This window comes from Apteryx mantelli, chromosome 1 (assembly GCF_036417845.1).
Source record: "Apteryx mantelli isolate bAptMan1 chromosome 1, bAptMan1.hap1, whole genome shotgun sequence".
NCBI classification, from domain to species: domain Eukaryota; kingdom Metazoa; phylum Chordata; class Aves; order Apterygiformes; family Apterygidae; genus Apteryx; species Apteryx mantelli.
Window position 1 is genome coordinate 111,911,145 of NC_089978.1, and position 144,179 is coordinate 112,055,323.

Consider the following 144,179-nt stretch of genomic DNA (forward strand, 5'->3'; position numbering starts at 1 on the left):
AAATATATACGTGTGTGTGTGTCTGTGTGCGCACACACACACATGCAATGGAGTAGAAACATGAGAAAAGCTACAGACATCATTTGCACTGAATCGCAGACTCTGGGCAGCAGCTCTGCTGTCAGTGACATATAGGAGAGACAGACCAAGACTGAGTAGACAGCACACAATTGAGATTTGCTTTTTAACATATTTTGGGCTTTCTTGAGTGGGAAAGATGGAGCATTCAACCAGTTTCTTTGACAGCTTGTGATTCTATAATTAAGATTCAATACTCTGGCCAGAAACTTAAGTCTTCAAACACATGACTATATCTTTTTTCTTTTTTTCCCTTTCTGCTCAGTTTCCTTTCCATATACTGAGGAGAACACATCTTTCTCTTCACTGTCTTTTAAAATCATAACATGTTCAGGACAGACATTCACTCTTACCGTTTGTGATTTGAGTATGCTAACACAGTGGAACTTTCCTCTCAGTGGAGGTTTCAAGAATATACTCTAATGCAACTCAGTAACTGATGATGCAAACTCAGTAATATCTGTAAGTCTCATGCTGCACCCTTCCACAGGTGAGTGTTGGCTCCAATCGATCCAAGGCTGTATGTGCTCAATGGTGCATGCTTATAAATCATGACAAACAGTACATCCTTCTCTGAAAATGAAAGCACGTTTCCAAGAGGTGCATAACCAACTTGAGCAGGAATCTTTATTTTGCATACTTTTATAACCCTCATTACAACATATGACATGAATATTTTTCCACATGTATGTAACTCTGAACTACACAGGTTATAACTACATACTTCCACTGAATGTTTCTATTACAGCCTAAACTGTGCTGAATGAACCACAGACAGGAGACTTATAAGGCTTGATACATGAAGTGGGGTTGGTACTGCACTGTGTTAGTTTTAATATATTAGACAGTGAGTCAGTAAAGAAACCTCCAGGCATAGTCTAGAAAGACCTTAACAACAGCAAAAATAAAGACCATAATGACAAAAAACAATTCATTGCCCTTCAGTTCTGTAACAACGCGTACAGCTGGTGATAATGTAAGGTAAGGTAAAACATTGTCCATTTGCAGTTTACAAACAATTCTGCTTTTCTTTCACTTCACCCACCACCATAGATACTACGTTAGCAAAAATCCAGTATCTCAGTCTGGAATTCTATAGCTATAGGTTGCTCATTCCAGGTTAAAACCAGCAAATTAGCATAAAAAAAAATCTGACAAACAATCCTTTGGCATTTCACCAAGGAAAATACAAAAAAAAAAAAAAAAAGTCAGTTTTTCAGAACCATCTCAACAAGGCCCAAGAGGGGAGGTGCTTAAAATCACTTCAGGTTGAAAGCCTGGAACCAAATATGTTTTACATATTTCTAGCTACAGTCACTTCCTTAGAACAGGTCAAGAATTGAGAGAGCAAAGATCCACCTGATAAGAGAACTGAGTTTTACTATGCACGCGCTAACTCCTGTCCTTGAATTTTGGCAAACCTTCTCTAAACTAAAGAATTGCACCCCTCCAAAGAAAACCAAAACACACACACACACACACAACCTTACTGCTACTCTTCAGCAAAGCATTTGGAAGTGGAACTGCCAGAAGAGCTCAATACCAGAATTATGACATATTTCCTTTTGCTCAACATCGTGATTTACGATAGAGCATGCTGGGAACTGAAGATGACATCAGCACCCAAGCTTTCCATTTGCAAAGCGACAGAAGTCTATCCTCACAAGACTGACACCGTAGGACGTTGTCAGCAATCCGCAATGTAACACAGCTCCCAGTAACACAGAGTTCTTGTAGCAGGTAAGGGAACATGTTTAGCCAGAAAAGCAGGAAACAAATTAGAAAGCACAAAACCGCAGCTACTTTAATGAAATCCATTAAATAGCAGCTCTTTAGCTCTGACACCACAAATGGTCAAATGCTGCAGTCCAGGTTCTGGCTGAGTGCTGTATCTTACAAACAGTGGAAGAATATGTATTACTGCAGGAAAGAAAAATGCAGCAATCCAAATCTTGAGGTTTCTATGTTTGTTTGTCATTAAATCCTCTTGTTGATAAATGAAAAACTCAGCATCAGAGAGATTTTGTGCTTTAAATCTCCCTTCAAGTTAATAGGGCAAGTTTGAGTGAATAAACCTGCATCTTCTTTCTTGTCCATATGATTTCACACAGTGTGAGGTTGTGAAGGGGAAAAAGAAAATTTCAGAAGTCCAAAAGCACATAGGGTGAGAAGAAATGCTCACAGGAAAGCTCGTGCAGATATGTTGTTGCAGACACAAATTCCATCCATTTGTATGACCTTAATCACCAGCACATCTAAGCATCTCAAGTTATCTCCAGTGTTCTCACAATTGCCTTGTGAAGTGCTATTTTGTAGACATGAAACTGAGTGACACAGAGAAGCAAAATTTGAGCATAACTTAAATTCATCAAGAATGAAAAAGTTGCCAAAAGTCCTGGTCCAAAAATTGAAAGTGACTAGTCTTACCTTCCAGTACGAGCAGCAAATAATACTGCTTAATATATGCTGCTTTGTAACCTTCATCTCCACCACAAACAACTTTGGCCAGTCATTTAAATTTCTCCGTAAATTTGCATCTCATGGGATTTGGGGTAGAAGGAACTCCTTACTGCATGAGGGATGCACAAATATCATAATATGTGCCACAGAAAAGGCAACCCAAAGGAAAGACAGCAGAAGTCAAAAGGACAGAACCGTGCTGCCTTTAGGGAGAATCTTCTTTCTTCATTCATGCTCGCAGGAAAGCCCTAGCTAGTTTCGCTAGCAGTAAGCAATGCAGAAGGTAAAGCAGAGGCGTTTGTGGGCACGCACCCAGCCCCAGGAGACATGCTTGGGTGCCAGCAGCCAGAGCACCGTGGTGCTCTCCTGCACCTCTGCATACCCAGCAGAGCAGGTGCCCCCAGATCTATCCCTGTGCCCCCTGCCTCACTGAGCAACCCTTGCCTTGTTAGCCTGCAAGTGGAAAACTAGCCCAGTGCATGCTGACATACCATTCTGGAGAGCCTATTTAAAACGTTAATAACTTTTAAAATCCGATTACAGAGTCTAATTAGCTAAAATAATCTGTAAAGTGAAGTAATCCAAAAAAAAAAAAAAGTCTGCCTACTAAATCTCAAACTAGGTGAACATAATAAAGATTAATCTCTTCTTCATTTTTTCTTAGGCACCAGAAGGATGCTGGAGACTCTGCTGAGCACCTCTGTCTTCAGGTGGGTGTCATGATGAGGCCTTCCTCAGAGCAAGTTCAAACACAGCAAAAAAGCTCGAGTCGCAGACCCTGTGTGCTATTGAGATGCCAATACTTCAGTCCTGAGAGATGAGTAAGGGACACTGTCATACACACTAGAGAAGAGACTAAATTGTCCTTTTCTGAGCAGCTATATCGGCAAGGTGAGCAAGCTGGATTTAAATTATCTCATTTGCTAGGAACAGTGGCAGTTAAAATAGGGTGTTGAAATTTATAGATGGCAATATCATTTCCTCACTCAAGTATCTCTGTGGAATTTTTCCTTTATGACTTACGTCAGGTTAGATCAACTTATTTTCACTATTAGTTCTTCACACACATACATTTCCAAACAGGGCAAGAAGCCTGTTAGTCAGTTACTAACCCACTAACTGCTGCTGGTTCTAGGCATCCACTGAAATCCCATTCCAACATTTAGTAGACCATATTTTCTCTTCCCTACTAGACATCAAAAGCAATCATATAAAATAACTGAAATAACTAATCGCATAAAAGCGTAGAGGAAACTCCAACAAAAACTCCCCAAATTCCAGTGTACCAGCTTTCCTGAAACTGTCATTAGCTCTTAACCTCAAGGACAGATTAAACTCACAATACATCAGATCATTTTTAAACATCTTTTAATAAACTATCCTTCACCCTTACAAGAACCATTTTCTCAGGCACCCTAGGGATTCAAAAAGCTTCACCAATTTCCTAGGAATGCTTCCTAGGAACCTGCCCGTTCTGCTAAAGCTATATAATTGGTACAAATCAAAACATGAACTTCACAGGAAAAGAACCAGTCACTATAAATATGGTACCACTAGTCACTCATTTTAAAGTCAGAAAGCTGTTTAGTATGAATGGCTACAATAATTACAGCCATCAGAAAAACTACTTAAAGAAACTGTCTTCCATAACAAAATAACCTAATCACTTAAGGCGTTCTATGTTAAAATACCTTGTTGGACCTTGTGTCCAATCCAAACTAGTTTTGCACTAAAAAAAGGAAAAGAAGAAACTGTTCTGATTCACATTAAGGCATTAAAAGTGTAAAATTATTTTCCCTTACTACAGCCAGATGCAGGTATGAAATGTCATAACCAAAAATAAACTAATGCCCATGGGACCTCTAATATGCCTTTCTGCATAGGCATGGCAAGCATGGAGTTAACTACTGAAAAATCAAAATTATTTTAAAAGGTCACTAGCTTTTTAATGACTCAGCTTTGGCATTCATTCAAGAATTGGGCATTAGAAACATCTGTATGAAACTCATTCTACATATCCTGTTAATAGTTAAAATAGGTGAGCAGTGGCTACTGGTACACTTTTCTGACCTTCCAAGACTCAAAAAGAACCAAACAAAAAAATAGAACAGAAGGATAGCTATTTTACTTAGGACTTAACTGGTGGAAAAACACTGCTGCTTTGCTGGAAGAACGATTTTTATTCACCAGCAGATGTCACTCCTGTTCCACAAAAACACACCTGCAAGAGTTGCTTTATCTCATGGGAAGAGATGCTAAGCAAATGCCCACTTCCACACGAGAGATGACTCCACCTGGGCAAATGAATTTCACTGGAGTCATGCAATAGGAGCTATAGGAGCTCCTGGTTATGAGACTCATGTACAGCACGTGTGTTTTGACAGCACGAGCAAATTTGTCAAAATAGCCAAAAGACAGCATGTTGGTGTGCTGACAACTTGAGTTTGAAGCTCTTTGGACATTGGCTTCAAAGCGTAAGAAAAAAGACCTCCTGCCTCCCTGTGATTGAAAACCTTTTGCATAAGGGGCAGAAAGCACGTGACGTTCTTATCCTGAAGTCTTTTACGGGATTATGCTCCAAGTGCAAGCAGCACCCGGTGGCTGCTGCTCTACAATTTCTGATCACTAGAAGTCAGACTTTGATACTTTCTGTAAATCTACATAGACAGGAGAAGTTTGAAATAATTCACAGTCTTTTTACCCTGGAGGTTAAAAACCCCACAGCCTTCCCAGATAAGTAACTGTCTGGGAAACAAAATTCCACCGCCTAGGGAAGCATTCTCATTTTTAATTGAGAGGGACACTGATATATTTAAGGCCTTAACAAGCTCTACATTATTCCCTGAGACAATACATCATTTGGGATTCCGGTCACTTATAACACTAAGCTCTCTAGTAAAAATAACATTAAGAGTATGATGGGAGTAAAAACAAACCAAACCCAGTCCAGACAAAACCCATAGGCATTGTAAAATGTGGACTATAAAAGCATTTTAAATAATACATATGTTTTCTACACTTAAAAAGGAAAAGCTATACAAATTAATGTATTCATTTTAAATGACTTCCTATGTAGGTCAGCTGAAATACTCAGCAGGAAAGTGCTATAAAAAAAGTTACTTATAGAATGTCATTGAGAGCTCCAGTGAAAACTTCCAGAATTCTAGTTTCAGGAGGAAAACCACTTAAGATAAGAAATAGAAACCTTTCAAATATTACAATACAGTAGGTAAGAGCATGGTCAAAAATAAACCAATAAGAAATTTCAAATAGGTTAATTGCCCATCCTTCCCCTCCTTGTTAGGTTGTTGTCATGTAAGATTTTTCCAAAAACAAAGGTTTCCTTTTCATACATCTGTATTCATTTGCAGACTGTCTTATGACATTTTAACATGATTGTTTATCTTTCTTAGGCGTAGAAGACCTACTATTAATGCTGAGATTTGTAACTGTGGGACGTAACATGTACCTGACAGCATGCTGTGCTGGTGCAAAAGAGTCTACTGCAAAGTCTAATTGAACAAGTTTGTATAGGGAGCTTTGTCATTACCTAAGGGGAGGGACCACAGACCACCAGAAGAGCTAGCTCATTACAGTCTCCTAGCTCTTAACTCTGCCTGAAATGGTCATAAGGATAAAAGCTTATGTTTTATTCTGCAAAAGTTTTTGTTCAGCCATGAAACAAGATTCTTTTGTTAGTGGGAACCACTTCCCAGTGGAAGCATTACTAGTGAAGGGAAGAAAGGAGACAGGTCCTGTAAAGATTTCTTCTTGTCCATCTTTGCCAGTGAACTGATAAATAAAAAATAACTGACAAAGTTTTTAAAAAGCCACAAAATTTGATGCAAGGGTGTACATTGCCACAAGTCAGTCAGAATTGCTGTGTAACAGAGATTAGTCAAAGAGCTGGATTCACCTGAGCACAGGTTTAATATAGGATCCTCCACTTGGCTATTGAGGAAGAAAGAGTATCACTTCAATTATCTGACCAGGCTTGTGTCCTGGAGAAGAAAGATTCAGAAGAGACTTTGTTTTATAGTAAGTGAAAATGAGCTTCCAGGTGTGACCCGAACAGGACATCATCAAGGCAGGCACTCACCCAAGGAAGCAGACTGCTGCTAGACAGACTCATCGGTGCTGTTGGTTGCTCTGCCGACATGCGAGCCTGGGAATCGCGGGCTTGCTGATCATGCAGGGGACAGACAGGTCAAGGTGCACAGACAGTGACTCTTTCAAAAGGAGGGGTCTTCTCCCAACAGAAGCTATTGCTTCCCACTTCCAGAAACAGCATGCCTGGCTCTCCAGGACTCCTGTCCAAAACATGCTTTCTTCTTCTACAGCAGAAAGGAGTCCTGCTCTTCCTTCTCTTATGGCAAATCTTAGCTTTGTCTATATAACTCAGAAACCTTGAGATGATCAAATGGAAGATGCGGGAATGCAGCGGCTTTACTTTCTCCCACTCTCTGCAGAGATCCTGAAAGAATAGCTGTGTCCTTTCACACTTCATTGAGTGTTTTTGTAGATGATAAGACTTCTAATGTCTCTGATATCTGTTGGGATGAAACTCCACAGTACTTTCACTCTGAAATCAGGTTCTAGACTACAGTACTTCAGGGGTCTCAACATTTACTCTTGGTCTGGTACTTTTTTTTTTAGACATTCTTTGTAAAACAGCCCTTATAGCAACCCTTGTAAACACTATTTATAACATTTAGCACACTACATAAATCCAAATTATTCAGTCTTAATAGCAGAAACAAAACATAAGATAAATCAATTTAAAAATGGTCTGTATTACAGACCTCTCTTAACTAGAGTTTACCATTCTTTGTTAGGTACCTTAGGCAGATCTCTTGTAGCCCTCTTTCACAAAAGACTGCTTTCTACCTGAAAAAAGAGGAATATTATACCCTACCATGTGTCCATTACTTAGTTTCACAAGCCAGCTAACAAGACAGATATAACTGCCAAGTTTTATAACTTCACTTCTGGTAGACAATAGCCATCTGAACTCATCATGCTCTTCATTGCTTATAAGCGAGAACTGATGTCACGTAGTTATAAAACAAGCCTCTTGAAAGCAAACATGCATAAAACAAAATACTCATAAAACTGCTACAGAGCAGTTCAAAATCCATCATAAATATTTTTGAGTTGGTATTTTCAGGTATACCTCTATTCAAAAACCAAAGAGAAGAGAATAACACACTATCGTCTTCCTAAGGGATTATTGCCAGCGTTAACACTTGCTAGATTTCACCTAGCGGCTTTTATTTTCTTAGAAAAGGGACTCAACTTTCCAAATCTTGTGGGACACTGTGCTAACAGAGAAATTATTTAATTTTGTTACTAATTATAAATCATTATGGCTCTCCTTCTCTGCCAATTACAACTAGCATGTAATTAGCTCCATCACTTTCCCTTTCAGATAATTTCAGATTATTTCACAGAGCACAAAACACTTAAAAAAAAAAAATCTTTTAAGAAGCCCAGATATCATATTATGACACTGTGTCCAGTGTGAGAGAAATGAATGATTGCAAACCAAAGCAGTACTAATTTCCTTGTTCAGTGCAAAGCATTAGAGTAATAGGATTATACTGGACAAAAAAGGGGGAGAGGGAACCCAATTCTTTAAACAGAGCAGCACATACCATTGTATGCAATGTACATTCTACAGAATGAATTATGAGGAATTTGAGCATTAAGAAAACAAAAAACAGAGTGAGAGAAAACCCAGGCATGGTTAAATCATCAAATAACATTTAGAAAAGTTCTCAATTTTCCCCAAATATTGCAATGAAAGTATCACGTTATTGTTGCAGACAATTGCTGTAGAACTGATTATTGGGTAGTCATAATAAAATCAAGATACCAAGCAGAAATATAGCATCACACCACCTAAACCTCAGTGGTGGAAAAAAACCCAAAACACAACATCCTTCCATCAGCTCAGGATACTGCCTGTTCCCAGGAGACTTCTTTCCCCAGCACTGGTTGGGGTGCAAGACAGCACTGAGGGCCTTCTAACCTCTCTCCACTGGTCCTGCCCTCTGGAGCGGGGACATCCCCCTCTGGGCCTACAGCTCCCACACATAAGGGCTTGGCAAGAGGAGGACTGCTGCTGGCTCCCAGGGAAAAGGGAGCACAGGCTCTCTTAATTCTTCCCTCAGGCCAAACCAAGGGAGGGGTGCTGCAAGTAGCGCTGCTCAAGAGAGGGCAGAAGCACACTGAACACAGGGCAGACACACAGAAGAGAGAAGAACTGGGCCAGCCTTGGCCAGAAGTACCAAAGAATGCTGCCTAATCATTTGTATAGCAAGTAGCTGTGGAGTCACAGTAGTATCGCTTTTATTGACCACAACCATTGCATGGTCTTGGATCCGGGGTGGAGGGTATGATCAAAGCTGGCTATTTGGCAACTTGCTGTCAAATACAAGAATTTGAATGGAGATCTCAGGGTTGTAATCAGAGGTAAAACTAAAGGCAGTCCTGTCCAGCATACCTCAATCATCCATTCAACATCCCTCTACTATTAAGAATTAGTATTTGTCCTTAATGCCTCCAATTTTGGTAAGGCTATTCCAGAAAGAAAACAGAGCCAGAAGAGGAAAGTTTTAAGAGTGGTAACTTGATAGTAAACGTAGGTTTGATTTACACAGGGGTGCTCTGCATGTTAAACCATCTTTGGCAGCAGAAAGGGAATTCAAATGAGCTTTGCGTGGCCCCACAGCTCCCTCTGGAATCTGGTCTGCAGGGGAAAGAGCAGCAGGAGCTCCACCACGCTCATGGTGGACACGAGGTCCTCAAACTTACCAGTGCCATTTTAATTTCAAATTTTGAAATTGAAGGAGATGCTGAAGTGAGGAATTGTCTGTATCACCTGTTCAAGCACCTTTCAACAACCAAGTAACTAATCTTCCTAACTTTACTGTTCCAACTGTGGAACAACTGTGTGTGCCAAATGCAATGACATCTTGTAATCTCAAGCTAAAAGGTTTTGAAGACAACACATTTCCCTTTAAAAATTCAAAGGAAAATTTTACATATTCCAAAACATGGTGTACTTGTTAAAAACTGACTTGAGCATGGTAGGGAGGAGATAAGACACCTTTTGACCATCCAAACTCAGCTTGGACTTTCTAGAACAATATTCTTTCCCTCAGATAAAAGTTGGATTGTTTTTTGGGGGGTGGGGGGGGGTGGGGGAGGGAAGGCAGAGAAGAGGTTTGCTTTGTTTCTTAAACAACCTGCTTCATGAGATACAAAACTTAGAGAATCTTTCCAAACAAAAGAGCTTCACGAACAAATTACAAAAATAAATTACCTTGGCCTGTTAAAAGATTTTCGATAACATAGGCTCCACGGATCAAGGTTTCTGACAAAAAAACTAACCCTCCAACCTCTCCCTAAGAAAACAATCTTTTTCTAATTACATTACTTGATACTGAGTTTTTATTGCTTAAGAACTTACTGGGAAAAAAAAATTCCTAATTCGTATAAAAGGTTACTATGCTTATATAGTAAAATTCTAGTTGTCTCCATCTTACAATTACAAATTATCTCTACTGCAAAAAACTCAAGTTTTTTCAACCCCTTAGAGTTCACAGTTGAATTAGGACTTTAACTGCCACAGATTAAAGGACACAGACAAAACACAAGTTTTGTTCCTTGAAGGAAGTCTACAGGAACTCTTGTTCTCTCCTTGCTGACTGCACATCCATAAAATACAAATGCATTCAGAGAACTTTAAAATATATAATAAAGAAGATACAACTTCACATACAAAGTGATAGGAAATAGCTGCATACAGAACACAGATGTGGGCAGGGAATATACAGATAACAGATTAGACACCAGCACAGCAAGACACGGTAGCTTTTTGCCAAAGTTTATGTTTGACTGCAATTTTAATAACTCCAGATAAAATGTGAGGACCAGGTAAAATGAAGTGGGGAAGATTATTCAACATTAGGAGCAGCTTCTACAGCCTTTGTAAACCCAGAGAGACAGGGCTGAGATTCTGCAGTGCACAAAACACCCCTCACACTTCTAAAATGCTCATTCAGTTCAGAGAATGCTCAGTTACTTTAGACACCAACAAGTTCATCAAAAATTCTTTTTTAAAAAACATGCCAAGAAGCAGTACAGAGAAAATCTGCAGCTTGAACTAAGTAAGTGTCCACACCTTTCCTCATTCAGCCTGTCAGATGTTCAGCTACCAGATGCAAGGTGTGTGGACTGTGGTATTTCATCCCAAAATCCTGCACGCACATATACACAAGAGCAGATCCAGAAGAAGTACTGAGGTGCTTCTGGAGACGAGAATTGAAGCTCCTGCTACTAAGATGGAAGCGGAAGTATCCTGGTTTCTCTATCACTAGCTATACCTGGTAATGAAGGCATGGTGGTAAGACCAGCTGATGTTAAAGCAAAAACCAAACAAATGAGAAGGCCTGGAAAAATGGATACTCTAGTGGCTTAAACAGGGAGCAACAGGGCAGAAAAAAAAAAAAAGAGAATGAAAGAAACATGGAGACAAAACACCTTTATCTGAGATGTACTTCAAATAATACATGAAGGAACAGATGAATGGTGATCATATCCTTAATAATCATGACGAATCCAACCAGTGACCACCATCCTAAAATAAGCCTTTTCCCAGTCTTTAAGAAGGGGATTTGGGGTGCTCCTTACCACTGGAAAGCAAGTCAAGATGTTCTTTGGAAGTGCTGGCTCAAGAAGCTGTGTCTTAGAAGTGTGAATTTCTTCCTGCTACTTAATGTGAAAACTTGAAATTCATGGAGAAAAAAAAAGTTCCTAGCCAAGACCATGATTTTAGAGATGTGACAGTAAAGTTGAAGTACGCAAGTGTAGAGTAGCAATGGCAGAAGCTGCAAAAGTTTTGTGGCTTGGCTCTCTCAAGAATCAAAACTGAAATAGAAGAGCTGAACAAAGCAGAAATGATCTGCTGATGGAAACTCAATTAGGTGAATGCTGATAGCTTTGGTTTGCCTACAAAGAAAGAAGCTCCTAAGGAATTAGACTGTTTTCAGTTAAAAGCTTATCCATCAAGTCTGGGATTTCAAAAGATCTTCAAGGACACAATACATAAGTGAAAACTGAACACCAATCACATGGACAATAATTCTATTTCATTGGAAGGAATCACTCCCCTTTTGAATTCTATCTATTGCATTTTGCTAAAAGACCTCTTTGGATAAGAGCTTTTTTATATCTATATTAATCTCCACTCCAAGAGCAAGTAATGGACAGCTGCTACCACTTTCCTCTCAGTGCCATGACTGATGCCCATTTTTCTTGCATCCTTCTAGACAAAGACAGAATACGTTTAAAAAATATTAATGTTGGAAAACGCTGCTTAGATGGGGTGATTTATGATATGCTTTGAGTGGTGCACTTTTTCATCAACATTCTTAACTTGTGTTTACATAAAGCCTTCCACAGACATTTAGACTCACTAGATTTTAAGAAAAGGAAACTTAACACAAAATGAAGAATATAAACCACAACCACTGTGCTTCTTCATGGGCTTTTACATTTGTTGGATATTATCAGACTGTTTTGCATGAGTTTCTATTTATATCAGTTACTTTTCTGGAGCAGCAGTTTTCACATGCATGTTGCGGTAGTAAATTAAAAATAAACTGAAAGATATTTGGGTATAATACAGACATTAGCAGGCTTTTATTTTTTTCTAATGCTGGAACATGAGGCATATGCTTTTAATACTCTCATACTTCACGTTTTCTAGAGCAAATCTGGTCATTGTATCAGTCATTCACTGCTGTTAAAGTATAGATTTTCCATAAAGCAAAGGTAACTCAATAATGAACTTCTAGTCTACCCGTCTGATGTTTAGCAAGATTTCCAGAAGACCGTTCCTAAAAAGTATAATTCACTCCAATCCTTTTCATTTGTTCAAACTAATTCTGCTGCTGCTCATGGTCTTCTGCTAGACTGGAACTAACAGAATCGCTATGACAGCTTTAACTAGTGACAACAGTATTTCTGATACTGACCAAAACATCAGTGAAAGTGCAGCAATATGATCAGTCACCTGTAAATACGACACAGGAGCGGAGAAGAAAAAAAAAAAAAAGGCATGCATCTGAGAAAGACTGCAGTGCCTTCAGAGTCCTTCATTTTATGAAGCAAAATCTGAAAAAAAAAAAAAAAAAAAAAAAAAAAAAAAAAAAAAAAACCCTTGCATTTAATTCATGGTGCAGGTGACTTATTTAGTAAATGACTTTGGGTTAAATTCTCTTATTCCTTCTATGATCTATACACTGAAAGGGCCTGATAAAGTCTAATGCTTCCCACACTGAAGAGAAAATATCTACTTAAGTAATTCAGTCACAGATTATTAGTTAAGCCAAATGAACCTACACATACTTGAGTAGTTTATGTGCTGGGGTAGTGAATGCAAGCTATCTTATTGCAACACATAAAGCCAGCATTTTAAAAACAGTATGTTAATTATTTAGCTGTAGGTTTAAATTAATACAGGATATTTAAAAGATATTAAAATATCTTTTAAAAAAACCTACTCTACTGTACAGACCTCAATTCTACTCAAAATTCATGTCATTGCAAATGAATACAGATTTACCTTCAGTACTATGAATCTACCAATTATTTTCATATTTTAAGAAAGCAAAAAAACCCTGAAACTAAAAGAACAAATAATCTTGTCCTTTCTTGCTTCCTTATAATTTAAAGACCTTAGATATTCTTCCCAAGTACAATATTTTCTTCCTGTTTTTACCTCAAAAAGTGTGTCTTTTCTCTTGTTTTTCACAGAAGATTACACAGATTATATGGGAGGATCTGCAGGGCTAGCGGGGAGCTTTTCTTTAAAAAATTTCACAAACATTTGAATTCAAAACCTTCTAGCAATAAAGAAATATAAGTCCTCTTTCACTTTTAATTGCTTTTAGCGTTATTGAAGAGGCAAAGGACAAGTTTAATCTGTTCAAAACCTTGTTTAGAAGTAAACTACTAATTAAGCATATTATTCAGGTTCTAATGAAATGTGCAACAGATGCAAAACATGAACTCCTTTAAAATGCATCTTCACCCTTTTCACAATATACATCTCTTTCTCCCTGAGAAGGTGACATTTCAGACGTCAATAGCTTCAGACAGAAAAAAAACAACCCCAAAAAAATCCTGCTGAGTAGTACGGCAGCTGTGAGAGTTTGAATTTCTTTTTTTTTTAAATTGTTAATTAAATAAATGTATGGATTGACAAAATATGGCAGGCTGTAATACTGAAAACGGAAGAGGAAAATACCCTTTAACAAATTTTGAAGTGAAGCCCACACTATTTACCGTATATTACAATCCATGCTTCTCAAAAGTGAAAAACTTTAAAGACCGATACGTGCTAAGATTGAACTCAGCCTCTTCTTGCATGTAAGAGGCCTACATTTAAGTCCATTACATTTATTGTTGGTCTGACCTTAATCAGTCCTTCTCTCCTTCTGTGCTATTTCCTTAGTAGAAATTAGAAAACATCCCACTTGTAAGCCTGTAATAAAAAGTCGAATGCCGCTCCAATAAAAACATACAAACAAATATTTACATATTTTACTGTTCTAACACAAAACGTTCTCTATAAAGAGTAGGAATCAAAATGCTGGTAGGTAACAGGATTACCTAAAGACGCATAAAATTTTTTTTCCACAAAATAAGTTTTTTTCATTAAAACCAGACAGTATTTCAGTTCTACAAAACAAGCTCTATAGATCTTTTCTTTCACTTCTCTCAGAAATTCAATTAGGGCAGATATAAGATTTCTAAGATCTTTTGTTGCAACAACAGCAACCCATTTCAAGCAAGGAATTAGTGGAAGGTTTTATTTCTGGTCATTTACATGACTAAAATAACAGTTAAAAAACTGATGAACTCTTAAGTTTTACAAAGCCCACTTTTTCAAAGCTCTCATTTTCTCTACTCAAATAAATGTCTAGAATTCTTGCTGAAAGACTCTGTATAATATATTTCTACTGAAAATAGTTTTAATTGTTTTTTTAAAAAGTTTTTTCTAAGAATAGAAGGAAGGTGCCATTATTATTTAGCTTCAGAAGCCAGTCCCTACCATCAGAATAGACTTGTCATGGCCACACAAAAACAAGTGTTGAGGTGCAGTATCATACATACCAGTAAAGAATATACAAAACCCATAGTGTATAATACTGTGACAGTTTTTCAATATATTCACATACAGTAATCTCCAACTACCTGTAGCTAAACTGGCCATAAATCCTGAAGAACCTTGTCTATATATTGAGTAACCCATCAATATACTGTATCTCTTCTAAAAATACCTGTATTTTACACTAATATACAAGGTATCTGCTTGCAAACACAGAAGTAGCCATAAATAAAATTTTATTCTTTCATTTCATTTACAAGCTACCAAGTACCATGTATTTACACAGCACTGGACACTTAAAGTAGTTGCAGTCACAAAATGATCCAGACAGCTGTTGATAAAGTAAAGGATCTTAAGATAAAAGCAAAGTAATACTGTAACAGATAAGTGGCAAAAAAGCAGTTTTGCCATAATAATCAGACTTGCAATGTTGCATCAATTCTGGTTGAAACGACTGAGCCCCATGCAATTCTCAGCTTTAACTGTTTGCAGTCTGGCTAAAGTTTGTACAGTCATTTCTCTTTTGCAGTTATTAAAATAAAAAAGTTAAAAACTATAGCAGCAACAAGCAAACCCTGTGACAGGAAGGCAAGGTTTAAGAACTAAAAAAGTTTATACAATGTGTTTAGGAAGGTTGCAGAATTTATCTTCCATCGGCTGGAGTTCGACTGAGTGACAACATGATTCGGGCATATCTTTCACACAGTTCATGTGTAGAGTAGGAAGGTAACTTTGGCGGGTCATTGAAACCTTTAATCTCTGTAGAACAATCTAGCAGTTTTGGCAGGAAATCTGTCAGCTTTTCTTGCAAGTTAGCTGCAAATAAAAAAAGAAAGCCAAACATTAATATTTATGTCTGCATGTGGAATTCTCCTTTTTCTGCTCAACACTATTCCTTTTTTTTTTTTTGATGGGTGAGAAGAAAAGGAGTTTCACTTGGAATAATTACTTTCTTCAGTTCTCCAAGCATTAACTAGACATGCTGGTTCCTAGAAAGATGTAAATACAAATGCCCTCCAAATAGACTATCAGCATGAATATTCTCCCCTTCAAAAAAAAACCCCAAAAACAAAAAACAAACCAAAATATTTCCTTTAAGGCCTGATATCCCATTGCAGTGCACAGAAAACTGCTGTCCATTTAAGTGGGTCTGGGAGTATTCAAAAGTCTGGGTATCTCAAAACACATTACCAGTGAACAAAAGATACAGGCTGAATTCAAAACATCCAAAATATTAAGACATCAAAGGTGAATAAGAGCCTTTTACCTTAACGAATAAATAACTTACGTTCCATTTCTTGTCCAAGATAGGAACACCAACGGTTTCTCATATCTTCCACAGCAACAATATCTTTTTCTTCCATTTCATCCACCAGTAGTAATGGCAAGCATGGGACAATAAGCTCATTCATAATGATCAGGCCATTATTTACTTCCTGATCATCTCCTGATTCAAACAGTGCTGCAGCATGTTCATTTAGTTTCTTCACATACCACCACAAAAAAGGAAAGCCTTTAAGTATACAGCATTTCATGTTTTACCACGCATCAGCTTTTGTTTGGTTTAAAGCATAGTCTTCCTGCAAAACCGCCTGCTAATTTGTAACAGTCACATTTGAGTTTTAACATTTAGAGTAATGATCCATACACTGTACTAAACAATTTGATGCTGTTCAAGCCACTTGAACTGATACCTGACAACTCAACCTTTGTAGCTGTCCCTCTTGAAGACTGCACCCTACCACCTGCTCTTGCCTTTTCTTTCTATGGCTAGAAAAAAGTGACACATCAAAAAAAACCAAGCATTTCCCACTGATGCCTTTTCCAGTATTTGTCTCCCTGTCAAACCGTGGCAACATAGTGAGTTTGCTCACCAACATTGTCAACTGCTGTTCATATCTATGCCAGACATGATGGCAGTGAGCATGCTATTTACAGTAATAAAGAAAGTGATTATTTGAACAATGGGAATAAAATTTTTCTTCTTCTTACTTCGTACAGTTCTTCTTTTTGCTTGTTCTTATACAAGTCTGACACAGGATATTAATTTGTTAATGAAAGTTTTCTAAAAAAAAATAATGGCAACGCTTTGTCTACTAGTTCATTTCATTAAAGCTAATTCAACTAGCAAGTTCAACTTTTTGAAACACACTTCACTCTTCACTTACTAGCAAACATTCTCGTCTGTAGTGAGATATCAGCTCTTCATCATGCCCTCTGTATGGACCTTTGGACAAGAGTTCTTTGTTATTCTGGTAAGCATAGATAAGGTAGAGCAAGGCTTCCATATAGCTAAAGCAAAGTAAAGAAACAAAAACATTAGATGCAACATCGAGGTACCATTTATTTCCAGCTAACTACTATGCTCTTCAAAGCATTAACTTGGCTTGTTTGACTAAGTCCACCCCTCAATCTCTTCAGAGCATTGCTTTTTCTAATACCACACAATTTCTTATTTTATGCACATCAGTTTGGTTTTTTTAATTATTATTAAGTTAGATCACTTGCATAAGAAGTCTGATCCATAGCTCACTGAAACCAATGTATACCTTTCCATCCATTTCAAAAACAGCTTTGGATTAGCCTTGAATATACATGAAAACCTAATTTTTCCTGCATGCTTTTGTCACATTAGGCTTGATCTTCTGGTGTCCTATAACTTGGTAGCAATCTATATGTTTGCAAATAAGATTTAACACTGTCTTATTTCCAAAACACGAACTGTAAATTTTTATATCTAGCCTCATTAACCATAAATGCCTCAAGATCACTGAAGTCAAAAGTGATGGAAGAAGATGGAAGAGCATTTCAAAAGCACAAGTATCAACAGTCTACTGGCACTTCTGCCTTTAATCTAAATGCCAATAATAGATATATGCCTAAATGGTGAAGAATGAGTAACACAAGACCTAAGAACCTAACGGTTAATAATTAACAGAGATCTCACCAATTAATGATCTCTCCACATACTGCTGCATGCCATTTCCAGCAAACACCCTAAACTGTTAATTCTCTGACTTACAGAAACCCAGTTAAGACAGGCAGCCACTGAAAGCAATTCAGGCAACTCCCCTAAAAACAGGCAGTTAGAAATCTCATTTTTGTTGGACCTAGAACAAAATTCCATCCAAAAAGATAATTTTTCAGATGTTCTTCTAATGGGGAGTTACAGGATCAGTACATTACGCACTTACTCCTAGTGAGAACAGGAGGTGAAGGCTAGGATTTAAACTACCGAATCCAAAGCAAATTACTAAAAATGGCTAAAAATTATGTGCAAGTACAAATGGAGCATAAAGGATACACAAAAAACGTGCGTCAGAACTCTCCAAAGTAGGTGAATTCAAGACTGACAGCAATGCTTGCCAACAAGACAATATAAAAAGAAGAAAAAAGGTTGCTTGAAATAGCAACAGTTGCTTAAAGCTTTACCTTCAAATGTTCCTGTTTACAAGAACAAGATGAACCCCAACACCAGAATTTTAGAATGCACTGTGAAGGTATTTTTTCTGCTATGACATTTGCTCATACTCCCTTGTGATCCTAAATATTTACTGCTTGAGTAATGTATTGCATAAATACAGTCACTATTCGCCACCTTTTTGCCTTCAGAATCCAAAGCTATGTTTTCACCAAAGGAGGAAGCCTCATTCTCCTCTCCTCAAGTCCATTTCTCCTGTCCATGCAAAACCACCAGCTCGACTGACTATCCAGCAGAAAAAAACATAATGTGGGAAGAGGGAGAGGAAGAAAGGGTAAGATGAATACAAGAAACTGGAATTGCTGTATATGGAGCAAGAGAAGCAGGGGAGCAAGGGGAGCAGAACCCTTTCCATTCTTGGTTCAGTTGTTTGTGAAACTGCACATTGAAATTATGGTGTCAATAACATAGCTGAGCCGAATTAAAAACCTGCTATTGGTGGTGGCCTAATTCCCAGTCCCTCTTTTCCTGCTCCTTCCCCTCACTGTTATGATCTTCCCCTGAACCAACAATAGTGCTCATCTAACAGCAAGGTAAGTCATTTTAAATCACTTTTGTAAAGCAAATTTCAGAGACCTTGTATTACCTTTAGAGCCTGAGCAATACTACCACAGTGTACATTAGCAAACAGATTCCATCTTTTCACATCTGAAGTGTATATAAGCTCCAGCCTATAAAAGCCCTGAAGCCTAAGCGCTTACAATCACTGAAACCGCTCACAGAATTAGGTAGCCTGCTGAATCTAGGCTTTGGAAAAGAGGCAGAAAGCATAGGCTGGCTAAATTAAACTTTAGTACTGCTTTGAGAAAGGGATTTTAGTCAAGGCTGAAAAAATATATCGGCTTTCCAAAAAGGTTAAAAAGCTTCCACTGATGCCTACAGTTTGTACACTTCTAAGAGTAACTACCACAAGAAAGAGCTGTCTTGAGATGCAAGTAAAACTCTAGTCAAGGTTCTTTAGGTGACTCCTGTGCTCATCTTATCCACATCAAGTGCCAACTCCATAGTATGTCAGTGAAAACATGCCTGAAGAACCCTAATTCTTCACCTGCACTGGAAAGAGGTCCTTATTAACCACCATAAAGGATCAGGAGTGAACTTTGAAAATAGGCATGATTCCCAGCAAAAAGCACCTCCATGTGATATCTGTGGGATTCTCAGAGGTCCTAAGAAACTGTTGTTTCCTTTGCCTCCAAGTACAGTCTTGCATGCTCAGCACTTCAGCATCACGCCCTATAAAAGTGGGCTACCAGCACTGAAGGAGAAAGAAGTACTCCAAATTATTTTTTTAGTGTTGGTTTTGTGTTTGTTCAACAAACACAGTACAGTTGTTTAAGGAATTCAGGGACTACCTGGGTAAAGGCTGATTGCTGGCTCTATCCAGATATTAAGCAGAATGTTCCTTAGGCATCAGCATTATTAAAACTAAGAGAAGTTGGTCAACTGAGGCAGATGGAGTTCTGAAAAAGAAACCTGAAAACAGTCCTGCTAATGAAGGTTATGTTTCAGTTAAGAAAGTTTATGTTTTTATAAATATTTTTAAAGTTACATTTTTATAATGTCAGAGTTAAGGAGAGAATCGTGAAAGGGAATCGGAAGAGTTCATCAAGTTAGTCTCCTTGGGTAAGGATCAAAGGGCAGGCTAGCATGGGTGACACTGTTGTGGGTGTTTACTACAGGTCACCTGATCAGGATGAGGAAGTCGATGAGGCCTTCTACAGACAGCTGGAAGTAGCCTCATGATCCCAGGCCCTGGTTCTCATGGGGGACTTCAACCACCCCGATATCTGCTGGAAAGACAACACAGCTAGGCACAAACGGTCCTGGAGGTTCCTGCAGAGCATTGGTGACAACTTCTTGACACAGGTGGTGGAGGAGCCAACAAGGAGAGGTGTGCTGCTGGACCTCGTACTAACAAACAAAGAAGGACTGGTGGAAGATGTGAAGGTTGGGGGCTGCCTTGGCTGCAGTGACCATGAGATGGTGGAGTTCAGGATCCTGCGAGGAGGCAGCAGGGCACCAAGTAGGATCGCAACCCTGGACTTCAGGAGAGCAAACTTTGGCCTCTTCAGGGACCTACTTGGAGGAATCCCATGGGTGAGGGCCCTAGAGGGAAGGGGCGTTCAAGAGAGCTGGTTAATATTCAAACATCACTTCCTCCAGGCTCAAGAGCGGTGCATCCCTATGAGTAGGAAGTCAAGCAAAGGGGGCAGGAGACCTGCATGGATGAGCAAGGAGCTCCTGGCAAAACTCAACCAGAAGAAGGAAGTATACAGAAAGTGGAAAGGGGGACAGGCCACTTGGGAGGAATATAGGAACGTTGTCAGAGTATGCAGGGATGCGACGAGGAAGGCTAAGGCCCGTTTGGAATTAAATCTGGCGAGAGATGTCAAGGACAGCAAGAAGGGCTTCTTCAAATACATCAGCAGCAAGAGGAAGACTAGGGAAAATGTGGGCCCTTTGCTGAATGGGGTGGGTGCCCTGGTGATGAAGGATGCAGAGAAGGCAGAGTTACTGAATGCCTTCTTTGCTTCAGTCTTTACTGCTCAGGCCAGCCCTCAGGAGCCCCAGATCCTGGAGGCAAGAGAGAAAGTCTGGAGAGAGGAAGACTTTCCCTTGGTGGAGGAGGAGTGGGTTAGAGATCATTTAAGCAAACTTGACACCCACAAATCCATGGGCCCTGATGGGATGCACCCACGAGTGCTGAGGGAGCTGGCGGACATTATTGCTAAGCCACTCTCCATCATCTTTGAAAGGTCATGGAGAACAGGAGAGGTGCCTGAGGACTGGAAGAAAGCCAATGTCACCCCAGTCTTCAAAAAGGGCAAGAAGGAGGACCCAGGGAACTACAGGCCAGTCAGCCTCACCTCCATCCCTGGAAAGGTGATGGAGCAGCTCATCCTGGAAGCCATCTCCAAGCATGTGGAGGAAAAGAAGGTGATCAGGAGTAGTCAGCATGGCTTCACCAAGGGGAAATCATGCCTAACCAATCTGATAGCCTTCTATGATGGAATGACTGGCTGGGTAGATGAGGGGAGAGCAGTGGATGTTGTCTACCTAGACTTCAGCAAGGCTTTTGACACTGTCTCCCATAGCATCCTCATAGACAAGCTCAGGAAGTGTGGGTTAGATGAGTGGACAGGGAGGTGGATTGAGAACTGGCTGAATGGCAGAGCTCAGAGAGTTGTGATCAGTGGCACAGAGTCTAGTTGGAGGCCTGTAGCTAGCGGTGTCCCCCAGGGGTCAGTCCTGGGTCCAGTCTTGTTCAACTTCTTCATCAATGACCTGGATGAAGGCACAGAGTGCACCCTCAGCAAGTTTGCTGATGATACAAAACTGGGAGGAGTGGCTGATACGTCAGAGGGCTGTGCTGCCATTCAGAGAGGCTTGGACAGGCTGGAGAGGTGGGCAGAGAGGAACCTCATGAAGTTCAACAAAGGGAAGTGCAGGGTCCTGCACCTGGCGAGGAATAACCCCATGCACCAGTACAGGTTGGGGGTTGAGCTGCTGGAAAGCAGCTCTGCGGAGAAGGACCTGGGAGTGCTGGTGGACACCAAGTTAAGCATGAGGCAGCAATGTGCCCTTGTGGCCAAGAAGGCCAATGGTATCCTGGGGTGCATCAGGAAGAGTGTTGCCAGCAGGTCGAGGGAGGTGATTCTCCCCCTCTACTCAGCCCTGGTGAGGCCACATCTGGAGTACTGAGTCCAGTTCTGGGCTCCCCAGTACAAGAGGGATGTGGCACTACTGGAGCAAGTCCAGCGAAGGGCCACAAAGATGATTAGGGGACTGGAGCATCTCTCTTATGAGGAAAGGCTGAGAGAACTTGGCTTGTTTAGCTTGGAGAAGAGAAGGCTGAGAGGAGATCTTATCAATGTGTACAAGTATCTGAAGGGAGGGTGTCGAGAGGATGGGGCCAGACTCTTTTCAGTGGTGCCGAGCGACAGGACGCGAGGCAATGGGCACAAACTGAAACACAGACGCTTCCATCTGAACATGAGGAAAAACTTTTTCACTGTGAGGGTGACAGAGCACTGGAACAGGTTGCCCAGAGAGGTGGTGGAGTCTCCTTCTCTGGAGATATTCAAAACACGCCTGGATGCAATCCTGTGCAATGTGCTCTAGGTGACCCTGCTTGAGCAGGGGGGTTGGACTAGATGATCTCCAGAGGTCCCTTCCAACCTCAGCGATTCTGTGATTCTGTGATTCATTTTCAGAATGAGAATGGTAGCATGGTCCTTTACAGTGTGCAAGAAGTGAATTGCAATAAATATTTCAGTCATGAGGGAACCTGTAGCTGAAAGACAGGAGCATGACTGCAATGAATGCCTTTAAAGTAGGTCGACAGATACCCAGATCCCCACTCATCCTCCAAGCACACTTAACTCTAGTCTTAGTATCTTCTTACTAAACACCTCTTTAAGCATTTATGAAATTACATTTTTTGCCAAAGAGAATGAATGCTACACTTGTTTGAATGTTCAGCGAGTCTGACAACATTGCATATTTTTCTTTCTGACCAATATCAGAGTCTAAGCCTGCTCATTCCAAGCTTGTTTGCTAAATTATGAAGATGCTTGGTAATAACTGTCTCATTCTTATTTTGCAAATTAACCTAAATATTGGAAACCCATACCAAAAATACTGTTCAGCATAGAACAGAGAACTGTGTTCCCCTCCCTCCCCCAGCCCAATCAGAACAGATTATGGTAGGAGCGGATTAGTGAAAACACTGCATTTTATAGTCAAAGGTGCCATCCTGGAGTCTCAGTGCCAAACAGCTTGAAGATCTTCCTTTTCTGACTGCATACTTTGAATGCACATAAAGCCCGAGGGAAACAAGGAGGGTTCCTATAGACTGTACCTGTATGCCTGTGAAATTTTTGCCTCTTTAAAGGGTCAAAAAATATGAGAATGTTTATTTTTCAAATAAGGAAGGCAATCTTCTGACCAACATTTTCACATAAGCTGCTTAACACTGACAAAGTAGCATATGCAAATTTAATTATTAATGAATATAATATTTATTACATAGTAGCATTCAGAAGACAAACCAAGATTACGGGCTTATAGTGTTAGCTGCTATACAAAGACATAGCTTGTCACAAAGATAAAACAGCTTTTTTTTTTTTTTAATCAAATTTTGTTGTGTTTGAAGTCTTTTTTGTTTGGGGAGTGCACAAAACAAGAAAGAAAGATGAAGCGATTTCCTACAGATCATACAGACGAGAAACTATGTTTGATTACTAGTTTAATTCTCCTGCTTATCGTGTTATACATGATAATCAGTGATTGGTGTCAAAATTATTTGCACAATCAGAAATTTGTATCATGTGATAGCTCAATCTTCAAAGAGCAGATAACAGCCACTGAACACTTAGTAGCTAATCATTTTGTTCCTTTGACTGGACATGGGGGAGAAAGGTAGTTTTGAACAATTTTCTTTCAAAGACTCTCTTCTGCAGAATGTTTTGAGGCATTTATACTGTTATCATTATTCTTGCTGCATGTAGTAAATCAGAGTAAAAATTTTAGCTGTAGTGCATTCAATACATTCATGTCACCAATTTTATACATCCACAATTCCTGACCTGGTTAGAAAAGAGAAGAGAGTGGATTACCATTGCCTCATGTAGCTAAGAAGAGGAATCAGCTACAACTAGAACAGTCATGCATGACAGTTCTCAAATATATTCTCCTTTCCTGTCCTTTAAAAAACACCCTGCGTGGAAGTTTGGCCCCAACAAATGCAGAAGGCCAAACTCTGCTTCTACAGGAAGAGCCAGTAAAAAGATGGGCTAAGTAGCGGGGCTTGACTGTGATGGCTGATTAAAGTAGCTAAACGCATGTGCACGTGTGTGGTGCAGGAGAATAAAGATTCTTAAGTCCAAGGGATACCTACAGACAACACAGAGTAGGAGAGAAGGAAGAATAAGAGTGCATGTGGGGGATGATCTGGAAAGAGTCCATGGCTTGGTTAGGAAAGAAGTCAAGATTAAGAGTAGGAAGTTGGTGTAGATGCGAGACTGAAGAAATTAACGGACTAACTAAATATTTAAATGAAATGAAGAACACATTAAACAGTTCTTAATTTTATAAATAGCTTTACATATCACTACATACATTTTGCTTTCAAATTGCTCTACCAAATTTGAGTTCTATACTACCACTTACCTCTTTTTTTGGAAAAACTCCAATCCTACCATGAGAAACATGGTTGTTTCCCTGAAATTTCTATAGTCTTGATGCCATCTCTGCATATAAGAAAGGGTATATAGAATTTCATCCACAAACATGAAATACAAATATTTTACACACTTTACTTAGTGCTGAATACTCATAGTAAACGATAAGGACTCCTAGTAAGCTTACAGGTGGGAAAAGTCCATCTGAATTCCCCCACCCTCAATAAAAGGAAAATTATTAAATACCTAAAATATTACTAGATTTTTTTCTTCTTTTTAAACGAATGCATTATCATTTTAAAGAAATGCAAAGCATCTTTGGAGAACCACAGTCAGAATTATAAGAAATTCCCTTTTTCTTCACAGTAAGAGGGGGAGAAGCTAAAGATCTTTTTTTTTCTTCCCTACATTACATTCAAGTATTTACTCAGTAAGTGTGAAAGCCTTCTTATACACTAAGCTTAAATTTCAATATATGAATGAGATAGAAAAAGCCTGAGCACATTAAATGGGAAGTGACAAAAAACCACAATGTCTTATTAAGCACTTTGGACTAGAGATCAAAACAGTGTTTATACTAGAACAAAACATTAACCTTACTGCATCACCATTTATACAAAGTCACTACTGGTATGTTTTACAGGTAAGTGTTCTAAGTGAGAAAGGTGCTTTTATTCCAGTTGGTTAGTAGCCAACTTCCAATTGCTCCATTAAAGATAAAATAGGGGACAGCATACCATAATAGATAGCCATTTATGGATTCAACACAAAGAGCAGGACAAAAGTTCCATGAAACGCCAACTCACTATACAGGACAAATACTGATACAGTGTTTGGAGAAACCACTTGGCTATCTGTCTCAGGAGAAACAAAAAAAAGTGCCACATATCTGCAGGGAAACAGAATACTCCCCCGCTTCTTAAAGCTAAGTCCAGAACCGTTTATTCTACCTGTGCAATGCCATACAGAAAACGGTAAGATATTGAGCCTTGCACAGCCTAAAATGTGCAACAGAAAGCCCATCGCTATGAGAGCCTTTTGTCCTTTCCCCTCACAGGCCATGGGGAACACACTGCAATGTAGTAGCATCTATTGTAGATCCTAAATCTGGTAAAGAGAAATGCTGAGCATGTATTTTTCACTCAGTTTGGTGAGGGGAAGATTACTTCCCTAGTCCTTCTGAACAAGGAATTGTTTGTACCAATGAGCATAACGATAAGGTTTAAGTGGTGCACTGGAATCTGCCTAGGGTATAATTAACCCCAATTCAGAGGCCTTAAGGTACAGGATTATGAGTTGAAACTGATGTAAAACCAACTAAAAACTTATCTTTAAGTATGAGATGGAGTCTTTTGCCAAATAAAAGTCATGATAATTTAACGTCTGAGATGTGCTCATTTCTTTGAGCAAAAATTCAAAGTTTTTCTATATAGTATAGGAGGAAAAATTAAATGCATAAGGTGGTCTCAGCACATGAAAAAATCTGGTGCTTATAAGAGAATGGGAATGACTGCAAAGACAGCTGGAGAAAAACCACAAACACGACTTTGATGCCTATGACACAGTTCTCAAGATGTGTGAGGCTGGCCTGAGACCACTCTCACTTCTTTACTGTTTAATAATTTCTGAATAGAGAAAGCCAACCAGCTCTTATGTGCTAAATTATGAAAAACTGTTAGTGACGTCAAGACACATTAAGGAGTAAGGACAGGCTGAATAAACTTGACATTTATTTATGGCTCAAGTCAAATTTGACCTCGGAACTACAGATGTGGAAAAAAGGCCTATGGCTTTAGGTCAACTGGTCAGAGCAGCCTTCCTACAAATTCTTTCAATAACTAGTTTTAACTTCTCAAGGTAAGACAAGAAGAAATTTGTTAAGATAAATTCAGAACTAAAGCATATTTATAATTATTTTGTGTTACAGTTTTATTTACAGCATAAAAAATACTGACCTCATATTCCTCCATGTTTACTTCATCTGGCTTTATCATTTCAAGTTTAGCTTGAGCAACCTTCATTATGTTACGGCACCTTAAAAAAAGCAACAAGTCATGGGAGATTACTGTAAATTCGTAGAGAATATTATCTCTACAAAGAGAGTAGCCTTAAACAGTATAAGCCACTGAGTGCTACAGCCCTAAGCAAAACAGTATGAAAACACTGTGCAAGATGTGCTCTCTATTTTGTGCAGTATGATCAGCAGGAAAGAACACAGGTTTTCATCACGCCTACTTTAAAAATCTGCCATTTAAGCTTTACTTCTTGTTTTACTTTTTTGAACTGCCACATTGCTCACTCTTTCTCTTTAATTTAAAGTTCAGATGGTTTGAAACTCCCTGATATTTGCTGTCCAGAAGTATCATCAGGATACTCCGATGATCGAGGATTAGAACCAGAGGCTTTACAGATGTCACTATGCAGAAATTACACTAATGTTCTCTACCTTTCAGTTTGTTTTTTTAAATAGGTAAATATATGGAATTTCAGTTAGAACACAGAAGTTGTCTTTCATTCAAATAAGCTACTTATCTAGCTCAGTACCCCATTTCAAGAGATGCAAGGCTTTGTAGCCTACTGCTGGCTCACAGGCAGGTGACGAAATGCAAAGTACCTTGCCTTGCACAGTGTTTCAAAAGAAGGTACAAAAATCTGTATGCAATTACAAACACCACCACTGAGTACTTCTCCTTATTTCCTATTGATAGAAACCCAACTTCTTGTTTACTCCTTTTACAGAGATTTTTATAAAGATTATAATTTTTATAAAATTGTTCTTCCACAAGTCTAACACTTTGAAGATATTAACAAGAAGGTAAAAGTCAAACAAACATACAATTCTTACTCGCTATTACACACGCTATATAAATATAAAAGGGTGTCTCAAGCCTTCACAGAAGGTTCATGCGCACAGGAAATGAGACATGCTGATCTTATTACCTTTCATCAAAGCTAAGATTGTGATCTCCAAACTGTTCCAATAACGTTCTCTCAATTATCTTCTTTGGTGCCTGGTTTTGGATGAAGTAAACAATTGCATGACGCAAACGGTAATCACATTCAGGTGGTGGATCTTCCTGTGCTAATTTTAGTAGTCGTGTGTATTCCAATTTAATCGCCTAGATAATTTAAAATATATACTTTATTCTTCTTGGTTAACTTTTAACATGTAAATTTCACAAAACACCAACAGAGTAATTCATGTCACATGGCCTACAAAGTATTTTTTTAAACAGTCCTGTACTCCACCCCTCTCACAAGTTTAAACTACATTAGGAAAAAAAAAAGAGAAAAAACCCAAACACACATAGAGAGACATATGACAAATATGTTCCTGTCTCTCCCAACTAACCCTGCCAATACCGCAGACAGACCTTTGCTTCAAAAGCAATCCCAATCCTGTGCTAAATCTCCCTGGGAGAAAGTTTATCTGATCCCTAAAGGGGCCTACTGAATCATGTACTGTCCGAAAGCAATATAAGGTTTCAGACATTTTACTTAAAAGGATCTTCTAAAATATCCTAAGGTAAAAAGGTACCTCTAACACAAGGTAAAAACGTAAATACATGAATAAAACAAATTCTACAGAAAGTTTAATGAGCATGCATGATTTTGAAAACACTGTAAGTCAGAATGAAAAATGTCTTGCAACAAAAACCAAACTCTACGATTTCTAAAGAAAACATACTTCAATATTAATAGTATTAGCACCTTGCAGGGCAGGATGGACTCCTCGCTGAATATTTTAGACTGACTTTAGAGGTCACCAGAAGTGTTTACTTTTCTAACTTTACCAGCACATTAGGTTTTTAACGAACATCATCTGTTATGTTAATTAGATTTTACACACTGAAACTATGTAGCATGAACAACAGCAACAACAAGAAAAACAATTAGAAAAATGGTGACAAATCTTAATATGTTCCATAATTTATCTCTCAAAATACAGAAGTGATCAGACTCTTTGCTAATATTAAAAGTCAGTCGGAAACAAATGACTTAAGACAGTAGCTTCACACATTAATACTGAGAAAACTATTACCAAAGTTTCAATACAACACAGAGAGTAAGTAAAGCTCCAAAGCAGGCAGAAAAATAGCCTGTTCAATATTCCACACTCCTTCATGTTGAAATACCTGGAAGTGGCATACTGCTTGAGGTTTCCCTATGAGAATTTCAGGCTCCCATCCCTCTCCCAATATACACTTTGTTTCAAAACACTGAACACATGGGTAGGGTACTATTCATATAGACTTAAATGGAGAGAGCGTGGAGAACTTGGAAACTTAGAGAACGTTCTGGCTTAGTATTTGGAAGTGTTATTCAGACGTGTTATTATTAAACAGGAAGTTTGGGAGAACTGGTTATAAATATCAGAAGCCATGGATAAGTTTGTATTATCTTACATCTTTAGAAGCTCTACCATTATGAAGCCAACACAGATAACTACACAATTAAACCCCGTTTATCACAGCAGGCCAGAAACAAAAAGTAGTTGCTATTATTCATTTCAGAGAATATTATTCATTTCAGAGAATTACTTAGAAACAGGAAAAAAAAATCCAACATACATCCTATATTTTTATACACACTCATTTAAAATAAATTAAAATGGTACCCTATGAATTTAGAAATCCTATATGCAGTGAAAAATAGCACTGTTTCTTTAAACAGCAAACAAAAAAAGGGGCAATGGAAAAAAGTAACAGAAAAAAGTAAAGAATGTTACATAAAGATCTTATGACACACATTTTGCAAGGAACTGGCTACAAAGTTAAGAGAAGGATGACTATAAGAGGTCATTGATCAATAAACATCTTAATCAGTTTGTGTTAGGTATGCCTCAAGTTGGTGATCTGGGGAGGGGGGGAGGGGTGTCAAACCTTGGAAGAAACAATGACCCACATCACATGGGTTTTGCCTGGGGTATACAAAAGCAAAAATATCATAGAGAAAACACAACTATTTTAAAATACTCATTTTATAAAAAATACACATGGGAAAAAAGAGTCTAATGGTATTAAAAAATATCACAGAAGCTTTTCAGTAAGTTTATGAAGTAACATGAAATTTTATGTGATTCGTTTTAAAACATGAAATTCACTACTGAACAGAGCCACTTCATTTGCATACATTCATACTAATCTACTCCTTAAAATTGAAGCATGTTCCACCCGCCCTAAGTTATTACAAACATGATCCAACACAAAATCAGTAGAGAAACTTTTTATCCTCCACCAATTTAGGGGCGGAACATCTCAAAGAAAAATCCTTCCCCCACCATGCAGTGAAAATATTTAAGTGTTAAAAATTAAAACAATAAGAAAATGTGTAACGGTACAATGCTTTGATAATTCCAAAGCATTTGCCATAAGCTTATTTTGAACTGGATTTTTTGTTTGTTTTAAAATAATAAAAATACCCTTCATTTAAAGAAAAAGGTTCAGTGTAGTTAACCTTTCCGGTAAAGAGCTTAATTTGCTCAAAAAAGCATTTTTTTTTTTTTTATTGAAAAGCAATTGACAGGGAGAAGCTTTTCATTACGTGAGGAATTTGAAAACATTGACCACCCTAAGCAAAATCCATTTCACTGAACAAAGGCTATGGCAGGTATCTCTGTTCCCTGGAAGCAGGCACAGTTAACAGAAACAGCCCTGGAAACAAATGCTATGGTCATAACACTTCTCAAAGCATCTGTTTAAACAAACAAACAAACGAACGAACAAAACCTCAAGATTCCAATTTCCTGACCAAGTTGTTAAAGACACAACTGTATTTAACAGAATTTCTCTCAGTGTAAATACACCATAACAATTAAGGTGAAAACAGAATGCTACTCAAAGCCAAACAAGAAGCTTCTTCCTCTTCTTGCGAAAAATCACATTTGAGAAGATTCTACATCATGTCAAAGTAATCCCCTTGCTAGTATCCTGAAAATTCAAAAGGTTTTAGGAGCTAAAAAACACTTGTAATTTTGTGTATTTGAAAAAATTAACACATTTTTTAAAATCTGGTCTTATTCTGAAGAGTTACAACCACAAAGGCCCTAATCCTCGATATAAAACACACTGCATAAATAAAAAGTATCGACATCAAGGCAGTTAAACAAAAGAAAACAATTTATATTTACTACAAGTCTTTTAAGGAGGACAAAACAAGAACAAATACAACAGAACACTGATGTCCCTGGATGAAAACACTGATGTCTCAAACACAGTCTAGTGAAGGCATGCTTTTTGTTACAAAAAGGGAAAAATACATACTCTCACCAATCCCACATCTAAGTTTCAAGTTACTTGCCATTATTGTTAGAAACGTAAAATGCAAAAAGGTATTTAAGTTACTGATATCAAAACAATATATTGCTAAGTGAACAGGGGAATAGCTCTACATTTTTCTAGAGAGAAATATCTAAATGGAGGACTGACATCACAGAAGAGTACTTATAAATGCTGGAAAAATCTTAAAATGCATCAACGGATAGGGTGAGAAGGTAAATCTAACAAGAAAAGTCAGAGGAGAAAAAAGTTGAAAATGTTAGTTGTACCTTAAAGAACCCTGCTTCTGGCCCACACCTGTCATAAACATTCCTGGCTTTACCTATAGCCATGATAATACCTTGCATGTTCGGGGTCAGCATGACCTGCCATAAGGGATTTAAGGTAAAAGTTTTGAATGATTAATATTTTAATGATTAAATTCAATATGCTTTTAGTCTCATGCAAGATAAAAAGCAACTTAATGCATGCATACATTGAAATGGCACGTTTCAATACAAGATTTGATGTGTGTATTCTGCAAATCAATCACAGCACGTGTACATATCTTTTCTATAACAATATATGATTTAAAAGGAAGCTCACAAAAAGATTGAAGAATTGCATCAAATGCACTTTAAAAGTTACATGGTCAAAACTTCCCAGGAAAGGAACATGCATCGTTCAACATTAGTATTCATCAGAAGTTGCATACTGAACAAGTAATACTTGAAGAACCCATGGCCACCAAAGGATAAAATAAAAACTATTTCAAATAAAAAGATCATCCAATCGTACTTTGTATGTACTACACTAAAAAGCATAGTAAACCACACTAACTATATTTTACGTGTTTCAATATAAAAACAAGGGACCCACTGCTATAAAAACAATTGGTCCATGAAGCATTTGCAGTCTACTTCTTAAAATAAAAGCAAGAAATCTGACAAACACAAAGCCAAACATAACACAAAAAAAGACCTCACAGTTATACACATCAGCTATATACACAAAATTTAATACTTCTAGGTTACTCAAAAAGGCCTTTTCCCCTTATTATCTGTGAGCAAAGACAAATGCGCTCTCCCTCACCACCCAAGGTCTAGCTGGCACAGCAACAGAAACTAGCCTTTAGGAGCAGAAGATTAAAAGCCTTAGGATTAATTCTGGAAAAGTTTCCCTCACATAAGAGCAGCATTAAAAAAAATAAAAAAATAAAAGCAGCAAATAGATTACAAAAAAAACAGAAAAGAAAAAAATGGGGAAGAAAGTTAGCATCCTCTGGGAAGACAATGGCATGGGGACAACAACAACAACAAAGCAGGTCATTAGGGGAGGCTAAATGCTCGTGTCTTTAAAGGTGGAAATTACACATTTGTGAGAAGCCAAACTCAGTGTGACACTGTCAATTAGAGTATTTTGTTCCCCATCCCACACTGCCAGTTACAATTGCTCATAATTACAGCACAGAATGACCTGAAATACCCATTTGCGCAGGGAAGTGAAAGCTGCCCACAGCCTACCCAGAAAACACGCTCAGATACCTGCGAATAGGGGCTGCACTAACTCTATTCCCTGCCACAACAAACACGGAATAGGGAGTGTGTCAAAGCAAAACAGCGAGATGACCTGGCAGTGTTCCCTTCTGCTGCCAAAACAGGCCAGCAGAAAGTACTGCCTCTTAGGATGACATGTGCCTCTCATCTGTTCCAAGGGTAATACTAGTTATATGCACCACCTTAGTTCTGACCTAGGAAAAAGCAAATTTTTTTTTTAATGTTTAGGAAGTGGTATTATACCAAAAGGCTGTTATGAACTTTATGGCTGAAAGAAAAAGCCAGGAAAACGTTTTTGATTCAGCTCCACCAGCCCTATCAGTTTCAGGTTATCTCCATGGACAAATTAACTCCTGGAGTCTAAAAAGCTTAACCTTGGCAAATAGGGCATCGGACTTGAACATTAGCTTTACTGGACTGACAAGAAAACACAAACATTCGGAACACCACTCACTGGCCTGGCATTTTTTTTAAAAGAACACCGTAGGAATCCACAGCCTACCACCAGCATTGCAAAGGCTATCTGGCCTAACACAAACATTCAACTTCCACAGCTATAAAGACAAAGACACCTTCGGTGTAAACTATACCATGCAAAGCGTGCCCGATTAGAGTAGCTACTGCTTTATTTTCATATTTCATTACAACGTAAGAGATCGTTATAGTTACAAATCGCTAAGCATTTAGTTATGCAGAAATCTGTTAGGTATCACGATGTGCGAACATGCCAAAAATTCTCATCAGGCAGCGTAAGAAAGCACCAAGTAGGAGCGGTGCACACAATTGCAATCAAATGTACCTCATCGTCATAACCCCCCTCCTCTGACTCAATCACAAAAGTCCCTACATCAGGAATCGCCACCTCTACAACTCGCTGGTTAGGAGCTGGTTGAGCTGGGGTATTATCAGAGTTCTGCAGAAGAAAATCATTATCAGTATGTGGAGGGGGGTGGGGATCAGAAATAGAGAAAAATACAGAGAGACACAAACTGACAGCCTGATCAAGTAAAATGATGTGCACTGCTGAAGTTTTTTGGGGGAAAAAAAAAGGTAAATATCACATTCTCTCATTATTTATAATTTCTTAAATTTTTAGCAGTGGATTTCTAATTAAGCCATAATTGTGGAATTGTGTTGTTTTTCCTTTATTCACTAATCATATCTTCAGAGGGTGGTATTCCATTATTGCAACTTTGTAACATCCGTTACAAATTTAAAGCAGTTGTTAAAGGATGAGTCTCTGAACCACCATCTTTTTTCATATATTCCACCAGGGTATTAGTAAATACATCTGAAGTATCTGAGGAATTCATATTAAGGGATGGCGACAAGCCAAAGACTAACATTTGCTGATGCTCTGGAAGAAATATAAAAATGCCTCTAGCAGTTAAGATACTTGAAAGAAAATCTAAAGATGCACTACATCATACAACAGGTTTTTTTTTTTTTTTAGAAAAGTATACAGAAAAATGGAAAAGATTAATTAGTCGCTAAAAATTCTCATTATGTTAAAGTAAGCTTTTAAACAACAACAGAGATCATCTCAGCTACTACCATCTATCATTATTTGATAGCCAGTTTGCAGAAGTTGATTCTAATCTATGCAGTCACAGTGTGGAAAGAAAGCCACACTGCCATTCTGCAACTATTACAATAGTTTCATTTTTTAAGAAAGATTCCAGAAACACACATAAGGAATGGTATCTATTCACCCAGCATTGTATAAATACAAAGGAAGACTGTGCAGTCAGGAGGAGGAGGGGAAAAAAAAAATATGGACAGAAAATGGGCACAAATGTTCATGTGGTGAGCAGCCCATAATCCTGTTATATGTTCTGATGATGTTTTCCTTCTTTTAAAATGGACAAATAATAAGTTGACAAAAGGGATACATGCCTAGATGTCAGAATGTATATGGAAGTAGAATTACAATTAAAATGAGTAGGGAGGTAGAACTGTACTTCCTTCTTGGCGTAAATTACCTTTGTTTATATGGACAGTGGCTCTTAAACATCAATGAAGTACCTTTACACTAGTTTGGAATTGGCTTTAGATGCTAGCAGCTGAAAGACTTTTGTTTCTTAATAAAAGAGCTTGTTTTGTTCTGCCTCTTCTTTTTTTTGGGGGGGGGGGAGGAGAAGACATCTATCTTGTTGCAGAACAATGCAGTGAAAATATTGGAATAAGGAGACTTACTTCTGCCTCCTTGAGGCTGTCATGATGTTTTAACCTTCAACTGATTTTACATGTTACTTCTCAAAATATAACCTTCAGTTCAACAATCATAGTCTTGTAAAGCCCTAATGCTGACTACAGTGTGAAATGTCACTAGCCTAAAGTACACCACTTGACCCCCGGAATCAAGTTTGTAAGGTTCCCACTGGGATGGATGCCCACAGACCCTACAAAGAGGAGAGCATCAGGCAAGACATATAATCATGACATGGGTATCGTCAGAGTTTACCCTCTCAGCTGGAGAGAGCTCATTAAGCAAGATCCCCCTGTGATGCTCAGTGCACTCCAACTCAAAAAGCCAGATATTCAGTAGACTAAACATTAGTGGTAGAGCATCTTTTCATCCAGGGTTAGATTAGTTTTCCTGTTGGCTTTAACTTCAGTTTAGCAGAGACTCTGCTCTCCCAAAACCACAGTAGAGAGAGATGCAATAACCTTCAGGTTGCAATAAGAGTCAACAAGTTGTCGTGTAATTTTCAACGGGTTTAAACAGACTTTCCTGTTGACCACAAAGACACCTGGCACTAGACTAATTTCATTTAATGAAGATTCAGACCAGAACTTAGAAAGTACACTTGAAATTTTGCACTTATCCAAATTCTTCACATCACTCGTGGTCACTAGTGGTACCTGAGCAAGCTACACTGAAAAAATAAACTGACATATTTTGTGTGCTTCATTCTGAATGTTATGATTCCAAGATAGAGGCATATATTGCTTTAAATGCATTCATTTTTGTGGTAAATACATTGATCATTTACCTATACACCTATAGTGAAACAAAAAAAAAATTTGCTGAAAGCAAAAACTGTTCAGCAGAAACTTAAATATTAGCTTCATTAATAACTCTTGAAGCAGTTAATTTCCAAGTCTTCTTACTATTTGTGATATGAAGTGAAAAAACAGCATCACCCAACATTCTAGTTCTTATAATATACCAAATATGCATCTGATAAATCACAAAGCTTAATTTTCAGAAATTTGTGAATTTGCATTAAAAGCTGCAGAACACTGTTAAACAAAAAGTTCTATCATATTGCAAATTTTCTTGATGATTTTTCACCTTCAGAAATCCATTAGTTCTAAAGCTACCTTCCCTAGACATAATGTTCAAAAAACCTCTCATCTTCAAAAGCTATTTTAGCTCCTGTGGTCCTTTCAAGAAAACTTATAATCTCATATTCCTCAGATAAAAATCATGTTTCAAAGTAATATTTTTCAAGCTTTTTATCTGTAATATCAATATGCCCTGCTAAAATGTTAGATGATTCCATTTATTTTGGAAAAGATTGTTTGACGGTGGGCACTAACGCTTGATTGTTTTTTGAACAACATGCTGGACTCATGACAAGTACTGTAATCACATACAGGACATCTACCTTAATACTTTTATTATACTGTGCTCATTAATATATTACACTCTTTCTGGATGGATTTTTAGTGTTGGACAGATAATCTTCTGTTCAAAGTTTTTTTCTCCCCCCTTTTTGTCAGTTTTCATCCTTTCCACTTGCAAAATAAAAGGGAAAAGATACTTTAAGCTTCAAAATATCCTCACCATATCCATAATAGCTTCTGGACCTCTATCTTCTTGTTCAGATAAAGCTTTATTGATTGCTTGTACAGAATCTTCTTTTAAGTGCTTTGAAAGATCAGTTCTTGATGGTTGCTCTAAATATTCTGGTTCTCCTGCTTGAACTTAGTGAGAGAAATAAGATAACAATTCCATATGTTAACATAAGCATGAATTTTGAATTGATTAGTTTTATTTGGATTAGTGTCTCATAGATAAAGTAACCTGTACAGAAGACACACAGTAGGTCCTATTATTCACAAATCCAACATTACACTAGTTTTCTGTGACTTAGGGCATTTAAAATTTTCATATAAATGGACCCATAATTTTACATTAAGAACATCTGACTCATCCTGTCTATAGACTCATCAAAGCTCTCAAGCAAGGAGTGTTTATCAGCCCTAAGAGGGAGGACTGAGAACAAAGACGAGATTCTGCTTAGACTTTTAGTAGGATGCATGCTCAATATATGGAATGATCAGCTACTAGAGCTCCAAATATATTTTAACTTTAAAAAATAATCAACACATTACAGTCTTCTGACTTAAGAGAAATCTCAAAGTCTCCCTAACTTGGGAGGAAATAAAGCTGAGTGGCATAGTGTTTTATGTTTCACATACGAAAAAGGGAAATTTTGGCAGACAAAAATGACATACATTCATTTAATATTTTTTATTACTAATAAAAGAACTAAAACTAGTCTCAAAGTGTTTATGGAATCAAAACATATAGAAGATGAAGTCACTCTCCACAGAGTTTGCAAGAAGAAAAATATCATTAAATCACTGTACTTTACTTTTTATATCCAATTTGTAGTGACAGATGGTCAAGACAAATGTATGTGCAGGCTTAATGACTCAAGTACAACAATGAGAACATCTGGACAGCAGCCTCACTATACAAATCCATTAGGTTATCTTTGATACGATGTATGAACAGCCTTTTGCAATGGAGCAAAAGGTGGATGTAACCTAAAACCTGACAAGTTTTTCTGCGTTAAAGCAGGCATATTCTTTATGCTGCTTGCCAGTGGTCTTTATTAGTTAAGGCCCTAACAGCACTGGCTTTCACCATTGCTGTTCAGAGCCTTTTGCATGGTTTTAACATCCTCTTTTTTTTTTGTACATCATCATTAATTAATTAAGCTCTGTTATTGCTAACTGTATTCCACACATCACACCAAGTTATTCATTCTTCTCTTCAGATCTAAATTCTGCTCTAACTGAAATGAAAAGCTAGGTCTTCTACTCAGTCACTCCAAAGAGAAGAACATACATTACTGAAAGGCTAATAAATTCTCAAAACTGACTAGTGAGAGCTGTTAATTATCTGTTAAAAAGGCCACAGTTTCCATGCAGAAAAAGCATTTTAATTTAGTACCAGCTAAACACAGCTGGGAGTGGGAAAGAAGAACCATCAACTTATTTCTTTAAGTAAAAATTAAAATGCAACAAAAAACAATGGGTTAAACTTCAAGTGCAGTTATCTTGGCCAAATAAATAATTATAATTCAAGATTACAAAATTTTTTTTTTCTTCCTTTCTTAAACTGTGAAATAATGTATATACAAACCAGTTATTTTTGATTCTACTCCTTTTACAAACAGGTAGGAAAAACTAACCTGGAGCAGGGGAAGGTGCTGGTGCCCTGGGTATCTGAGATAGTAACTTTTCCTGCTGTGCTTTCTGAGCAAGTTCTGTATCCCATTCTTCAAGCTCCTTTTCAAAACGTTTATTGTCTTCCTTGACATAATCCCTCAAATCAGAAGGCAGTGTGTCCATTCCAACAAGTATCTGTCCCGTTTCTTTGTTAAACTCCTCTGTGGTAGCATAAAATTTGTATTTCAGAAAAAGAAAGAATAAGTTAAAAAAAAATATATATATATATATATATATATATAAACTTACTGAAGTGAATTACTGAAAGCATGCAGTACAGCAGCAAGTGTCAAGAACTATATTACATTTACTGTTTTTATTATCTGTTGGAAATTTCTCTGCTACAGGGATGTATTGCCACTGCTCTTTCAATCTTGAGATTATACACACTTGGGCGCCATCGGATCATTACCGTTTTGAAAGATAAGCCTTTTGGGCCATGAACACCATATGGTTCTGAACATTTGCAACAAAGGAAAAAAAACTGTAAGCTAGATTGTATTACTGCCATGTAGAACTAGGAACATCACCAACTTCTCAGGCGAAAAGGGAAGGAGAGCGGGCCTATGTGGATTTGCAAAGGCAACTGATAAGAACGCCAGCTACACGAAGTAACCTTCATTTTTCCTTTGAGAATAGTCTCAGTAATAGTATCCTAGGTCCTGAGGGACAAATCAGCTGTATTTGTCCCCACCAGCAGGTCTCAAACGTAATTAGAGTGGCAGAGCCATCCTACAGGGCTCATAAACCCTATGGCTGCAAGTCTGTTATTAATCTGGCAATCTAGAAACGTCAAGGTTAATATCAGTTCACATATAAAACCAGACAAATGAGATTTCTAGCTTTTTGCCCTATGAAAAGACAGGAATATGAAGATTTTCACTCAAAGTTCAAAACTTGTTGCTGAATGACTGGCCACTTTCAGACTCATCTCCCTAGCCACCATTACCAGAGCCCATGAAACTCATGCTAAGAGGCCTTTCCCCTCACTCCAAACATTTCCTCATAAGCATTCTAGTTACATACAACTGCATGACATGAAAACAGTTTTCAAACCCATGCATTTCTTTGGTTAAAGATGTGCATGGTAAGGCTAAGCTATTCACATTTCAATATATCGCATAAAGTGCCAAGCTTCCACACTCCCATAAAGTTCATTAGAGTTGTGAAGCTTATGGGGGGAAGGGGGAGAGAATAGAGAGTATTTTAATTTTAAGAGAGTCATTTTGGCTTTTCTGTATTTCAGTTTTATTCTTCAGTGAACTTAACATCTCCTAAACACTAAACATGTTATCATCTGCCTAAATGTTTGCAAAATGGCAAACAAATTTTGCTCTTTTAATATAATGCTGAAACACCAGCATTATCTTTATTAACCTTTATTTATGTAAGGTTGAAAAGAACTTGTTTTACCTGCAAAAAACAATATGACTGACAGTTACGAGCATAAATAGAACTTTCCAGAATTTTTTTTTAACCATTTCAAAACTCTGGAAGTTATTCTGAAAGAAGCTCTATTGGTACATTCAGCTATTCTCCTTCATGCTGAAAACATATCCACGACATTACCTTGCATCAAGTATTGTTCCTTATCGTTGATATACATTAAACAATATGCACTGGCATTCCTGTAACCACCAAAAGAGTCACGTTCCAACTCTTCCCATGTTGACTTTGTCACAGAAATATCATTGTATTTCATCCATCTATTCTGGTGGTGGTCATAAATATATGCCCAGTAGTGTCCTGCATTAGCTTGACCTTCATGAACTAGCACAGCATGCAATCTGTAAGGAACCTAAAAACCAGAATAAAATGTCAAACTCTCCTTGCCACATTCAGTTCCTAGTAAACTGACAGTACTAATAGTTATATTAAATAAAATATAAAGTAACAAAAATAAAGTTAAGAGGATCAAACATGACACAAAAGAAAAACAAAGAGGTGAAACCAGCAACACACTAAGCTAAATGGCTTTGAACTATGTTAGTTACCATTGTTTTCACAAGAGATCTTAAAAATGTTAGTGGATCCATAGCATAAATGTCTACTCTCCTGTCTTTACTGCCAGGTACCCTCTTTTCTTCTTTTCTTAATTTTGTGTTATTCCTACTTTCCTTGCATCTCAAAAAAACCCCCGAAAACAAACAAACAAAAAAACCAAAACTGTGTGTCAGCCTTTAGTGTCTGTGATTTGTTCCAGTTCTGAACTGGTAAACTCATCCTGAAGTTTGAAAAGTCGTATGTAAATTCAAGGTAACAAACTCTGTTTTTCATGTGTCAATAGCCATTAAGCGATTTTACTTAAGGAGAATCTGGGAAATAAATACTTCCATTTTAAAAAGGGAAAATCCTTACAGTGTTAATGAAACTATAAACGTTGCAGAACAGGAATACAACTGTTTTCCAGCATTCAATAAATCAGTAAAAGCAGTGCTAAGAGAAGAAAGAAACCTATGAAGAGGTTCTCTCCTCCATCTGAGGCAGAGAAGGAAGATATCAGTTTCTAGGATCAGCAACGCAAAAAGTAGCACTGCTGATGAGTGTTCTCCTACCAGGAAGGAGGAGGAATGGAATACTTTGCTCTTGTTTAACTCCTTGGAAATTTGAATGCTAGCAGCTTAGCTAGGATGAAAAACCTGAAACCACCTTTTCCTGCTGCCACAGTCTGGACTGTAGATAAATGGCCTATTTAACATAATGTGAACTAAACAGTTGTAATCATCATCTACCACCACAATAATCAGTAACCATAAATACATATGTAACTGTGATTTGAGAAACTCTTTGAAGGTATTCTTAACCTGGTCATTCTCTTTCAGGCTACACACAACTATCTGAAGATTTTGCAACCTCCCTTGAACTGTAAAGCTAGCTGACTGCACAGCAGCAGAAATCAGACTGCCAACCCAGAGCCTGAACCTCACACTTTGTAAGTCTCCCGAACAGAAGCATTTGCAGAAGAAATCCTAGCAACTCCTTAAATCTGAGTGGTCTGGAGGTTTTTACATCTGTTATCAAACTGGGGTGAAAGCCTTCTTAAAGTGCAAGTCTATGTGTATGCACATAAATATATGCAGATCCTGATTAAAAAAACCCAGGTAAGTGAAATCTCTTTAGGCTTCTATAATTAAATTTCATTACCTTAAAATAGCACGATGCAACCCCAGGTGATTTAAAATCATTTTACTTAAAACCATGCTAACTGGGTCAACTTCAAGGCCTCTATCTTTTTCTCCAGCTTTGGAGAACTGGCTGTCAGTTGTCTAGTCTGAGTTTCAAGGAATGTTAACTGTTAATCCGTGACTGGAGGGACATACAATACTGACAGGTGAATTCAGTGCCAAGAAAGGTGTCTTAGTGGCACAAGGCAACACACTAGGTAAGGATAAGCTGCATAGCTTACACTTAACTGCTCATGAAACAAAAATGGAACTTCCTCACCTTCTTCACGTGTAATCACAGAACAGACGTACCAAAACAGCAAAATAAAACAAACAACAACAACAACAACAAAAAACCCCAAACCAAGAACAGAGACCTGGTAGGAAAAGTAATGAAAATCTGAACGATGTCCTTATAACTAAAACAACATGACTGACATGAAGAGTACTTCACCATGACACAAACACCTCAGTCAAGATACTGCACGTGTTCACCTCTGGTCAGTTTAGCAGATTAAGTAGTCCAGGAGGATTCTGAACAATAAACTTTTAGATTAACAATATTTTCAAGTGACACTGGTGATGTCTTCACTGATTATATGACTTCATGCCATCTGATAAGCAGTGAACTTGCATATGTACAGCAAAACAGTAAAAGGGCATAAAACTATCAGTCCAAGAGACTTAAGCTAATTGTCACTATAATCCTCTTCAGCATCACAGGTACCCTGGGTACATTTTTTCCCCTTTCGGTTTCTACATTAGCGTCTTACAAAAACAGAAGGTTATGTTCCATCTTTATAGGATGCTCAGTAACCCATTATACAGGCTATTGCAGAGGTCATCTGCAGAATCAAGGAAACATCCATTGCTGTCCACTCTGCTCTCTAAATACAATAGAGTTCTTTTAACAGTAAGAGTGAGATCAAGCTATGAAGCTTTTCTTAGTTCAAGCCTGAGACTAGGATGAATTCTCACAGGAACCACAGATACCTCTTATCTCTATTTCTTATCCTCCACAGGAAGTTCATGGAAGGAGGAAAAGAAAAGAGGGGACTCATATAAGCAGCCAGTGAATCTATTCATTCATGAGGATGAGACAAAATAAGGATCTCAGAATTTTATTTCACATGATGATTTGACAGGGGTTTTATAGACAACTGTAGTTTCCTTAGAATCAAAATAACACACAAGGTATAGCTTATTAGGAGCTTCTTATGTAGTTCATACAGACAGTGTCCTGCAAATATCACACTACTTCCTTACAAAACAGTCTAATTTTATGTGCCCAGATGTCACCGATTCAGAAGAGACACCCTCCCCCCACCGGATAACAGGCTAATACTAAACCATCCAAACTCCCAGATGCCCAACCTCCCAGATGCAGAGGTGGGCAGGGGAAGGTAAACCAGCTATATGCACACCTGCCTCTTTCCTGCTCTACCAAAACACCCAGCTGGACAAAACAGGGTGAGCTGCAGAAGGGCAGCCTTTACTTCCAGTTTGTAATTTCAGACATGTTTGGTAGCTACTTGTTCTCTAACAATCACGTAACAACACACATCACTACTTTCAACTGCAGGCATGGTACAGAAACCCCCTCTACAAGTCTATGTGCTATCTTCGTCTTTCTCCGTTTCTGGAATTCTCTGTTTCAAAAGGAAATAAAAACAAACATCTACTCTACATTATAAAGATCTGTACCAGAAAAAATTTTTTTTTGTTTTTTTTTTTTAAACAACCAAGTGGCCTTTCTCTAGTTTAATATTTGCTGACTAATATCCTGGTCAGCAAGAGGTATTTCCTCCTGTAACATGTAAGCCAACAAAAGTAGGTTATTTGCATGTAAGATCACCTCAAAAGCAGAAAAAGTGCCTTTACCCCGAGTTGCATAACAGTCCAAAAAACTCACTAGCTGCACCCAGCAGTTAAGTCCTCAAATTACTTAACGTACTGTTAGATGACATGTAGCCTGTAGCCTCCCTGGTACAACACAAATCTTTGGGGGGAAAAAAAAATGCCTGCCAGTAGAAAGTTTAAAGAAAGCCATCTAGGCAACTCCATCCAAAACTCTTAACATTAGAGTTCAGCTGCCATTAACTATAACAAGCTATGTACAAAACCAAAATGTACCTCAAGGAAGAGTGTAGGCTGAACAGATTCTAATTGGAAGGAAAATATTTCTTCTTACTAACAGAAAGTAAGAGAGAAATAAACCTTAACCTTAAAACTTGCCTAAGGAAGTGAACACAAGAATACCTCAGAAGCCACAAGTGCACAGTAAAGCATCCTAAAACTGCTGTTCAGATTACAGAACACAACAATTTTCCAAGAGAACAGCTCAGACTAATAGTTAAGGTTCTCATTAGTATTAAATCAAGACAGATTTAAAATAAAAATAATCACTAGCATTATTAACTACAAATGTAAAACAGGAACCTTGAAGTCCTGCATCTTAATATGGAAGTTGCAAAATACAATGCTAATAAGCACTAACATATACAAATAATGGTTTCTTGTATCTAACATTTTGCCATCTTAAAATCATCAGACTATATAGCCAAATCACAGTGAGAAAATTTTATTGTGCTACACAAAACCTGAGGTTCTACAGTCAAGTCAAAAGAGCTGATCAGAGATGAAACCTATTTTGGCTTTTTGTTACAAAGTCAAACTTACACAAGTCGCATGTTAAACCTGTCTTATGTCACCTGTAAAATATCATAAATCTGTCTTTCATCTAATTGTGCATAATCAAAAAGTTTGCAAAAGCTGTTATGATTTCCAAATGAAATTTCTCAAGCTGTTTATAATAGCTGGATATATAATATATAATATTATAACAGCTGGATATATAATAGCTCTATTTTTAAGCAGCTAACAGTTGTAATAAAAGTGACAAAAAGGATCTATTTTGGGTTATCTCATGCAGAAAGTTTACTTACTTGGACCATTGTTTTGTCAGAGTACATCAATTCAATTGTCCGATGTATTCTTGATATACTTTCTTGTAAATCTAAAGGAACAATGATAAAAAAAAAAAGAAAAGTGAAGCCATACAGTGGTACATTGATACATCTTCATTTTTTCCTTATTAAAGGCTCAAACCAGGGTACATATTTCACATTTGGTGCATCTACAGGTCAAACACTGAAACTTTTTGGATGAAAAAGCAGATAGAATGATTCATGATATGCTGCAGCTTGCTTGTTGGAGCTCAACCAATCCCACCCCAGTAAAACAACTACTGTCCCTTTTTTCCTCAGAGCAACACAACAGATCATGAGCTCTACCAACTGCAAAAAGTCTTTGCTCAGAAATTTCATTATTTTTACCTCACAGAAGGTGGCTATCTTAAACACCCCCACAGAATACCAACATAAAAAATCAGCCCAACCCACTACCACACTGACAGCTAAATCTTCCTTGTTGAAAATTTTCTGGCATGGATACCACTTCCCTTCTACCCTATTCTTGCCAATGCCTTACCATACACACAGAAACCTGTGCTGAAATGTCCCCATGTGTTACAAGCTCAATGCTCAGTTTGCATCTTCCTTTTATATACTTCTAGTCTACTAAGATCTGGTATAACTAGCTTCCCCTCCTATGAGTCAGAGATAAGTTTAAAACTAACGAAACAACTCGACACACACATATGCACATGAAGGCTATTCCCCACCCCCCCACCCCTTTCCCAGTCTACAGATCCTTTTCAGCTACTTTCTCCAACTTGTGGCAATACCTCTAGTGTCGTTTTCTACTTCAGTCCTCCAACGATGTAAACAACCTTCTAGAACAGAAAGCTCTTCCTCAGTGATGTGCCTTGGTGCTGGATGCATCGGCAGATCAGGAGGAATTCGTGATTGTGTGAATGGTTTATGTATTACTGATCTTTGTACAGGAGATGTGCTTGGAACATCTGAAGATGAAGGCCCCTGCTGCTCTATTGTGCTGCATTCATTCAAAACATGAAATACAAAAGTGAAGTCATCCTGCATACAAACTGAAAGCTGCACAATAAAAATAAGCTTTTTCATCTGAATACAGAAATTTTAAAGCTGGTAAGTTCCTTCAGCGCAATCCAGAAAAGGCACCTACAATATCAGTGTGGAATTTCTATACAGCTTCTGAAAACTTTCTGTTGTATTTTACTTGTTAGCACAACAACAACTCTCGTTGCCACTACCAAAGATAAAGGAATCAGAACTGGATCAGTCAAACCTCAGTTTGCTCTACCTGAAACGCTATCCAACACATTCAAGTAACATCACAAAAGCAATCACTACAGTTTGAAACATTTATTGCCAAATGTCAGAGAGAAAAAACTCAGCATCTTGTCTTACAGTCCATTGATCATAAAATCCATTAAACACAATAACTTCTGTGTTTAGTAATAACTTCACGTGTCTTATGCCTAGCAGACTTCCTTTCTGTGATCGTCTACCTGTAGCTTATGTTAACGGAAAAGCAATAATGGAAACAACTCTGATATTTATGCTCACTGGGATTTAGCACCATACCATCTAAACTTGTTCTAAACAAGTCTTGTAACTTAAATATCAAAGTAACCAACTTAGGGGAATTCTAACAGAGCAGTAGAATGTTAAAAATTAAAATCTGCTACCAACTTTTCTCCTCCCATCAACTAAGAGACCTATATGTAGTCCTAGACATAACATGAATGTGAAGATCCTTCTAACAAACCACTGTTTATTTACTTTGGGTATGGCATCATGATGTATTCTGAGGAACCTGGACTCTGTAGTAATTTAGAAAGTCCCAAGAACATTAAGAGCTGACAAACACCACTCCACATAACATACTTTCATGTTTCTATAGGTTGACAAAAAAGTTGTAATACCTACATTTTACAATATAAACCTCCTATATAGCAGTTTGAACACAGTGTAGTACTTTCGATACTGTAGTGCAGGCAAACAATGGTATCTTTTTAGACTTTGTCTTCTCTTATCAGTCATCAGTATATTTATTGGCATTATATCAGCAAGGCATCTGAAGACTTTTACAGGCTTTTTAGACTCATTTACTTCACTCCTCTGAAGTGACTGGACCTAGAACCCTATATTCTGAATCCACCATCAAAAGCTCTGACATAAACAGTTAGTGCCCACACAGCCAAGTCCTATCCTAATTTATACAGCCAGTAACTCTCCTAATTTCAATAATGAGTAAAACAACATTACTGGACCTTGATCTCCCTGGTATTTGGCTGTTTGGTATAAAAGAAGACAGAATGTTTAGTTCTTGACAATTTCAGACAGCGATTTAAGTGGCAAAGCTGAAGTGCTCAACTTTCAAGAAAAAATTAACAGATCAGTTCCATATCAGAAACCACAAAGGTTTGCAGCACATGGACATGTGCTGTCCAAATTCAGATTCTTAAAAACAATATAGGCCACCTGAAAAACAATGACATCATCAGATATTGTGTTTATTTGCAATTGTGTCACTTCAAGTAAGCAAGAGACAATGACTCAATGTTTAGAAAACTAAGCAAGCACTGATGTTCAATACCACAAAGCACTATAGTCCTTAGTTTTACTTTGAAATTGGTAATTCTCTAATTTGCTTATAAAATACAAGTTTTTATAAGCATATTAGGCAATCTCATATTTATAAATTTGTCATACTAGAAAATATGTCTAGGAAGAATGCATAAACTTTACCTATCCCCATTAGGAGACGCTCAGTTTTATTAGCACTGTAAATTAGATAGCTGAATTCCCTCTCATCTCTCTCAGTTCTGCAGAGACACGGTTCCATTTTAAATGGTCTATCACTTGATTCCAAAGGGAGTTCCTAAAGGCAGAGCGGGAGTGGATGCGGTACAGAATGGAGGTGCAGCTGTTACCTTGGCGTGGTCTGCGCGGGCAGCGTGCCACTAGAGGGGGCGCTGGCATCGAGATCGTCAACGGGAGAGGTGCAAACGGGCTTGCTGGAGGCAAACTCCAAGGCATACTGCAGCACATCTACCAAGGGGAATCGTTTAGGACCAGAACCATAGCTTAAATATCTGTTAACCATAAAACGTATTAATGCCATGACTCACAGATACAGGGAAAAAAAGAAAAAAAAAAGAAAGAAAAACGGTATTCTCACAGACTACAATTAAATAAAAGAAACCTTTCCTAATAAATTTAATGCATCAAAACTACTGTTCTTATACAAGTTTCCAAGTAAAACAGTAAAAGAAGAGAGAGACAGCAGGGAAATTTAGAACAAATAACTACTACACACAAAGCGTATAGATGAGTTATTTTGTTCTATATAGCCCATATTGCTTGCATTTACACTGAAAACAGTTATCTATAGTACCGTTCTAATCTTTGTTGTAAAACCGTGAGGTACTCTCTAAGTCTCTTGATTTCATCCCGTTTAATTCTTGTTATTTCTCTGTTTTTGTGCATGTATCTGCAAAACACGAAAGTCAGAAAGACACGTCAGCCCATGGTATATAACACTGAAACTGAAGTCTGTATCCGTCAGCCATGCCATTTACTGCCAACAAAAACCTCACGCTCTCTAGAACATGATTTATTTCACCTACAACATGTTAAGCTGTAAAACAAAACTAAGAAAACAGTAAACCCATTAACCCCCCTCCCATGACTTCCAGATGATGTTTTAACTCCAACTTCAAAAAGCTCTGTTCATACCATAAATGAGTCTTTCAAATCTGTATGCAAACATGTATCAGAAGGCTTCTAAATTAGGTGGTTTTACTAGCATCCATGTAGCAACACTCCTGTTTCATTGTTTAGGCTCACAGAAAAACACTTAGTATTTAACTGAAGGGCATGATGATATTTCATCTCCACATATAAAGAGCATTTATTGATGCTGAGAATCCCTATGTTTCAAGTATCTTCATTCAAACCATGCAGTGTGTCTGAAACACCATGGAATATGAGACTTCTCTCCCTCTTTCCCAGATGGACCAATAAACACACCAAGGCAGTGTGAGCTTTCAAGGTGTTTTGCCTATGTATACAACCAGCTAGCAATAAACTGGGTTGAAGACTGAATTGTAAGCAGGTTTTGGCACAAAGGAGCAGCATATCCGAAACTGTGTAATTGCATTTTCTGAAACAGTCACTGAAACCCATAAAATTACAACAAGTCCAGCTAGAACAGAAATTTACTGTGATTTAAGCCAGCATAAGATGCACTAGCAATTTTACCAAATTGATGAGATTTAATTTATATTCATACTAGGACTTTGCTGACAATATTATACTGTACCTGTCCAGATATAAAATTGGAGGAAATTCTAATTTGTTGTGTATCTTCTCTGGTCTCCCCAAAGCCTGATTAAACTCAAATCTTGAGAGCTCAAAAGTTAAGACAGGAGGAAGTTCAGTGAACCAGTGCTGAACAAAACAAAAAACAGAAAACCCCACAATGAATGCCTTCAAATAACAGAACTTCAGACATAACGGTATAATATTTGCATACTGACAGCTATGGGAGAAATTGGTTTTAAGACAGTGGGTCAGCATAAGCTTTCCAAAGTTCCCATCTTCCAGTTTCACTGAAAATAAAGACCATTTGCTTCACTCATGCTGCAGCAGAGCATTACAAGTCACCTGCTGCTAAGTGGATAAAGCAGAGCAGGCCCCACCTCCTCTAGCTTCTTCCTTTCACATTTGTCTCGCTCATTTTGAAAGTGGCCCACACTTGAACCAACCTGCCTTGCCAGTGTCTCATCCTCCTTTTACTCTCAAAGGCCACTGAATGAGTTGGTTATACTGTATGGAGTGCTCTTCCCTCCAGTTTCCTTGTGGTTTCTGACCCTTTTGTTCACCCAAAATCACTCAAAGTTTCCAATGACCTCCTCGTGAGCGGGATCAGTAAGTACTCGGTACTCCCCGAGTCAGGCAACCCCTCTCAGCTCTATCAAACAGATACTCTTTCTTGAAATCTCCTTCCTACAAATATCCTCTCCTAAATTTTCTTCTTGTCTCTCTAATCATTTTTATCACATTCTTGGACCAATCCATGTTGTTGTCATCTTCCAGCTTTCTTTGGCAATTCAGCAGGGGTCTATCCTTAGTTTTCATCTCTTTCCTTTCATACTTTGTTTCTCAGTAAACACAATTAGAAGATGAATTCAGCTACCATCTCTGGCATTAGAGTCATCGTCATTCGCCCCTTCCCCAAATCACGGTCTATCCATTTAATAAATTTTGGATGTCTAGTCATCAAATCAAGCTTCTCCAGATTGCTGTATTCATCATTGCTACACAATTCTGATGCCAATGCAACCTGAACGTGACATGTGGCTCAGGGCTCACTTCACGTTCTCCTATCCAGCCAAATGTCTTGCATATTCTTTTCAAATAACACCTCCAAGACAGCCTTTGCTTCCTAAGTTCACGGCTAAAATCCTGATCTAGGTTATCATTTTACATCTCAGTGCAACGCTACCTCTCTTCCCCTCTCGCCCAGCCTTAAAAAGTGCAGCCTCGTCACACTGACAACTATCCAAGGTGTTGCTGAACTTTCCTAGTTCATTGCCTTCAGCATCACTCATCTTTTTACATGTTTACATGCAAAATAAGCTGCCTTCATTCTTCTTATGTCAGCTTCCACTACCCACCTTTTAAGTTGTAAAGGAGACAATCATGACTTTTCCTCTCGCAATTCCTTCACATATCAGAATGTTTCACTGCCAAAAGTTGACAAAACCACATCACTACCCTTCCTTAAAATCCTTTTATTGCAATGTCCCAAAACAACTTAACAATGACAACGCTGCCGATGTGCTAAAGTCCATCAACCATGATGCTGACAAATGTTACCTCATTTTCCCTCCGCATCTACCAACATCTACAGGCACTGACCTCATCTTTCCTTCAATTTGGATTTAAGTTTCTTGGGACAGGGAGTGTCTTTTTGTTCTGTCTGTACATTTCTTTGCATGCTGACACCCAACTCTGTGGCTAGGGCTTTTACGACAATAAAAATAATGAAAGACTAGCTAAACACACAGTTAAAGAAATGTGTGGGAACAAGAAGAAAAGGGATGTTACTTATTGGTAAAACAGATCCCCCAACAAGTGCGACTACCACACCAATATTATCTTAAGGCTCTGATAACTACACCGGCACAAACGCCACTTGAAATCTTTGTTTAGAAGACACAGACTTTGTAAAAAATATAAGAAATTCAGCTTTCTTCAGTAATTCCAAATCTTCCAATGCATGGCAACATTTCTGGGCCATTAAGATTTAATCATAACTACAAACAGCAGCAGCAGGCATAAATTAATTACTGAAGTCCAGGGAAATATAACTTATTTGCTTGGCCCTAGTAATTATACAGTTAGGATTAGGACTTAATACATTAGCTTTCTAATTTTGCCACCATTGTCAATATGTTATATGGCTATCTCACTTCCATATTCACAGGCAAAGAAGCTGAACAGATTAAAATCCAGACAGTTTCACAGAATTCAAAGCTCAACACTACAGAACAGCATATGATTATCCATTTCCTGTAGTTTTCTGGCATTTCAGGTTCAAAAAAACTCAATCAAACAGAAAAAAACACCACAAGTCTGACATTTCTAATCAAGAATTTATAATTGAACTGACATTTTATGCATGAATGCACACAAGTTTTAACTACAACCTTCAGTCCATAAGATGGAACAATCTTGCTTTCATGGCACCTACATAACAAGATTACACATTGCATAAAGGAACCATGCTTTGAATGGTACCAAGATATTAATGGTTTTTTTTCCTTCCAGTTATATTTCAGAAAACATGCTTATTACAATAAGTTATTTTTGTAAGTGCTGAAATAAATATATATATATATATATTTTTAGCCAAATCAAATTGGCCGATATATATATCAGTCAAATCATTCATATATATATGTGAATGATATATATATATCATATATATACGAATGATTTGGCTGATCATTATTTGATAAAAATAGCTAACCAGAAAAAGGGATTGCAAAAGAGAATCTATAAATCTTTTGTTGAGAACACAAAATTGGAAATACAACTTCAGATTAGAGGATGATTTCAGTATGCTTCACTAGGCTTAGTAATTAAACACCAATGTGTATGTTGATACGATTAAAAGAAGTAGAATTTTATTATTGCAAAAGATTGGCACCAAGAAACTACACCTAAACTTTTTGTTCAGGTAGAACGAACCTTCTAGGACTTCACATCTTTAGAGTAATTGTGATGAAACGTGACTGACTGTGTAAAGAGAAAGTAGTTTAGCCTTTAGGGGCAACGATAATTAGCGTATTTCCACACCAATAACCTGCAGGTCTTAAATTAAAGAAGGAGCCCTGCCACAAAGAAATGCTTTGCATATACATGCATGCCAGCAAGAAGAGAGAGTATTTTAGAGCCCACCCTCTTGGTTCTGCAACCATTAACCACCTCTTTTCCCTGCCCCTTGACTTCTGCAGCTGAAGTCTCATTTGTCACCTTATCCCAACATCATACACTGCTTACCCTGCTTCTCAGTGTCACTCCACCTTCATCCCTCCACACATGTCTCCAGCATGCTCTGACTTTTGGCAGACTCTTGCTCTAGCAGCAGCTCTACTGGGAGGAGAAGCAGCCTCTAGAGAAAGCCAGCCTAAAGGAAGCCCCTAAAGGTCTGTCCACCACAGTGAGCAAAGAGGGGAGAAAAAGAAAACTGCCCACTACTGTGTGTGAAGAGAAGGATGATGAGAGAAGCCAGTAAAAGGGGAGAGGGAAAGGAGGGGAGGGTGCCAAGGAATAAAAAGATAGAGTACAGAGGAAAAATAACAATCCTCTGAAAGAACGGTCAAACATGCACCTTGGACATGCTCTCTACATCATGGCACAGTGCGGTATGTCAGTAAGAGCAGTGATCAACTACTGCAAGGCATTACACCAGTGACCTCTCTGCAGATCAGATATCAGCAACAGGTGGGAACTAGCCTGTGCCAATTACTGTAAGCACTTAATTGTGCCAACTTTTAGTAAGCACTAACTTTGTAACCTATAAAGAATACAAAAAGATGTCACTGGATACTTCAAGAGAGGTAACAAGCCCCTAAAATTAACAATCCAATTATGCCAGACATCAAAACCTGTAGAGCAGCAATGAACAGTGGTCACCTTAAAAAGAACAAACAAATGAACAAAAAAACCCAACAACTTGCTGATTTTTCCTGTGGAAATAGTTCAGTATGAACTGGGACCTGAATTCAATGGCAATACTCCCAATAAGTTCAGCATTCTTTGGACAGTGCACAGCAGCGCTTTTCCAAACTTCTCACCACACTCATTGCAAGCAAGACAAGGTGTTCACTCCAGGCAGCATTAAGTATATCAACGACAGCGCATAAGACCTTTAGCACAGCATTCTGTAGACTGTAAAATCCCAATGAAAAATAAAGAGCACTATAAGAATGCCCTGAAAGAAGCCCACAGGAGCATTTAACTCACCTCCTGACCAGACTTTGCAGAGTTTTCTGAATGGAGAGATTCAATTTCCCCTTCAATCATTGCAGCTTCTAGGCACTCGTGCAGATCTTTAAAGCCATTAACCTGGAGTGGATACTGGCCAAACATTTCTGTGTTTTCAAATTTTTTACCTTCACGTGAGAGATTAAACAGTTAAGGGTTCAGGCACATGCATTTAATCTTATGAAAATCTAATTCACGTGAACTAGTATACTGAATGATATTCCCACTAATATTCTCACAATGATACATAGGAAAACAAGGTACTTGAAAAAGTAGCTTGAACATGATATTGAAAATGACTACATTTTCCTCTGCTACCCATTTTTATATTGTTTTTACATTTATCAGTTATAAGCAAAACTCATAAAATGACTTAGCACTACAGATATATGGGAAGTTTTACACATGCAAAGCTTGTGTAAAACTCCTCTTCCAAGTAACAGCTCAGTAATACAACCCTGCTCAGTCACAGCAAAGTCGGTGGAATTGCTATTAAGAGACAACCTTTTGTATAAGTACACTTTGCAAAATTAAACCATAGAAAAGAATACTCAGGATTTCTGTCCTGAAAACAATACCATTGTTTAGTTATAGCGTATAATGATATAAGCTCAGACATAGGCAGAAATACGGGCAGCAGGCAATTTCAATTTACAGTCTTGATTTATTTCTGCCTAAAGTCAGAAATGAGTCTTCTTACATGAGCCTTTTTTTTTTTCTCTCCATCTTCTCAGTTTAGATATGAGAATGTGAAGGATGAAAGTACCCAACTGGAAAGGAGGGAGAACGCTGACTGATAGCAATGAATCTGGAGAACGGTTTTGAAATATGACAACAAGGTATTAGATACAGCGTTCCAGGCCAAGGAACAATCTGGAAGCCTCTTTAAAGATTATAGATGCTTCATTCAAAAGCATCTTGGGATTCATTCACCCTTGGGAGAGGGGCAGAACCAGTAACATTTAAAATACTTTCACAACAGCTAGCTGCCTGGAAACAGAGAATGCTGCAATTTTGCAAATCTGCTAATTACATGCAGATAAGAAAGGAAAGTTTGCTGTAGTCTCTCTTCCTCCTCAGTACTCTCCCTGCTTCTGCCTTGTGCTCGTTTTCAACTACTTGTTTTCAAGGAACAATACTTTCAAAGGGGTGAATCATCCACAGCAGAAGCTGTGTATAACAAAATGCAATAACTGAAATTTTAAATTGCATTAAAGCAGATGGAGAGAGTGTGAGACACTAGCTCACTGAAAAATTGTAACTTTGCCTTCTGTACACTATTAACAAATAGTGGCAAAAAATAAACTGTTAATCAGTTCTTGCAAGCATTTATGCTCAGCATCTCACCCTAACTTCTGCTTCACTTAAGGACATATATTCAATTCCTGAAAGCTATCAGAACAGTCTTTCCAGATCACTGAATTTCACTACATTTACCTAAAGTCTCATATTCTCAGGACCAACTTTTTGTCACAGGCTGAATACGTATTCTTGAAGTGTATATTCGCGGACAGCTAAAATGTAATAACTGTATCATTCACCTCTGCACTCAGACAAGCACTGAACAGATACCAACACAGAAGGTCAAGTAATTCAGATGCATACCTTCAAGCACACCTACTGCTAGAAATCGTCCATAAAATAGCTCTACCATTGGGTTCTTTGGCTTCTCTCCATCCCTGAAAACATGAACTGTGTTACCATAAGATCAAACAGAAAGCCACAAGCCTCTACCAAATACGAGCAGAACATTTTGAATTCATTATGGAAATGCTGCTTATCTTAGTGTACGTTAAGTTTCGTGCTTTCTTCTAATGACAGTGGTTCACATATTTGCAATGATAAAAGCTATATTCCAAAAAATAAGTTTCTGAAGCGTTTCATTCTAGGAGAAGTTACGTGAATCAAATTCAAAATAAAAATTCAAGTGGTTAAATTGTACGTGACCTTTGTAAAAACTATTTCCTCCAACACTCCAGAAACAATTACATATTCAAAAGGCATTTTGCAGATGTTCACTTACACAAACAATGAGCATTTATATTCTGAGAAGAGAAACAGGAGCAAGGTTTTGAAGTATTTAAACTGTGGTATTGAGAAACAAAACTGCATTCAGATGAGAAAAAGCCTAGCTGATTACTTACAATACCCATCTTTACTATCTAGTTACTTTGAACTTCATTCAGTAAGATTTCCAAAATGAAATATGAAGGTGGAAAAAGACAATTCACAGAAAATCAAAAGATAACAGCATATATGGAAAAATATACTTTAACTGAAACAAGCTACACAGTTGGATCTGTTTCAACCATTCAATGAGAAGAGGGTTTTTGGTTGTCTGGTTTGCTTTTTCTTATCAAAATGTTCAATAGACAGGTGAGAAAAAAAATCTTACCTCTCTTCTTCAGCTTTAATCTGGAAGGCATCTTCTAACCAATCTAATAATTTGTGTGTAAATTCACTAACATCTTGCTGTTGGAAAATATAAAATAATCAGTACACGTTCACATATATTACAGATAATAATGAGGTGTCATCCTTACAAGATCAGCATAGCAGTATTTCCCCCTAAAAGAACTCCAAAGTCACACTATGTCTAAGACTATGCCATGACTATTTTTCATGGGTGGCTCTGGAAGCACATTAATGTTCTAGTGCTCCTCAGCCATTGCACTGTCCTGTGATCCTTACTATTTTGGCTCAACTTTCACACCGTGGTAGTCCAAAGGCATCTTATGAATCCCATTGTTCAAACTCTTTGGTATCTAACAAGTGGTGACTAGTATTACTTTCACAGAGCACTAAATTCAGCATGTTGTTGTAATTAAATACCTTAACCATATAACCTCATGTGGGAAAACTAAAGCATCTTAAGAAACATAGTGTTTCTCAGAAAAGCATTTAGGCACACTCCCCAAATATGAGTATCGAGACTCTCCAAACCAATATCTAGATAAACAAAGAGTATACTTTGACTATACAGCCCTGGATGTACAGAAGAATAAACCTCATTCAAAAACTACTGACTTAGAAGATAAACTAAATCCTGAAAGCAATAGTGTGAAACTATTAATAAAGTTTCAAGAATGAGGTTAGTTTACTTTGAGGTTTCTAAAATAATAGGAAGAAATGGATTATGGTAGGCATACTCTCTGGAATTAATATATGTGTATAGAAGTGACTATAAGAGATCACATAATATTAGAGGAAAAAAATTAAAAAGAAAGATTGATAATTAGAAGTTTCTTAGTAGTACCTGGGGAAATTTTGGTTTTTGATTGTCCATTTTAAGGATTCCCTATTACTCGAAGACCCTAAGAGAGCATGTTTAAGCTTGATTGAAAATACATAGGAATTACCTGCTGAGAATCATTTGATTTAAAAGCATCTTTAAGGATTTCAACCGCTCTAGATGGGTCAACATATTTTCTCTTTGAACCAACTAGAAGTGCAAACAGGTACCTCAATTCACGCATGAAAGGCAGATTCCTATGTTCCTGTATTTGAAGAAGAATTAAAAATATTTAACAAAGTTGTAACAAAGATATACTTTATAGAAAAGTTACCAAATGAACTAAGCATAAAATTCAGCCCATCATCATAGAAATATGTAGGCTTACTTGCAGCACTACTAAGGTGGTGTTGCACACCTTTTACTTGCTAGTTTTACAAAATAAGGTGGTTCTCTAAAATGCTATGAAAATGAAGTTACATTGCAGAAACTGAAAGCTCTTCGAAACTGCATTTAGATATGGCTGTTTGACTTGAAATAAGGCTGAATGGACAAGTGGTGACAGCACAGAGCTGTATTTAATACAGAACAGTTGCTCCCAAGACTTTCTACTTAGTATTACACACCCAGGGCCCACATTCTTATTTCTATTGGGCTGGTGTCCCCAATTCTGCATGTTGTTTGTCATCAAGCTTATTTGGAAGCCACTAATTAAATGAAAGCTTATGTAAACAACCAACAACAACCAACTTTGGAGACAGAGAGGGGAAAAAGAAGAGATACCCTTTCCCTGAGAATTATCTATGGAATTTCAGTTTTATAAAAAAAAATGATAAATTTCCCATGAGATCCTTTGTAGCATCTCACTATCAAGTATTACCTATTCCTACACGAACCACACAAATCTGACATAGTAAAAGTTAAGCAGGTGGGTTGGATAAATGATGATGGGGTAAAGTTTTCTGCAATTATTGTGTGCATCTGAAACTGAACAGAAGAAAAATAATTTCCAAGAGGGATCCATTACTAAAAAACAATAAGAGTAATGAGATGAGATATAAGAAATAGCCTGAAGGCATTATTTAATGTGAGAAAATTGAAAGAAAACAGCATATAGCCCTACCAGTTAGTACATTCAGAAAGGCTTTACAAAGCCTTAAGTAAATACCCTGGAATAATTTGTACTAATTTTATTGAAACTGGTATCCCTTTATACCTCTAGCAGAATTGCTGTTGAGCCTACTCCATTCCCAGTACATTTTAAAATTTATTTTTCACTTAAGACTCTCCATTTACAAGGTGTAAACAGATTATTATTTCTGTTGACAGAAGCAAGAGAAACAGTCTGCTTTCCTGTCTACCTATTTTCTTGAGTACAGCTCATGGAGAACAGTTCTTTTTCTGGTTTCCAGAAGAGAAGCAAAAGAAATAGTTCCTGCCTGTATAATGAAAAGCAATTAAACTGAAGCCCAATCAGTCACATCATAGATTAAACCACAAGTTACAACTGCTGTAAAGACTGGATATCTCTCTTATTCCTGAGCAGAGAGTTGTCACATACTTGTGAAATCAAAAGCCATGAAATACCCACTTGTATTTAGAACAACAAAATATCATTCAAACGCAGCACAAATGCCAGGTGCTGGTCAAACTGGTATTACTTGATGATAAACTATTGCACATGCTGATTAAAGGGAAGACTTGTTTAGCCAATCCTATGGAATTGCATACAGTATGCATAAAGCATGTTGCATATAATGTCTGTTTTACTTCATTTGTAAAAACTATGTGTAGTGAAATGGGGTATGTTCTGCATAATACCTAAAAACTACTTCTACTCATGTAAATTCCCAAGAAGTTTTACTTGCTCTTCTAGTTCACCTTGCAAAACACCTACCAGTTATAACCAATGTTCACAGAATCCAAAATAGCTGAAGACTTCATCTAATGCCACCTTAATTCAGCATTAAATCATCAAGACTAAAATTAGTCCTCTATTTACATCTTTCAAGCAACTTTAAACAATAAAATGAGGAAACAAATTGTGAAAGTGATTTTTCTTATTATTTTCATAAAGTGATCTAAAGATGAACAAAATTTCAAGTTTTAAATACAGATGCTTCAATACTAGTATTTATCCATTCATATGCATAATATAGATGATCATCCACAGAATACTCTAGCTCTCACCTCTCACCTTCCTTTTGTTAAATCTGAAGCACACAGGAAGTGAGCATTATTGTATTACTTATCCAAATTTACAATACTAATTTGGCTAAGTTTTAGGCATACTTGTCACTTTAGGATGAACAACTATTCACTGATTTCAGCAGGATTACTCAGAACAAGCATCTCTACAAAGCCTATAAAAGTTCTCTGAATCTAAAAAAATCTTTGTTGTATTTTCTTCTTTTTTTGAGAAAACTGTTTAATGCATTAGTCATGATTAGACCAGAGTATGTAGGCACTACCACAGCAAACAGTAATTCTGACTAAACAAAGGCTAAAAACTTCAAGTAGTCATGAGCCAGTCCACAAGAAAATATATACAGGTCCACTAAGGACGTACACATTAGAACAAAAGGAATTAGTGAAGGCAACTGCAGCACAGCCTAAGGCTCTCAATTTTAAAGCTCACTGCATGTACAACAAAACAGGTTAAAAAAAAATCAATCTGTAAATAAAAACTGTATTAGAAGCTTATAATCTAAAACATTCTGTATTTTATCACTTATCCTGCCTGCATAAACAATCTCTTAATACACTGAGGTAGGAACAATTATCATTAAGAAATGCTTCTAAAGCAACCTACATGTATCATACATAGCAAACATTCTTTAACAGTCGCTATCCCAGAACAGGGGCACGGCAACCATGCTGAAACAGAGGGAAGGACGTGCTAACCTGTAGGCACAGGTAATCCACTTCCTGTGGTAATAAAAGTTTCTTGAAGATATTGTCCAGACCAAATATTTACCTTGTGCAGCAAAACAGACCTGTTCATATGACAGCATGTGGTAAGAGAATTCCAGGTCACTTGCTCCCAGTTAAGGAGCTGCACAATTGTTAGCCTCGCTATATGCTTTAGGCAGCGTAACTTTGGGAGAGCAAACAGGCTGCCATAACTACAGAGCACCACGCTTTGTTCTACAGAATAAGGTAGAGTAAGAAACCAAGGAAGGAAAATGAATTTCAAAGGAGAGAGGGGGGAGGGGAAAAAAAAAAAAGATTTGAGACTTTAAGTATATGCTTGAGTTTGAATTCAAGAATAGCAAAGTCCAGTTAGCTGAGACAAGCGGATTTTTAAGTAGTCAAAATTTATGCCAATGACTTTCAGACAAAATTTTTGTATGTGCTAAATTATTAATACTTGAATTCGATATATTGATTGGAAAGAACAAAAAGACCCCACCATGCAATATTCCCTAAAGTGCAACCGCATGCTTTAATTTCAAATCGAGAGGCTGTCATGATCTTAGCATTAAATTCTGCTTTCCACCCACTGGAAGAAAGGGATATAAATCAAGAACCTGAAAATCTGAGGTTATAAAAACCTGGCCTTTATTAGCAAGAAAATTTGATCCAAGCTCATGTCAGTAGCAGCCAGTATTTAACACTGGGTTTAAAAAAACCCAACCAAACAAAAAAACCCACACACCTAAATTAAGTCAAGATAGTTTTAAAACAAGTAACCAGATGGAGGTAAATTCCAGGGCTTTTTTTTGGTCAACTGGCAGTGTATATTACAACTTCAAATTAATTTGTCTCTAGTAGTCTTCACTCCGTAAAGAAATGAAAGCACCGTATTTGGGAGCGTTCATATTTATTTCTTGTATTTGGCAAAGTCCCAAATAGTGAAATGTTCTCTTTTCCTAAATTCTCCCCAAAATATACTTCAACACAAATCTACGCTTTTTAGCAGAAGATAAGAGAGATGAGTACACAGGTTTAATTATGTCATTCCATTCTGAAATTTAAGGTAACATTAGATACAAGTGAGGATACAAACCACTGCCAGAAATTCTTCCTAGTAGGCTTGTAGAAGCAAGGTTCCTACTCAAATCCGTATATGCTTGGCTGATGTCACACTATTTCACACTGCCTTAATGTTGTCTGCCATGGTCAGAACTTCTAAGAAATAGCACTTTGGAACTGCAAAATGCATAGGGCTGCTAGTGCCAATGCCTGGGCAAGAAGTTTTACAAAGACAACATCTTGATGTTATCTATTTTGTACCACCTCTCAGATGTCAACTACTTCTTAAGCCCTGAAACAGAGGCAAAGAACTCCAAGTACTTGTGGATGTTACTAGAACTAATTATATGACAAATACTGAAATGCGGAGCAGAAAGTTAATCTACACATCAAAAAGGAACTTCCCCTATATGGTACATTCCTAGAGGTTTCAAAAACGGACACTGTCTTCTCTATATTTGTTTACTTTTGCTTTTTTACTTACAGCTCTTATTTTTGCCATTGAACATTCCAGTCAAACCTGAAGTGCCAAAAAACTAAGAACAGGCTCACAACACACTCTGCTTTCTAAAATTTGAAAGAAAGGCACAAAAGGCAATAATCTGATTTCTGGAGATGCCAAAATTCACTGCTCTCTAACTTGATAGAATCAGGGCATCAGATGTCTTCATACATCGTACAGCCACTTCCTCTCCGCATTCCTCCTTTGTAGCTATTTCATAACACATAATTCAAAGTACCCCCAGGCATTCTTCCTCAGAATGCATTCGTGAAGGTAAAAAATTGGGCCTGTTTTGCCCCTCAGTCCATGACCATTCCCCCCTCAATCGTCTGAGGTCACAAGAAATCTGAGCCAAACCCTCCCCTCCACACACCCAATCCCACAGGAGTACCAGAATAAACATGGAAAAATTTATGTTTACAATCACCTCATGAAAAGGCCGAAAGAGACAAGCTAATAACAGAAAGCTTAATCTCAAATCATGAGCTGCAAGTAATTAACATCCCCCCAAAAACAATGAAGTGGCCAAGCCAACACAAACAATGTTGTTGGAAAAGCTATGCAGATCAAAAATATATGGGGTAACAGAAAAGCATGCCTGTAACTGCACAGTGTGAGGGGACTAGAATAAAACACGGTTGCTAATACGAATTACATTCATATTAGAAATGCTTTCCCACTACAGTCAATACTGCTACAGCTGTGTCAGCAAATCCCTTCCATTGGATCTGGTCTAAGCAGCAGAACTCTGATCAAACTCTAGACGTCTTAACACCCTCCTCTGTACTCCATTGTGAGACTAAAATATTTTTTATACCAGATAAGTGATAGGAAGCTCCGAGAAATGTTAATTGGCACCTGTAAAATTTGTGCTACTTTGAGATAGAGAGCAGTGTAAAATTCAATTACAATAGAGAAATGCCCTTAACCACTAGAAAAGTTAGTTTCTAATTTTACCTTTTGGTTTCGGGGCAAATCTTGAGCATTTGCAGGAGCACTGAAATTCAAAACTAGTCTTCGAAACTCCAGCAGGTTAAATAATGACTGGGGGGGGAAAAAAAAAAAGTTTAAGCACTTCTACAAGAAAAAAAATCTTCCAAATGTGCCTTAGCAAAATAAATGTAAAGTTAAACATAAGCAATGCTAAAGTTTCATTTCAGAAGCTACATTATTTCACTTAAATTTGCTTAATGTATTTTCAATAGAGGACAATTATTTTTGCCAAGAAAACGGCATAATTAAAAAATAACTTATTTAAACTCAGTAATCACATAAATGAAACACTGTAGATAAGTAGAATAAATTACATTTTACAACGAGAATTCCATTAACTTTATAACTGTCAGTTTTCAAAACAAATTGAAATTAAAGCTTGTTTAGCCATGTAAAATTAATCTCATAATCCCTTTATCATCTAACTCCTCAATGAAGAAGGTATATCTTTGTACATTCAGTTAAAATCCACTCACATTTATCTCTATTTTTTGCATTTTGTCCATTCCTCCCATTATTATAGGATCTGAAAATCTTCCAACAGTGTAAGGAAACTGGATTAACTATCTTTGCAAGTAAGGAACTGCTGTTATTCTCATTTTATAGACAATAAGGCAGGAAAACAGGTGTCTACAGGCACACCTATGAAGAACACCTCAGTGTCATACACTGAACTACTGAAGCCAAGAGCATACAAGAACAAGAAGCTAGATAGCAAAAACAAAAATACAAAGCAGTGGCTTGGAAATAAAGTCTTTGACTGCCACTTACACAACTGAACCATTGCTCTTCTGTAAGAGCAAGAACTACCCCTTGTTCAAGCTGAAGATCTAGCATTCCTTAAAGGTAATTTAGACTTAACACTGCCGCTTTATTCCTGCAGACCAGCAATTAGACAAGGAAAGGATTGCAAAAAGGGTCCCAAGTATTTTAAAGATGCTCATCACCACAGAAGCACATGAAAGATTTGCCCTTCTGTTCATTCCATTAGCTTTTACAATCTATAACTATTTACAATTTATAAATAACTTTTTTTTCCTGATCTCATATTAACTATTTATTTTGGAAAGGGAAAGCTTGCCTACCCTGGCAATATGCTTTGATCCTGCAATTTGTCCTATGCAGGTAAAGACTTAAGACTTCACAGACCACAACAGATTTAATAGGGTTTCAACTCCACAGCGCCAAGAAAGTGAAACTCAAATTGTGACGGGGCACTAGGTTTATTCTAAGAATATAGAACACTTTAAGGTGGAAAAAAGATCCATGTGTTAAAAGCTACAGCATTCATGACTCTCCTCAGAAAAGAGCCTTTTCTGAGTTTGACCTTTTCCCATACCCCAAAGTACAGCATCTCTAACAAAAATCCAGACAATCAAAGTTGTCTTTTCCAACATTTTTGGATTTAAAAAGAACACACCTATAAAAACACTGACAAGAAAAGACCTTTCTGACCTCCTTAAATCAACAAAGACAGTCAAGTAGGGAAACTTTTCTTTCTGCTTTGCTGTTCAAACTGCAGGTTCTCTTTTCATCCTTCCTTGCAGAGGATAAGGATCAAAACACGGAGTCCTTTGTTTACTTACTTAAAGAGTAGAAAATGTTAATATTTAATTCACGTGTTACTCTAGAAGTTCAAACTAATTGAAGTTATGTCTCATGATGTAACAGCATCCCACCAATAGGCTTTTTATCAAGCAAAACATAGCAATGTCTTACACACAAAATAAACCAGCTGATGATATATGATGTCCAAAGACTGGCTTCTCTCCAGGACTAATCCAACTGCTATCAGTGCTAAGCCACTGAACTGGCCAATTTCATAATATACACAAATTAAGTACAGAAAAATGTCTAGAAGTTTATGATTTTCACCCAGCATTCAGTCCACACGTTTTTCAGAACAGCCACATTTCTCTGATCTATAATTTTAAACTGTGAACATGGAACTTCATACTACTAAGCCGAACTTTGCTTTTTCTGCCACAGAGAATAATTAAGAGAATTGTTTGATACACTCCTTTCAACCCCTTCATTCTACTCAAAATTTCTTAATCAATATGTTTAGTTATTAACCTTTTCAAAAAATTAAATTTAGTTTTACAGTATATTAATTTGTAGATCACAGTGTCAAACACATTTATTCACAGGAACAGTATTTTACCATACACACAGTCATACTAAGATGTATCCGAATGCTCAGAGTAATGCACTGCCAGCAATACCATCAGGACTGTACTGCGTTGTAGCTATTGTCTGCTGAGCCATATCAACTTCAGGAAATTTGTCTCGTTATGAGAGAGAAGCATGCGCAAAGACAGGATTTCACAGATTATCAGAAATCGGCGTGTAAATACGTATCCAACAAGTGTGTGTACGAGGCCAATCACTTTTTTCAAATAATTAAGAAAGGAGGAGAGAATGAAAGAGAAAACATCATGGCCCAACCATAGGATGATTCAGCTCAGAAGGGACCTCAGGACTTCATCCACTCCAACCTCCTGCTCAAAAGCAGGATCAGCTACCAGAGCAGACCCGCCTGATCAGGGCTTTGTCCAGTCGCGTCTTGAAGACCTCCAAGGACGGAGGCGCAACAACCTTGCGGAGAAACCTGCTCCACTGCTTCACTGTCCTCAGCATGAAAAAGTTTCTCCTGATAGACGGTATGAGCCTCCTTCATCTCAGCTCACACCCACTGTCTTGCATCCTCTCAACATGTATCGCTGTGAAAAGCCCAGCTCCATCCTCTCAGTGACTGCCCTGTAGGTAGAAGCAGGTGGCTGTTGGGTCCCTCGCAAAGCCCTCTCTTCTCCAGGAAGAACAACTCCCGGGCCCTCAGCCTCTCCTCACAGCTCAAGTGCTCCAGCCCTGGCCATCTTCATGGCCCTCCGCTGAACTCACTCCATTTCATCAGTGTCTTTCTTGCAGTAGGAGGCCCAAAACTCCCTTTGCTCTACTGACTGTGCTCCTGGTCACGCAGGCCATGACACTGCTGGCTGTCTTTGTGACCAGCCCCCGCTGCTGGCTCACACTCAGCTGGCTGTCGCTGTCGGCCCAGATCCCCCCAGGCCTTCCCAGCAGAGCTGCTTCCCACGTGGTATCACTGCAAGGGGGTCTCCCTTCCCAGGGGTAAGATTTCACTTTTGTCTTTGTTGATATTCATAAGGCTCCTGTCAGTCCATTCCTCCAGCTTGTCCGGCCTCCTCTGAGTGGCAGCTCTGCCCTCAAGGGTTATCAACTGGTTCCCCCAGATCAGCGTTATCTGGAAATTTGACGAGCATGAATTGCATCACCTTCTCCATGTCACTCAAACATGTTAAAAGAGGTCACAGGACAGACCCCTGTGGTACTCCACTTGTTACTGCCCTCCAGGTAAAGAATGACCCATTAATCACTATCCCTGAACCTGAGTATCCAACAAGCTTTTTACCTATCTAGTTGTTCACACTTTCACACCATAACATTCTCATTGATACACAAGAACATTGCAGGATACTGTCAAAAGCCTTGCTCAAGTCAGGGTAAACAACAACCACAAATCCTAGTCATTTCATGATAGAAGGGTATCAAGTTGGTCAGCCATGATTTACCCTTTGCAAATCCCTACTGGTTATTGCTTATCACCTTCTTCTCCCCCATGTGCTCATGAAATGTGTTCTTGCTCCATGATTTTCCTCCCAGGGACCAAATTAAGGCCGCCCAGCCTGCAGCTCCACAGGTTGGCCTTCTCCAGTTACCTGAAACCTTCCCAACTCTCCAGAGTCTCCCAATCTCAGATGATAGGGAACAACCTTGAAAAGACTCTCAGCACCAGTGAATGCAGCCCAAAGAATCCCATGGACTCATATGTGTCAAGTTCTCTCAAGTAATCTCTGTCTCAATCCTCATCCACTGCTGAGAGCTCCTCTCCCCCTTGAAGCATATCTCTACCTGCAAACAGGGATATGGGAGACCTTGTTGAAGACGACAGAGGCAAAGAAGGCATTGAGTACCTCAGCCTTATTTGAGTCCACTGTCACTAAATCATCTGCTCTATTCAACAACAAGGCCATGTTCTCCTTGCTCAGCCCTTTTATTACTAGTAGAGCAGCAAAGGCTCTTCTTGTCGCCCTTGATAACCCTTGCAAGCCTCAACCCCAGTTGAGCTCATGCTTTCCTAAATTGTTCCTCAGCAGCCCATCCCTGCGCTTCCACAACCTGCACAGTGTCTGCTTTGTTTAGCTCATTAAGCTGGTAGAAAATTGATCATTTTTGCTGTTTTTTCCTGCTAGTTTAACAGTGGCTTACCAAACAGACAGATGAGCACTGCAGTCATGAAATGGGTGGAATCACAGTGGTACCAACTCATATCAATGCAAATTACCATGAAAAGCAACAATTTTTCAGGATACATGCCTCCCATTATACAAAAAACAAACAAAGAAAAAAAAAACCCACAATCCCCCCCCAAAAAACAGTATCAGTTTCAGGAGTTCAAGCACTAACAGTGCTGAAGAACAACAGACATACTGCGGCTTTCACATGATATAGGAGGTGAAGACATAGACATATTTTCTACCATGCCACAGGGAACAAGGTAAAATGCTAATTTCAGGAAGAGAAGATATTAAAAATATTGACTTTTCTGAGTAATGCCTATCCTCCTTATATTTTGTAAGATATGTGAAATGTGATCCTGATCGCTGATCCAGTAATTTAACGCCTCACAGAGACAAAATATAGTTTCAGAATAGAGGCAGCCTCAATTTCACTTAACATACCTTACCTGTCCTTTCCCCTCTGAATGTCTAGGATTATCAAATATAAGGACCCTGGCAGAATTTAGGTAGCCTAAATATAGGATTACTTCTTAACATTGATGTACTGTGAGGTTGCATTAATACAACAAGTATGAAAATTAGTCAGCATATTAAACCCATAGAGGTATGGTATATAACAGATCTTTAACAGCTGCCAACAGAGTACTAAAATAGTAAATGCACTGACATTAACAACAATTTCAGAGTAGGAACATCCTTCTGCATCCAAATAAAAGATGATCTATCAAGCTGTTGTGTTATAGCTTTAGACAGGCACTCTGAGAGATTCTTGCAAGTTTTGTAAGTACAGGGCACTAAAAACAGTTGTTTCAGTGACAAATGTATGAATGTATTTTATTTGGCAAGCAATTTTCTATATGTTTCCATCTTTAGAGAACAAAGAAAATCCTTCTGAGTAAGAATTGGTGAATTTTCACTACTGATTAACTTCTAAAAGGTTACATGAAAAAGACAATTTGATAAGATAAGGAGCACAGCATCTATCCATTCAATTTGTAAAGACTAAGCTCAGAAGGCAGAAGTGACTTCAAAATTGTTCTCTGAGACTCACATTAAAGCCATTTTGACTACTAGTTCTATACCAATCAGCAAGATGCCAAAAACATTCTCATTTGGCAAGAAATCATCTATGATGTTTAGGTACAATGAATGCATTCAAACAATGTTATAATGGCTGCAGAAAACCCAAACCCCTAAGGTGATAAGTAAGAAAAAATATCATGGTTACAAATGAAGCTTAGTAATAAAATAGTACATACGTGCTGGCAGACAGCTGGAACAACACTGGCACAGTGTGAAAGGCAGTCATCATTTAGGGTTCTCTTCCTTTTTCACAAGAGCAGCCCCAAGAAAATCTACATAATTTCCATTCTTGTGGCATGCTAGTTTGTAGGGTTCCTTTTACCAAAGTGAACTGGATTAACAATGGGCAAGGATGCTACCACTAGTGTAGACGAGCATGACAATACCAATGTGTCAGCAGCACAAAAAGACAAGGAGTCTGTCCAATCTAGTGCCAAGGCTTGAGATTTAACAGAAGAAAAATATGAAGACTCAGTTGAATGTTGGCAAGAACAATTTAGTGAGGACTTAATTTGGCTAGAAACCAAAATCTAAAGATATCTTTTCAGTACAGCTTGAAAGCAACTTTCAGGAAGGGGGAAAGCAAAGAATGGATTCCTACAGAGCTCTTAAGTGAACTTCAGGTGCTGGCATTAAAATAACACATGATTCTGTATAAGCAGGAAGCTTATGTATGCATTAAAACATTGCAACATCCATTCACCACATTTACTTAAGCCATCTTGGCCCTTTTATGAATGTCCAGTCTTACAATTTTTCTGATTTTAAAGCCACAAAGCAGAGACCATATCTACCTTCATTTTGTATAGCCAGCATAGAGCAATCTTACAAAAAGAATACATTATTATTGTTCTAAAAATAATGAGCAGAAATACAGCTTTGTCTATTTCATTAAGTGTATTACTTGGAATAGATTGCCTTTGCTAACATGACAAATTAGACTCACATTCTTACTTCGCTTTAGCAACAATATCAATATTTTACTGTACACAGAGCTAGTTTTAGTAAACAGCCATTATTAGGGTTAGCTTCTTTACTCATGCTGACAGTCTTAACCAAAGGAAATACAAAATGGTACAGACTATATGCTAAATTCTGCACACATTAGCAGATATACTTTCCATTAGCATTAAGAATTTTGAATTTATTATTTATCCAATATTTGCATTACTAAGGGTTCAAAAATAAAGTACTCCAAAATATTGGACTTAAGTTTATTAGTGACTTAACACACCTGCAAACTTCAGACTGAGTATCAGTGTCCAGAAAAGCACAAAATCGCAAAAGATAAGCAACCTCACTTGCAACTAAGTCCACTTCTGTCCATCCCTCAAGTGTTTTGGACTTTATATCATTAATTTTCCCCCTCTTGCCTCTCTCTCTTGTCTTTAAGGCTCTCCCCACCTTTTCCTTTCAATGGTCTATTTTAACTTTTGGTTCATATTCTTGAACCTGCTCTTCTGACACTAAAAGCCCATGAAGTGACTATTTGCTGCCATTGCATTGTCCGCTCTACTCACGCACTATGCTCCTTTCCACCCAGCACCTACTTGTGCACATCCTGTTCATGGTAAGTGGTAAGTCCTGTTTATCAGGATAGAGACTAATAACTGGCATTAAATACAGCCATCAGACCTATATTTAAGCCTACGTGTACATCACACAGCATTAAAAGACAGTCAGCAAGTATAATACCATATGGATTCTTCCTATATAACTTTAAAGGCAGACAGACTAAAAGGAAATTGACTGCTATACCTACCCACATTATTATTCTTTATAAGATTAAGTACATTTTACATAAAATGTAGAATTCAATTCAAGTAACATGACTACAGAAAATTTTTGATATATTTTTCATACACATATAGTAGGCCTGCATATTGTTTTTCACCTTTTAGGGAAAAGGACCTTAGGAAAATGAGGAAATCACCCAAAACATATTCCTGATATTGCTTCTTCCCCCCTGAAAATTTGGCACAGTCAAAACATTTCCTGAAAATCCTCACATTCTTTAGAAGGTTGTGTGGAAGGAGGAAGGAAGGCAAGAGAGGCAAACAGCTTAAAACCTGGGACTTGAGCAAGTTCTTGTTCAAACTTACCTGCGAAAGTATATAGGAGTTTTTTCTCCCTCTTCCTCTCTAAAGCAAAACTCCTACGGACTGTTATGGCACCTGGTATGGCTCATGTTAGAATTTGTGCAGAACAACCCCATGTACATAGTGATAAAGGTCAGGAAAATGTTTAGCTTTTTCCAAAGTCACAGAGGGAGATTCAATTGCAGCTCTTAAAAGCTTTGAAAAGCATCTCAAAAAGCACATTTTTATTCATGAACAAGTCAACAATTCAGCATTCCACACTGGTGAAAACCGAAGTATAAAATGTAGTTTTAAGCTGTCATGTTTTATTTTTTCAAAAGGCTTAGGTGTAACATAGAAGAAGATGGAAAACAGCTTTCACACTGTTTGATCGAGAAAGTCAAACTGACTTAGCAGACTTAGGTTAAGTCAACAATTTTAAATAAACAGTTCACTATGGTATTATCAGTCTACTTTAAGAGAACACTTACTGGTTTATAGCAACAAACTCAGAACATTACTGTAATGCAGAAGGCAGATAAGATTGATCTGAGATGCTTCCGAAAGAATTCATTTTATACTTGTGTCTTGGCACATACTAACATATGCCGTCGAACTACTTTTCTACTACATGTTCAAAGCTAGAAAAAAAATTGTGTTAGGACATAAAATAGCAGCCAACATCTCCTTACACAGTTAAAGTTTTCAAGTTTTTGCCTAAATACACGAGACTTATGAAAGAAGTTTGTGGCATAACTTTAAATAGGATGCCTAAACAATTTAATGATTTTATGCCCTATTAAACCTAAAAATTGCATGTAAAATCAAAACTCAACACTTATATTCTGTATCCTTTAACTAAATAAGCAATCATGTTATTAGTCAAAGCTAAAGCCATCATCTGTTAAAGCTTTCTAACCCTTCAAAACAGAAGTTTCACAAGATTATGTACAACTAAATATAAGGTAATAGTTTGAAAAATTAGAGGAGCAATCACAGGAAACTAGAGACTATAGGGGAGAACACAAAGAAGAAGGAGGAATATCCCATCAAAAAAGATTAGAAGATGACAGAACTTGGCAGAAGTGACAGGTAGATCTTTACTCAATATGGAGATGGAGGGAGGGAGGGAGGGAGAACCTAGTTTTCCAACTTCATTATGCCTCTTTCCATGAAACTGTATAGATCAGTTTATATCATATCCTCCCTCCCCCCAGGCTGTTCCACAAAGGAAGTAGCGGAAAGAAAATACTCTAGCAATGACCCTATTACTCAACCAGAGATTGCACTCTGGATCATCTTCACCATCCAGTCTTCCATTATACGTCCAGGGAAGCAAGGGAATCATGTACAATCTATGTACACTCACTTGCTGCATCATCCATCATGATCACTTTAACTCAACATTACAAACAGGAAGAACAAAACAATGCAGAAGTTAGATTCTTGTCATAAACTGCTTCAAAGACAGTAAGAACAATAGCTGAGCCACTAGTATAGGAAGGAAATACTTGCTTGATTCTCACCTCTCAAGCTGGCTTTCTTCCTCCCGAAACTAAAATCTTAGGATCAAATCAGGTCCTAACCACAAAGATAACATCAGGAAAACAAGAAGGTTATCCCAAACACAAAGCAACAGAGTCAAATGCCAGAGGTGGTGTCAGGGTCTCCAAAAATAAAGGTTAAATAACAGCCACAGAGAATTACGTTTGTAAGACTGTAGTTTGTTAATCCTTTGCTTTGCTTGCCATGCACCACTACGTAAAAAAAAAAATTTAAAAGTCTCATTTTTCAGTGACTAACCAGACTCTGTCAGATTCATGGAGAAAAGAGCATGGAGATGCCTAACCTCATTTGTCCTGTTGGGATAGCTCATTTGGTAAAGTGGAGAACTACAATCCAGAGAAGCTCTTACGAAGTCGTAAGACCCAGCAAAAAGCTGCAGCTAGTACTCTGGTATGGGATGGGGAGGGGAAGAAAAGAGCAGTATTTATGGTATGATTTTCCTGTGATCCCCCATATATTTTCTCTTCCCCCTATCAGACTGTCATCTTAGTGCACTGAGTGGACTGCATTTGCTAAATGACCAACTACTCAGTATCTGCCACCACACTTTTTTCAAGGTACTGGCAAAGGCATTACTTTTTATACGTTGCTGAAATCCTACTTGGAATTCAGAAGGCTAAAGTTACTGTTGTGCAATATCTGAAGTAAAACACCTTGGAGACAATTTGCACAAGTAGCAAGCCTACAAACAACACCAAGAGACACTCATCAGTGCATCTCTGTCCTGCGAATTACAGTCCTTCTGTCTTAAGTCCTGCAAACACCTAATTCTTATTCAATTTGACACGGAAAAGCTGCTTGACAACCTCAATAACTCTATTATTTAGAAATCATTTTCAGACCCAAGTTTCAGATTATCAACTCTTAAAAACAGGGAAAATTGTGAAGTTATCTTTCACAAAGGAACCACTGAAATCTGCAAAATCTAAGTAAAAACACCAGGTAGTATATTCATGTTTTGTTTCTTTTAAGGATTTGATAACTTAAGTTCCATTTAAAGAGCAGTTACACACAGTTATAACGAGAATTAGAAAAAAAACCAAACCCAAACTTCTGGAAATATTCTAGTACCTCAAGTTTCAGGGATCCTTTTATAAAAGTTAATTTACATAAACAGTTGCAAAACACGTATGGGTGATCTCCTTTCAAAAATTTTGGTTTATTAAAGGATGTAGAGGAGGGAAACAAATCCTTGAAGGACTTGATTCTTTTCTTGGCAGATAAGCAAGGAGCAAACACGTTTTATCAGAGCTTTGTTTGGACATATTTATTTGGGGACTCAGTTATAAACTCAGTTTATTATTGAGTCAAAAGCCTTCAACAGAAGGAAAGATTTTCAAAATTCACATTGGGGAAAAACATAACTGTTGATTCTAATGATGCTGCATATAACTGTTGTAAGCAAAATTTGTTTTGGAGCTATCTAAGGAGATGTCTTCCATGTGTGTATTTCTCTAGCACATAAATACAGATAAAAGGATAGTATTTCAAGAAATGGTTGCATCTTGTTAGAGTTTGCTGTCACTCACGGCAAATATATTTTTGGGAATTTCATGCTCTTAACACAATTGTCAATAGTTAGTTGACATAAGTCAGCTAATTGGTGGCATTAAAAAAAATAACATGCACTACACAAGAAAACTGTTAAAATGTTGAAAGTATGCATTTTTAAACAAGTACTCCCTAACGTATATTGAAGACTTCCTTTACAGTTTTGTTTTAATTATATTACACAAAATATTATTGTGACTGACAGAGGTGAACAATACATAAATGTTAACTTATGTGATATGTAAAGTTTCAAAGAAAACTTGAAAATACTTCTACATAGTCAATGCAGTCCAAGAAGTCAATCTGCCCTGTGGATAAATAAGTATGGTATTAGCTAATGCTCTAAGTTAACATGCATTAAATTTCCTGGGATGGTTGTTTGGAACACAAGTCTTCCTGGCTGGCAGACAATATTAATAACCTAAATTTTTAACCAACTAAAGCTATAAATCTTTAAATGGTTTACTTGAATTACATTTTATAGACCTAAATATAGAAGTTTAATTATCTTTTTGGGTCAAAGCATTGTAATTCCAAATGTCACAGATTTTCACACAATATGGGTGATGATTGTAAGAACCAGCTAGTCCTCCTTATAATCTACCTTCAAGGTATAAAGTTACACATTGGATATAAATAACATGAGATCATAAGTCTAGCATAGATTTTTATATTCCCTAGCCTGTTCTTTATCTCTGCGGTTAATTAATTAAAACTCAAGTTCCCTGGAAAACATTTCTTGAAACATTTGCCATTTCCTATCAATAATTAATTTTGTTTACAGAAATACACACATAAAATCCATCTTCTTGAGATTCTGAAAGGAATTTGGAATGGAAAAGCTGATTACAGAACAACAACAAAAAAAGATAAAACACTAAGTCAAAATAGCTCTACAAAGTTATGCCTTCATGGAAATAAGATCTGCCTCTATACTAGCACCAAGACAATGCGTCTGCTATCGGAACAAAGCTATGCATGTGAGGGAATTAGGAAAGAAAGAGAGGTGAACAAGGAAAATATTAAAAGATCTCAAGAAAACAAAATTCAAGCATCTGTATAATCTGGTAGTTTGCTAGGCACTGAAAGGAAAGAGGCCTAGGAATGTGAAACGTTAGATGGGAAGGCAGGTAGCAGGGAGAACAAATACAGAAGTAAAAGTCTTTCGGTTTCATTATCTGAAGTGTTACCTGTAACTACAGGTAGGTAAATCCTGTCTTAAGAAAAACATAGAGTCCTTTGAAGAAGTCAAAAAGAACACGAATAACAGCAATCCAATTTATATAGTCTACTTAGATTTCAAAATGACTTCTGAAGAAGTCATTCAACAAAGGCTTTTAATTGAACTAAGCAGCCATGAGATAAGATGGAGGTCTTAGCACCAATAAATAGCTAAGTAAAAAGAAAGAAACAAAGGGCAGGGGTGAACAGTTTGTTCCCATCTGAAGAGATGTTACTGCAAAATTACAAAGTCTGTGCTGGAGACTGCACTGGTGAGAATATTCATAAGTGATCTGGAAAAGAGAGTAAGTGTCAAGATGACCAAGTTTGCTCAATTAAGACATTCAAGTTAAAAAACACAAGAGACAACAAAGAATTAACAGAAGGATCATATAGTACTGAGTGACTGTGTAATAAAATAAAATTCAACACGAGTAAGTGTAAAGTGATGTACATAGTGGAAATCAACCCTAAATTGTATAAAGAGGATGTGCTCCAAGCTAATTATTGTTACTCAAGTAAGACAGATTTATGACAGATAGTTCCATAAAAGTATTTGTTCAGTGCCTGGCAGTAGTCAAAAGGCAAACCAAACAAGGAAGGAAGAGAGAATGAAAGAGAAAACATCATGGCCCAACCATAGGATGATTCAGCTCAGAAGGGACCTCAGGACTTCATCCACTCCAACCTCCTGCTCAAAAGCAGGATCAGCTACCAGAGCAGACCCGCCTGATCAGGGCTTTGTCCAGTCGCGTCTTGAAGACCTCCAAGGACGGAGGCGCAACAACCTTGCGGAGAAACCTGCTCCACTGCTTCACTGTCCTCAGCATGAAAAAGTTTCTCCTGATAGACGGTATGAGCCTCCTTCATCTCAGCTCACACCCACTGTCTTGCATCCTCTCAACATGTATCGCTGTGAAAAGCCCAGCTCCATCCTCTCAGTGACTGCCCTGTAGGTAGAAGCAGGTGGCTGTTGGGTCCCTCGCAAAGCCCTCTCTTCTCCAGGAAGAACAACTCCCGGGCCCTCAGCCTCTCCTCACAGCTCAAGTGCTCCAGCCCTGGCCATCTTCATGGCCCTCCTCCAAAATCACTCCGTCAGCAGGAGGTCCAAAACTGGGTACACTGCTGACTAGAGGGGCTTAATCACTCCCTTCAATCTACCATCTGTGCTCCTAGTAACACAGGCCATGACACTGCTGGCTGTCTTTGCGACCAGCACCCGCTGCTGGCTCACGCTCAGCTTGCTGTTGCTTTTGGCCCAGACCCCCCCGGGCCTTCCCAGCAGAGCTGCTCCCAACCCGGTCAGTTCCCAGCCGGTATCACTGCAAGCGGGTCTCCCTTCCCAGGGGCAGGACTTCTTCACTCATATCAAATTCCCTCAAGTAATCTCTGTCTCAATGTTCATCCACTGCTATCCCTTGAACCCTGACTCTACCTGCACACAGGAGTATGGGAGACCTTGTTGAAGACAACTGAAGCAAAGAAGGCATTGAGTACCTCAGCCTTATCTGAGTCCACTGTCACTAAATCATCTGCTCTATTCAACAACAGACCCATGTTCTCCTTGCTCAGCGTTTTATTACTAGTAGAGCAGCAAAGGCTCTTCTTGCCGCCCTTGATGCCCTTTGCAAGCCTCAACCCCAGTTGAGCTCATGCTTCCTTCATGCTCAGACAGCGTTTTTTAAATTGCTCCTCAATAGCCCATCCCAGCACTTCCATATCCTGCATTGTCTGCTTGCATTGGAGCTGTGTCATAAGTTCCCTGCTTGGCCAAGACAGTCTTCTGATACGCCTGCTTGTTTTCCCGAGCAGTGGGATGGACTGTTCTTGGAGAATGCTGCCAGCTTCCCTGAGTTCCTCTGCCCTTCAGAACTGTCTCCCACAGGATCCCACCTACCAGTTTCCTGAACAAGTCACAGCCTGCTCTCCTGAAGTCCAGGGTCTGTACTCTGCTACTCTCCTTTCCTCACTCCCTCAGGTTCTTGAACTCCGCTATTTCATAGTCACTACAGTCAGGGCTACCTATATTACTGCATCCCCAACCAGTTCTTCCTCCTTAGTGAACAGCAAATCCAGCTGTACATCGCCCCTGGTTGGTCCATTCAGCACCTATACCAAGTTGTCCCTGATACCCTTCAGAAATCTCTGTTTTGCTTGCATCCTGCTGTGTTGCCCTTCCAGCAGGCGGCAGGGTGGTTATTAAAGTTCCCCATGTGAACCAGGGTCTTCCTCGAGTTCTTCAAAGAAGGCTTTGTCCACCTCCTCACCCTGATCAGATGGTCTGTAACAGACTAGCCAGAGTGTCATCTTTACCAGCTTCTCCTCTGATCCTGACCCACAAACTCTCATCTTGTCCCATACAAGTACTGCACCCATTTGAGCTGCTCCCTCATATAAAGGGCAACCCCCTTCCTTGTCATTCATACTTGTCTCTCCTGAAGAGCCTGGCATGTGTCCATGGCAGAACTCCCTGAATTCATAGTCCACCTGCATCTTGAGTACTTTCCTGGTTCCTCAGCTTGGAAGGGGGACCACCAACATGTTGAAACAGAAATACGATAGAAGTCTACAGAACTGTAATAGCAATCAACTTTTAACTATCTGTTCCATCAGGAGACACGGAAAAAAAAGAAAAAAAAAAAGGAGGTGGTTCTACATGCTATATGGAGTACAACTATGCAATTCCTAGCAAAAGGACCCTATGGATGTAAGAAATTTGCAAGGGTTCAAGGAGAGAGAAGTATTTAAAAGGGAGGTCCATGGGGGATTACTAACTAAAATTGGAACAGGACCAAGAAATTCCCTGAGCCAAAAGTAGTTGGAGGCTTGGGAATGTTTTAGGAGAGCAGTATCATACATACTTACCTTGTTTGTACTCTTCCTTAAGCACCCATTTGTGGAAAGTGTTAGAGACAGAGCAGTGAACTAAATGAACTCTTTGCTTGAAGTATAAGAGTCCTCATTATGAAAATAACAATATTAGTTTATCTGAAGTGCTTCAGTTTGACAGTGTTTTGTTGCAAATAGGTATTAAATATTTAGTTTGCTTTGCCTCAAAATGTCAGACTGTATCAAGAGTTATAATATGCTGAATTTACTTCTTGCAAACTGAAAAACAAACAAACAAAATCCCTCCTATCACATTTCAGTTTCATTCGCAACTTTCTGTGGGTTTAGAGACTTTTGAAGAATCTACAGAAGCATACAGATTTAACAGTCACTGCCAAAAAAAATCTCTCAAAAGAAGCATGTACAAAGAATGCTTGATATTACAATGTTAGATTTCACTAGACAAGTTGCCGTATCCATATTCATTTTTCCATTAAATATATTCTTTAAAGAAATAAGGTGGCTGCTTCTTAAGTGAAACAAAAATCCTCTATATAGCTAGTTGAACTAAGCTATTATTACAAGTCAGCAATCAGCTATATATACACCCACAAAAACAGAATAACAGCACAAATATTGGCTGTAGTAGTTAAAGTAACCCCAAAACAGATACAACAGCATCCATATCAGGCCTTCACTTTCCCCTGTCTCAGGTTCTCTTCTCCATTACTCATTCCTTTTTTCACCACACTCAGCCAAACATCTCCTTGCAGCTATTCTAGTAAGTATTCCATGACTGAGGGCATCTCATTTCCTGTACCTACACTGTCAGCCAATGCCTTTTAATCATTTGCATATGTTACTTTTAATGTTAAAAGTTTGTTTCACATCTGTAATCCAATTTTGACAGGTTTTTAGGCATAACTGTCACTGAAGTCAGCATGAGCTACAGGCACTCAGGATGTTCAGAGACTCAACCCCTTGCCTTCGACAAGTTTTAATAAGAGATTTATTTTTAAGCTTCACTTACTTATACTACGGTATTTACTACACTTCAACCAGACATATGCAGGAACATGTTTAGATATGCAATAAATAAGTAATGCTCCAAAATCCCTCATTCAGTGGCCTAAACTTCCCAGGAATACAACACTGAGATGCTATCTACTTAAGATAACTCGCCTAAATCCAAGAAAGAGTATACACAGCTAATCAAAGAAGGTTCTTACCTGAATGACAGCACTAAACCAGCATGTGTTGCCAACATTCTTTAATCCTACTGGACAGTCGTCTTGCCGCTTTCGATCATAAGGGTTTGGAGAGTCACTCCACACCTCTGGATGTGTCCTCTTTAAACTTGCTTTATTTTCTGCAATACTGGCTTCTAGAACTCTTCAGAACAGAAGGGAGGGAAAAATGTGAGAAAAAGCAGAAAGACATTTTAAAACACCTTTAGTTACAGATGATGCAGACATCATAATTATAACATTTGATAATTTTTTGTTGCTGAGCTTGTTCTTAAAGCAGATATATGTGCAATAATATTTCTTCAAAAATAAGATGCTGTTTTACTTGTAGATATATTACAGTAAGCCTGTTACCTTTTGGAAAAGAGTATCAACGAGCGAGTGAGAAACTCCCCTATGAGAGCACTAGGTACAAGAACCATGTCTGTAAGTCAATTATTTAAGAACCAGATTCAAATAGGATGGACAACAAGAAATCTGAGGCAACATTTTTAGTCTGTCACACAGTGCTTTCACCTACAGATACTCTTAGTGCTATGTAAAGCACAAAGTAACCAATATTTATTTTGCTGATAGGAAACCAAAGTCAACTAGGTAACTTTCACAAAAAAGGAATACAGCTCTTTAATCTCCATTTCCGCATCTTATGTCACTGTACTAATTGCTTTACATAGCAAGTAATTACTTTATGAGCCATGGAAAAATATACCCCCACAATTTTTAAATTGCCACCCTACAAATTAATTGTACACCACACTGCTTGCGGGAAAACTGTTCCTATGTGATTTACGCAGAAAGTTCATATTTCACATGATAATAAGATCTGATAGGTGTTATACTCCCAAACTCAAGCTTCACTCAACACAGTATTTTTACTTCAGTGCACGTCCTTAGTCTGGTGACAAAGGACACCTTAAAGGTAATTTGCAGTAGCTAGGTATTCTAAATAGGAAGATACACATGGATACATTAAAGTCATAGAACAAATGCTCTGATAAGCAAATCTGTCTGGCTTTGGGACAGCTGACAAGGTGACTGTCTGCAACCATCCAGTCAGACTATTATACAAATGGCTGAGCTGCTACTGAGCCACCGAGTTCACCCAGCTTAGGATTTGTGGAGTTGCATGACAAGCACTTAAGTTGCCTGTGTAGTCTGAAGGGTCATCTTCATCTGTTCTAGACCAACTAAATATCAAAGAGAGGCAGGTTTAGGCTGATCTTTAAATAAAATTTCTAAAGGACAAGGTTTGAACATCTTAAAAACAACAACAAAAAATCATCAAAAAACACACGTCACGTATCACTGTTTCCCAACTGCATATTTTTGTTTCAAACTGTCCCTGTCAAATTAACAAAAGGTGTCTTACAAGACTTGCAAGAACTATGAAGCATTATATGAACTTACTGCAGCTCAACTGCTTCAGGGAACATACTGATTTGCTATTATTATGTATTTTGAAAAAACAAGAACACTCAGAATTTAAGAGTCCATTTGGTATAAATATGTTTGTAACAATAAATCTTGGAAGAACCTGAAACTTGGAATTACCTTTGGATTAGTCAGTTTCAAACATTTGATTTTTGACAGCTACCGTTGCAAATAGCACATCCTTTTCCAAAAGGCATCGAAAGTACATATATAATCTTTGAAGACTTTGCGTTCTCTTATTGCTGTTCAGTAGAGATCACTGACATCTCTTCAAACAATGCGTAGTGATGTAACCTGATTCTTCAGTGGTAAACAAAGACTCTTACACACTGGTCATCTAAAACTTAGGAAGGTAACATTATCATTGCTAGCGTAACTGCTTTCAGAGTACAAGTTAGCTGATGATGATATTAAAAAGGAATTCAAAACAAATGTCATACACATTTAAAATAATTTCTCATCCAGAAAAAATGATCTAAACTCTAGTTTAAAGTAAATTGAAGGGAACTTTAAAACTGAAAGGCTCTGACAGACTAGGACACACTTAGAATATTATTCTAACAGGACTACCGCATATATACAAGGCTGCTTGTCCAGCTTAGGAAAAGATGGCCAGGCTAGGCCAATGCATTTTTCTAGGCAGCTTTTTCCAGCAGAGTTCTGCTAAGCCTCATCTGCAAATCAAAGCTGGGATCCTCAAGAGAAAAAAAAAGGAAGCTTGAGTTACCTAATCAAGGGAGTTTGGTTTTCTGGCACAGGAAACCATCGCAGGCCCTTGTACCTCACATAGAAGTAAAGTCCAAGAGTAGTGGCATTTATCAGTTTAATTACTTATTAAAATTTCTCCCTTGTGTTTGCTTTCACAGTTCTGGAGGAGGAGAGGGATTTCCTCCTCCTTGAGAACTCCCTCTCAAATCTGTTTTCATGTTTTAATAAAGTATTTAGTTCTTACAGCTTCATGAGATTCTTTCCCAGCAATAAAGAACCAGTTCCTGCGAAAAGTTTACTTATCACATTATCTGTCCTCAGAGAGCATGTGCCATACCTGTACACCTTATAAGCCAAATTCATTTTCAGCTACCATGATAGCTGTTATTCAATCTAAAATAAAAGTGAGCATATTAAACAGGAACATAATGATCAGCTCAAAAGCTGTTCAGTAGGAATGTATTCACCAGTATAGTAAGTATCCCCACTTCTCTTACACCGTAATGTCACTACAGCCCAAACGATGTGATTTGGGAGGCTACCTTAACAAAGTATCTTACTAACGTGTTGTTCTTCAACCAAATGAATACCTTCTCAGAAAGTTAGTACAGGATTTGGCAATCCTGACCAAACAGCCAAAATACACTCTTCAACACCATCAAGAGAGACCACAGTAGGAATCACTAGTAACAGAGCCATAAGCTGTGCATGGGATATGGCACGTCACCGGCCTCACGGGACGAGAGGCTTCCACACCTCCCCGTGGTGGAATCCTGTTCAGAGTGTAACTTACAACTGAAGGTTAATTAATGCCACCCCTGGCTTGGGATCAGTGTTTTCTTTCTCTTGATAACAAGCTGGGCACAGCCAAGCAGCTTTCCAGAGCTCCTTGCATGGGGTTAGCCAGACAATGTAATAAACCCTGGGCAAAATCAGTCCATAGCATGAAAGTTTAGCCAAGCCATTTTGAGGAAGCCCACTAAGCACACTGAAGAAAAGCCACTCTGGCAGGCTACTTGGCAAAAAAGAATGAGGAAATATCTGCATATCATGGCTGTCTTCTAGCTGGACATCCAGAAGTCCCCCCAACCCTACCTTCCTCTCCAGTTTCACCTTTTATCTGCACAGATAATGCATACCACAGCGCAGAGTTCCCATCAGTTTCAGTGATCAGGTAAAGAAAATGGCCAGGGGTTGCACGCATCTGTATGCACTGAGTATGGACTCTCATTCAAACATGGACACTGCTGTAGACACAACACACACCCTCAGCTAATTTCTCCCTTCAGTTATCTTACTGGTCTTCCCAGTGAACCCCTATCTGGCCAACCTCATTCTGCTTCAATCCATGAATAGTGTTACTAATAGGAAAAGCTCTTTCATATTAGCAAATACACTGAACATAAACATATCACTGGGAGATGTAAAGAGGGAATACTAAAAGCTTCAGACATGCCATGCACAAGATGTTTAGCTTGGACAATCTCGAACATTTCAGCTGCACTCCTCAACACCTATGTAATAATCAGATCTGTCCCCACTAAGTAGCACAAAGCAATTATATTCAGGAAGAGAAATTCTACATCCATGCAACATTAATTACACATGTCAAGAAACGCCAGTAATGTTCCCTGAGAAACTTGAACAAAATCAGCGCAAATTAGGTTCTAACACCCTACGTGTACCTTTGAAAAAAAAACTCCTCTATTTCAAAAATTATTTAAATATGCACACATCCTAATTTATTAAAAAATGAAAGATTTCCATGCTTGAATTGACTTATTATTGAGCTCCTATTTGATTTCTACTTCTTATTTAACTTAGAAAAACAAAAGTAAATGACTGCAGCTTGACTTGTTTACAACCACTGTGTTTTACTTTTTGTTTTTAGAAGTCTAACATGCATACTCTGTTTTTCATTGGAATGCCAACATTCTTCTGTAGGGTGTTAACCAGAAAGTGATATTAAAAAAAAAAAAAAGTCTGAAGTCCAACCCTTAAGAAAACTGACCAAATGTTTCAGAGCAAGAATTCTGAATTTCCTGTATTTGTACCATTCAGAAATAATTTGCTATCAACTCAGGGCATATCTTGGTAAGTAACTGAGTTGATCTAATACCTCAGTGCTGCCAAAAAAACCAGATTCTCTCTCTTCTCTGCCTCCATCCACAAACACAAAGTCCTATTCCCTTTCTTATGCCATGACACTCCTTGAATCCTTTAGTGAATATTTTTGTTTGGGTTTGTGAACTGGATTGACTGAACAAACACTGCAAATACTAGAGCAAGAAAAAGAGATGTGGTATGGGCCATATCCTTCTTTGTAGCAATAAGCTCTGAAATTAGCATGCACACCTTGTGTAATTGTGAGATCAATATATGTCTCTAATATAGCTTCACCAAAACAGGACCAAAATTTTTCTCTGTACATAACCGAACAGAGTGCCTACACACTTTTCTACATGCTATGTATGGGAAAAAAATGGCATACTACTACACTATTTTCTGCAACCAGGGAAAAAAAACCCACATAATTTAAGCAGAACATTTAAAATATTTAGTTACCAAGTAGGCAGATAAGACTAAAAAGGACCTTTTAGTCTGACAAGTGGAAAGCACAAGGCCAGTGGAAAAAAACTAAAGCCTCAAGGCTCACACGAAGTGAGCACAGCAGAAGCAGTTGAAGTCTGGGGAGAAAGAGGAAAAAGGAAAGAGGAAAGAGGAAAAAGTCTTCCTAATCCAGAAATAGGTCCGTCTCCCTGAGCTGCCGCCTAAATCACAATGCTGTAATTAGGAGAGTTCTGGCCTTCACAGAGGAACACACAAGAGCTGAACTTCTGAACCAAAACGGGACAGAACTTCTACCATAATCTTGTATGCTAAGCATATACTGAGGTCTTAGAAAAAACAACCCTTTAAAACCTTTTCCCAATTATTAATGAGAATATAAAGCCCTCTCATTCCACCTTTCTTTCCCAAAATGTTACCTTACACTCAAATAATAAAATGAATTTTGTCACAATGCAAGAGGGCACAATTTGTTGGTATGTTTACTCTCACAACTAGTACACTTGTTTTTCAAAAGAAAAAAGAAAATTATAGCGAATAACCTAACAGAGAGAGTGTCTCAGAGATGGGCCTTTCTGAGAGGCCATTTAGTCTCACAGACACAGGGAACTGGGCAAAAGAATTATTGTTCTTCCATACCTAAATCAGTCTTTTTAAAATGTCTTTTACAAACGGGCAGTACTTAACTTGCCAACACAAGAATCAAATCAACACCATTTGCCAGCCACAGCCAAAAAAAAAAAATATCCAAAACATCTACCACACAACCCTATATCCAGGTTTAGTTTCAAGTTGCAAGTATTTCATAAGTATATTTACATTTACACATAAACACACACTGTAAGAAGTTATTGTAAGTTATTGTCAAATCTGATCAAAAGTTAACTTACAAACTCTTACATCCCCAAGTTGAGAAAGTTAAGTTTATAAAACTTAAAGCTAAAAAGTTAACTTCACTTAAAACTTATTAAACCTGCTTGTTAAACAGGTTAATAACATACTTTATCAGCTAAAACATAGCGGCTGCTCTTAGTACACTCAAGACATAGCAGTACTATCCCCTCCCCCAATCTCAGCCTTATCATAGAGGTAAGAAAGTGTTATTGTAAAATGAACAATGTAAAAAGGGGATAAAGACCTTATTAACTTTTTAATTGTATTTTGTTTTCACCACTTTTTACCCAATACACAACAAAATCTTTCAGTTTTAGGTCCTATTTAAATATGATCGTATATTCTCCATCTCCACCCACTTCCTCAATATTAAAAAAAAAAATACATGGGTGTGAAACATACTATTAACTCCTAGCCCAAAGATGATAAACTATTTTCCAGTGTAGAACATACAATATATTAAAGCAACATCCTGAAGCCAGGCATATCAGTAGCATAAGTGAAAACAAACAAGTTATTCTTGGTTAAATTAAAAAATCATAAAAAAGCAATACAGGCCAATCTCCAACTCTTTAATTTTAATTTCTGCTTTATATAAGTTGTTTTGTTTACCTGCTAATGGCTTGTTCCTCATCTGTTATTCCAGTCTCCCTGAATGCCCTGTTTGATTCCTCCAAACTCAAGGCAATTGCCCTCTGAAGATCATCTTTATCATCTCCAGTGAGATCAATCACATCTGAAAAGCAAAACTATCTTTCTCAAAATTAAAAGTGAAACAGAATGAAAGGTAAGTCTTACTGTAGAGGACACAGAACCCATGGGGATTGCTAAACTGCATTCAAGTCCATCCTTCTTGTGGCCTGCTTTCTTCCAATGACTAGCTGTGCAAATGGCTCCCTTCCACCTCAAGGCCAAATAAGAATCTCAGCAGCTTGCTCTTGCTAAGATATGACTGAAAACAGCCTTCCGCTCTCCTAAGGCTGTTAAGTTTCATAAAGCTATGGGCCCAACTCACGAATCCATAGTTTCTGAAAGTCCTTTAAAAGCAATGCATTTTAATGTATGACTTCAGCTACCGTAATCAGTTGCTTCCAGGATATACATGATGAAAACAACTTTCTCATAAAAAGGTATCTTCACTGAGCATAGTTATTCTTCCTCTGTATGGAGGAATGTGTGCTGAATTTGCCCAAAATACAGACAGAAGCCCCAAATCCTACAAATATTTCTGTACATTAGTAAGCCAAATACTTTTACACAGTTTCATAACATGTGGGAGAGTTCCTGACTTAATCTGCTTCTTTTCTATTCTATTTGCGCATTCATTTTCTGAACACATTTAAATATACATTTAAATCCAATTTGTCTACTGGAAACATCCCATCCAAACAGCAGAATTAAGAAAACAAAGTCAAAATAAGGATCCATGCTTCAATAAGTGAGGAATGCTGGGTGGGCTCCTAACTGGGTAATAAAGATGAAAACAAGCCTATTTCTTACTTCATCTCCGACACTAATCTAAAGAATCAGATGCTAATATTCCCTATAAGCCTCCCTGTTTCCTGTACTCAGCAACAACATTCCCTCTTCTGAGTAAATAGGAATTTCGTTATTCATATCACATTGCTAAACTAATCATTCCTCAGTCAGGCACAGCCATGCTTTCCAAAGCGGTCAGGGCCAACAGGAATGCCTGTTAGCTGCAAGAGACTTTTAAAAGAGCCAAGGTCTTTGGTTATCATGACTTCCAGGGCCAAAAATCTCATTTTGCAAGTCAGCCAGACAGAAAGAGAGGGGAAAGTGCATAACTGACCTTTATGTGCAATGTTAGACAGACAGACACACACACAGTGTGCTGGTACCCTGCCATTTTCATTCTGTCTCCTCCAAGGGCAAAGTTTACACAAAGAACTATTAAAAGGACAACTCTCCAGCCTGGGGTTTTAACATTAGAAGTTAGAAGACTGTGGAGGAAAGATAAACAGACTCACAACTGGTGGCTGCTCACAAAAAAGAGATGAGCAGCATGCTTGGATTTCTCCTCCCACTGGCCAGCTCAATAACTCATTCCCAAAGAGCTTCTCTTTTTAGTTTCTGACTTTTCTCCTGGATGGCCTGACTCACTGCAGAGCCAGCCTTCATTATTTCCCTGGACTTACTTGGCCGTGATATTTCTCATTGGATCAAAATAAAATACTGAACATATGATACAACCATCATTTCCATAGCTACACATTAACAGCAAACAGGACCACTTGTACTCATGGAAGACTGAAAGTGAAGAGAAGTTGTAAAAGAAACTTTTCTGTTAACACCAGCATCTTTAAAAATTACTTTCTCCCCTCACTTCCACATAATAATGCTGTTTTGTTGAATTTCAATTTAATTTAGTGAGCCTTTAAGCAAAGCACCCTTACCTGTAAAGTAAGCTGCACAAACTGTCATGATCTGGAAGCAGGAAACAACGCTATGACCAGAGAAGCAGCAGCGCTTTACGTATTTTATTCTTATTTTTCTATAGTGAGCTCAGATCTTTCAGCATGTCAGAATGATACTTCAACTCAGATGCCTGAAAATCTCCTTCAAAAGAACTGAAGGAATTATGGGAAAGACCAGCAGAAGTCACACCCACAGCAGCTTTGATATATGAGCTATCATGTGTTGAGAACAACGTAGGGTCAGGCTAAAATACCACCACAACCCAGACTGCATGAAAATATGGCTTTGTTCTGCAACGTGACAGCAGAAGCAAGGGTAAAAAGGCCAACAGTGATGATGGCATTGTATGGCTTCACATACTACGTATCAGGCTTTAAAAATTTGTGACTATAGCTTATGTCTTATTTTCTACCCATTTGCAAGTATTCACACACAAATGCTGCATCTCCACCGGAGACCTCCTGTTTTTCTGAAAGTAGTAGTAGCGGTCACAACTGAAGATGGAGTAAGCTTCAATTTAACAGCCACACATGCTGGCGATGGAACTATGGGATTACTCCAATCATTTACTTTCAGAGGAGAAGATTCCTTCAGCTAGTCTCTTTTCAGCTAAGAGTGATGAAACTCTTATACAGTAATAACAAAAAAGCTAGATTAAAAGGTGAAGTCCCTTATATGGGGATTATTTTGGAGAAAAACTCATAAACTAGCTGAAAATTTGGCTGCTAACAAAAGCTCCCACTGCTATACAAACCAACACACAAAAAAACCCCCATCAGGGTCGAATTCAACTAGCACTTTCATTAAATTACATAATTTCTTTGCACTGCCCTAGCTTCTTAATCTTTATTAATCTGCACCACTACCCCATGCGTTCAGAACTTTATTACCATTCATATTATCAGCAATTACATTATTTTAAAATTAAAAACCAAAATGCTCGACTTCCGTTGACTTGGTTTCTGAAAGAAAGCTGAACAGATCCTTCACCATGCCAGGACTTTGGAGTAGACGTTATAGGATTCTCTTTATAAATGTTATTTTCACATATGCCTTGTCTCTGACTGGCATTAAAAAAAGATAATACGGTGAAGACCTTCTACCACATGTGATCAGTGTAATTAATTCATGTCATGGAGGGTTCACCTACCATAACTTATGTCACAAGAATAAATTTCCTAAGTATCAGGTGATGCAGGGTAACTGACTGAGCTCTTGCTTTGTAACTAATGTGAAATAAAATGGTTTGGATATTTAAGCTAACGTATTTTAGATCTTGTTGGCTGTATTTGGAGCTGATGCAAGGTCTTTTTCAGCATCACAGCTGATACAGTAACTCATTAAGCTGCAACAGCTCATGGATGTCTTGAATCCTAAGCATAAAGAGGAGATCCCAAAAGAACTCATAACAGAAGCAACACGGTTGCATTCCTAGCATTTGATTATAGATTATACAAATGTACTCAAATGTACTTCTATTACCTGAAATTCATGCAGTGATTTTTTTAATCTCATGTTTTGAGAATTCTTATACGGGAAAATGATTTTTAACTGAAAAGCAAGATGTCCAGTTTTCAAGCAGTTACAAGTATAATGATTTTTGCCTTCTCTCAAGATTGATAATAAATTCAACCCTAAACTATATTTTTAAAAACTTATTCCACTGGGATTGTATAGTGCCCATGCCAGTGTTTATTTTACAGCAATTAGTAGTGGAATTCATCCACAGAACTCATCTACTGAAGTTTCCCATCTGACCAACTGATTTCTGTGTTGAAGTTCCGAGTACGGGGGGGCAGCAGGGAGGATTTCTACCCAAAGTATTTATCAGACACACATATGAGGTCAGAGTAGATTATTTTTTCTTTTATAAACACAGACACATAATTTCTTGCCTACTAAGTTTCCCGTGATTGGCTGAAGGATGCAACTCACAAAAGTATTAAGAATAATGCCACAATTCCAAATTTAAATTTACTGTGTTTTAACTTATGACTGTTGATTTTGTTACACCCCTCTCATTTAGGCTGAAGAACCCTGTAGTTCCCAATGGCTTATCCTCATAAAGGCAATTCTTACCGTAAATCAGATAGTTAAGATGTTTGTGTTTTTTAATACTAAGCCGTAACTACAGAACAAACAAACAAAAAAATCCGTTTCTGACAAAAAAATTTATGAACTGATAAAGAAATTGCTTGAAACAGTCTGGCTAACCACATTCATGATGTTTATTCAACTAAAATTAATAGTCAGAATTAATAAGCTGTTTTGCTAAAAGAAATATTTTTGTTTTACAACATATTAAACCATAATGTGTGCTTCTGGTACACAAGATCCAGGGAGTTTAATATCCTTTGTAGTTACAGAAAAGCAAATAAGGTGTACATTGAAACTTATGACAAACATATATGACAGGTATATATAATACATGTATATACACTGTGTGTGCGCACACGTGGGTGCATGTACTTTCTTTTCTTAAAAACCTTCTTATTCAGTGTGCTTATTTAGGAAGTTTGTATCATTTAAATAAATAATTCTTTCGTGGCAATTGCCTTTGTCATTAAAATAATTACAGTGTTATTGACTTGTTACTTGTATGAGGAGGTAGTAGAGGGTAGAAACTTCAAACATAAGTAGGCTGGGAAACTCAGCATGAGGGACAGATCTGAAGTAGCAATTGAACACAGGGACAGGCAATAAACAACCACAGTGATGCAACTGCTGGCACAGGGAAAGGAAAATGAAAGGGCAAGCCTGATGGGTTCAACGGATAGTTGCCAAGTTTGGAAAGCCAACAGCAAGACTACAATTTCAACACATCAACATTATGGGAAGAGGGGGGCGAGGGGGAGGGGAAAAAAAAGAAATCAAGTGGTTAAGATTACATCACTTATTTATTACTAGCAGAGCTAAGCAAGATCCTATACCCTATGGTCTACTCTGTGATGTTAAACTTCATGGTGGAATTGAGTTCCTGTGTCTAGATTTAAAATGTTGCTGCTTATGCCAATTTGGGTAAAAACTGAAGGGGGTGAGAGAGAATATAGCACATCCCAGCAGTTGCTTAGCCAAACCAGACAGCTCTGATGAAATCTGTCTACCGATGAGAGAGCTAGCAAACACTAGTTGTGGCTATCCTACAGGAACTTCGGAACTTCCTCATCTCAACTACACTTAATTCTTATACTGTCCTAGGATGATAACACCTTAAACTGACTATTCTCACACTAACAGGAATGGGAAGGTGAGAGGTAGTCATGGAACAAAGGAGGAAGTGAACCAGCAAGATCAAAGGAGGACATCAAGGCATAGGACTCCTGACATTTTGCAGCAGGGATCCTGCCATACCAGCTGAAGAGAGTCCCAGGAATCAGGATGGGAGACGACACAAATAATCCCTGAAACAGAAGGAAGTGTTATGAAGACACACACAAGGGTATATGAGTTTGGTAAGGCAACAGAAGAAACTGGTGTCAAATTCTACTCATACACCTCAAACAATGAAACACATAGCTATAGAATGAGGCCTGACTAGGATTCATGCCAAAAAGGATCTGGGAGCTACACCTGACTCATGTTCAACTTGCAATTCTCATCATCATAGCATTAAAGGAAAAAAAGTGTTATACTGAGGTATATTAACAGAATATTACACACATTTAGAGGGATTTGTTCTTTTTTCTTAACACTGTTAAGACTCAGCTGGAGTCTGTTCTTGTTTTGAGTGCTGCAGTTCAAGAGAGGCAGAAAAATTAATGAGGATCCAGAATTGGGTTCCTATGCCAAGATTTAAAGGAATATCGTATATACCAATTTGGGTAAAAATTGGATGGGGGGAGGGGGAAAGAGCAACAGGGCAAATAAAGTGGCAATAGGTATAGAAAACAGAGCCAAAGACACTGAAAAAATTTGGGCTGCTTAGTCTAAAGCTGAGAAAACTGAGGGGAAGTCATGACAAACAGTCTTTAATCACGCAACATTTCTGCTAAGACAAAACAAAAGAGCTGTACACTCCAATGACAGGGGATAAAACAGACTAAAGGGCTTAACCGGAAGTGAGAGGGATTTAGGTAAGACATCAGGAGTAGCTTTCTCAGAATAAGAACAGTGAAGCACCAAAACATATTGCTTCAAAAGTTTTTTTTCCAGAAACTCTAGAAGGCAAAGGTTTTTTAAAAATAGTTTACATAAACATCAGTTAGGAAGGGTTAGGTGCAGTTAAGTCTGGCCTTGTGGGAGGGGGTTGACTAAATGATTTTTCAAAACCTATTCAAAGAACACAAATTCTAGGAATAGGAAGACATAAAAAGCCAGGCCCCAAGAAGCAATGAAGTCTACAATCCTCTAGCTGGTGTGTGGCATTTTATAGTTACATTATACTATGCCCTTAACAAAGGGCTTCAAATCTTTTGTCTTCACTGTGGAATGTGCAATTGCAAAGACTAATTTAGTGTCTGTGAAAAAGAATTTTCACATTTTTTGGGTTTGCGAAAGAAAGGTGGGAGGGAATTTGTCTTGACAGCTATTTCATTCAAAGACAGTACTTTTTCTAAAATACGCATCTTCCCTTCATTCTGCTGCTTCTTTTTGCTGCTGCAACTGGGTTCTGCAAGTTTCTCAAATAAAGAGAAGGAAACTGATACATGTTTAGCAATGCAATAGTTCTCTTCTGCAGCCATAGATGAAAATATATTGAGTTATTGCAAATGAAAAACCAGGTTTCTAGGGAAACAACTGCATAAGTGCAAATACTGAAAAGTACTACTAAACTTTCTTCTCTTGTTTTGCTTTGAATGCTGTGCCCAGGATTTATGCGATTAAGCAGAGCATTAAGGTGATCTTAGATTAAAAGGTGTGTACATGTACATTGCAACCCTAATATCAAAGCACTTTTCTCACTAACAGATAGCATGAAAAGAGAGAGTAACAACACTTTGCAAAGGGATCAAATAACCTATGCACCACTCTCAGCACGAAAAAGCTGCACTTGCAGGTGCTTGCACATGCTTTTTTGAACAGGCAAAAAGGCAGGTGTGAATAACACAGATTGTGCAAGTCAGCCTTTGATTTTAAGAGGACTACATCTTTATACAAAGTCTATTAATAGTTTCTGAAACCACTGAAATGTTGCATTTGCTAATAATTGCTAGAAACCAGATAAGGACCCTGCTTCTGTTGAGCAGCTTGGACTTCCTTGGACTTCCTTACATGCTGAATGCAACTTTAGTGCTCAAGCAGCAAAATGACCATTGTCAGTTTTTGAAGATATAGTGCACAATCCAGGCTAACAGGTGATTTTTAAGGTATGACATGCTGTTAGACATACATTTATTTTATCCCTTAGGTAATTAACCATCTTTCAAAGAAATAGACAGTCAAGACCACAGAATATATTAAATAAACCTTTATGCAGAGCATACATTCAAAAGCCTCAGTAAGTGGCTGGATTATTTTTTCTGGTGTAGAAGATAGTTCTGATGTTTACCTGTTACTCTTATTCCCAGTCTGGATGACTTAAAACCTGGTGGGACTGCAAACCTAGGTTACTCATAACATGATAAATTCCAAATGCACACGTATGATTATGCAGTAAGGAAAGATAAGGGTAAGGTATAATTATCTTCATGTAATTATACTTATGTGGAGTAGTAAAAGGGATTCAAAGAAATTTGGAAGGCGAGATACTGTCAGCAGTTCAGAGTTACTGATAAGTGGTAATAGCATTCTCTTCTGCAGAAGAGAATAACAATGGTTGAAATTATCATTGCTTTATATTTTATTTCCATCTATGCCCATCCTTTCATTTTCTTCTCCCAAATCATCCACTGTACTTCATCACATTCCCTTACATGACGGTGCAGTGCTTACAAATGCATGACCATGCCACTTGTCCACTTTAAATATGCTGCATCTGTGAATTTGTGAACCAAATAATTACAGTCAAGCAGATCAAAGTAAGAACTGTAAAAGCTTCTTACAGAAAACATGTATGATCTCTGCTTTACAGATTAGGGGTCCCTACGATCAGAGATTGGTAAAGCAGGGAGAGTGGTTTAGCCTTTTCTTCTGCTGTAGGTGCTTAGTTCTTTTCTCATATCCCCTCCAATGTGAAGAAACAGAGTCAGCTAAGGTGCCTTTATCTCGTAACAGGTCTTCAGTCTACAACCTAAACAGCGAAGGCTGGCAAAGGGCTCATCTTTGCTGCCAATGAGGCAGCAAATGCCAATGATTCCCTGACTAGAGAGCTCATGTAAGGGATGTCTGCTTTTTACACAATAGCTGGTGCTTCTTAATTACTGACTTGTAGTGCACTATATAATTGTAAAGAGCTTAGGTCTGTCTTCAACCCCCTTAAAACAAACAAACAAACCAACCAACCAAAAAAACACTGAAAATAACTCTGCAGACTAGACTCCACTCTCTCTTGTATCTCTTGTAACCTCTTATCTTCAATAAAGTTGCATAGCATATTAAGTGACAGCAAAATTTAAACACTTCTATTAATGAGATTGATAAGAAATCTAATTAAACATAGATTGCACCAGAACCCAGCTCACTATTCCACTGTCTTACTAAATCTTCAACACTGGGGACTAAGACAAGTTAGTAACTAATTAGTAAGTTAATAAGTAACTAAGTTTGTTGAAAATAGTCTCCATTTACTCAATGACAATTTAAGCATTTAAAATTAACTATACCCAGGGTTTCTTTTTGTCTTTATAAAGACAAAATCTTACTTTGGGGATTACAAGACTTTCTACAATGCACTCAGTGCACTTTATGCAGGGTGCTAATACTACTAAGGATTGAAAAGCAGTTTCTGATCAGAGAATGCTGAAACTAAACTCATTGCTCATTTAAAAAAAAAAAAAAAAGCCTAAGCTTTAAAGATGTTCATTTCAGGGCGTTAGAGACAAAAAAGGCAACAGTACAGTGGACAATGAGTTTTAAGTAAACTTCTTTACAATGTTGCCACCATAACCATCTCAGTGTTACTGAAACAAAGGAAAAATCCCACCTTGCATGAGGTGAAATATATTTACACTTTTCAGTAAAGCTACACAGATGAACACCACATAGTCAAATAGTTAATATATATTTAATTAAAAATATTGTGCATCTATGTTAAGACTCTTGGAATGTAAATACAGTATCAAGAAACTCAGATTTTACAGAAATCAATCCAGCTGTATAATTTTCTTTCATTTTTTTCTTTCATTTTATTGCCCTTATTTATTTGCAGAATTCACTTAACATGCAGGACCACAAAAAAGCAAAACTAGTTTCTTCAACAGTTTCCAAACCATCATTTCATTTAAAAGTACAATTGTTTTTAATGTTTCTTCCCCTATGTTCTCATAAAAAGAACTATGCACTTAAACATAGGAGTTGAACCTAGAGACAGAGCAATATAAGGTTGTGGAATCTCCTGTATCAGTTAGGTAAAATTCCTAGAAGCGGAGCATTTTTAATATTACTCTCACATATAAAATACTTGTTCTTTTACTATAAAATGCAAATCTAACTTTCATCTATCCCTTTGGGAAAGCCATCCCTATTAGGGAGAAGCTAGTATTAAGTCTTCTTTAGCTTATTAAAAAACATATTCATGTGTGGTTACACTTGCTCTTTTCTAATTGTCTTTTTAGGTTGGCAGGTTGCCCAGCTTTTGCCTTTATTTATTCCACACCTCCAAAATTAATCCTACCAAAAAAAAAGAAAAGTATGAAAACCCAGTTATTCACCTTCTGTTCATTACCATAAATACATGTTAAAGGTATGCTTAAGGAGAGCTAAAATAAAAAATATATATATATGCTGAAAGAAGGATAGAAAGAATGAGTAATAGTCTAAAAATTGTTAAATAAGAATTACCAGTCAATATTAACGGTAATCTTACAGGCAAGGTTTTAGTTTCCTCATCTTTAAACTAAATTTATGAAAAGAAATACCTACTCGTGTCTGCTTGGCTGCCCACACTGATGTATCTGTCATTTCCAGGAAGTGCTGTTTGATAGTATGTTGCCTCCTCTTGCTGGGGAACCTTGGCATTCTTCGCAGTGAGGAAAGCCACAGCCAATTCCAAATTACCATTGCTGTCCTTTAAGCATTAACAAAAACAAGAAATAAAAGTTCCCATTTCTTTTTTTGCTTTGTTAATAGCAAACGACCAAATTACATGCAACTTATATGATCAATGACACTGTGTTTTCATGCAAAATACTCTTAGGAAGTTTCCAAACTTGACCCTCATTTTGCACACTTCACTACTTTTTAACTAAAACAGATAAGACATGTTATAAAAATTTACTTTGTTAGAGCTCCACCTCCCACAGAAAAAAATTAAAGGTATCGTAGCATAGGTCAACTCCTCAACTAGCATAATGAACATAACTGCTGCTGAAGTCTTTGAGATTAACTGAACTATTCTGAAAAATCTGCCATTTCATTTTTAAGGCTAGAGTACTAGCTTTAGAGGGGCAGTTGTGCATATGACAAGGTGAGTCGGGAGCAACAATTATATGCATGATTTAAACTGATCAAATGCTCATTTACCATTTACCCTTTTTTACTTGCAGATTGCTTTGTGTTGTGAAAGAGCTTATGACAGTTGAAGAAACAGTGAAGCGATGCCAAATTAGCAAAGGATGACAAGTCTGAGAAGAGTTCTTTGGTTTACATACTGAACAGGATCTGTCCAAGCTAGAAAGCTTAGCTAAATCTTGACAAGAAAGTAAACAGTTCAACCCACCAGGAGTCAACCAGTTATATAAGCTATATAAGGTACAATTTAGACAAAGGTTACTTTCGAGACAACCCATATCATTTCTATCTTTTAAATGTCTGAACACCAGATTAATTTTTCTATCAATATCAGAACAGATCGGGTTTGCTTCTGAAGCAAACAAGCCATCATTAATAGCTTTTTCTCCCCAAAATGCATCTAAAAAGAGGTCAAGCTGGGGAGGGAATGGAAGACGACCAGGAAAGGGTGGGTCTTACAGCTTTCACAGGCAGTTAATAACAACACATATACATTTAGCTGGAAGTCAGACATTTACCAACTTTCATCTTACCTTTAGTGCCTGTTGTAGTACCTGGATGTCATTGATACCAGTGATCTCCCTCAGCTGATTCAAGAATGTCTGCTGGTGCTAAAAACAAACACAGATTATCAAAATAAGAACCGAGTAACAGTAAAACTACTGTTTCTTATGACAGTAAGCTTCTCTACAGATATTAAAAGTATCTCCAAATAATCTTTACGAGGGTAGAGCTTTCATTACTCGGCTTTTAGTTTCTGCAACTAGGGCACTTTTAATTCTCAATTTTAACAGTGTTCTTTTAAAAAAGCTTGAGGATGATTAAGTAGCTTATACAACATGGGTGTAAGCAGTCTATATAAAGCCACAAATGGCCCTCCTAAACAAACCAGTTGCATGACTTAATCTTCAAAGGCAGCAAGGGAAGTAATTTATTGAACTCGGGTCAAAACCACCTTCTTCAAGTCCCAATTATCCTCAACCCTAGTATTTCCTAAACATTCACAATTCCCAGTCATTCAAACCTCAAAACTACAAAGTCATTTTTAACCAAACTTTTTAAAGTGTGTTTTAAAAGAAATACTGTAAAAATATCCATGCAAAACACTTTCTCAAGACAAACACCAGGAATCAGTCGTAACCATGTTTCTAGACCAGTTGACTCCATTCTCAGAACTCAAAGTTAATCAGCTCCCACAGCTACATTTTTAAGTAACACTTAGTTAGAAAAGAATAAAAGGTTGTGTGAAGCTTAAATACTCACTTTATACGGATTTTGAGGAACAACCTGTTCCCACCCCCTGCTCTCAGCCAACAGATGACTCCCTCCACTCCTCCTCAGATAACATATGTTTCATTTTGCAGAAGCAAAAAGTAGGCATTACTTTGGAATGATTCTTGAACTTAACCATTAAAATGATGAAGACAAAGGACTGAGTATTGTTCCAAACTAACAAATTCCATTCTTCCTTTGGAAGATGGGAAAAAGACAAAAAATTTGGTGGCATTTACAAGAGTTTTTTCTTTTTTATTGTTTGCCCACCACATCCTGAACTCAAAAACAATGATTTCATCTATAAAAGAGATTTTATAGAGTACAGAGTTTTGTTTGCTAGACAAAAAAGTGTATTTCCTACCAATGACAATTAAATGCTCTCACGTTACTCTCCAATTTTAATAAAAAACAAGCTACAATTGTCACACAACTACTTCTAAAATACTTTTATTTAACATGAATTATTTGGAAGCGAGTATTCAAATACCCTTACTCTCTCCTAGCGCAGCTTTGTACAGAGGAGGAAATTAAGAATTGCCTGAATGCTGAATTCCCCAGCACAAAATTAACCCAGCAGGCACTGCTTCATGCACTGCTTCATGCCCTAAGAAGTAGCAATAGAAGGCTCACAGAAGTTCAGAATGTTTACGACTTACATACACAAGCTTCCCTTCACTTATGATCCTAAGGGACGCTGTTAACAGTCCAATTTGCCTTTTTTAAAACAAACAAACAAAAAACCCCTGCTATCAGCCCAATGCAAGTGAAGCAATAGGAGAAAAAAAACGCTCACTCTATCCCTGTCCCCCTCAACCCCTCATTTGTTTACTCTGTGCATTTCATAGCATTGTACAAAGGCAGGGGTTGTTTCCCCTGTCAAGTTGCTTTCCTGCCTGTGGGTTTGGCAAGAAGGAAAGGAGAAAAAAAAAAAAAAAGAATATTTGGGAAAAGTAATTATAAAAGCATTAAAATTGGCAGGAACAATTCAAGGACAGTGGAGAGCAGCAAAACTGATTTATTTTTGTATTAGCTACTGATGCAATGGTTAATAAAATGAGAATAGTTGCAATATAAACTATGCTTTCAAGTTGTATCATATTTCTGCATCTTTCACACCATTTAGAACATTTTGGAAAGGCCGAGATAAGCAGGACTGGAGAATATTCTCTGTTCACATAGTTTGGGGGAAGACTGAAGAGAAGTGGTTTACCAACATAAATCTTAGCAGCTCAAAATATTGGCTGTTACTTTAAGAGCACAGCTATGATTTATAAACCTATACCCGGGCAGCTTATGTCCAGATATCAGTCCTCAAGCGCAAAGTTGCAGTTCTAAGCCCACTTCCCAAGAGTGCATACATTTAGCAAATGAGAAACAGACCCAGAGATACTCCTTCCCCAACAAGAAATGAGACTATTTAAGTACCTAAATATATTTTTAAGGTCAAGAGTTTAGGCACTCAGCTCCAGGATTTCTGGTTGATAGTTAAGTGAACAACACAGAGAATCCATAAGGATCCCAGTTACAAGTGACAGAAATTAAGAGGAATATGAACAGTTAACCTGAATACCTTAATGGGAGCTAACTGCTTTGGGGCCACAAACACTTGATCTAGACATTTCTGGCCTTTAAAGCACAGGAGTCCTCATACTGACAAGCTGCCGTTAATTTTTAATTGAATTATTTCAAATCACCCATACATTTAATAACAATACATTTCACTCCCTGGAAGAAGAAAAATAAATAAATAATAAATTTTTAAAAAGACAAAAAAAAGGTACAATTTAAATTGCTTCCAGCTCATCAATGTATTAAATACCTGCTTACAATCAAGACTAGCAGGTCTTTGGAAACTATTTTAAAACTCCTTAATACTGCACTATGGTGCCTTTCTTTTCAAGGCATTCGCCATTCTCCCCTCATCCTCTCAAATGTGAGATTAACTCCATCATGTTTACTGTGTGCAGTCTTTCTTGCACCCATGGAACTATACTGATACAGGTAATTATTTATTTTCATTAAAAATGACAGTGCAGGTAATTACTATCAGACCCTTTCCATACTCATTAATCAGAGGGTGAGATTAAATTTTCTTTTTGCTTTTCTTTCTTTTCAGCTACATTTAGGAAGTTTAGGACATACAATGATACCCATATTCACAGAGCTGACATTACTTGATTCTGATATAACTTTAATTTAGTGTATCAGTAATAGGCTGCCACAGTCAAAAGTTCAGTGAAGCCTATTTGTCTTTGAATCAATCCCTTTAGAACATGCTAGTGTGGCATATAGGATGATAAAAAAAAAAGATGGTATTTTATTATTACCCATGACAAACTTGGAGATCAATTTCTAGTGAACCATTAAACTATTAAGTCTGTTCTTTAACACAACTTTTATTTAACAAAATACTTCAGCCAAAGTTCTGCATACAAACTGAGCCATCCTTCTAACTCCTTCTGGTTACACCTACAGTAGAAGCTTTGATCTTCCTGCAGCTTGGGCTAACTTAAGTTGAAATGGCTGTAGCCCGTATACTCTTAAACATCCATGAACACTAATGTGGATATTCTAAAAAATGATCTCAATTCACTTGAGGACTTACCAAAAACAACCCAAACCTCAGAGCTCATGCTACAGTAAAGTAAAACTAGAGAATGAAGAAGAAAATGCATACAGGTGTTTACACGGATCTGAAGCATCTACATTAATGTATGTTAATCAAATCAGGTCAGTGAGGGAGATTTAGAACACAACCACCAGTTTTAACAAAGAACTCTGGCTCTTCCCTGATTACACATTTTCTCCAATATCGCATTAGTATATCTTCAAATTCTGGATCATAATTCACTGTATTTTAATTTAATAACCAACCTTGATCTTCAAATGCAGGTCCAAAACCCAAAACATTGTTACATTGTTACACTGGAACCAGGAACAAGTACTGGTGCTAAGAAATCCAATTCTTTTCAGATCTTATTTACTCATTCCCCTTGATATTTGCCAGTCTTTTCTCTGGAGTTTCAAATTTACATTCCACAGTTTATCCATTCCACAGACGCTGCAGTTTATTTAGTAATAAAGGCTCCACATGTATCCATAGCGTACATGTACTGTATGGTGGTACATTATACACACATGCATATATGATACATGCACACAAACACCCACGGGGCTTGAACTGCATTTGAGTCAACTTGAAAAGGGCTCCAAGGCTTGGTCTATGTCATCAGGTTCTGCTGGTGCAAGTGCTATAGGGTAGCCTGAATCTTTGACCATGGGAAAGAGAGGAGACACGGTCTGTTGATCCTCTAGTTGCTCCGAGATCCAGCTGCACATACCCCTCAGTCCCGTCACATAATACAGCAAGCAGTTCCCCAGGGATTTCGCACATAAGCTATTCCCAGCATACCCCCTTCCTTTGGCTCCTTTGAGGTATGCGGTATGCATCTTGAGGCTTTCAGCTCTCAGAAGATATTAACTAACAGGAAATTCTCCCATTTTCCTGGATGAATGCCAAATTTGTATAGTAGGAATGCCTGCCCATATTTCCAATTGTTTCCTTTTTCAGCCACCCCTCCCTCCCTCTCAGGAAATGCCCAATTAAGATTATGTGGTTTATAACCTCACACAATAGCATATTCAGTAGCTATGCCACTTAGTAGGTAGTTAGTAAAGCAGAAAAGGATCTACACTATCATCTGCTTAGGAAGATACTATGCCCATATTAGTTCCACAACAGTACTGTTAACTCTGAATCTTGATAACTTACCAAGATCAGAGACAAAAGTTAAATTACACCAGTGCTTTTTTGGATAAGGTAAATCTCTCAAATCCACTGATTCAGAAGTACAATGTAGATACATTTGGGGAAAAAAAATTACCACCTTTTGATCTGTTTACTTTCTCATCTCTGTAACTTCTGAAGAAATAAATATAAGCTTTGCCTTTTTTCATGGCAACATCCAAATATCATATTTGCAACATGAGCACTGTAAGACTTACAAGATAAGACTTCAGTTTCCTCTTCAGTTTCCAAGCATAGACAAAAAGTCATATGTTAGTGATAAGCAGGATGGCCCAAGAGAAAACAGGGCCTACTACCTCACTACACATTTCATTTGAGGAACAGCACGATGAAAACAAATTCAAGGGATCCCTTCTTTCTCAACTGATGAATACTTGTGCTAGAGACAAAAAAAAAAAAAAAAAAGCCAAGAGAGCAAAATGAATGCTGAGAACAGCATCTCAAGACAGTTCCTTCACACAAATCCTGTTTACTTTGCTTTCATAGGTAACATTGACTCACAGGAGTTATTTGTTAGAGGAAAACAGGATGGACTTTGCGCAAAGTATTTAATATATATTAGAATGGAGAAAAAATTTAATAGAAACTGACCTTTAAAAGAACTGTTAATAGTACTGTCCACAGACAAGCAGCTAATAAGGTAGTTTCATCATATGATACTGCTGTAATATGAAAAATACTGAGATATCAGATGAATATGATCCTTTACCCTATAAAGAGTCTTTTGTTTCTGCTCCAAAAAATAAATAAAAAAAATAGGAAACTTATAAAGGATGAGCATACTAAAGATTCTCAGTTACTACTGTGAATGTCATTTTCTGCTGCATTAATTGTATCTCCTGGGAACGGTTAAAAAGCCCACGTACACTGCTGACCATTATGGTTTCCAACAACACAGATATACTATCCATCGTGTAAATGGGCTACGGGTAAAGTTCCAAACAGGCAAACAAAAGCTAACTCCTTCCATGAAGATACTAGGTTGAAACACTGGGATAACGCACAGGCAACCCCAGAAGGCTTTGTTGCACGTCTTTGCCCTTACCATCTCCATCAGAAAGATTTGTCCACGTGTGTGTGTGCACGCGCACACATATGCGTGCATGTATGCACCCATATATATATGCACATATAGTCTTTCACCAGTGTAAAGACCAAATTTTAAATCCCTGCATTGGCTTTAAGGTGTTCGCTCTTACAATACCTTCCTAAAGCATTGCAGAATTAAGTCTCCCAGCCTCGTATCTACTAAATGGGTTTGCTTTGTTTGGTCTTAAAAGAGAAGCCTCTTATATGATATTGCATCCTCCAAGATGTAGGTAAACGTAATTTTATTTTTATACACGCACAAATGTGAAATGCACCTCAGCCTTGGCTTGCAATGATCACCTATGGAGAGAAAAGGACATGCACAGAGACTGCACACTTCCAATCTGCGATTGCTCTGCTAAGACTGCCAAAAACTGACAATTACAGCAGCAGCCTGTGTGAAGTGGACATTTATCCACCTGAAACTGGACTGAGATCAAACTTATTTCAGGCACACAAAAGGACACACTGTATAGCAGTAACTTTCAACCAGCCGCAATCTGGATCGAATACAAGTTTGAAGGGGGAAAAGGCTTGAGCCCATTACATGCACCTATACTGTCCTCCCTGAGTGATGCCCTAAAGTCAAATTTCTTATACTGCTCATAGGGGAGAATAGTAAAGGAAGGGGGAAGTATTTCCTCATTATATGGATCCTCCTAGGCAAGTTTGGGGGTATTAAATAATTGAAGTAATGATGCAGACAGTATGTATGTACCCAGTGGAGCCTCTTCTAAAACATGGAGAGCGTTAGGCAGTGTCTGAAGCAACAGAAACAATTTTCTGACTTCCAGGAGTGTAGTGGATTTTGTCTCATTTTCCCCTCAAGCCACAGAAGTACTGAAACTCAGTCCTAGATTCAGACTCAATTGCTTTTAGTTCTTTTACCTGGATTACAACGAAACATGATAAATTCACATGATCAAGAGATTTCTTTTCCGGGGGCGGGGGGGGGGGGGGGGGGAGGGAAGTAAAACAGTGGCAGAAGGCAATAGCAGTACTCATTACAAAGACAAAGCAAAAGTAAACACTAGGAAGGGAACAAAGCCATTTAAAGTAACTTACAAGAATAAGATAATAAACAGTGTGATCTACCACAACAGAAATGTAAACTGGTTCAAAATCTTGTAATTTCCATCCAAGGTTTAGAACCTGTCTTCCTAAATGGGGGGGGGGGGGGGGGGGGGAAGGGAACAAACAACAAAAAACATAATTGAAGTTCCATCTTAAAATTAGTCTATGAACTGATTTATAAACATTATTGCTTGAAGGAAGAAGCATGCAAAGAATTGCTTAGTTTCATATTTCTAATTCTTATTGATAACTATTCCTAAATCAACTTTGGCGACAGGCTCGCTGTCAAGAAAGCATAGCAAGTTTTAATCCGTAATACTACACTTGAAACAAAAGGTGTCAGGAACGTAAAATTCAGGGGAATTTTGAGGTTTCTGCATTTTAAACCACCATCATGATTTCTCACACCCTGCTCTGCACAACAGAGAGAACGTCCCAAAAAAACAGTGTCAAGCTAATTCTTTGCTTCTCACTCTGCTGTTACCATAATAATGGCAACAATTCTAAAATAACTTATGTAAAACTAATGACATCTTTGGTCTCATTTAATTACTATAAGTTAAATTTCAGGTTGTATCCAATGGAACAGTCATGGGAAAGTTTGCTTTGATTCTTACGTACTCCAGTAACTGTGACAATCATTAGCAAAAATATCTCTCGTTCAGTTAAAAGCAGATGTGTTAAGAGTTATGGGTTTTTCCCCCCCATTCAAAGTATAAGCACACATTATCTGTAAACTATGTATCAAATTCAGAAGGATTCCTCTGAGAATCCATTTGTGGACAACTGTGCAATGCCATATCCTGACCGGCTGCTTGAATGCTGGTTAGTGTCCCAGGCCCACGTCTGTGCATTCAGACCAACAGCAAGAGAACTGACAACAGCAGGCACAAGCCATGGGAAACTAAAACCAACTGGGTCAACAAGAGGCCATGCTAAATGGACAGAAAGAATAGAGAGACTGGAGGACGACAGATTTAAATATTAAGGGCCAACTCTCTTAATACTTTTTTTTTTCCTCCTCTCTTCTAATTCCAATCACTCCTAGCCACTTTCTAGCATAAAAGGGGTTCCCTCCCTCCACCCCATTCTGTTCATGGACATTTACCATCATGCCGAAATGGCAAACTTTACAGAGTCTGCCCATGTAATATCACTGGGATAAAGCCTTTCTCCGCATAGAAAAAAACTGTTGCCCAGGATATCATATTTTTACTGCCTCAACTGTTAACAACTGTCCTTTTCAGTGTCTTTTAAGCAGTTCATGCAATCTTGTCTTTCTAAGATCTAGAACAACGCTGTGAAGATCCACATTTTTAACTTCCTGCTTTGAGATAATTTTTTTGCATCCCAACTACAGTTTAACCCATCATGCCAACCACAAGCTATTCTGGTTCACTTTCAAGTCTCTTCAGCCTTTTCATTACCCATTTATTGTTTGTTTGTTCATTGAGAGGCTAAGACCTACCTCTCAACTCAAGATGGCAGATCTGCTAACCCATTCAGGCGTTTAGTTTTTTTAATGTATTTTTTTTTCCTCTTCAAATAACCATCATGATTTCACATCCTGCTCTGCACAACAATGATAAGTTCCCAATAAAAGAGTGTCAGGTGAGTTCTTCTCACTCTGCTGTTTATGATGATAACAGCAACAATTCTGGAAATAAATAACCGAACTCACTCTGGAAGCTGCTAGGATGCTCAAATCAATGGGATCCTGGTCTCTGCAATACTTGAAAATAATAAAGTTTCAAGCAGCTGTTGGACTCACAGGCTGTTTCTGAATAGCCAGCTGTACTTCCATGGTTGTAGTTTCCTGCCAACATAAGCCAGCCTACACTAGTATTGCCAGGTCCCACCATCTTTCACCAGTAGGCACTCCTCCCTTTGAGCCAACACTGTCACCTGTGTGAACCCATGGCAAGCCAGCCCAGGCTCTCGCTGAACCAGCAGAAAGTTGACCTTTAATTAGTTTCCTGCTGACTTAGTGAGAGCCAGAGCTGGCACAAGGGAAGGGACAAACCCAAGGTTGTGCCTATTTAGGCTGGATTAAACTGTTGCAGAAAAGCAGCCTTATGAGATTGAGTTGTTTCTGTGCCTTTGTTTTAATCTTATTTTTATCAAGTCAGAGAAACTGAGGGGAAAAAAAGCCTCTTGCAGTCCTTGTCCTACTAAGATGCTGTTTCAGAAATCTTACTCCAACAGACAAATATTAAATTAATACAGCAACAGAACACCTGCACTGATACAATGCTCTTGATGTACTAAAATGGTCAAAACTGCACACCACACTACTATACACACCAAGACCTATTTCTGCATGTACCGAAATGGCATGCTGTTCTCTATTCCATGGTATTGACATCCAAAAAGATCACTTTTATTGCAACTGTTAACAACATAAAGATTAAAGATTCCTCTCACTTCAAAACAACTCCACTGTGTGCCTTAGATAAGCAATACCAGGACGCATTTCACAAACTAAACTTTTCATAGCAAATTCACAATAGTACCGCATGAAAATCCCAAATAAAAAACTTAATTGCACTTTTTAAGACAGGTATTTATGACGAAGAGTCTGTGGTGAGTAGTGGGGAAACATCTGGGCAAAGCGATTTCACTCAGCTGCCTGATTTGACTAGAGGAAAGAAAAAAAAAATTAACAGAAAGCCTTTCATTAAAGGCTTTCCCATTTAGTCTGATTAAAAGAAATTACTACCCTGATTTCCTACAGGATGCGATGCCAGTGCAGGAACGTACCGGCACGCGCCAGCCCTTCTGTCTGTCAGGAGCAGCAGGTGGAGGAGCTGGGGGCCAACTCCAGGTGGCTCGGACCAAGTCCAGCAGCCCCCCAACACGCTTGGCAGCGCCCCCGGGGGCCACAGGGTCCGGCCTGTCCCACAGCTGGAGGGTGGTGCACAGCTGGCTGGCAGCCCACCACCCACTTTACTGGCCAAAATACACGAGGAAAAAGACACACGGAGCTGGGGAAGGAGTGAAACCAGGAACCTGGGGCACTGCAATAAGGGATCCCAGAGGTGAGCTCATACTGCAGCCTTAAGTCATTTCCTCCTCCCCCCCCCCCGAAACTTTTCAACTGAATTACATTACAAAAATCTGTCAGAAGAAAGAAGTCAAGTACCATTATTTGCAGCATTCAATTGAATGATTTAATAGTTTATTTTGCCCCTTATTAATCATTTAAGAAGAAAATCCTGTGCAGAGACAGAAACTTTTAACTTGGGGGGCGGGGGGGGTGTTTAAAAAAAGGGGGGGGGAACAACACCAAAACATTCTGCGGTAGAACAAGACTACAGACAATATTAAGTTACCTAAAAACTGGGGCAGTATTTAACAGGCTGCCTGCAAGGCTGTAGTTTTCTGACAACAGTTCCAATTTCTCTAGCAAGAAAGTCATTTCTAAGTCAAACACCAGGAAGCCCCTGGCACATGTTATGTCCCTGCAGAAAGGCTCCTGCAACACTACAGACTATCAGCCTGTGAAGGTCAGTGAGTAGCTTTCTTTTTTGTTAGGGAATAATCTTAACAGATGCAGATTTAAAATGAACTTCAAACACAATGGAGACATTTTAAAAGATGTGTTGAGATTTCTACTTAGGATTGGCATTTAATTTCACTACTTCACAATTCAAAAAAAATGAGTTTAACAGTACTCCTCACAGAGGACAACTGAAATGTTCTAGGTCATTCTCCTTCAAGGAGGAAGGGAAAATAAAAAAAAAAAAAGAAAGAGGAAAAAAAAAACTTAAGTCTTGGGTTTTTTTAACTGAACTTTGAATTATCATGTATTGAAACATGGAATACATCAACTCCCACACAGAAAAAGCTGAACATGTTATATTCTAGTTTATTAGAATATGGTTTCATGAACCTTGTGACAACTTTGGTTTATAACTGCTATTTGTTATAATTTAGCCATGTCAGTCTCTCATGTCTCAGTGGTGTCATGGCGGTATCACAAATAGTGACTTACTGCTGTCCTTCATCACCACTCACTTAACTGAAACTTCATAGGCTGACTGGAGTAAAAGGGGTATGGAAGACCCCTCTGAAGAGATCTCATTTTTGAAAAATAGCTTGAAACATATAAAATTACATGCTGTGTTTGTTGCCTTCCTAGCAGCAACATTATGTCCACACGTTCTCCACCAAACAACAGAGATACCACACTCCAACAGCAAAATTTTCAACCCCCTCGGAAAGGCCAGTCTCCAGCATCTTTGCTAGGGACACAGGGCAGCAGCAAAATCCTTCCCCGGTTTGAAGTAGTGCAGCAGAGCCGACACACTGCATGCGCACCCCCTATAGTAACTGGCACAATAACCAGACTTCACATCTTTTCGTGGGGCTGCTTCTAGGTAACATGCCAAGTTAACAAGACCTGCAACTTGTGACAACCCAGGGGATCTGTCCATCTTCTAAATCTGCCCAGCAGTAACTCCAGAGGTTATCAAGCGGGTAAACAGATGGGTACCCAAAGCAGCAGCCCAATCCACTTCAGCTGAGGGGATAAGCATGATTCAGCCAGGGCTGTCACATGAGATGCTCCATAGCTTTCAGAATAGAGTCCTGTAAAACACATGCAAGACTGGAGGGAACTGTTAAAACTTGCCTGTAAGATGCTAGTTATTTTTGAATTTCCAAACAGGTAAAGGGATACAGACAAAAAGAGCAAGATTTAATTCTAGTATCCCATTTAAAAAAAAAAGAGAGGAGAGAGAGACAGACAGAGAGACAGACAGAGAGAAAGCTATAAACTTAGGTGCCCTAATCAAACAAGCTTGCAGATAACTATCATCGAATAAGGAGAATGACAGAATGTAAGAAAAGAAACTGGTAGTGGGAAAGTCTCTAAACAAAGGCTGCACATTTACAAAACCAAAAAGAGCATGGCCTTCAAACAGGTGAGAAATTACAGAAGAGAAAAAAGCAGAATTTGCAGAAAAGCAAAACAAACTAGAAAGTAGATTCTACCAAGCAGGGAAAAGCAACTCTGTACAAGCAGTTCAAAAGCTTTTTTTCCCAAGACAAAAATTTACAAATTTACAAGCTTTCCCTCATATATTTTTCCCATGATCCTGTACAGAAAAAAGAAAAAATAAGATTTGCAAAATAAAAAAAAATGCTTTCTCAGTCACAATGTAAGAGTTCTGGAAAATGATGAACTATACGGCATTCAGTCCTCTAACCAGGCCATTTATACCTATGCACTTTTAGGACCTTAAGTTTTATTTTAAAAAGTGACATCACAGCACTTTCAAGAGATACAGCTGTGTTTCCAGGAGAAATTTCTTTTTCAAAGCAGCTGACTTTCAGATGAATAGAGTGAAACTATGAACATGAAAGGAAAGAAGTAGAAGCCTGTTCTCAGTATCTCCTCTTCTTCTGAGGACAACGAAGAATGCCACGTGCCCATGTACACCCATGCTTTTCCAGCTATTCACCTTAAAGCATTCTCAAAGCATACCCCTGAATGTAAATGACTACTACACTCAGCCTCCAGGTAGCTTTCTTCTTTTTACTGGCTTACCACAGCAAACACACAGCTAAATTCAACTTCTCCAAAATGAACTCATGCAAACAATTTTATTGAAATTCAGAAAGAGTGATTTTCGGCTTGAGGATAGGAATGGAAATTTTTATCTCCGGTATGTCACTTTTCTTGAAGTCATACAGCTGTGAAAAGAACAGCTATCACAGAAACCATGTGCAAAGTCAAGTCTAGCATTTACTATTCACCAAAAGTAATAGCTGGCATTATATATAGCTACACAATTCACAATCCAAAACTTTCCCATCTCAGATCCTAATGACAAGTGAACACTCTGTGTAAATTAAAGGGAGCCCTCTGGATTACAGGGTACAACGCAAGAGAAATTGCAACACAGCAATTGGTAGGAAGGAGCCACAGAGTTATACGATGCTATTACATCACACGTATTAATTTCCATAAACTGTGCCTATATCGAGGCAAGACATAAGGGTCAATTAAATTTAAATAGCTATGGATCAGGCCTTTAAAACAGTACTGCCCCTCTGAAAACCTTGCAGTAAACACATTATTCTGCCTAATGGGCTTACTGTAAAACTAAAAAATACGCTTTCACCTGATGGTTAAAAAAAGCCTTAGTCAAGGACATTATAAGCACAATTTGCATTTGCTTAAAACCTAACCTTGATAAACTTGACTGTTGCCAATTTGTTAACAGAAACATTTTGAAAGAAACATTGTGCAGGGTATAGTTTTTTCAGCAAGAATCTACCAGTTAAAGTAATTTAGAGACCTACTATAAACAAAAGCATTAAGTCAAAGCTGTGCATCTCAGAATAAAAACTACTATTAGAATTTGCCTGTGGATATTTATGTTGCCTTAAAAAATGCTTACATACATAAATTGATATGAAGCATTGTTTCCAAAAATTAACCTAATTGCACTCCAGCCTTCAAATTATTCCACATGGCATGTCCTTTGGACTCCATCTCTAACATCTTTACTTATGAGAGCTATGTTAAAACTGCATAAATGCAGTGATGCCATCTCTTGCAACCATGCTGTTTTTGTTAAAGTCCCATCAAAGTCCCATCAAAGAAACACCAGAGTTCAGAAGCACGTTGAAAGTCATGAGCATGAGGCTTTTTTCTGAATTTTAACTGTTATGGCAAAGAAAAGCACAAATAGGTAACTGCTGATACTCCCAAAAGAATACAAACAACAAAAACCTAACAACAACAACAAAGCATCTTGTTAAATCTCAAGACTCCAAGTCTAAATGGATTAAAAAAAAAAAAATTACTACTCATGATTTTTTAAATGCTTGGAATTGATGATGTTACTAAAGCAAGCCCATGATCATATAGGCAAGAACTCACAATGCCTCTCATAAGACATTGTGATAATTTGATAGCTGTCTAAGACATTTTGTGCCAACCTGTCCTTTCAACTATCTTAAGATCTAACTCTTCCCTCATAGCACTTGACAGGAATTTTACTATTGACTTAAAGCGTTGCTTAACGTCTTGTTCCTATCAAAGCCTAGCCCCACAGCTATCAGCAGAAGACAGTAAACACACCTCAATCACTCCAGACAAGCACATCAGCCCAGAATATCAAGGCAGGGAGGTGTGACCAGGTGCAGCAGAGATATAGGTTGACATTCCCTTAACTACCCTGTTTTTTAAAACTGATTAAACTTGCAGCAGCAAAGTGGCATTGGCAGGATTGCTCAAAAAGCAGTTGCATCAAGATTTCCCGTTTTTAGCCTGTGGAGCCCTTAGTTAATCCATTCCCAAGGTTTCGTCTCCCAAAGAAATCTAGTGACAGAGATATCTAAAGCCAGCAATGCAATGAGAGCATGGAAATTTTACCACCATAAGAATGTAACATTTTGGATGGGGACTGTGTCCTGCCACGGCATACACTAAGGCTGCTCATTGTTCTACCTACAAGGTTTGGCTAAGGAGCATCAGTGCAATATGGCATATGACAATGTTTATATTTAGCACGGCATTAATTTCGGGTACCATTAAAAAAAGCCTGAGATATGCTTTTAAGAATATGAAATATTATGAAATATTGCCTTAATATGGCAACAATGCAAGTGTTCACAAACAATATCAGCTGATACCATTTGTCAGCCTGATGCAGGAAACAGGAACATGTATTTCCTTTTACTCAGCATAAAGCCTGTGCTTGCCCCATTATCCTGTTCAGCAGCAAGGCATGCCCCCACTATCCTGTTCAGCAGTAAAGCCACGACATCATCTTTACTTCAGCCTCACAGCTTTAAATCACTTGGGCTCCATATTTTCACTTTTTACAAAAAGGTCTATGAAGGTCAAAATAAAAGGTTGGGAGCCTACCGGAACAGTTTCAGTGTCACTCTTAGTTTACATACAACCAAACATTGTGATTTATAGTGCTAGCTTTTCACTAATAATTGTACTTCACCACTTATTAACCAGAGCTTTGCATGTATTATAAATCTTCAAATTCCAAATGGTGAAACAAATGACCACCCTATCTCTTGCGCACTTAGCTCTCTGGCAAAAGGTCTACACAAGTTATATTAGTTTCACTGAACTTCGTTAAGCCAACTTTCACTCCATGCAAGCACTTGATACTCTTGGCAGATATGGACTATTTTTATAGCACCCAAACTGAGAAAGTGTAATCATCAACTAACAGAAGCAGTATTTATTTTCTAACTGGAAGAAGACTGAAATCTATCCTGAATTCATAAAATCATTTTGAAATATGTTGTCACAACAGCATATTCCAATATTCTGGCTTGTTATTTGCATTATGATGCTACTGTACTAACCCTAAGCATGAAGTCAAGAACAGCCCCTGGTGAGAAACTGAATGCTCTCAAATTACAGGCAACCAATTGCTGACTAACAACCGTCACACTATTAACTTAGTTATTAATTTTCAGTGGTGAGGTTTAACAAATCCATTTAAAAATGCACACATATATCTTCTATTTTGATTCAACACCATCTTCACTATCATTTACGTAACTGCACTAGTTAGCACAGGAGAACTAGAAAGTGAAACTGCTCGGGACACTTTCGTTTCTCAGAAAAGAGAAGTTGCTCTCACACATATTGCTTTCCTACCTAATGAAACTGTCTCTTACCAGTCCAGGCAAAACACACATCCCTCAACTTTAAGAGCTCTGTTTTGTAGAGAGCTTTAAAGGAATTTTCCCTATGTGAAGATACTATTCTTAAGCTTTTTGTTTACTTCTTTCTGCTAAGGAATATCAGGAATGTCACGTTTGGCTCTTGGCTTTCGCCAGAGGACTGACTGGGAATTGCAAATCAATATCCTCACTCAAGAAAGTAAATAGCAAGAATAATAAAGGAATCATGGAAGCATCCACTCCGGGTGCCTGGATAATTCCCCCATCACTGACACTGCCAACAATAGTTGTAACAGTGACTTTGGAGCACCTCAAACAATTCCCGGCATAAAAGAAGTGGGAAAGCTTAGATAGCTCACAGCTGTACAAAGATCTCAGCCTAGCCTGAAAAGGCAGCCTCTAATTCAGTTAGGACATAACAACTCAACAACTGCACCAGTCCCCAGAATCCAGGATCTTAACATGAAACTCTGCCCCTCGATCCAACCACTCAAATAACTCGAGTTATGATGCCAGAGTCTCACAAACCTTTAATTGAATGGATAGACTGTTGAAACTTAGGCATGTCCTTCAATCAGGGATAAAAGAAAATTTAGCCAAAAACAGAATGGAAATTAAGAAAAATCTTTCCTTCTTTGCTCATTATCAGAGTAAGAACGTAATAAGCAAACTCATTTCATTACATTCAGGAAAACCAACCAGTTTGACAAGATTAAAGAGATGTTACTTCCTGCCTTAACATACCTTTTTAGATATAAGAGTGCAAGAAAAGCAACTGTTCAATTATCCTCCCACTTACCTTTACAAAACACTTTTGAAATTGTGAAGTATTTTGCTATTTAGAGACACAAGTAATTTGCTTTTTGATCTTTTTATAGAAGCTGGTATTTTTGTAATCTTGTTTAGCTCTGTTCCTAATAGCTGTAGATACATGGCTATCCTAAACATGTTTTTCACAAAGTAGTGAAGATATTTTAAAATAATGTTAAAGAACGTTAAGGAAAAAAAAAATGTGTAAATCTTACACTTTAATATTCTGAAGCAGGTATTTTTTATTTCAAGGTGTGATCCAGAAGACATTTAAAGACACTACTTGAGACAAATACTAGCGATTATACTACAGTTGTAAACTCCTGCTACGACAATCCAAGTTATTGCTAGATTTTTGTGAAGGGTTTTCTAGAATGCAACAGGTTTTAAACTACTATTAACGGTTTCAGAAAGGTGCAAATTCATAGCATGTTATGCTAATTAAATTTTTAAAAATTCCTAGTTTCATAAGGATTGAAGAACAAAATAACCCTCCCCTCCTGCCAAATGCCATCAGAACAGTCACAAAAATCAGAAGGTATTCAATATACTAGTCTGACAAGAGATTTCAAAATTACTTTCTATCATTGGTCTTTGCCCCTTGTTCTACCTTTCAAAACATACAAAGGGGAGTCTATGTAGAAGGTGTAACTGTTTATAATATGATCTTTTTAAAAAAAATACATTAAAAGATACAAGAGCAGAATATATAACAAGATATCTAGGAGTGGCTCAGTAGCACTCCAAACAACCCTTGCAAATTACTTAGTGGTTGGTACACTTCTGGTAAATCAGTCCGGCTTGTCTCACTTTTCTGGCCAGAAGGGGTCATAAAACTTCCTTTACTAGCCATAGCAGGTAGAGCTCCCCAAATCCAAGCCCATCACATGACCAGCACACCTGCCACACAAACGCGGGCGTCCCATTTGTGTGAGGAGACATGTAACACATCTGCACTGCAAGATCCTGTGTGCGTTTATCAGATGTACGAGGACACCTGCTTGCTGGTCACATGAAGGAACAGTTCTCACTGTGCGACGACAGCAGGAGCCTGGAACCTCCTGGGTTTTCAGTGTGTACCAAATCCTACGGAGATATGCTCCAAGATCACCTCCCATCATTGAGAACTGCATAAATACCGCTATTTCAATTGCTGGAGACATATGAATGCATCACTTCTCCACATGAACGACAACTGTAATATTAAGAAGCTAGTGACTATTACTTTCAGGAAAGAGCAGCAGCCAATACCATTTTACTAACTAAATGTCTCAAATACATGGGATGAGCAAAGAAGAAATACACACAATAGCTAGTAGAGCTTTCTCTTTACTGTCCCTAACAAGGGCAAATGGGAGGAAGTTAAATTGTGTCAGTCCCTGGTTAATGCCACGCGCTATTTCAAGTGGTGAATATCCTTAACCAAAGGCTTGTGCTTCTTTAAAAAAGAGCTGAGCTTGCCACACCTAGCTTTATTCTACTATTCCTGTGATTACTCTGTTAACATACTGCTGAATCACAGGTCTGAAATAACAGTGGGTGTGGGAAACCAAAGGATTGATAAAACAGGCTTTAAACCCATGCATTGACCAACATCCAGTCTTTCTCCAAACACAAAAGCACTTGATAATACACCTTGTTCAGAGGCTAGCTAAATAGCACCCTTTAAAATCTAATTTCTCGAATCTGTTGCTCCAAGATGATCACCACAATCAGCAATAGTTACATGAGTTGGAACCAAAACACTGCTGAAACACATATGACCTCTCTACATCCTTTTTTTTTAGTCACTAGAAAATTACTATTTTCCCCCCTTTGCTGTACCCATGGTCTAAGGGATATTGACCTAGAGAAGAGTGCAAGGCTCTCCACAGTAAGACTGACAGTCTTTAACTGTGTTTCTCTGACAGAAAAATTTACAGATGCATTCACCAACTTTAACAGACCCACGGCAGCAATTCAGGACTGCATGGAATAGAGGGAATCAAGCAACACAAGTTCTTCGACTTTCAACAACAAGAAGCCTCACAGAAACACTCTACCAAACAGAAATACAGACAGAAGAAAATCAGGTGAAACCAGACACTACCTATAAAGATTGCAGGCCCATTCACCTCTATTCAAATACTTTAGTCTTAATATGAACCTTACAGATAACCCACAAACACCTAACAGTGTTACAGAATCACAGGAAATGCATTGAGAAGAAAAAGATTAACATGATTAGTTATTTGCTTAAGGAGATAAACTACAAGTTTTATCTTGGAGTCAAAATGACCAGTAACTTGAAAGAAAGGCTGACTTTTGAACTGATCCAGATTCTTTAACTATGCAATAAACTAAAGGTAGCTTCAGTGGGAAATGGGCTATTTGTAGTTAGAGCATTTATTAATAAAAAACTGTATCTCCAAGTACTGTTGAAGCTTGACACATACTTCCTGTATGACAGTAAGAAAACATCTGATGAACAATGTTGGGAACCACAGTTGTGAATAAGGTATGCTGCTGACTCAGACATCTCTTGGAAATCCAATATATTTCTGTTTGCATGTGGTTTCTTCACACTAACACAAAACAATCATGACAAACTGAGGTCTCCAGAACAAACTCTCCTTATTTACAGAGTATGGGACTCTCTCCTTTTGAGGGAAAAAAAGAGGTAGTGGTATGGTAATCTTTCCCACTTTCAGCCAAGCATCAGTCCAAAGTAATTTCATAATTTTTCTTCTTAAATGAAAAAAAGCTAAATAATGTGTTAGAAGTCTGTCATCCAATTAGCTATTCATTACTCTCACTGAGCAATGAGACACTCACTGCAGTCAAATAATTTTTCCAAAATATTCTCGAGATTGTTTCCCCCCCCCAGCATGTATGTAAGTAGAAAGGAGATTACAATGAGTTTCAGATGAATCATCTGATTATTGCATTAATAGAAATAAGAAAAATCTCTGCTGTGAAAAGAGCTTGTTATTTTACACAGTTTCTGCAGATATTCAGACAACTAATCATCATCCAGGGAGAGATTTCACTTAAAAATTCTTGCTAATTTAAACTTTCTATTCCAGTATGGATTACTAGCTGATGTACGAGAATCAATTCCTAACCACCCTTCAAGCTTATTCTTGATTTGAAATTAAAGTAATCCTGAACTACTGAGCTGCTAGCAGTTTTACTGAAAACTGTAACATTCCTTTTTCAGCATTACTGTCAGAGCTGTTTGTTTGCATTTTCTGTCAAGTGTTTATCAGGTATTATATAACAGAATATCCAATACAACAATTAAGGGATATTTAAGTAAACCACCAATAACAGGTTTTTTACAAAACTTACTACTCGGAAAAGATGTCAGCTATACAGCTGCAGCAAATGAAGTTCTTAAACACAGAAGACATTTAACACTGAAGCGGGCAGCAGAAGGCTGCTACACTAGTCAGTTAGCACACCTCAGTTTAAACCCGTATCGACTAAGGAACGAAGAGACAAATTTAGTCCATTCAGCCTTTACCTTCCTACTGAAGCTGCCAAAATACACGCTAGCTACTTCTAACTGTGATAGCAGTCTTGGGAGATACATGCCTCTCCCTCCACGAGGGCTTCTTTAATGTTAAGTTGTACCACTTCAACCAATTATACTTTAATCATCACATTGCCACTGTCCACTTTTATGATCGGAGCCATTAGACTTCCACAGTGACTATGCCGAAGTAAATAAACCTTTAACCTCTTACAAAAGTCTCATGTGTCATACAAAAATCGGGGGAAGGAGGCAGTCACACCTCCAATGAGCATACTTGCATTAACAAGCAACAGTTACCTCGAAAATAACAATCATAAAAAACTGTCATGTAATTTTAGGCTTCTTTTTCTCATATCAATTCACTTCGACCAAAAAACAGCTACCGAAGGCATCCATTTTTGACAAAGAGATATTTTCCAGCAATTCCCGGTCCACGCTAAAAGATTCCTAAATGCCGCTGTTCACTTAACCCCGTTCCATAACGCATATTAAGACGAGTCCCTAAATACAACCCCCCCTTTAAAAAAAAAAAACAAAAACTTCAGCAAGACAGCGTCACACTTCGCCGTGTGTCATACGCTCAAAATAGCTTTCACCTTTAGCACTGACTGCTATCAGCACAGCATTTGTACGTTCAGCGCATGCAGCATCTTTCGTCCCATGCCCAGTTGCACACGGGGCTCGGGTACGAGCCGGCGGCCCTCATTCGCGTAGTTTTTTTTTTTTTTTTTTTTTTGGGGGGGGGGGGTCGCTGCTTGGGCGAGGAGCCCCCAAGGGCCGCTCGCCGCGGCCGCTCACGGACGAGCCCCGGCGGGCCCGGCCCAAGCCGCGCAGCCTCCGGGGGCTCCCGCAGCCGGGGCGAGGTCCCGCAAGAGCGACACGAAGTTACGCGGGCAGGAGCCAGCCCCGCCGCCCCGCCACCCCCCTGCCCTCCCCTCCCCTCCCCTCCCGGCGCCGCCGGTACCAGCACGCCGCAAGGGCGGAGGCCGCGGCACCGCCAGGCCCGTCCCGGCCGCGGGCAGGGGCCCGGGGGGGGAGGCGCCTCCGCCGCGGGCCCGGGGGGAGGCGGGAGGCCGCGGACCCGCACCCGGCGCGGGCCGGCCGGCGGGGAGCCGCCCCCACGGCAAGGCCAGCGGCAGGGCCGCGGAGCGGAGGGCCGCGGCGCGGGCGAGCGGCGCCCGGCAGCGCAGCGGGACGGGCCGCGCCGCGCTCAGCTCTCACCTTGGCGGCGCCGCTGGGCTGCAGCACGTTCTGCTCCACTGTCATGGCCCCGCGCGGCTCCCGGCTGCGCCCCGGGCTCGGCGGGCGGCGGCGGCGGCGCCGTGCGGCAGCGGCTGGGCCGGGCCCGGGCTGGGCGAGCGGAGCAGGAGGCGGAGGAGGAGGGGCGGGAGGGGGAGCCCGAGTTACCGCCAGGCGGGCGGGCCGCCGAGGCGGGCGGCCGCCGTGGGGCAGCGCCGAGTCGCTCAGCCCCGCCGTCACTCCCAGCGCCGCCACCCCGCGCACCTGCCCCCGCGGCGCGGCCGCCTCCGCCCGCTGCCGCCGCCCCCGCCGGGTCCTACCTAACCGGCTGGCAGGGGTGGCAGCCGCCCGCCTTCCCCCGGGCAGGGCGCCGCAGCCCGGCCTCCCCCTCCCTTTCCCTTCCCTTCCCTCCGCGGCCGCCGCCGGCCTTATTTACAGCGGCCGCCTCCATCTTGGCGGTGGCGGCGCCCGGCCGGGGACCGCGGTGGCGGGCTGGCCCCGGCCGAGCATGGCCTGGAGGGGCGGCCCCGGCCCCGCTAACGGAGCCGGGGGTTAAAAGGCTTCTCCTGCAGGGCGTTTGAGTGCTTAGGGCCGGCCCGGCAGGGAAGGTGGCCACGTGCTGGGTTTATGTTTTCGCCCTAACGCCTCACACGGACGGCCTGGATGTCTCACAAGAAAGCGAAGTTTGCCTGAGGCCGGGGGAAGCGAGGGCTCCCTGGCGCCCAGCAGCCGCGCGGAGGGGATCCCCCTTCCTGTCACAGCAGCGGCGACACAGGATAATTCACTTCGGTAGAGAAGCCGGGCCCGGGGCTGCCACCGCTCCCCGCTTGCTGACCTCCACCTTGGAGCCAAGGGGCGTCCAAGGTCCGCGGCGTCCCGGCAGGCCAGCCCGGGTTTCAGAGCCCCCCATGTACTTCTCCTTCAAGGAGCAGGCACTTTCCAGGGAGGCTGTGTTTTACCAGAAATTTCTGACCAATTCCAGCACTAGTTGCTTGTATCCACAACAAACCTGAAACAGTACTTGAAGTTGCATTATCTTTCCCTTTCCCTCCCCACTTAACATTTAGCTCAGTGAGCTGTGAGTGATCATACTCCGCATTCAGAGTAAATGGGAATATTATTAACTGTTTCACTGCTAGTGAATCATGTGTAGGGAGGGTTTCAGATCTCAGCAATCCACAGTGAATTTTGGTGCTGCAAATAAGTTGTATCTGGAAAGCTACTATTTTTATTTTTTTTTATTCCAGTCTGTGGAGTCAAGAAAAGGGAAGGAAAGAACAGAGTTGTGAGGACAGGGGAATGGGGGAAAGTCTGTCATAGGCAGTCCAGAGGGTGTTCAGGGCTGTGGGAAGCCAAGCTGCCTTCCTCATGTTGCAGGCTGCCGGGACAGGGTGTTTCTGGTAGCTGATAGATGGGGTTGGCTCTAATTGCAGCTGCTCCGTCCACTGCCAGGTTCTGCCTGCAAACGCAGTGGGTGCCCCTGCTGCTGCACTCGGTTCAGGCTTTCAGTTCTTCACAGTCATGAGGTGGGCTAGGAAAAAACAACAACAACTACTGGCCCCCTCCAAAAAAAAAAAAAGTTTCACTAATTTCTGCAGCACAGGATTATGTTCGTTATTGTGTGTCTAAAACGCGTTCCGATGGAACCAGGCACAAGGATAACAGAAGAACCCATCTCACATTTTGAATACCTGTGCTATATATGGTGCATGTGTCCCGGTTTGGTTTCTTAAATTCATGAAGCTTGTAGGAATTTGCAGGAAAAGCTGAGCAGAGCAGCACAGTACTGATAACCCTAAGTACCTAAAAATCTTGAGTTGGGAGCCTATCTCAACAAAATGAATTGTGGCTACTACTACACAGAGCCTGAGCCTTTAAGATTCACTAATTCATTTTTTTTCCCCTCAAGACAGAGTGCTAATCTTTTTAAAGCTCAGATTATCAGGTAATAACATCACTGCAAGATCTTGGACTTTAAGAAAAATACCAGATGGTGCACAACTCTTGACAACCTGCAAACACTGACTTATTTCACAATAGCTTCTGTGCAGGAGATGTGGCATTTTGATCAATATTTGCTCTTCTAAGGTTTGTAGCTCATAGATTGTATCAATTTTAATGTTTTTGCCTTTTATACAGCACGTGGACTCAGCAATTTTTTAAATTAATGTTCCCAAAGAATTTATTGTGTAAAAGACAAGAAACTATGCAAATAATAATAATATAATGAGATCTGAAGTGGCTTGCAAATTACTTTTCTGAGTGCAAATTTTATCTGCACTCAGACTGGTGACTACATGTGAGATTGATAACAATAGCAGTTTGTTTCTTTAAGACAAGTTTTCTGTCCCAAGTGCTGTGCCGAAGTGCTATACCAGTTTCTCTGTCCTCCACTTTCAGTATATAGTCTTGCATCAGTCCATGACCTTAAGTATATTGGCATGTAACCTGCATTAATCTTTCTGATACAATTTTAACAGCTTCTTCTACACTGTGTATTTTTGATGTATGCTTCACTATTCACATTCAGATATGAACATGAAAATACTTGAATACTTGGAAAATACTTGTTTCAATGTAACATTTTTTTCAAAAATTTACGGTTATGTCTTGCAGTCATGTGTTCAAGTCTTGTCCCTGTTTCATTTAACTCAATGGAAAAATTTCCCTGATAGTCAGAATGGGTCCAAAAAGAATGTGTCGAAAATAATTTTTACTTTTTTGCCCAATTTTAGCTCAAATCAGGATGGGATGACAAAATATCATGTTCCACTAAATTTCTTTTCTTCCCTTTCCACACCCTCCATCAAAACAATCACTTTTAAGGGCTCCTCCCTGTCCTACTTCCTTTTTTTTTTTCCCCCCATTTTTTTAAATGGCTGAGCAATCCAATCCTGAGACAGGCATTTATCGCTGAAATACTGACATAATCTGAAACATGGTGATGCAAATTATGATTCTGTAGTACATATGGTATTGCTGAAAAACAGACGGAATTGAGTTTCATGTTCCATTTGCAACACAAGTTCTATATTAAGTACATTTAGTACAAGACTGGAATTCATACTTCATCAGAAAACAATAAGGATTTTGTCAGGGCCACAATTTCGAAAGAGCTTTTGACTCAATGATATCAGTATTCCTTAATGTCTATAATACAATAAAGAATTACCATTACAGAAAAAAAAGGAAAAATAATATTGCTTGGTTTCTAGGGATCCAATCTGCTGTTCCTTTTCTACCCACAGCTCCCATTGTCTGGAACCCAGATGACTTTTGGGGGGGCCTAACAGAGAATTAAGCATGGTGGGTCAAGGTGCAAAAGCTGTTCTACCTGCAGCATTACAGCACAAAAGGAACCATATAGGAGATTTTCTCTTTCTTGGTTAGTTATGTAATTTCTTCTAATCTCCTACAGAACAGTGCCTTTAAAGTACTGGTTCTGAGACATGCCACCTTAACAAACAGAGTCCATAGTCTTCAATTTCTGAACTCCCATTGCTAGTCTGCAGTGATTATTTAGCTGTCATGCTTCCAGAGCTGCAAGCATTTTCTTGCTAGTCTTATTGATGATACTAGTGCACAAAAAGAGAAGTGATCATAAATGGATTTTTTTGGTTCACAGAAAAATGAATGCTGCATGATCACATTTGCTTATGAGTCTCAAGGGCTGAAATAATATTTCTCTTACTTTTTGGTTCCTGCTGCTTATATTGTTCCTTACAAGTTAGGAAATGCACCTTAAGTCAATGTCTTATATAGTATAAGCCATAGCTATATATATTTCCCTGGAAATTCATCCTACTTCTACTTAGAGGCTCCTCCTTTTTTAACCATGTTACAAGGTTTCATGGTTAAACATTTGGCAGCAGTGCTGCTTAATTTCTCTAGGGAGTCTTTACCTCCAGCTGCTTGGTCCCCTCCACAATGCTACCAGCACTTGCCTGCTCACAGGATAAGCAGTGCTGGAGAACTGATCCACCTGAAATATAACTATAACCTCCCCTCCCCCCCAAACCAGTTATCTTTCTGCTAGATCAGTTCCCCAAAATGGTTCAGTGAAGAGCTGTACGAACAGCTGTGCTGACCCAAAAGAGAAAGTGACACAGGCAGAGCAACAGCACACGTCAAGCTTTGGTTCACCTATTTCTTAAATCAGTAAGTGATCCTGCCTCCCTAAAGACCACCTGTTGGACAGAAAATGTGTTCCTGCTCACAGTTCTCATCGTCTTCCCATTTTTTTGAAAGGAAAACAAAACATCAGCCAACTGCAAAGCACTTTAGCACATGCTTTATTGTATACAAAGATCATGCACAACAAGAAATAGCTCATTATTTCCTTCAATTTTCAATAGGCTTGTTTTTGGCTTTAATTAAATGCATCATTTATTTAGGACCTTAATTATACTGTGGCTCTATTGGTTACAGCTGGGGAAGTACAAGTAGGACTTCTTGGTTTTCTTTTCCCAAATGTGTAACCTGTTATATTGGCCACGAGAAAGCACTGTTCTAAAACCATCAGTACAAACAGAATGCTGTAAATGCTAAAAACACACAGCTTCTGTAATTAACCCTGGAAAAAGAGTTTCTCTAGTTTCCCATTTCTAAAACCCATTTTGGAACATTTTTGCCTAGGCATTTTTGCTTTGCAGAAAACAGTTTAGCCATTTGAAACAAGAACAACAACACTCAGGAGGCTTTTTAAGCAAGAGACCTTTTAGATCATTATTTAAAAATTACTCTCTGTGTCACTGTTATCTGTTGGAGCATTGCTCTGGGCTTGCAAAAATCTAATGTTGCTTATTCCCTGAGGGAGCCAAAACAAAAACTAACCAAAGGTGTAATGCAGGAAAGAGGGCAATCATTATCTGAAAGCCGTTTGAAAAGTAGTTGCAAAAGTAAAACTGAAATGATATGGGTGTAGGGGTTTTTTTCACTGTACAAAACAAATACACAGTCTATGTCTTACGTATCTTAAAGATCCCTCACCTTTTGTTTGCTTCCTAACAGGAGATGCCTGTTCATATGCCTTCTAAAAGTCAGATTCTAGATTCAAAATAAAAAATCTGAGTTTTAAAGTACCAAATACATGTAGCTTCAGGTGCATTCCACAGAAATTAAGGATTCTCAGAAAACCTGATTCAGGTGTCTTACATTTAACCTTAGCCATCTTCACATTTTATTTGCTTTCTTGACCACACTTGTGCATTGATCATATATTTCACACAGCTGTCCTGGGAGGCAATAAGGTTTTTTTCCTATGTGGCTAGAGGTAATTTAGAGCTCAGCAACAAATACAAGTCCTTCCAATAGGCATTACCCACCATTTATCAAGCAGCAGAATGTTTCAGAACTTTTCCCAGAAATACTTTTTTCTGTCATTGAAAAAGTAACTCATCTAAAGGAACACACTTCACAACAAATTACTATTTCCATTGAACTTCCTTTTGGGAAAAGATATTAAAAAACTTTTTTTACACTTCCATAATGAATCTTTCCAATGTTTATTTTGAAATTATTTCAGCTCAAACATTTATAATTTTTAGCATCATGAATGTGTACACACTCAGATATTCAAGATCTACATAACATATTTTGGCTCACAAAACATTTAAGCAAATTCTGTAGCAGGTTCCAAATCTTTTCATTGTTACTTTGAGTATATTCATTTTTCAGATGGCAGAACTTCCTGCAATGTAAAAAGTCATATTCATCTCTTCAATCATCTCTTGCTTTCTATTCAAGCAAATACCTATTGAAAGTAATGACAGCCTATTATATCTCCTGGACAAGTTTCCCATACCTGGAATCAAAGCCCTCTTCCTTAATTAAATAATGAATGACAATTGCTTCATTAGCCAATGACTTTACATTTGACTGCCTAAGTGGATACACAATGATGCTGATGCTACCTATCAGTATCCTGTAATTCGTAAATAAAACTAGAAGGCAAGGATAATGGCACTAGTGGAGAAAAAATTCACATTCTTTGCTTCTGTCATTTTTTGATGCCTATTTGCTTAGTCTCCCATGATTTCTTACTCAAGGACAGAGACATGAAAGGACCGGGACCACTGAAGTGCATTATGCCAGGCTTTAGGTATTCAGTTGTTAGATTATCAAAAACCTTAGCTAGCCACCTAAATTCCCTTAATAGGTATGGAAGAGACAAAGATGCTGCAAAATGGAATCTGTAACACTGAGCACACTACAACTTGTTGAAATAAATTGCTGAAAGAGGCATGTGTCCAAAATCCTACCCCTGCTAAGGATGGGGCAGCTACTTTTGAACAGGTAGGAAGCAGCTTAGATCAGGCTTCATGTTTCATAACTCGAGCTTAATGATTCATGTTCACGTCCAGCCACTCTGCTTCCTTATCACAGCGTAATCTACAGCCTCCTTGCTTGACTGCTCTTCAGGAATGAGGGGAATGCGGACTCTACACCCCTTACCGTGTAGGAGGGCCCAGCATCCAGATCTGCCATCTCCTGGGCGAGTACTCTAAACACTGAGGGATTAAATAGGGAAGAAACATCATTACCGCCTCCTTCGCTGGTTGTATTTTTAAATGTAAGTAGCCAAGGCTGCTGTGTTTCATGCCAATTCATTTCTGTCAGTGTGCTCAAAGCGTAGCTATCAAATGGTCTCCTCAGGAAAGATGAACTGAGGAGCACCTATTCCCTTTTAGGGAAAGTTGCTAGGCAGTCAGCCCTGACAGGATAGAAGCACATGTACAGAAAGAGAGCTTCCAGCACTTAGGAAACTTTACTGATGAAAATGTATTTGTCTAAAAATTTAGGTGGGAGTTTGAAGCCTTTGCTTTTAGATCTATCTTTTGCATCAATCCATGTGTAGGCAGATATTACATAACATGGTGGTCATTAGCAAAAGCTTCATTGTATTCAGCCCTTAGAAACATTAATGACAGGTTAGACAGTCCCTCACAAATGACCCTGATTTCCATTGCAGGATTTAGTTATAGCTTTTTTCCAAGAAAAAATGAGGACAAAACTCCAGGGTTTTATACCCTCAGCCAAGAGCTTTTTAAAATTAATACTTCTCAACCAGCATCACGCCAAACAACTGAGCATCCAGTCCAGGTGTAGTTATTTTTGCAGACTGAACTGCGTGTTTGCCTATTTTATACTGTGTGTCTTTTTACATTGTCTCTCTATTATATTCAGTTATGGGACCACATGCACCTCCTTTTCTTGAATAAGTAGCAGTTTAAAGTTTTGTATCTTATTACTGACTGTAAGATATTATTTGTAAAAATTCAAGTAGATGTGAAACATTACTGACATATGTACATGATCAGGTTTGTAGAGTCCTGTATTTTTTACCTGTATGTAGAAAATTAATTCATTCCAAAATATTTTTTGTCAGAAAATAATATATTCTCCCTGTTGTTTCAATGAATCACGATATTTTGCCACACGTACTGGCTGCAACAATAACAGCTTTGTAAGTCAGAAGGCATCCGAGAAAATGAAAACCTGTTTGTTTTTCTTTTCATGTCATGGTTTTAGCCAACAAGCTTGGCTCACTTAAATTTACAGAACAAGGCTAACAGAGATCATTTTCACATCTCTGCCATATTTGACATGTCTTATCTGAGCACAGTGTTCATTTGGGTGATTAAGAAGTTAACATTTTAATAACAAATATTGGGGAGGTTACCTACCAGAAAGAGAGAAAAAAACTTAAATCAGTCTAACTGGAAACTTTAAAACCTCTTATTGCTATTATTCCACTCACAGAACTGTTGAGGGCAGTGTGGCTGGTGTCAGTGGACGTTCTAGACATAGTTGTATGGCAACCTCTGAATAAATGATCAACTATACTCTTCCTGTATTCACATGAAGGATGATATTGGACTCGAAGTGTACAGCTGGCATCACAAAATCCGTCACTTAAAATACTCTAATGAGCTTTCCAATCCCACTTGTGCTGAACAGACCAACTGAAAACAAAATAGTTTAATATGTAAACCATTTAAAGCTGATCTTGTCGACAGATTTCACTATGACTCTTCCTCATCACGTTTGCTATATAAAAATGAAACCCATCTAATAGTACACTCAGCTTAGTGACCTTCACTATTCTAGTATCAGGCATAGCAGACGCAAAGCCTTTAAATGTTAAAACATGAACAGCTGGGGTGAAACATAAGACTTCAAAGAGTGACACATTAAATAAACTGAAGCCCAATGAGATGGGCTCATAAATTGTGGTGTTAGTCATACTGCTTGACAAATGATCTTCGGTGGCACTTGCTACTCAGTGGGGACTTCATTGATGATATTTAGTATTCCATTTGGAAGAATACTTAACACAAAACCTGGTAAGATTTTATTCATCTTATTACACTATTACACATTTGTTACGTGTTACCAAGAGAACCATTCTAGGGGCAAGCGTTAGCGGCATGAAAGTCAACATTTGTACAGAAATTAGGGAGTGTTACAGTAATTAGGACATTGTGCTGCACCCTTAAAGCAATGATAATTTGGGGAAGGGAGATTCTGTGAATTAAAATGGAAACAGGACTGAGGTGTTGACATTACACAATGCTTTTGGGGAGCTTGAGACAGAGGTCTCATCTGTCTTTGTCTCATCAGAAACACTGAGTACAAACTGACAGCAAGAACCAGTCTAAACAGCAGTTCAGATACTTTTTATTAAAGCCAATGCATATACTTTGGCAAGCTTGTATAACATTCCAGAGAATCAGTGAAGCAACACAATCTCTAAAGGAGAAAACCTATGGTAAGTATTTATTTTGAAAATGGACAAAATGAATAATTCATCACATGAACAGGATGTGGACAAATTTTCTAAGTATGAAGGCAGAAACAGATAAGAAGCTTTCCTAACAGTAGCTGGTCAGCATTACAGGCAGGTGAAGCCTCATATGTCTAGTTCAGTGGTCCAACCCCAGAAAATAGGTTGCGGATCAATTAATTTTGAGGGCTCTCACTCTGTATGTTTACCAAGGCTGGGAGATGGTATGGCTGAAGAGTACTATGGGATGGCAAATGTTAACTGTAGAAGGACATACATAATTGCAAGGAGGGGCTGTGGAAAAAACTCTAGTATGATGGTGAAAGGCACTCTGCACCAGGTTAGGTGACTTGAGTGGAAGTTCTGTGGCCCTGCAGCCTGGGTGCTTGCAGCATTGGAGTTTCTCCCTGCTTTACGAGCCTTTACAAAGGACCACCTGCGTGGTGTATCAAGGAAAAGTGACACTGCTGCACTGGAAATACACGAGTTCCACGCATGTGAAGAAAGAGCGAGGCAAATAAGGGCAAGAGACAGAAAATTCCTCATCCCACCAAAAGTGTATCTGAAGTAAGGTAAGAAGTTCATGTTTACACATCTTATATGATGTTTTTTTTTTGCTTTCAGGTAGATGATAAAAGGGAATTCAAACTGGTTTCTATTCCAGCAGACTCTGGCCACCACAGAGAAGAAATGTGGATCAATGTAATTTACAGATGAAACAGACATCTTAGTGCAGTCTTCTGTGATTCAAAAGGTATGCCCATTAATTCATGCAATGAAAGAGTCTGGATCTTCACTAGAGGAACTCAGTGAAGTAAAACTTTGGATCTCGGGAACATACTTGACTTAAAGACCTAGCTGTTTGGACAACAGAATCAATTTCAGCACAAGAAGTCATGGATTTGAGGACTCAACTGGAAAGGTCCTGGGTCTACTTTCTGTGGATTAACATTGCTTCTTTTGATCCATTCAGATTTTCTTCTCAAAACATGTTATCCTTTAAAGTGACCTAAACTTAGATTCATGAATGATATGATACTATTGACAGGCACCTCCTTAAGATTTTCACAGATAACCAGGAGAACTAAAAAAGGTCACCTGAAAATCTAACCTTTCAAACTCACTACCGTCCCTTCTCTCTGGTGGAACCTGGACCACAGCTTTTCACTCGGCCTGCTCCACTGCACAACAGAGCCTGTGGGGTAACAGCCTGCATCTGACAAGAGTTAATAATCATTTCCTTCTCAGCTGTTTACAATAGCAAATCCTTCAAAACTTAAGTGTCTTCCCTTTTTCTAGCCCTGCCAGACACCCTTATGACAAAGCTGGAAAAGACAAGATAAGGAAGTAGATGATGTCAACCCATCCATAATTACTGCTTAGGAAGTTACAGCACCTTCTGGTTCAGATACAACTATGACTGCAGCAGTGTCACCATATAAGATACACATTTTATGTATATTCTGAAAGCTTTCAAAATGCAAGGCAGTCAGAAGTCAACTCATTGTATGGACTAGGTAAGGGAGCTTCAGCTTTGCTACCTATAACTTGTATCTCCTCCCCTTCTAAAAGGCAGTTGCATTCTCAACCACAGTGCTGTAACTTCAGTCCAGCTCCCCAGAGAAGCTGCAATGCTGCATTAAGAATGTGCATTATGGCACAGGAGTGGAAGGCAGATGCTAACTGCAATGGCTAGAACAGACCTGTTTCCTCTGTGTCTACAGTGAAGAGCTACAGCCCAATGCCATGAGACCAGCTGTGCTGATCAGGAAACACAGAAATGGTGACAAATTGGGAAAAAACAAATATTGGGATTGTTGCTAGAATGAAACTTACTGCTTGTGTCCAAGTTTAAAGTGAGAAATGAACAAACTCTAGCTATAAAACCAGCTTAGGTAGCATCTGACCCATCTAACTTTGGATTTATTACCTTGCCATGAGGAAAGCTGCAGCAGAATTGATGTCATGTTGCCACATATGATGTTTGTAACAGCTGCAATTCTGCCTTGCCCTATAATCCCACTGTACCTTTACTGTTTCAACACAGAATAGCAAAAATAGACTTGCTATTGAAGCCCCCCTCCCTCCCAATATTAAAGAATTCATTTTGCTAGAATAGGTTAACCAGTAATTGAAGAGAACTCTCAAGCTATTCCAGGATGGTGGAAATAGTTTGTTGTAAAATATTGTATTCTCTACATGCATATGTTACATTGCCATTCAGGTGGTGCCATTCCTTGCCTAAAATTTACTTTGCATAATTATGGGCACTTTTGCAAAATATTTATTTATATTCTTCAGTGCTTGCATACTATATATTTTTTCATTTGGTTGAGAATATTTATAATAGCCTTCTGTTGTAGCTATTTAAATAAGGCTGAAGATTGATTTCTACAATACTATAGAACAAAGTCTACAGGCCTTTGGAGACTCAGACCACAGAAACATATGACAGAAACGACTAGTGGTTTAAGAAACTATTACTTTCTTCTGCATCTAGCCTCTCCACAATTTGTTACCACCCATTTGCCAGGGGAAAACATCCCCACAGAAAAGCAGCTGGCTCAGGCTGTGTGTACATGCCTCAGGTGCAAAGTCCAGCAATTTCCTTTAAAGCACTGATGAAAGTGGGTTTGTGCTGACAGCAGACTTTGCACTGAGACATGTGCAGGTGTTCCATCCTGCCAAGCCTGCTGTGGGAGGGGTAGCCTATAAAAGAGGGGCTGAACAGACAGCTGGAGGGGTTGTCTTAAACAACCTCAGCTCAGTCTGCCATATTGTGTCTGCCCATGTCCTTGGGCCAAAAAGGTGGGTAAACTGCTTTGTTCAAGGAATAAACACAAGAGTTATGCAGAACAGTACTTGTATTACAGATGAAGTAAACCTGTGACTTTTCCCATTTCCAAGCAGAACAATTCAGTGGGGAAAATGCCGATTTATTGAATTTAGAGCATTTAGTTCACAGCATCTCAGGTTTGGTGGACTTTTGCTGAATCCCAGGTGGAGTTCTGGTGAAACTTTTCCACGATTACTGCAGACAGCCAAGAGCAAAAGACGACCTCTAAGTTTTGTGGTTCAGAGCCACGAGACCAGATCATAAAAGAAAGTGGGCATGTTTACACAGTACCAAGAGGCCCTGGAACTGCAAGTAGCATCACAGCCTCACTACAGCACTGTGCAAATAAGCATGTCAGCGTGAGTGTGTGCTAACAGAGTGCCATACCATACTAACGCAGCTATACCGATTGTAACTTTCTGAACTGCTCATGCCGTGAAACATAGGTATCCCAGCCTGTGGGGCTTCAATGCTGTTTGTTAGCTCCTATGGCATCTCAGGAAGGGAGATGAGGACAAAGAGAATACATCAAATGTGGAATACGTGGGGGGGGGGGGGGGGGCGGTTACTGGGGGAGAGAGGGTTACAAAGATGAAAAATTATGTGACATCTTGCACATCATTCTTAAGATTCAGCAAGTTTTTAGTTTCCAGAACCATCTTTTATAGACATCTTCTCTTTCACTTTTTCATAAATGCCAAAATCTTTATCATTTTGTACTCATCTTGTTCATCATTTCCTCTTTCCCTGTGCATTATTTCTTCCCTTTTTCTGAGTATTTGTAAAACCCAATTTCATAAAAGCTCACTTTTTTTTATACATACCAGGTTGTAAAATACAGGAGAAAATTGCAGATTTCTTTCACAGATGTAAAGATTGACCTAAAATTGAAGTAGAAAATGTTGAATGGCTGAGTTGATTTTACACACATAGGAAAATCTCATTAGACTAGAACTCTGATGAAAAATTGTCCTGCTGTCCTTCATAGATATATATTGTAATTAATACTGCATATATTTAGTTTTCAGCATGCTTTTCCAATGTACAAATGCCAAGGTAGAATATGAATATTCAGTTGCTACATAATGGGATGACATGATTATAGCTTTTTTGTTTTCTATTTATAAGATTTTAGATTTAGAAAAGCATTGTTCATCTAAATGGATGAGTTGATAGATGTTATTAAGGCTAACTTTAATGTGAACTTGTATGTGTATGATTAAGAACCCATACAAATAGTCAAATTAGATTTTTAACTTGACTATGCAGAGTTTGTAACCTGATTGTTTTGGTAAACATCGCAAGCCTTGTTTTACTAGTCTGTTAGCTGTACAACTCCACTGCTCACCACAGGTTTACATGGGGTAGAAGGAAGGCAGTATCTGCATTCTTTTATATGACTAAGCTATTCTGTCATTAACCTAGTATACACAAATTAAGATGAAGGACAAGATTTTTCATTCCGCCCACGAGAAGGAGTAACTCATTTGCAACAGAGATTTCAGACATAGCTTGAAGGGGATTCTCAACTAGCACGGACATGTCCATTTGGTGAACAAGCAGTCCTTTAAGGTCTACACACTCCTGCAAAGCAGAGAATTTTATCTGATTGATTTGGCAGGCTGAATTTCTTCTTCAGCCTACAAAGTGATGGGAAACACATTGATATGGCACAAAAAATCTGCTTCACCAGGAAGCAGATCAAAATCCCTGCAGAAAAAAGAAATCTGGCCACTAGATGATTGCTGTGGTCAAAGAGCAGTGCAATGCTGTAGTGCAACTAGTATTTTTTTATTTCATGTTTTAGTCTCTCATCATAGAAAAAAGAGCTAATGAAGGGGCTCTGCCTCCTTCAGACTAATAGGGTCTGTCCCCACCAGAACTATTCCCATTTATGAATGTGTTGTCTAATAATACAATTTCCCAAATTTCTTCTGCTATCAGCATCCAGTTCCATCTGACCTATGCCATGACATTCTGTGGCCATATATGGGATGGGGTAACCGCTCATCTGACATGTTCTTTTTGCTTCAAAGGTAACACCCAATTTAAATATACAGAGGCCAACTCAAACTCACAAGTTGTCAGCAGCCAGTAAATGAATAGCAACCTACACTTCAGCTAATTGACAGTCTAATGCTTTGCAAAAGCGTAATTAGTCTGAGACCACTAATGCCTACAGTTGGGGAAAATAACCACTTCAGTCTGTTTTTAAAGAGGGACACCAATAGCTTCTGTAGAAAGGCACTCATGTGAGGAACATGTGGAACAGGGTTTCCACACTAGGTTCAGCCACCCCCAAAAGCAGGTTGGGAAACTCAGTCTGATTTTAATCTGCATTTGTGAGTTAACATTCAAGACTCTTCACGCTCTCTCTAAAATCATCAATAAAAAGTATTTACAGTTTTAGAAAATAGCCAATAAACAGACTAGGCCAGGAATGGGATTTTTCCATTTCACAGAATAATTCCTGATGTTAACTTCCCATTTCAACATGATACATTCTCTTTTTATGAATTGCAATATACATTTCATACAGACTTCAAATTTCTTTGATTTCTTTTAAATAAAAGCATTTGTTTTAAAATTTACTTAAAATGGTCCAAATATTCTTTTAAATGCTTTATTAGTTCCTTCAGACAGATTTTCATCAACTTAGAGTATTTTTCAAAGCATTTCAATTTTGACAGAGATAACACTGCATTAAAACAAGAGCTTAACAAAAAAAGAACCTCTAAACAAGCTACACTAAAGATCACATCCATTGTATTTTGGCATACATCCTTCTATTTCTGTTCCTAAATTTACAATTATTAGATGGTTTCATCTAGAATAGTAGCATAAAACAGTAATGGCAGTCATTCTGGAGGGCCTTAGTTCAAGTCTTTTTTATGGCTTCAGCAGTTATTTCTTTAAAAAGATTCTTGGTAATGTTACTCTATTACCTATTTATATCTGAATGAAAGATGCCTGGAAAAAAATGCCCCAGCTACGCTTGAGTAAATGTTAAAATCCATAGCATTTTAGACAGCCAGGGCAGAATGGTGAACCTCTGAAAGGAATCACTAAGTAAAGAAGCCTCTTCCCTCCCTTAAAGTCTTTTCCCTATGAGAGCAGTCTTTTTAAAGCCCTCATTATAATCTTTCTGCAGCATTACCATGAGAAATACTGAAGGTCTTTTGCATGTGGTAAACCAAATGTACTGTGAGTAAGAGCCACCACTGGATACAGACACACCTCTGATTAGCATTGTAAATTCAGCTTCAAACCCTTAATATGTCAGCCTTTACTTTAGAGCATTAGATTCCATCTCAGAGAAGGGTGGCAGTGAAATTCTTGATGCAGCAAACTTCTTCATTGAGAAACTAAATTCATGAGATGAATCAAAACACAGAGCTCTAAAATGGTTGCCAATGTATACATATTTATTCTTCCTTAAAAGGACTAGCTGTTGAACTTCAGTCTTGTATTTTACCTTGAGGAATGGCTGATCATTTTGTGACTTGGTCCAGGGACTAAACTTGCTGAATATATTGCAAATCTCTCAATTTAGTGGGCTCAGTTAAAAAAGGTGCATGTACAGCATTTATGCAGTGTTTTGACAGACTTAATTTTCTGCTTTTGTGATTCAATTTCCGCTGGATACATACAACCTTCCCTTTGTTATGCACAACTGTAATTGCACAGAAAAAGGATTAGGTCATCAGGTAAGCTGTGATACATTCATTAAACAAGTCAGTTCAAATAGCCTTAAATAAATAAAATATTCTGTAAGAAAAATCAGATTCTCACCTACTTTAAAAGTTTCTATTTAGGCTGCCAGGCTGACTGAGCAAATAATATAGTATCTTTTAATAAAAAGATACATTGGTAACAGCAACCAAAACAACTTAGCCATTACATTCAGAATAGCCAGTAGCTTTCAGACTTTCATATCAGCTGAAATTTCAGACCTGCAGAAGTTTTTCCTCCCCCCCCCCAATCTTAATCACTGTAGGACATTTTATTGGATGAGGAGGATGAATACTGAAGAATCTGGCAAATATCAAGGTCCAGATACTTAAAACACTCTGTTGCAATAAAAGTTTATTATTAAATAAAATGATATAGCAGTGCAGTATAAAAAAAAAGACAAAAAGTTACAGGACTTCTTAACAGAGACTCTCCAGCGCAGAGATGCAGGAGGTCAGCGCTCACCTAGAGAATTACCTAAAGTAAATCACAGTCATTGGGTGTGTTATCTTTCAAAGCTGTTGGTGACCTCTCTAAAGTCCAATTTTCAGCCTGCCCAAAACTGTGAACTTGGAAGGACAATCCCAGATATGGGGGAAAGTGCACCTACAACTTCAAATGCCTGAGCAAGCCCAGTGGCATACATACCAACAGGCACAAGTGAAGAGGCTCCCTGAGCAGAGCCTGGAGTACTCATGCCTGTTCCTAACACCACTCTTCAAGCATACAGGAACAGTCAATAATTTCCAAATATAAAGTTTATCATCCACAGCTGACATCCATAAATGGAACAAAACATTATTCAGAACTTAGTATCGTATAACTTGACTGACATAAGCATGAGCAAGACAACCAAAGTACCTTGGCCCACAGTGTCAGATACATCATGTACAACAGTCTTGAAAAACAAAAGTCGGTTATGACAGAACCATACAGGGAAGAGAAAAGAAGGACTGATATACCTAAGACTAGCTGGCTTAACTGGGGGCCTGCAAGCCAGGTAGTTGGCCCATGAGATGGTTCTGTCCAACTTACCACCTTTTCTGCAGCAATTCTAAGGAGACAGGGAATGACAGCAGGTAAAAACTGATACCTCCTGCTGTGTCTATGCCTGGCACCCTGTAAGGAGAGTCCCAGACCTGGCAGCCAGCCTCTAACACTGAAAAGTTTGGATCACCATATGCAAGTCAACCCCTCACATACTGCCAAGGGTATTTAATCTTGTCTCTCACAAGCCTCCTCTGAAGGGTAATATAGAGCATCTGAGTTGGATGTCAGGTCTGGAATCCCCTGGAAGATCCTATTTCTCTCTGTTGACTACAGAGGGAGTCTAGGGAAACTGAGTCCTAATTTAGTTGACCAAAATTAGCCACCTGAAGCTAGGGAATGTGAAGTCCCTACATCCTTTCCTCATGACACTTCCCTTGGGCAAGGCAGAAAAATTCTCAATGTTTTAAAAAAGTAATGTTTTCTGGTAAATCAGTATTTGAGATCAGCCAGCTACCTTTATATAATTTCCAAAAATGTTATTTGACAAAAGCTTCTGTTTGTAGGAGTGGAAGATACAAACAACCCAAAACCCCTGTGCTGAACAAGCAAGCTATAACCTCTGGTCACTTCTTAAGTCTTTGCCATGATCCTGTATCTCTTTGTGTAAGCATTTTTCTCTGTTGATGTTGATAAAACACTTAAAGAATAGCATGAATAATTTTCTCAGTTATTGGAATTGCAGCAGCCCCATTCTGTGTGGATGCAAGAAAAGAGTATCATCTCTGGAAGAGATCAGATTTCAAAAAAAAGTTTACTAAAAAAGCAAAACACTACCACGGTTAACCCATTTTTTTAATACTATCATGGCTTTACTGTATTATGCTACAGAGAGGCTATAGTAACGCAGCCGCTGAAAGCAGCTTTGTTTATTGTTGACCAATGAACTTAGCAATGGGGGGGATTCCTGTCACAAGGCAGGATATAAGGAAGGAAAAATAACAGTGTATATTTGTTGTTGTTTTCTGTAATATTCTGTATTATCCAAGTAGCTGATGATGCTTTTTTCTTGGCAAGAGAACAAGGAGCTATTGTAATTAGAAGCTAGACAGTTTCCATAAGAAACATGCAGTATGTGTTACAGCTTTATGAAAGACTGCTGCAAGATTCAAGGTTATACTTTCTCTACAGTATTCTTTTATATACCAATGGAACAAGAAAGAAGGACATACTGATAATTTCTTCAGCTTTCTCATGGACAAAGTCAGCCAAGTGACTTTCGGTAGTCGTATACATTGTGCTCTGATGATGGTGGTGGTGGTATGACTCAGTCACCACAGGACAGATTTAAACTTGACATGGCTTGATCATGAGATCAGCCATGTCTCATCCTGGCATCTGTATAAGCTCCTCAGTCTGTGAAGGGTCATAGCAATGCTAGGCCTTGACAGTCTTTACCACAATATTTTTTATTTTTCAGGAATCTGACATTTCAAATATATCTTCTGCCCTCTCTTTTGTCATTTGCTCTCTTCTGTCCCTGCCCTCTCTGAAAATGGATACATTTACAATATATTAAAAAGGGAAAGTGGGAATGACAGTTGAAAGGTTCTTTTGCAACTGTGGAGTTGAAATTAAAAAGACTATCTTTGTAAACATTTTGCTTAAGCATACAGCTTAGCACAGAAGAATATATCAAAAACAAGAGTTTGAAATGTTTTCATAAATGCATTCCCCCACCCCCCCTTTTTTAATTGTAGAATTATGCCCCCCCTTCTTTTTTTTTTTTTTTTTTTTTTTTTTTAAAGAGGGCTGTATATCACACATACTCTAGAAACAGTATCTATCTAGCTAGATCCTGCTACAGAGCAGAAAGATAGCCTTCTTCAGGAGCGCTGGTCTTTTTAGTCCATCCAGAGCACCATGCTCTTTGCTAGGAACCATGGAAGATTAGCTGGCAAGCTTACAGCGCTTAGACCAGATATCTGAAGCCATCTAGAGTTAGTACATGCCTTTAGGATCAAAGCAGGCATTATATGTTCTAGCTTCATACCAGCAAACACGAAAATTCATCCCCAGACAGTTCAGATTCATCTCTAAAGCAGTGAACACACTGATAATTTATGGCCCAAAGGCTCTGAGTTTTTCAGCAACCTAGCATCATACCCATTCAATATTTATGGATAAAAAGCCTGATACCTACCATTCTAACTCCCAAGTACATTATCATTAATATGCTCATTAGCAACATGATCATTAGCAACTAGAAATCCAGTTCTAACCTCCGAGTGCAAAATAACCACAACCGATCAAGATTATTATCCAGATGTTAAACTACAAAAGTAGCCTCTGTAAGAGAATCTCCTTTCCCCAAGCTGGGCTACATACTACCTTGCATTACACAGCAATGGATCCCGTAAGTGTGTATACGTCAAATTACTTTTACAGCACCTAGATGTTGCTACAGGGCAGCTTTTTCTTTGTTCTTTTCCTGTGATTTTCACTAATAAGCACAGCTTCCTATTGATCCACCAAGTCAGATTTTGGGATACAAATAACAGTTGTTTCGTGAAAGTAGATCAACCGCCTGACCAGTTTAAAAATTTAGTTACTAGGTGATGGAAGAATATTTCCAGTTCCTTTTAATGGTTCCTCTACTTAGGACTTTTGGAGAGGAATATGTTTATAGCTCTCCAGAATGATCTTCTAAGTAGTAAGAACAGGCTCCTTTGTCACTGTAAGATGGAAGTACTGGGAAAAGTAGAGCACTTGTCTATGCCCCCATATAGTAACAGATTCCTGATACACTTAAACTGTTATTCTATAGGAAGGATGTTGCAATGGTGACAGGAAACAGAACCTTTTCAGGAGTTGGATTCACACTAGGGAAGTCTCTTCCTCAAGAGACCATGACTATAAATCTCATTGCATTCAAAAGGCAGTTAAAAGTTCTCATTAAGATCTTAATCCTTTGAATAAGGTTTCTACTAAGCTGTTCCAGACGCACACAAATGGACACACACACACACTACATATATAAAATTATTTCCTCACTCCTGTACAAAGGGAAAGGAAACTGATATATTAAGAATTTAGAAGTAGCACTAAGATGAGCATTAAGATGATGTGACAATAAATCATACTGCCTGAATAGATATAGCTAAGATTGGTCCGTTCGCTTCTCAACCAGATCTGTAGGCTGCCCTTCCATATATACCACTGCTCAAAATGTGAGCTTCCCTTAAGCCTTAATCACATTATCTAAAAAATCTATACATTTCAGCTATTGCAGAAAGCATTTTTGAATAAATCTTATTATTTCCTCCTCTTTGTCATCAGTTTTCAGGACCCTGTCAATGTATGCCAGAGACTATAGAATCTTTGGCAACAGATGGCACAGCAAATAAAAATCTAGACATTTTTTACATTAATGTTTGTTTCTGGAGTTATTTTCTAAGCATTACAGAATAGGAACCACCACATACTGCAATATAGTAACACTCCTGATAGTAATAATTTAGGAATGAATATTACTTGACCATAATGTGAAATGTCATTTGACTTAAAAGAAATTTCTTAAAACAGGATATTTACCTCGACACCATACTTAACTCATTCTACTTCATATGGCATAGTAAAAGATCCATCTACCATTTTTTAGATATTTTCCAATGGTCACCGATCAAGGTGCTGATCTAAAGGATGAGACATTCAAAGTCAGTCCTGTCAGATGAAAGGAAGGGGTAGGTAACCTCTGGGAATAGAATTTTTATACAAGATGGACTTGGGCTATAGAAATTAAATTCTATGCTCAAAGAAAAATATCCCATTTACTATTATTAATTTGTAGTGAGGGAAGACAGACAATTCAGAAACAAATTTTAGGTCAGCAAGCCACAGTAATTATTAAATGAAGACATAGTAGCTACTGCAGCATTGGAAAGAGATAGCCAAGTTAATTTTAAGCTGGACAGTCAGGTATTAGAAGTTTATACTAGAAGTCTGTTCACAGCATCATGGAACTTAGTGTTAACCAGTTTACCTGCTGAGAAACAGTCAATTACCCCATATCAAGATCTTGTATTGCCACTTCCGATAGCATAGAGGCTTATTTAAAGCTAATTCAACTACTGATAACTCCAGTTTATTATTAATCTTTTAATTGCAGTTTTTGAGATGGTAATGCATCTTCACTAAGATAAGTCCTACACATTCTCTCTCTTGTTTTGAAATAGGTCCCCCAAATTAGGAGGTATTAACTGCTGCAGACCAAGAAGCATTTAAAAAAACTCTAAGAAAATCAGATTATTCAATGTTTCAAGTTCTGAATTATGGTTTTTGAAGGGTTTGTTAAAAAATTTGCATTATATTTGCATTTATACAATCTCCTTATATTTTTACATTATTTTCACACTGCACCTGCTTAGTTCCTGGTATTAGTGTAATTTAGTCTGTTGCATAGCTATCACTTGATGCTTTTTACCTTTTAATCTAAGAGAACTCAGAACTATCTGCAAGTCATGGGATATATAAAAACTTATTTCCAACTGTCCAGCTCAACTAAATCTGAACTTCCTCAGAAAGAGGAATTGTCATATTGTTGTGTCTGTATAGCACTAAACACAAGAGTGTCCTAATTCTTGCCAGAGATGCTTAGAGTAATGCTACTGAGCACATACATTATATTATAAAAAAGGACAACCTTCCAAATCTCCAAGTCAGACATTACCAGTAACTGGAAAAGCAAATAAAATTTTAAGAAACAAAACTTTAAGAAACAAAACTTTAAGAAATTCCTTCTGAGAGTCCTTCTTTGTACCAGTATGGTTCCAGTTTTTCTTGTGCAGTTAAAGCTGAGCATACACCTACTGCTCACCTATTCTTCCAACCTAACACAAGTCATTTAACATACCTCAGGAGGTTAATGTAGTTTGGATACGATTTTTGCAATTGCTCACTACCTGTCATTCCTCTAAAACACAGATCTCCAATACGTGAGATTTCTAAAGAACCAGCCTGTGACATGATACAATTCTTGCTGTAGGCTGTAGAAGTGGAAGTTACAGTGGTATAAAGAGGGTAGGACTTGTTCCTAAAATATTAAACCCTAAAATAAAGCAAGAACAAGAGTAGACACATTCTGATGAATCAGAAAGTCTGGAAATGCTGTCAAAGTACTGCAAAGTAGACACAAATGCCTGCAGCATCCAACAAGTCTCATATACTCCCCAAAATAAAACCTGGGCAGTTCTAGAGCTCTTCAAAAAAAGTAACCTTCCACTACAAGGTGATTGTTGTCAAATTAGTTGTCCCTTGAGGAATCAAATTATATGCCTAAAGATCTATATTTAAATCCTTGCTGCTACATAATCAGGCTATTAACACCATCCACTCACACATTCTTTGAGATTCGGGACAATTCCACAATTACTACACTCTGACTGGTGTTAAATTTAGGAGTCATTTACTGTGTATTAATTACATCATGTGAGAGTATGGCATGACTAATCAATTACTAACATTACCTGTAGCACATAGGACATGCATAGGGCATGAGTGACATTCATGCCATCCTCTGTCTGACAGCTAATACTGCTACAGTTCTGGTGATTTCTAAGTCAGGAAAGAGCAGTTAGTTTACAGTGAGCATTAATCTTAGCTTTAAGAAGTATTCAAGATAAAGAACATTATATAAAATCTCACTATTACTCTACCTCTGGCTTTTACATTTGACTTCTGTTCCATTTATTATTTGTTCCATGCTGCCTGCGCTGTATATTTCTCCTTTTCTTCTCTTCTATAGGGGACAGTAAGAGCAATGAAGAGGGACCGGGAATGACATGGAGTATATAGTATATAAAAAGGGGGAGCCTGAATAAACCCAGGCCTAAAATTCCTCTTCATTGGTGTCTTGCACATCTTTGCTTCTTCCCATATTTTAAGCAGCCAGTGCAAGCACTTAATCATGTCTCTCAGCTCCTCATCACTGAATTTAATAAGAACACTGGAGTCCCTTAATTTGATTGACTGAGAGGATATGAAATGGAAACACTAAAAAAAGGAAAAGTGTAATGACTTTTTCCTCTGTGTCATGTTCATAACAGCATGTCCTTACCTGTGAAAGGTTTCAATATTAATGTCATATTTTAATAATCAAAGGAACTCTTTACACTGCCAATGATTTTTTTTAAGATGCAAATCAAAAATAATCTCTGATCTTCTAGCAGAGCCTGAAAGCACTTTATTAATTAGTCAAGCTCCATCTAACATCTGAAAAGACTTCCCTCATCATAGGAAAACTGACTAAAATTATCTTCTGCATTCACATTTGTGGTCAGCAATGAGGAGCCTGAATTGTATATAAGCCATCAAAATCATAAGACAATTTCTAACTGTTGCTAAAAATCAGCACGCATTCTCTTTAAAAATAGAGAATTTGAATTCTTTGGTTTGGTAGTTTAATCAGCATTTCATAAACCACTTCTGACACCTGAATTCCATTAGAAGCTAAAAAGAAATATCCTGTGCTAGACAAGCAGAACAATATTTCACTGACTCATGAGTCTTTCCTAACAGCTCTTCAGGCGAATTTTTCTTCATGCTTTCTCCCTCACCACTTTATAGGTTTGACTGTATCTTCCTTCATCTTTTAAACACACCCTTTAGAAAATATAAGTCAATAAAGCACCTATGGTGATTATGTGATTACCACCCCCCTTCACCTGTTGCTGTCATCTTGTCCATAATTAACCTTTAAAGTGCTTTATTGCTATCTCAGCTCAAGTAATAAAATCCCTGAGACAAGCACCATGGCTTGTCTTCACTTTTACAGAACTTGCTTTTCTAGCAATCAATAACAGATTAATAGTAAATTGTTTATATTTATGTTCTTTTAAGACATCCAGCTATATTGGGCAGAAATTTGTTATAGCCAACAGATGTCTAGCATTCAAGCTGAAGGATAACTGCTTCTCATAGTAGCGGCTTTAAGGTCTTCTTCATGCATTTTGGCAGGCTGACCAAGCATGCTGCAATTGCAGGCACAATGGGAAAACCTGAACAAGATAAAGTATATGTCCAGTTTTCCACCCACATTCAAAGAAACAAACTCTCCAAAGCTGTTGAACACATGTTGGTCCTGATTCAGTAAAGAGTTCTCTTCCATACCAAATTTTCAATTTCCACAGCTTCAGTGGGACTGCTCAGTATCTTAATTTAAAGCTCGAGTCTGAGGAGATTTGTTTAAAGGACCTAATCCAGCAAAACAATCTTTCAGCTGAATGCGCTAATGTGAGGAATTTACACAACCAGCTCTCTAAATTTACATCTGCCAGAGGCAGTCTTCTAATAGTACCACAGTGTAAGATTATATGGCATTACTAGAGCACTGCCTCACAAATCTGATGTGTTTGAATTAAAGTAATTATAGGTCAACAACCAGCTGACTGAAGCTTACATTGGAACAGCCACCTCCATCTAAATTTTAATATTTTTTATTTCTATGGCTTAGATATCCAAAAGATAATAGATTATAATCTGGCCAGAACAGTCCAGTTAGCAGTATCGCTGATCATTACCGAGATACCAGAAAGCACTTTTTTTTGTTATTTCTCAGGGTTTCGAATTTGAATTCTCATTCAGTTTTTTTTTTTTTAAACACACCCCCAGGTATGCTTCTCTTCCCACAGAGAACAGGAGTATCTCTAACCCCAACCTTTCCATAGTGAAATGGATAAGCTAAAGTTGGCCATTTTACTTCTTTCAGGCAGATTTGTGGCTATGCACAGCCCAATACATTTCTTACCACCAGCAGTGCTTCCCTAACTGGGGGCAAGGCACTGATGAAACATTGCAGCTGCTCCTGAACAGGAATTGAACAATTCTGCCTCATGTAATCCATGTCTGTATTTCTGTCTCCTTTCCATTTTTCTCCAGACCCCACCATATACACTGAACTTTTAAGTTACTTCCTTACAACTTCAGAACTTTCCATACTCTAGTCTCACCTCAGACTGTATTCTTCCCAGGTTTACCTGCATTCGTGTTAAAAATAAAACCTCCAGCTTCACAGCAACTGCAAACCTGCTAATCTTTGGGGGGGGGGGGGGTTTGTTGTTCAAGGTTGGTTGTTTTTGTTGTTGGGACTGGAAAGATTTCTGAAACGATTACTTGCAATTTCCTCTCTTCCAAGTATTGCTGAGATCTCTGTAGCCTTCAAAAGTCTGTATAACTTCATCCAAGGTCATATTGACAGTTCTAAAATACATGCTCTTAACTCTACCTAACATGCATTTAAAGCACTACCTTGCTGTGTTTATGGTTTGGAAACATGGTTGGTCTGTAAAAGATACAGAGCAAGCACTGCATTATCGGTTAAATTTGCTTCTATTTAGTAACTGCCCCAAAGGCTCACACCAGAATATGAACTGTTACGGTTCTTATGCGCTGCTTTGAATTTATTACGGATGCAGCTACAGCGGCCTGCTTCATATCACAAAATCTGCGACAGCTGGCATTTTGCTTTACCCTCTCTCCCTCCTCGAGGGGGGAAAAACCTCCCGCACCGACGACGGGCTCGGTGCCCCTCCCCCCCCCCCCGGGCGCTGCCGCCCCCGCGGCCGGATAACGGCCACGTCGGGCCTTGGGCGGGGGGAAGGGCCGGCACCCGGGCAGCCATCGCCCCGACGCGGGCACGGCCCCCGGCTGCTTCAGGAACGGGGACAGCCGCGCCGACCTGCCCCCCTGAAACTCCGCGCACGAGTGAACATCCCCCAACCCGCTCCCCGCTGACGCCCTCTCAGGCCTCGGCTAACGGCTGCCCCGCGGCCGCGGCGCGGCGGCGCCACCTGCCGGGCACCCGCGGCGCCGCCCCTCGTCCGCTGCCGCCTCCCGCGCGCGCAGCAGCAGCTCGGGCCGTTAAAGCGGCCGTTGCTGGGGCCTTCGGCGCCTCCGCGCCATGTTTGCAGGTGGGCTGCTGCGGTGTACAGCCGCGCTGTTAGTGGCCCCCGGCGTGCAGTAAACTAAAAGGGTCGCTACCGCGGCCTGCGCAGCATCAGTTAGCACTGCCATGAGGCTTTCCAATGTGCTCTAAAGAAGGAACAGGTTTCTCATCACCCAACGCGCAAGGGACAGGCCTTTCAAAAACTCCTGGGCACTGGACTTGGCACTGAGCAGCCCTGGTACTTCTCATTCCACTCCTGGAAACCCATCTCTGCTTTGTGCACATCAAAATGCAGCCTTCAGCCTCACCACGTGCTCCTTGGGTGAGCAGCAGTGCTTCCCCAATGCAGAGGTGGGTCTGATGGGCCTGCAAAATAATTACGAATGTAAAAGCTTCCAGGAGATGAGTCCTGATTATCTAAAGGTAGAGCCAAAAGAGAAAGGACATTTTTTGGAAGAAAACTTAGAAAAAATCCACTTATTCAGGAGAATCATGTTACTAGAGTGGTCATCTGTGAAGTTGATCATTCAGAAAACTTGGGGAAATGGCTGATTGCATTGGTACCTTTACATTTCCAGTGAGGTTAGTAAAACCTAAGAACTGCACATGTGGAGAAAGGTCAGTACTGATTGAACCCAGCATATTTTTCTTTGGGAAGCCTTCACCTATCTGTCACCCAACATAATAGTTTCTAGGGAATTGTTGAGACCCTTGAGAGTCAAATACATTTATAGTTAATTCCAGTAAGTCAATCCACCTATTCCAGAGGTGAAGGAAATATTTCTTAGCACAAATTTAAGGCTTTCATAAGTCAAATAAGATTTACAGCCTGCCTAACAGATCATAAGGGCAAAAGTGACAGTTGATCAGCTAGTCTCAGGTGAAAATTTACTGAACCCAAAGGGAAGAAGAGAGCAACAATTTAGTCTACGTCCTACCTTCCTGACACAGGGCTGGCATTACTATTAATCCTTATGTGGTGCTGCAGCTTCTTGCCAGCTCAGGAAGTGAAATGCAAGCACTGCTAGTAATATAGCAAGGAAGGATGTGGTAGAAGGCAATAAAGACTGAGCTGAAACCTTTACTTGTGGCTGGAGCAGTCTAAGGTTGCCCACTTCTCTTGTGTCCAGGTTTGCCCCCAGCATCACATACTAGGAACAGTCCTGCGCTTGGTAGTGCTACAGCACAGAGGCAAGTGCTAGGGATCCTCCTGTGCTCTGTCACTGACCTGCATGAACTACTCCAGGCCACCTGTTGACACCACAGTGCAGCCCAGGAGTTTCACCTTCTACAAAACACACCCTTTTTGGGTCTCACCCCAGTTATTTGTTCACAAAACCACAGTTTTCACTTAAGCTAACATAATGTATTAAAAAATACAGAATTTTTACTTGGGATGGAGAATCCTGGGTAAGTTGTTTTTCTTCCTGCAAAGATAAGCAAAACAAGCTCTTATTTTTGTTTATCTATATGCATCCTAGCTCCTACTGCATTTTATTTCACCTTTTCCCTCTGGAATGCCTGCAACCTCAGCAAAGTTTTCTGTGGGCAAATTCAGCATACACTCATTGATACAGTTTTTCTTTCTTTCTTGGGCCTTTCCAGATACATAGTTATTCACCACTCTTTTCTGAGGCCTTTCCAAAATTTTCAGTATCTTTTCTGGAGCACTGATGTCAGAATTGGACATGACATTCGACAGTGATCTCACTTATTGCAGGAAGAAACATCACCTCCTGAATCATATCTCTTTCTTAGGGCAGCATAGAGTGAGATTGTCTATCCACTCACAGGGCAGGTGTGCTTCCTGTCAATTTTCAACTTACCAGCGCAAGATTGCCTTTCTTAATGCAAGGCCAACTCAGTCCCCCCAAAAGAGCCCTTTCTTCTAAAGCCTTCCCCTTAGTCTTGGTATAGAAAGCCAAAATCCTTTCTCTCACAGTGACCTAAACATATGGCCCTCTAGCTGAGTTCAAATTTTGATCCCTAACTCATCATACAACAGAGAGCTTGCAGGTGTGCCTGACAGTCTCCAATAGCTTCTTAAGCCTTTCCTCTCCTGAGGTTTTAGACACCGCTAGAGGCTATGCCGATTCTGACAGTGCTAGCTAAATCACAGTGTAGGCCTGAGATGAACACCCCACAGAACACCATTTCATGAACCTGCTTTTTTCCAACCAAGCTGCTGACCTTGTCAAAAAGTTGTATAATGTTTAGGTAACCAGATCAAATTTTCATTTCAAATTTTATATTTGTTGCCAGTAATTTTTCTCTAATGCCTTGTATAAGCTAGACTTACTATGATTTTGATCAGGATTTATGGCAATTAGACTGTTGTTACCTACAGCCTCTTTGTCCTCTTTAGCTGTTAGATGACTGGTTTTTCTCCTTGTCCATAGCTATATATTAATTTAAAAGGGGCCTGATTTTGCTACACAAGCGCTTAATCTTCCTTTGTGCATCACAACAAGAGCTATGAGGAGAAATACATGATCATAAATATAGACAACTGGTGTAACTTTAGATGCCCTAGGCTATCTGTGACATCTACATGTGGCTGGTAGATGTGACACAGTTCTGGTGGGAAACCTTCCGAGTGACAGCAGAGGCCACACAGGATACTACAGGGTATTTAAAATGACTGTAAATTCCTGAGTTTAAGCCCCTGAATCTTTCCATGGTGTGGTATAGAGACATGTGGACACTCTTTTAAGAGAGGTCTGTTACAGAGAGGTCCATCTTCTGCGCTTCACTGCTTACAAAGCATCTCCATTCACAAAGAGACAAATGGCAAAGGCTTAGAGAAATCTATTAATCTGTCTAATCTAAGACTGCAATGAGCTTGTTGAGTGTATTAGTCTCATAGCTCTTGCTCTCATTCCTTAGCGTACAGTGTCTGCAATTGTGTGATGAAGCCTGTCAACCAGTGCAAGTTTTGTTGGGACCAGCACAGAATAGCCCTCACTTTTAGACATCCTGTCAATCATAAGAAAGGATGTAGTTCAGCATCATCAAAACCAAGGAAAGACACAACACTGTTTAGTAAATAGAATGGCCTTCAAAGGCCATGCTGGAAAAACTTACACACTGTCCAGAAAGAAAAACCATACCAAACCTAGTGAGGAATAATAGGGCATTCACCTGATGAAATAGGAAGAGAGCCTATGTATTTGTACATACACATCTGTATATAGCAGACAGCTGGTGAGAATGTGTCCTCCTTGGGAAACTTAGAAGAATCATAACCATTTTTATTACGCCCAAAGTCATTCCTTAAGAGAGCAAGTTTTCTGCTTTGACAAGAAAGGAGGCTAAGAGATCATCTCTGTCTTTTTTTCAATGTAGTGGCAAAAATGTAGCAAGAAGCCTACATAGCACTTTATATTTCTACATATGCCAAAATACAAAGACAAAACATGCTGGAGAATCCAAGCCTTGCTTACAAGCAGGAACTATCTAGCATAAGTACTGTCTAAAGAGAACCTAAAACACAAAGGAAGGCAGACAAAAGAAGAAAACAATAGTGAAAAATCTGTCCTAGGGTTAATCTTCAGGAATTGGAACTGGATCTTTGTGTTTCTTTTCTGGATGAGCAACCAAGCTATGCTATTTCATCTTTGCCCTTCCCTTAAGCTCTTTGATTAGTATTATACTTTAAGGAAAATCATCAACAACTTCAGTTATTTATGAATGCTACAAAAAAAAAAAATCAAATAAGACATGGAATGCAGGCAGTAAGATGAGGCGCTCACAGCTTCAATAATTAAGAGACAGGATATTTCTTCAGATTTTTTTAAAACAAGACAGACTATTCTTGGCAAGTATAAGCATGTCACTACCCAGTAGAAAGGCTAAACTGGGATCTTTCAAACTTTGGATAATAGACATTATCCAAAGCAACTTTATA

At 38.6% G+C, this 144,179-nt stretch overlaps 1 protein-coding gene across 5 annotated transcripts; it reads right to left on the bottom strand.

Moving 5' to 3' along the window:
* Positions 1-14,137: 14,137 nt before the first annotated feature.
* On the bottom strand, positions 14,138-115,084 carry USP25 (ubiquitin specific peptidase 25). 5 transcript variants are annotated; one of them, XM_067299704.1, is made up of 26 exons: positions 114,974-115,084; positions 94,046-94,123; positions 92,925-93,069; positions 83,139-83,262; positions 76,908-77,070; positions 60,996-61,082; positions 55,689-55,826; positions 54,725-54,801; positions 53,935-54,008; positions 52,309-52,457; positions 48,095-48,222; positions 47,168-47,263; positions 46,704-46,865; positions 44,574-44,782; positions 43,774-43,844; positions 39,234-39,462; positions 37,628-37,825; positions 35,989-36,128; positions 32,995-33,108; positions 30,930-31,025; positions 27,323-27,501; positions 26,338-26,416; positions 24,372-24,451; positions 16,888-17,011; positions 16,008-16,203; positions 14,138-15,535 (listed from the first exon to the last, which is right to left on the bottom strand). In XM_067299704.1, exons 1-26 carry the CDS (start codon positions 115,016-115,018, stop codon positions 15,363-15,365), a joined length of 3,354 nt encoding a protein of 1,117 aa, XP_067155805.1. In that variant the 5' UTR covers positions 115,019-115,084; the 3' UTR covers positions 14,138-15,362. The 5 variants fall into 5 exon arrangements, with proteins under 5 accessions (XP_067155805.1, XP_067155813.1, XP_067155822.1 ...); XM_067299712.1 differs by lacking the exon at positions 32,995-33,108; XM_067299721.1 differs by lacking the exons at positions 30,930-31,025; positions 32,995-33,108.
* Positions 115,085-144,179: the final 29,095 nt, after the last annotated feature.

What these genes read in the sequence shown, in the direction of transcription:
- USP25 (XM_067299704.1), bottom strand. Translation starts at nt 115,018, where the DNA reads ATGACAGTGGAGCAGAACGTGCTGCAGCCCAGCGGCGCCGCCAAG. An exon ending in AGCCCAGCGGCGCCGCCAAG is followed by an intron (nt 94,124 to 114,973) that starts GTGAGAGCTGAG and finishes GTTTGTTTTTAG; the next exon opens with CACCAGCAGACATTCTTGAA. An exon ending in CAGAAGCAGGGTTCTTTAAG is followed by an intron (nt 27,502 to 30,929) that starts GTACAACTAACA and finishes TAAATTATCTAG; the next exon opens with GCGATTAAATTGGAATACAC.